Genomic DNA, 129,757 nt, shown 5'->3' on the forward strand with positions numbered 1-129,757 from the left:
CTATGACCCTAGACACACACACATGCACACACATACACAACAAAGTCCCAGTGTGCCCCTATAGCACAGCTGAACATGAGATGCAGTGCCCCCCTCCTCTGCCTTTCGAACACATGACACCATACCAGATGTTGGAACTATCAGCTCACCCTGGCAAGGGAGGCAAGAAGGGTGGTGTGTGTGTGCGTGTGTGTGTGTGTGTGTGTGTGGGGATCAGTAGATGACGGTGTGGTATAGTAGTTTTGGAGGTGTACATCTGAACCTGAAACTAACGCAGTGGTGTGATGTTTACATGAACAGATGTGTATCTCACTGTATGTGACAGGTGTATGTGTCTGTCCCTGGTTAGCTGCAGCTGCTAGCAGTTAGCCTGCAACCCAGGGGGCCGAGGGTGGTAACTGTTCTGTTGTTGCAGTGAAGCCAGGTGCTGCGGCTTCCACAGAGACCACAAGTTCATTACCAATCTGCAGCTTTCTCCTCTCTTCTTCTCCTCTCATCTGTTCTCTCCTTTCTTCTCCTCTGTTCCTATGAGAAATAGGAAGTGAGGTCGTGGACATGGACTGTGACCACACTGCAGGAAGTGCTTGGTGTGGCAGCGGGAGAGGTGTTGTTTTGCTGTTGATATTTGTTTACAGATGTCTTTCATGGAGGTTACGTCACCATTCTACAGTTTTACAGCAACAGAGTTGTGTATCTGAATGTGTGTGTGAATCTGTATGTCTGTGTACCTATATGTGTGTGTGTGTGTGTGGACAGTCAGGAAACTTAACAACTGCTGTTGTTTCTTAGTTTTATTTGGATGTGTACATGTCCAGCATGGCTTGTTAACACACTCATTAGGAGGTGAACACACAAACGCTAACGTATCAAATCTGAGTTTTTCTACAGCAAAAAAAAACACAACAACAACCACCAAAAGAAAAAACGGAATGTTATTAACAAAGTAAAACACAAGATAAAACAAAACACAAATGTCATACCTAGATCAGCCCAGAAACTAAAAAAAAGAATTACAAAGACAGAGAATCCTGATAAATCACACAAACAAAATAAAAAGACCACAAATTTGCCGTCCTGATGTCTAGTGAGGTTGAATAAAAACAGAAAACAGAGAAACAGCATGACTAATTAGCGTTACCAAGGTAGCGACACGGATGCACATGGCTGTGTAAGATGACAACAACAAAGGCTAGGGAGATGCTACATCTTCACCTCAGTCAGTGTTACCCCTCGACATGGGAGACGAGGGCAGCTCTGTCTCTTAAGGCGAAAAGTGGTTTCGGTCTGGCGAGCTCAATGCTTCGAGTAAGGTGAGATGCATCGTGGGTAAAGGATCATCGTCCACTGAGAGTGTCTGGTGGCCAATCAGAACTCATCGATCGTTTTTTCCCCCCACAACCCTCAGGGCCGGGTGAGATCAGTCCCAGACTTGAGATCATGTCTGATGAGGGTGAAACAGACCTCCTCTACACACACACACACACAAACAAAGGCAGACACACACACACATGCGTGCTTACACACACGCACAATTACCAAACATACACATGCACATCTCTCAGAGATAAGTCACGTCTCAGCTTCCAGGCCACACCCCCTAACCACCCAGTCTGTCTCTCTCAACCAATGAGATTGCTCCAGATCAGGACTGAGGTGAAAAGGATTCTGGGTTTGACCCTGGCCTCTTCCTGCTAGTAGGAGAGGGGGAGGGGGGAGACAACGATGTAGTGTGTGTGTGAGAGAGAGAGCTCCATTGTTACTGAGAGTCCCTTAGGGCCAAGCTAGAACCAAGATGGAGGGGAGGAGGTAATGAGGGGAGGAGGGTGGAGCAAGAGGTCTATAATAAGGCTAGAGCACTTGAGAGACGTAAAAAGCTGCTCATTTGTGTAAACACTCATACACAAACACACACACTAAAACACACAAACACAAACCAACCACGGCAAGCCCTGCTGTTTCAGTTAGAGTATTCCATATCCTCTTGCTCCCTGCATCTCTATAACGTTCTAGAACAATGCCCAATGAAAGGACGGAACCGGAGAACAAAGTGGTGCTGGCCCGTGTCCCAGTTGCTCTCTAACACCCCAATTTTGAACCATTCGGTTTATTTCGACCAGCTGTTTGCCAAACTAGTTGAAGAGTTAGCCAAGGCTAGGTTCATCCTCCCCAGAGACTGACCCCCATCCTCCCCAGAGAGACTGACCCCCATCCTCCCCAGAGACTGACCCCCATCCTCCCCAGAGACTGACCCCCATCCTCCCCAGAGAGACTGACCCCCATCCTCCCCAGAGAGACTGACCCCCATCCTCCCCAGAGACTGACCCCCATCCTCCCCAGAGACTGACCCCCATCCTCCCCAGAGACTGACCCCCATCCTCCCCAGAGAGACTGACCCCCATCCTCCCCAGAGAGACTGACCCCCATCCTCCCCAGAGAGACTGACCCCCATCCTCCCCAGAGACTGACCCCCATCCTCCCCAGAGAGACTGACCCCCATCCTCCCCAGAGAGACTGACCCCCATCCTCCCCAGAGACTGACCCCCATCCTCCCCAGAGACTGACCCCCATCCTCCCCAGAGAGACTGACCCCCATCCTCCCCAGAGAGACTGACCCCCATCCTCCCCAGAGAGACTGACCCCCATCCTCCCCAGAGACTGACCCCCATCCTCCCCAGAGAGACTGACCCCCATCCTCCCCAGAGAGACTGACCCTCACCCCATGGCTACTAGCAGACAGAAGACACAGAAGAGGGGGGTTGGTCCTGCAGAAAGAGGAGGCGCATTTTATAGAATTGTATAGTATACTACTGTAGAGAGCAATAGTGTTATGAAATAGTTTTCAAGGGGCTGTAGATTGCACACCTACACACACAAGTATCAGGTTCCTGTGGTATAGTAAAATAATCTCCTTGACTTGCTGGTCCTGTCTAGCTATGGGGGGGGGGGGGGCATTTAAAGGGCCATTTTAGAGATTATAGCTGGTATTGAACAAAGGCAATGAAAGGAAAGAGAGTGACGGTAGAAGAGAGAGGGGATGAGAGGAGAGGGAAGGTAGAGAGGAGACGAGAGGAGGGGAGGAAGGGTGGTTGTCAGACGTTCGTCCACCAAGAGTGATGGATCTGGTTCGATAGTGTTGCTAAGAGACGGCCACCGTCCCCCTCGCCCTCTCATTGTCAAGAGGAGGGGTTAGGAAGGGCTAATCAGAACTAAAAGCTCTCTCCCCCCTCCTCCCCTGGTTCTTTCCCCCAGATCAATGCAGCCTCTCTCAGAAGTAGATAGGCCTGACAATAGAGCCCTTCCTACCAGCATATCTCTCTCTCTCTTTTTCTGCTAGTCTTCCCACAGGGCAGCTTAATCACAGCGGAAAAGATCTGAAGTGTCTGAAGAGTCACTTTTGTAGTGTCATATCTAGTATGAGTTGTATCAGGAGTGTGTGTGTGTGTGTGTGTTGTATCCGGAGAGTGTTTATGTGTAGTGTTGTATAAGGAGTGTGTGTATGTGTGTATGCATAGTGTCATATCAGGAGTGTGTGTGTGTGTATGTAGGGTTTAATCAGGAGTGCCTATGTACTATCGTCGCAGGAGTGTGTGTGTATGTAGTGTTAAATCAGGAGTGTGTGTGGTGTCATATCAGGACTGTACAGGCCCTGGGAGCGGGTGGCTACAGTCGAGCTATCTGCAGAATGTGGGTCACATGACACAAGGCCAGAAAGAGTCCTAACAGGGAAAGCACCGAAGGCCAATCTCACCCGCCACCCCCGCCCCCACGCCAGTCTCTCCTCAACACCTCCCCCCTCTCATCTGTTTGCCTCTCCTCACCCTCAAGCCCCACACACCCCAGCCCTCCCCTCCCCTGGCTGTATACGCAGACCCAGACCAGCACCAACTCAGTCTTACTGGCTATCATCCAGAAGTAATACTCCTCAGATAAAGTTTCTGAACTTCACAACCTCCTCTTTGAACTCCAACAGATGGCCCATTCCCTTCCCCCAGTCTCACTTCCCCCCTTCGTTTTCAGCTATCTCCCCCTAACTCCTGGGCTCTCTCTCTCTCTCTGAGATGTAAGGATCCCAGTAGTGGCTGACCTGAAGCTCATGGTAGGAGGTGAAGGCTCGGGTTAGCAGTGTTCACACACACCTGCTGTGTTTGAGAGCAGAAGATTAGCAGAAGAGCCTGGGGCCCTGGGGAGCTGGAGGGGCCAGGGGGGCCCATGGGGCTTCTCACGTTACAGTCCTGAGAAGCAGGGGCCATTATCTAACAGGGTGTAACCGTTCACTCAAACACACGAGATAAAATAATAAAAGCACAGCCATGTTTTGTGTCTCTCCTGCTTATGTCTGTCCTCTGATCTTCGGTAGAGGGCTGAGTCCTTAGGGAGAGAGGGCGGGAGGATGGAGGCAGCAGGAAGGGGAGAGGAGAGGAGAAAGTGATAAAGGACAGAAGAGGGAGAGGGGATAGAGGGACGACAGAGAAGGGAGGGAGGACCGAGGAGGGAGGTCACAAACCCTTCAAATACACATAAACTATCTCACACAATATGAACCTCAACATAAAACATGAAAAACAATGTGCAAACTTCTCTGGTATAAATAGAATACAGTCAACGCATTGCAGAGCACCATGGGGGTATAGTGAGTGGGTGCGTGTGGTATAAAATGTGTGTCTGTGTGTGTGCGTGTCTGTGTGTGTGTGTGTGTATGTACAGTATTTGCCAGTATAAATCTACTACCACATTGATGAAGGTAAGAAGGTGGTGAGGTGGAGTGGTTGAAGGGGGAGTGGTCGAAAGAATATGTTAGGGTCAAGTACAAGGGTCAGAAGTTGTCAAACCCAGTCCTGCAAGGAGCGTTTGCAGTGGACAAAAAGGCGTGGCGCGCCCTTCCTCTGCAGAGTGTTGATAATGGCGTAGATCAATCCCAGAATGCACAGCACCAGGACCAGTGGCACGGTGACCATGATGATATTCATGGTTCGCTCCTCGCTGTCGTTCACCTTCAGCACCACGTCCACCTCGTTGGTCTCCTCCTCCACTTCCTCTCGATAGTCCACGTCATTGGTGTCTGACCCCGTGCCACCGGTACCGCCGGTTCCGGTCCTGTCCCGGTCTTTGTCTGTGGCGTCGGGTTTAACGGGCGGCCGGTCCAGGTCCGGGTGTTTACGTCCCGGGTCCGACGTGTCGGGGTCTCGGTCCACGTCCACGTCCACACTGCAGCCCATGAAGTCTCTGAGGATGGACTTGGGGTACCCCGGCTCACTCTTCATACGGTGGTTATCAAACTTCCAGTACTTTGACCCCTTGTAAAAGTAGGTGTAGGCTGCAGGGGAGATGGGAGATGAGAGGTAAGGCTCTCCTTTACATTTCATAACATGATGATGCTTTTTTATCCTTAGATGAATGAACAACCTTTTAAAACACACACACACGCACACACCCCCCGCTCTTCATCCTCCCACCCCCTCACCTCCGTCATCGCTGAGGAAGGCCCCCTTGGGAGACGAGGGCACTGCTGACCCCCACACACTGATAGATTTAGGGTAGTCTTTGTCCGCCGCACGCAACTGCTCATTGAAGCGCCAGTACCTGCAGGTGCAGAACGATCACTGCTTGTTAAAGATACACAACTGCTAGGTTATGGGTTCAGTGCTCTTACTGTCTCACAGCCAAGTAGGCAAACTTATCTTTTTAAAGGGATGTTTCACCTGATGATCACGTTTTTTCTAGGTCTACCCTAAAGCTTCTATTTTCATGTGTAAACTAAACCTAGTCAGATGTATGAGGGCAGTTGCTTACCAGTCTCCCTGGAAGAAGTAGGTGAACCCAGACGGCTCCCACCAGATGGCTGTGTCGATGCTGTCGTAAGGGATGTCCCTGCCGTAGTCCACCAGCTCCTGGGGGTAGCCAGGCTCCAGGTTAGCCTCCCGGAACAGCCACCATTTATTACCTGGATGACCACAGGAACACAGGGGAATACAGGTTAGCATTTTGTTACATGGATGACCATAGGAACACAATAGCACACTGATTAGCATTTTGCACCACACTGGCAAACAAGTTAGTATTTAGCTACTTGGAAGACCATAGTAACATGTTATCATACACGTAACACAGTGATACACAGCATTAGCTGTTAGCTTTCCCTGAACAGTTATTACTTGCTACACGCTAAATGGAGAGAGATGAGGGGAGGAAAGGTAGAAAAGAAAGGTAGAGAGGAGGATGAAGGAATAGATACAGCAAGTACACTAAAAAGGCAAATAGAGAAAGAAGGATAGTTATTGAGTGGGAAACTGAGAGAATAAATCACAAGGGAGAGAGGGATAGAGGGATGAAGAGAGTGGGGGAGAAGGGAGGAGGAGTGAATGGTTTTATGGTTAATGTTCCTTTATGGAGCGTGCAGAGGGGCTTTCCTTCTCCTCCCCTCCTACTCATAAACCTGAGCTGTGGAAACTGTTAACCCAGCACCACCCCACACAAGACCTGCTGATCTGCTGGCTTCCACACACACACACACACAAGCATCCACACACATAACGTACATAAACACGTACACTCATACGTGTGCGCGATGCATGCAAGCAGCATATAACGGTGTAAAATAATCTCTGACTATCCATGGTTTGAGCTTAACCGGGCACTAGGGAAGGCTTGTTATGAATATGTTTTCTTTAGGGAAGGTGGAAGGGGGGTGGAAGCAAGAGGCCGTGTTTACAGTATCTAAGACATGGACGCTCTGTCCTCCATCCCTGTTTTCACTCTGGTTTAAAACGAAACCTTTCCACTCAGCATCTGTCTACAGACAGAGAGAGAAAGAGGGAAGGGCAGGGCCGATGGAACTCGCTCTCTCCATCCATCTCTCCCTCGCCCTCACTCACAATTGCCAGATGCTGTGGAGCCAGCTCTCCGTCTCTTTCTGTTTCTGCTTTTAATTCTTCCTTTCTTTCCGATGGATGGCTGCCAGATGTCAGAAGGCCTTGCCAGTGACATCATTATATTCCTTGAAGGCTTACTCCTGCGGAGCCAGCTGTCTTAAAGAGCCAGCTGTCTGATTCCTGCAAACAGTGAACTTCTCCCAGCCTCTCCCCTAGCCTCCAACCTCTCTCTCACTCCCCCTCTCTCACTCCCCCTCTCTCACTCCCCCTTTCTCACTCCGCCTCTCTCACTCCGCCTTTCTCTGTCTCTCTCTCTGTGATTATTACCACAACATACCAACAATTGTCACTGTCCAGGGACTCTCTATCCTTCGAAACTCTAGGATGTCGAACACAACATGATATGTGTGAGTCTGTGCGGGTGTGAGTGTGTGTAGTATGTGTGTGTGCATGCATGAGCAGTACCTTTAAAGAAGACAAATTTCCCATCGTGTCTCTCATAGGCAGCATCTATGTCCCCAGGCAGGCCTCTCCAGAAGTGTCCGATGGGCATGGGGTAGTTGTCCAGGACCCGGTTTCTCCGAACTCTCCAGAACCATCTCCCCTGGTTGGACAGAAAGGACAGGATTAGCCAATCAGGTGACAGCTCTCGTTCAGCTCGCTCACCCTCAGTCCATAGGATCTAGTACAGGCATTGGAGGTGGTTTAGATTTTCAGTCCAATAGTCTGTTTGCTTACCTGTCTGTCTGTCTGTCTGCCTGTCAATCTGTCTGTCTGATATTTCCTATGCATCTTGGTCTGTCTGAATGTCCTTAGTAACTCTCTGTAGTCACATGGTAGGTGTTCAAGAATGCCCTTCACTCCCCACTCCATATCCATCTCTTTCTGGCAGAGGTCCAGAGCCCAGAGACTACTCCCCAACCACCGTCACAAACACACACACACACACACACCCTATACCCATGAGAGCAGGGACACCAGGAACACTGCCAATCAGCCACTATAACGCCTCTATATTTAAAGTGCCTGTCCCTTCCCCACAATTCATACTCTATCCATAGTCCTCCATTCACAAACAGGCCAATAAGACGGACCCATTTTGTATGTGTGTCTGAGGGTGTGTGAATGTAAAGTTCCCTGCTAACAAGGTGTGTTAACAGTGCTGACCGTCAACACACATGCACAAGTCCATGTTGGCAGCCTTGTCTGGGGGTTCACAAGCCGTCTACTGCTGGGTGGTCTCCCCCTAATCCAGAGCTCCAGCCCTCTAAACCCCCCCCCCCCCCACCCCCCACACCAGACTCCCAGTCCTTCAGCCATCCAGACCCCCAGACTCTCAGAGTCCAGTTTTCTAGGCCCTCCATCTGCATCCCCGCATAGACCCTCCATTCCCTCAAGCCCCTTAACCCTCCTATGCATACAGCCAGGAAGAGGGGCCGGAGAAGGGGGTGTGAGGAGGAGGAGGTGATATGAGGAGGAGGATAATGATGTTATTCTGGACTGGACTGGTATAAAAAACTGTAAACTGGTGAGTTTGTTCAAGTCAGCACAAAACATGTCTAAGGTAGTTAACAACAAGAGGAGGAAAAAACCCTGAGTAATCCACAATTACCTTAGTAAGCAACAACGCACACACGCACACACACACACACACACACACACAAACTGATCCTTACACAAACACACTAATTGATACTCACACACTCCTCTACACCACACTCCAAGCACAAGCCCCAGTCAGAGACAAAGAGACAGAGAGAACAGATTTACTAAGACGTGTATTGGCTACCAAGCTAGGGTATCCATTAGCTACAGTCAATAGACCTGTCTATCACTGCTAATGATGAAGCTGTGGTGAAGCTTCCTGGCAAACTACTTCTGTCCTCCAACCAGTCAGTCAGCCAGTCTGTCTCACACAATTGAGATGGATAGAGCAGAGTAAAGTAGAAGTGAGCCCAGCAGAATAGAGTGTAGAATGTGGAATAGAGTCTAATATGACCAAACCAAGACAGACAGGAAGCAGAGAGGATAAGACAGTAATTGCATCTATAATTCAGATGTAAAAATGTTCCAAGCCTTGCCCTTCACTCCTCCTTCCAGTCCTATCATTGGTCGGAGACCATATAACCAGCAGGAAACAGTCAAATGAAAGTGTCCCTGTCATGACAGACAGACCATAATACAGCCGGCATAAAGCTCTAACGACCCTCCAGCTGCAGCCAGGAAGAACAGGAGATGGTTCCAGGTTACTAGGTTACCGGCCAGGTGTGGCCCACCGATCTGACCGTCTGAGCATGCAGATGGTAGGGCTGGTAGGAGTTGTATTGGATGTATGGGGTAGCATGGGGTTGGGTGGTGATGTACGGGGTAGTGGAGGTTGAGTAGCACAGTGCAGTTCCGCAAGCCCAGCGGGCCCAGGGCTCTCCTCTTGTTAACATGGCAGTAAAGAGTTCTGTTGTGGAGGTTTACAGGGTCTGGTGGAGGCCAGGCCCTGCTCCTTATGACCCCTGCTTCCCACCAGACAACACCTGCTTCTCTCAGATGCTACAGGTGCTCCTCCTAGCCACAGACAGCCCCATCTCCCTCCCTTGACTGCCTTGAAAACAAACAATTCCCTCCTCTCTACTTCCCTCCTCCCTCTACCTCCCTTATGCCCCCCCCCCCACACACAGTAACTCACCTTGAAGACAAACATCTCCCCCCTCAGCATAGTGACCGTGTCAAAGTTGCCCTCACAGATGTTGGGGCCGTAGTGATCCGGACGCTCCGTGGTGCGGGGGCGGTCCGGACGCCGAGGGGGGGTTTGGGGGGGGCGGGGCTCCGGCTTGGCCGGACGGCGGGGGGTCACTGTCGGGAGGGCCTGGGTGGGGGTGCCGCCTGGCTGACCTGGGGGGGGGGGGGGGGGGCAAAGACTTCATGTCTATGGAACTCTAGAATCTTCGCATGCACCATACTGAATAATCCAAAAATGTATTTATATATACCCAGATACTATACAAATACCCCCCGACCCTCACCATAGATCTGCTGTATACCCCTCAAGTCATCCTCGGGCAGCTGAAAGTCATCTGTCTCCATCCACTGATAAAAGGGAGCCATGATGGCCATGGGGTTGTTGGAATGTTCCAGGCCCAAGGCGTGGCCTAGCTCGTGGACAGCCACCAGGAAGAGGTCGTTACCTGGTGGAGGGGGAGGGGAGTGGAGGAGTAGGAATGGGAAGGAGAAAGAAACAGACAGCACTTAAGTGTTGTCCAGAACAGTGCAAGAAGCGACTATGAGGATAGTTAGTAACAGTCTATGAGGAGACTGTTACTGACTTATCGGCTACTTTGATCAGCTGGTTCAGACAGATATGTAGATGATGGATGACACCTCTATAACCAACACCAATGGGTGCAGATAGACATCAGTACACATGCACACCCTCAAACTAATCAAAGTATTGATGACACAGTGACCGCAGTGTCAACTTCCGCAGTCTCAACTTCCTCTAGTTACATCCTGTAGAAACCCGGCGAAAATAAATGCTGATGGAAATTGTGTGTTGAGTTGAGACAATCTCTGGGTCGTGCTTTGAAGCACGGCCAGGCCTGGTTGGAACTTCCCCTATGAATGCTGCTTTGTCCCGGACACAGCTTACAGGGAACTTCAACATGACCCTTCAGCCATTTTGTGTGATGTGAGGGCAGGCTGGTCGTGGTTGGTCAGATGTCGGCCGTGACCAGCCTATCCTGAGGGTTTGAAACGCAATGATGTCACTGCTGTGGATCCAAGGATATTCAGAATTCCTTTCCTGTAATCAGCTGAAACCATTCTCTGTCCCCAGCCTGACACACACACACACAAGGACAGCCGGCACAGGAACACACCCGACACACACACACACTCCTTTGACAGCTAGTTGAGGTTTAGTCCTCAGTACACTCATGTGACTCTGAAGTGTAAAAAGTAACGAAAGAGAAACGGTGGAGTGAGAATTAATGAGAAAGAGAAAGAGAGAGGGGGTGGAGAGATTGAAAGTCTCAAGGAAAAATAAAGAGGGCTTTGTGAGGTAACCGTGACAACCATGAGGCTTAGGAACTTCAAAGGGTCCCGGGATGTTAGGAGCTGAGCTCAGTCAGTCTGTCCCTCTGTCTGCCTATCCTGTTGACTCCTCTGTCTGTCTCATATGTAGCCCTCCTCTCCCCATGGGGGGGGGGGGGGGGGGTAATAATAAAACCACAGCTGGGGTAAAACAGGACTGGGACCTCCTTTGGGGTAACAGAATCCCCTGGTTTTGAGCAGGGGTAGTTACAGCTGGAGCAGATACAGCTGGTGTATATGAGCCATACTATGATGTCATAGCTTTCCACGGGCTTTGAAGTTTTATGAAGGTAGCTTGTACAGTAGAACTCTGCAGATGATTATGTTGATGATGAGGTTGGCTCAGACCAATTCTGGCATGGGGGGGGGGGGGGGTATGGGAGGGTTATGTCAGGGGATCAGATATTCTCAATGTGTTGCAGAGGCAGTGCAGTACTAACAACAGGGCTTGACACAGTACTGTGTCACATGGAGATTGATCTCCCCCCACCTCTCTTTCTACCCCCCCCTCCCCCTCCCCTTCTCTCTCTACCTCCCTTTCTCCCCCTCACCTTGCAGGTTCTGGTTCCCAAGGGTCCAGGGTTCGTCTGAGTCAAAGTGTGTGTCTCCCCCCATGCCGGGCCCAGGGAAGTAGGCGTGAGCCAGGAACCCGCCCTCGCCATCGAAGGGTGAGCTGTCACCGTGGAAACCGGAGGCGAAGAAAATCATGATGTCGGGCTCCTTGCGACGGCCATATTTGATCTCCTGGTAAGGGATCTCGTCGAAAGAGAGGGGAGTGACCTTCTCCCAAACCTTGAAAGCGCGACGAATTGCCTCAAATGAATTGTACTCCCCCACCTTGGGGGTGTAGTTTTGGATGCTGTGCGGAGGGGAAGGGAAGGGAGAGAAGGGGATATCGAAATAAACTTATATTTCCCAAACAATAAACTTGAGTTGATACTTATCTTGGAGTGAAGCCTTTGGAAATATCTTAAGAACATTTCTAGAGAGAACTGCAGACAGAGCGAGAGAGAGAGGGAGAGAGACAGAGCGAGAGAGAGAGGGAGAGAGACAGAGGGAGAGAGGGGAGGGAGAGAGACAGAGGGAGAGAGGGGAGGGAGGGAGGGTTGTACCTAAATGTCAGGTGACTCTTGTTCCACTTGTGTCCAGTCAGAGCGTAGCGTTTCCTCCTCACATTGGTCTTAATCTGACCTCCAAACTTGTCAGGCACACCACACCTGGGTCTCCGCATGGCCCTGGAACAACAAACAGGATGTTCTGTTGCTGTGTGTGTGTTTGTGTGTGCATGTGTGTGTGTGTGTGTGTTTGTGTGTGCATGTGTGTGCGTGTGTATTGTGTCTATGTGTTTGACCTACGTGATGGTAGCAGGGTCCATGGTGCCAGTAACCTCCAGGCCATAGAAGCGCTGCATGTCCCCCACAGCATTGGCCAGGATCTGGGCTGTCCTCATGGTGGACATCTGTCTGCTGGCCTGGGGGAGGTAGCCGTACATCCTCAACCATGCCTGTGGAGGAGGGGGAGGGGGTGTACAGAGCAGTGAGACTTCTTGTGGAGGAAGCTGTACATCCTCAACCATGCCTGTGGAGGAGGGGGGAGGGGGTGTACAGAGCAGTGAGACTTCTTGTGGAGGAAGCTGTACATCCTCAACCATGCCTGTGGAGGAGGGGGGAGGGGGTGTACAGAGCAGTGAGACTTCTTGTGGAGGAAGCTGTACATCCTCAACCATGCCTGTGGAGGAGGGGGTGTACAGAGCAGTGAGACTTCTTGTGGAGGAAGCTGTACATCCTCAACCATGCCTGTGGAGGGGGGGGCAAGGGGGGAAGTGTGTATGTGTGTGTGTTGGACTTCACCAGTGGCACGAGTATGACCAGACCACAAATCCCAGCTGGTGGGCGCTGGTGGGAGGAAGGGGGGGGGGGGGAGCCAGAGAGTTGGGGGGGATTTCCTCTGAAGGCCACTCCAGGAGGTTAGCCTCCAAATTACTGATCTCTAATTATGTCATTAGCACTAACTACAGTCTAAGTGGATCAGACACACACAACCCTGGCCTGTGGTCACTGAATCACTTGCCTGTTACAGTGGATGCAACAACTGAGACACACACACTAAAATGCACTCACACAAAACTACACGTACAAACACACACAACATATTATCTCTCTGGGCCAGGGAGAACAAGATTCTCCCTGAGACACACAGGGAACATGTATGACCTGTAGTTCAACAGAGACATTGGATAACCCAGAACATTGTATGGTAGATACCCAGTATATTGGACCAGATAACCCAGTATATATCATCTCCTACCATCTGTTCAGGCAGATGCTGTGCTCTGAAACACAAATTAGGGGCAGTGTGTCTATTGATGCTCTGTCGTCCTCAACCCCCCCCCCCCCCCCCCCTCCACCATACACAGAAACAGACTCACACAGAGTCCTAAAAGATCCCTGTATCGGCCCACATCGTACACTCAACATACATACAACATACTGTTGACCAAAAGTGCACACACCAACCCAGGAGTTTGTGATAGTTTAGCAGGTAAAAAGGTATGTTCAGGGGAAACATATACATAACAATATGATTGCCCCCTCCCCCTCTTTCCTCCTCTCTCTTCAGTATGTACTACACTACTGTGTAAGTAACAGTCACAAAGCCCATGGCAGGCTGTGGATTGATGGATGGAATTCATCCTTTGAAAAAGGGCCTCTTCTGTTCTCTGATCTCAGAGAGGAGAGGAGTGGAGAGTATGGGATGGTATGAGGGGACATGAGGAGAGAGGGGATGAGAGGGATGTGGAGGAGGGAAGTGTGTGTAGGTCTATCAGCGGGTCCTTCAAGAAGACCTTGAGCCTACCTGCCAAAACCACTGCCCCCTGCACACAGCAATTTACAAGGAGTTGTAAAACGAACTAATGTGCGTGTGTGCATGTGTGAACGTGTGTGTTTGTATGTGTGTGTGTGTGTGTTCAGCCTGCCAGCGTCCACCACAATGTCAGCCAAGACACTAACAAATGCAGAGAGCTTTTATTTGCTGGTCTACTGCCATGTCCCCCCTGCTAAGAGAGAGGCGATGAAGAGAGGGGGAGGGGGGAGGGAGAGAGGGGGAGAGGAGTAGAGCGGAGGGAAAGAGGGGGAGGAAGGATATAAAACACACACACACAACACTGTGACAGTTCAGTCACTGTGGGACCATAGTTAAGTAGAGGTCTTTGTGAGCTGGCTTGGTTACATACATACACACATACAAACAAATTCAAGTCAACCAGCAGTCAGTCAAGCAGGAACCAGCCCACCAAGCACCAGCCAACCACGGACCAGCCAACCAGGAGACAGCATCGAGCAGCGTTTCCCCTTTGCATCACATCCCATTATGCATCAACACGGCAATAAGAGCCCCCTGTGCCAATGGCAAAAGCCAACCACTGGGGAGAAAGGAGGAGCTGGTTGGAATGTTAAGATTGGGCACTTTCGAGATTCTACTGATAGACTGACAGACTGGACAGGGGGTGGGGGTAGAGGCAGAGAGAGAAAGAGTAAGAGAGAGAAGGAAAGAAATGGAGGGTAGATGGAGTAAGAGATAGACACTGGGGGGAGAGAGAAAAGGGCACAGAAACAGGGAAAGAGAGAGGTTATGCCGAGGTTAAGACGGAAAAGGGAAAAGACGGGGTCGTTTCAGCAAGAATGATTGTACAGCAGCTCCCCGTGTCCTGTGGACCTGATAAACCTTGTCCCGTTCCTTCTTTCCCTGTCCTCTCCATGCCTGCTTATCCCTCTCCTTCCTTCCCTTCCTTCTTCCTCTCCTTTTTTCTCATCCTTTACACACCCCCCCCCCCTTCACTCCCTCTCCCCTCACTCCTTCTCTCCAGACAAGAGGCTCCATTGTGCCATGTCATCCAGGGAGCAGTGCGGGCCAGAATGCTTTCCCTTGGTTCTGCTTGTGGCCCGTTTGGAACACAGCTGTCACATTCACATGTCACATGACACGACTGAAAAGAGACCAGGTCACTCTCTATCCCTCCCTCTATCTCGCTCTCACTCTCTCCTTCTCTACCACTTTCTCTCTCTCACACACTCAAACAAACCTCTCGTAATAAGCACATGCTCGCACACACACTTTAGTCACACACACACCTCATCAAAAGCTGGTGGCAGATAAATAAACTTTCCTCCTCCCTTTGCAACTACTCCTGTACCCAACCTTTTCTTTCTCTCCTACTTCTATTTACTCGTCTCCTTACTTTTGCTATTCCTTTAGTAGATCTGTTTATTAATCCTTCTACAGAAGCCCTCCCTTCTGCCTACCCACCCCCTTCCCCCCTCCCAGCCAACACACACACTAACAAAAACACACACCACTATACAACCGCTCCTCCATATACAGTGTCCTTCTAGCCCAGCAGGATGTAGCATGTTAGGACCTGACACTGCAGAATCGGGTTTGGAGCTGGCTAAGGCAGGGCCAGGGCCTGGTAGACAGCCCCCCCTATGACTGTCTCTGCTCAGGTAAACACTGCCAGGTCACCACTACATAACTTGTGCACCTCCCACCTCCCAACCTCATACCTGGCACTGGAATGCCTTAGTCTGCTTACAAACACACACACACACACACACACACACTCCTCAGTGGTTATCCCCAGACTCCAGTGTAGGAATGTGAGCCGGAGGCATTGGGCAGTCCGCCTGCCTGTTTGTCAGAGGGTGTAAACTACTACAGGTTATTGTGTCTGTTCATTATTGTTCTTCTTGGCTGGCTCTCAAGAGGTAGGAGAGAACATCAAAACATGTGGTGCAGTGCTGGTTCATTATTAAGTATTGTCATACTTATTACTGGTTATGTCTTTGTTGTACTCTAACTACACGACTGATGTCCAATGAGATTGTATCACTGTTGATGCCTGAAGTGGGGGACCAAGCAAAGAGGCTGGCTGGCCTCTATATAAAGTCAAACCCACAGAGAGAGGCTGAGAAAGGCTGGCTGGCCTCTAATGTCAACACAACTGGGCTAAGTGGCAGCAGCTGGGGCAAAGTCCACACGCACACGCACACACACACACACACACAGACACAGGCAGACCTATACAATAACACAAACATGCACCCAGACCACAATAACACAAAGGCTTCTCCAGTCAGAAGACCCCTGGTCCCTCCACTGCTCACACAGCCCACATCAGCAGACATACTACACACTGGTCACTGATTTGGACAAATGTGGACTACAAAAGCGGACTACAAGACGTTTTTACAGACATCCCAAGTCTAGAGAGATGAGAGATACAGAGATGGTGAGCCAAGTGGATGTCAATCAAGTGTATTTCAATAGCAGAACTGTATAACCTATAGCATAGACATCCCCAGATCAATTAACTAACTAACTGGTAGTACGCCCTCTGAGTAAGTGTGTCAGCGTGTCAGAGCGGAAGCCACGGGGGGAATGAGTAGGGTTTGTGTGTTTTGAGCCACGTACGTAGGTGAGGTACTCTATCTGGTCATGAAAAGAGAGAATGGGAGGTGGATAGTCTCATTCCAGATGTGCGTAAGAATAAGTGACCAGCTTTAAATGCTCAACAGCGCTTATAACTGATGGCAGAGGGACATAAACCCAACATGCACCAGAAACGCTGTGTAACATTGATGAGCAACATCTCAAAGAATGTATTGTAGCTAAATTGCAGTGTCAGCAAAAATATAAATAAACGGCTAAAGGCCTATTGTATAAATGCATGGGTTACGTGAGTTTTTGTTATGTTAGATCCATCCTTAGGACGCACAAGTACACAAAAGTAAACATTAAGTTGTCTGATGTAGTTGTTTGTTATTTGGATGGAGGCTAGTCCATTTTACCCCGGCGTGGAACGCGTCATCCTGTCCCGCTTCAGACCGGGGACCGCTGACCCACAGAACCAGGAGTGAAGAAAGCAATACCCGTCTCCACAGCAACCACGCCGAGATGTCCCACGAGGATGCCATCATAGTCCAGATCCCAGTCCGGTCACTCACGAGGTCACCGAAATTAACTCCTGGCTTACAGACTCCACGCGGAAACCCTGGGTGCGGAAGTTTGGGTCGATGATTAAGTTCTGTTGACCCTAGGTCTCGCGCAGAAAAGGTGAAGGGGGAAAAGGCTTTGTTGACTCTGGCGCGGTCATCTAAAAAGATAACGAACTTCCCTTAAATCAGTTAATATCCACGAACAATGGATTCTCCTTCGTTAGAAGGGAGACTAGACCTGTCCCGCCCTCCGTGGTTGTGGTCTACTCTGTACTCTCTACCAGTCAAGTCTCCGAGGACAACTGCAGGCTACACCATCAGACCTGAGCTGGTGCCAGTGGTCCCAAGTTCTAGGTAGCCTGTTACTGGCGGGCGTGTCCTACCTCGCCTCCAGTATTCAGTGAACAGTGGAGACGACCTATTTAATTACGTTCAAAGTATTAACCTTCGAGGTGCACTTACCAAGCATGCATAACTCAGTTTTAGCTGTAGTCCGCTCGCTGCAAACAATATGTGTGTCAATCTGAAGCAATAGTACCAAGCAGGTGGGTTAAAATAAAACCGCCGTTTCCTCTTGCAAAAGTGAACCGAAGACGGTGTCCAAGTGCAGCGGGAGAATGGGACCGCGGGAGGCAAAACAATGACTAGAGTATTATTCACAGATAAGAGAACACATTAAAGTTCACTGCTGCTGACCACTTTCCCTTCTCGACCAGCTGCAATCCTTACGACGTCTGTTTCGAATAGCGGTCCCTCTTGTAAAGGTTTTATATGATGGTTTTCTGCCCGTTAAATTTTGTTTTCCCCCCGCAGTTTTTCTGGATCCGGTCAACTACCCGGTTGTCTTTAGAGCCTGGTGAAGTTCCCTTTTTTCTATTGCGGGACACCGATCGCGCAGGCCCTTTTCCTGGTGGCTCTCGTCGGTCCCACTCAGTGTGTGTAGCGGTAGTCAGCTCGTCTATCAAATCACGAGGGGAGGGGACGAGGGAGCGGATGTCAGGAAGTCAGACCTCCCCCCTCGGCCTGGTCACACAGGCTGAACTCTCACAGGTGATCCAGAGTATGTGTATACATGTCTGTATTCCTCTGGGCTGATACGTATCTAAATTACAAACAATATTGATATTAAAGTGAAAATATATATCAGTCACGTTAGCCTTTGATTCAGGATAACCTTGTCAAGCTCTAATCCCAGGTACAATAACTGGTATGTCAATACAACACAGTTATATCAGTAATGCAGTGACTCAGCTGTGAGGCTGGCTGAAGGGGTCTAGGTTGGACCACACCAAGAAGTCAACATCACATCTGGATTGTGCAGTACATCAAAGTGAATTATCTTCTCTCGGTGGATGTGTGAGTGTGTTTAATTATTCTTGTGGGAACAAGAATAGCAAACTAAGGAACATTTGTGAGGAAGTTTTCCTTGTCCCCATAACTTCGAGTACTCTTTCTATGGGGTTTTAGGTTGTTTAGGGTTAGAATACATTATGGGTTAAGATGAGGCCTAGGGATAAGGAAAAACACGAAGTTGAATGGGAATGAAATGTAAGTCCACACAAGAATTGTAAAACAAACCTTTGTGTGGGTGTGAACAGATGACAGAGACTGTTACCCTTTCATTAAGTCCTGCAGCCAGCTCCTCTGTGTACCAGAGTGAATGCATGAGTGATGAATGGATGAGTGAGTAGTGGTCTTGTGGGTCTGACTGCACTCTAAATGCCTCAGGTCCTGCACATGAAGAGGACCCATAGTTCCCAAATCACACACACAACCTTACACAGACAGACACACACACACTCACACCCACTCATCCTACACAAGTCATCCTACAAGTCTGATCATTGTGTTGGTCACGGTGTTTCCCTCGGAGGAAGTTCTTCTGACCAGGTGATCAGCCAGGTGTGACCAGAGGAAATTCAACTTCCTCCCTACCTCACTCCCTCAATCCATCCATCCCTTCTCACCTCATCTGCTCATCATCACCTTTGTCAAAGTCATCCTTAAAAATATATTTTTCTCGTTTGATTTTCTTGTTTGTGTACCATACTATTATTTGCTAGATTAAAATAAATGTGGTACTTGCCACTTTATACAGAATATATTTAAAATAAGTGTAATAAAATAATCTGTTTATGGTCCTCTATAATCACTTAGCTAATAGATGACCACCTACTGGTCTTCACCATGTGCTTAGTGGTGCACACTCCCCATTGGCATCTTGAATATGACTTCACCCTGATTCCTTGTTGTGTGGCCTGGCACACCTGTGTATGTGTGTCTTGAGGCCATGTGCATCCAGCCTGTTAACATATAGCTGATGGACCAAGCCTAACATGTGCAGGCAGGCCAGAGAGGTGAGAGACTCAGTCACTAACAGACAGACATGCTGGAATGTGTTTAGAGCACACAGCTGGACCCCATAATGACCTGGCTGCAGTGGGGTGGGGGGGGGGGTAATAATTGAATGTGTACAGGCAGGCATCAGGTGAGAAGATCTAAACGACCCTTGTATCGTCCCTTGTATCGGCCAGGTGGTCAGTGGTGACAGAGTAACAGAGTAGTCATGCCTAACACAGGTGAAAACTATGAACCAAATATCATTGTGGACCTCTGTGCATTACTGAAGCCCCTATGATTGGTCAGTGGTTGAGACCCAAAAAGGAAGACTGGAGGCACTGATGTCATTTTCTTCTAAGGTACAAGCCCTTGTCGTGGTGCAGGCAGGACAGGCATCTCTACTGAAATACGTTAGCCTGCCTTCTGGCATCCCCTAGAGGCGACCTTGTAATGCTTTACAATTTATTTGAGCCTTTCTCTTCTTAATATACACTATTACATACTTACTATACGATGAGATGGCCTTGAGCTACATCTCTCTGATTGGTTGCAGTGTGTCCCTACTCTTCCTGATGTTCACTGTTGGGCTCTACATCCAACAGAGGCTTAGAAGGTAGGTTTGGTATCTGGTAGAAGTCAGGTTCCAGACAGGGCGTGGCTTCTCACTATTCTTTCTGTTCATTTTTCTCTATACTATAAAAATACTATAGTATTTTTACATTCATAAATACATCTATTAACTATACTGTATTTCTGAACTGTGGGATTGGGTGGGATGTGTGGACACAGCAGGTGAGCAGAAAGGTGTGCAGGCAAATCCTGCAGTTGTTTTACTTCTTGTTTCTATGCTAACATGGAAATTGGAAATTGGAAAGGAACCATCTGAACAGAGTGTTCAAATGTTGCTCTGTTTTGGAGAAGTATTCTATTTCAGATGACGTGAACTGTCCCAGCACACACCAGACATTAACCACATTTGAGAATAATGCAAAGCAGCATTACCAGTTTAAAAGCATCATTGTTAAGAGCATTTTGAGCTAAAGCAGAAAGGACCGCTGTTAGAAATGGACTGGGCTTACTTTGACTTTACTGGGTGTTTTCTTCAGATTTCTTAAGAATTAGGAATAGGAATTGTCTAAGACAGTGCTCCACAGAAGGCTTCATTGCTACTCTTTGTTGGTCCCTCTCCAGAGGGTGTGTATTTAAGTGCTGTATTTATACTTCATGTTAATCTTTTTATACTTTACATATATACATATATAACTTTACATTTATTTAAGTCACTTTTGACTTCTATCATTGTATTCTTAAATGTGTACATTGTGTTCCTTTTTTTATACAATGCACTTTATAGTTGCCATTAGATGCCATGGTGTGCATGTCTCTCTATGCTTCTCATACTTTATGATTTGTATGAATCACTTCCTACATCTTATTCTTGACCCTTTTTTAGTAGTCTCTTTTACTTTTTATACTTTATTAGTCACATTCCCCTATATTTTAACTTTGAATTTAAAAAGAAATTGTACTTTTAAGACTTTATTTGAGCTTTTTTCTACTTAATATACGTTTTACTTTAAAAGTGTAAAAGTGTGATAAGGAGATGTTTACTTTAATACGGGACTGGTTTGGATGTGTCTGTTTGTGTCTGTTATGAAAATATCTCTATGGGGACACGATAAAGGTGTATGAGTGTATGAGGTGAGTGGAGAGCTGTAAATATTTGCATATTTTCATTCCAAACAGGATGGAGCCCAAACTCATCACCCTGCTTTTCATCCTTTGCCTTTTGGAAGGAATGAGTAATTATCTACCAACAACTGACCCTGACTATAACAAACAGGGAGATGTTCGGAATAAAGAGAAATATACACATACACCAGAAGTTAAAAACATGAATATATTTTGAAATATTGTCTGAAATATTGTCTGTCTGACTGCTGTTTTGTCTGTCTGTCTCTCTTTTCCACTCATTCCTGCTGATTGATGATATACAATATTAAAATGTACCATACTGTTCCTCCAGGTCCTCAAAACTGTCATTTGATGAATACTGTGGAGAATACTACAGAACATATGAAGAAAGTTGACAAGTTGTTAGACTCTGCAAACATTAGCTCCATCATTGAGTATTTAATATCCTACTAAACAAACATAAGACTTTCTCTACAATATAACTTGTCTATAACTGGTATATGACACAGTTCTTGTGCAGCTCACCCGTATGTGTGTGTGGGTGTGTGTGCGTGCGTGTGTGTGTGTGTGTACATTTGTGTGTTCGTGTTCTCCAGGTCAGTCGAAAGCCTAGAGAAGATTCTGGAGAATACATATCTGAACCAGTCTATTACACACATCAGTGTAGGCCATCTGAAGGCTCAAATGTTTCAACCTGATGAGAACTTCACAGGACTTAAAATCTCTGAGGAGGTCAGTACCTTTACTTTATTTTATTACTTTTCATAACTTACTTACTGTATAGGCTCTATACAGACTCTTTTGAGTTGTGTGATGTGGCAGGTGACCTCGGACTGTCTTAACGAGACCAGCATGAATCTGGAAGTGAAGCTACCAGGAGAGGTGCTGGTCCATGGGGAGAAAAACAACATAGTGTTCTGCATGATCACATCCAATGTGTTCAAGGTTATGAGCCTCATTTTATGTGTGTGTCTACTGTACTTGAAGTGTGTGTGAATGTGCATGTTTGTCTGTGTGTGGTTGGTCTGTATGTCTTTGTGTGTGTATTGCGTGTGTTAGAATATGTGAGTGTGTTTCATGTGTTTGTGTATTCACTGTGTTGGTTTCCTTGCAGCCCCTGGCGGTCCTGTATGGTAGGGTTTTTGGTATTTCTGTGAGCAATAAGACAATCTCAGGTCTTCAGGAGCCTGTCAACATAACATTCCCTCTACAGCCCTGCCCTGTGGACCAAAAAGTAACTACAACTCCTCCTCACAATTTCACATTTGGGATAGCACACATTATCAGTCACAGGCCGAAACTAACATACAGTTTTTAACACATTTGCCTTTTTTACCTGACTGTATTCTACTGATCTGTGTTTGTGTTTTAGATGGGAACAAATGTTTCCCTTTCCTGTCAATTTTTTAATTTTTCTGACAACAGTAAGTAAACACAGCATCAAATGTTTGGCATTAGTACTAGTATTATGAGCATTATTAAAGATGAGGAGGTTAGTGAGCATGCTCCTAAGTGAGATGAACTAGTGAGGTCTAACATGGGGCTTCTTTGTGGCTGGTCCTGACAGAATACTACAGAGAAGGTTGTTCCACCCACTATGAACAGGGCCAGGATCGAGTGCTCTGCTCCTGTAACCATCTCACCTACTTTGCTGTGCTCATGGTACACAAATACATACACATACACATACACACACACACACATACAGAAATACACATGCTCTCATCTTGTACTCACACACAGAAACACACACTCACATTCAAAAATGTACATATACTCACAAACACGCAAAACATACAAAAACAAAAAATGCCCACTCACTTCACTCATAAAAGTATTACATGATAAGATGACCTTAGTCAAAAGGTACGTAAGAATTTAGATTATACAAACATAATCATTTCACAACAAACAAACAATGTCTTTTTTTAATGAAATTATTTTGACAGCCTGTGAACCAGTGTGTGTGTCTGTTCCAGTGTAAATGTGTGTGTTTGTTTGTGTGTTATTATTGTCTCCTCAGATCTCCCCTCCATTAGCAATGAATGATGAGATGGCCTTGAGCTACATCTCTCTGATTGGTTGCAGTGTGTCCCTACTCTTCCTGATGTTCACTGTTGGGCTCTACATCCAACAGAGGCTTAGAAGGTAGGTTTGGTATCTGGTAGAAGTCAGGTTCCGGACAGGGCGTGGCTTCTCACTATTCTTTCTGTTCATTTCCTACGATTTTTCTCTCTTTTTTCCCAACTCTCTTTCTTTTTTTTCTCTCCAGAGTCTCTGGTCCTGCAGATGTGTCTCTGAAGCTGCACATCAACCTGGCCGTGGCACTGATCCTGCTCAACTTGCACTTCCTGCTCATGGAACAGGTGTCATCAATGGTCTCGTCGGGGGCCTGCATCTATGTGGGGCTTCTCCTCCACTACTCCCTGTTGGCCACCTTCACCTGGATGGCCATTGAGGGCTTCCACCTCTACCTGCTCCTGGTCCGAGTCTTTAACATTTACATCAGCAGATACCTGCTTAAACTTTGCCTCGTGGGTTGGGGTGAGTTGACCCCTGATAACAAGAGGGATGGGGTGTCTTGCAGACAACAACAATGTTTCTATCAGATTATGAAATATGTGTATATGTGTGTGTGTGTGTGTGTGTGTGTCAGGCTTTCCTGCTGTCATTGTCATCATTGTAGTCATCATAAACAGAGACGCGTATGGCCCTGTGCCCTTGTCATCATCTGAGGTCAACACCACGGCTACCAAAATGTAAGACTGGACTACGCCCCTTAAACCCCTGAGCAGTGCTGTTACAGTGCTCTCTCTCCCTCTTTCCATCTCTCTCTTTCTCTCTCTCCCTCTCTCTCTTTTTCTCTCCCTCTTTCCATCTCTCTCTTTCTCTATGTCAATTTTCACCCCTCGTTTGTCTTTCTCTCTCTGTCTACCTACTCTCACCCCCTCTTCCCCAGATGTTACCTATCTGATGAGGTGGCGAAGGTTGTGACCACGGTGGGCTTTGTCAGTCTGGTCCTACTCTTCAACCTGGCTATCCTGGGGATGGCAGCGAGGCGTGTCCTCTCTATGAGGGTGGCACAGGGAGGGACTGTTGATGTGGCCAGGGGCAGAGTCAGAAGGGATCTCTGCACTCTTTTGGGCATCAGCTGTCTGCTGGGTGTGACCTGGGGTCTGGTGTTCTTCTCCTTCGGTCAACTGGCAACACCAGGCCTCTACCTGTTCTGTGTCCTGAACTCCCTACAAGGTCCAACCCCTACACTCATTACACTACACTCTGCACACTACACTCTGTACACTACACTCATTAAACTGCACTCTGTACACTACACTCTGTACACTACACTCTGCACCCTTCTCCTCACACCCTGTTTACTACACCCTACACCCCGCCACAAACAACACGTGGTTGACCATGTTCCCTTCACCAGGTCATGGTGAAAGGAACATACTCACCCCCTCCACACACACACACATACACACACTTACACGCATTCAAATACTGTACACATACAATTATTCACACATAAACTCACAAATATACTGAAATAATACAGTAAACATTTACAATAAACAAAGGAATGTTGGTTTTAGAAGAAACCCTCACTCTTTTTCTCTTTATGTAGGTTTCTTCATCTGCGTTTGGTTCTTGTTATCCATGAGGAATCGCTGCACAGGAAGTGTCACTCACAGTGTCACTCACAGTACCAAAACCTGAACACACAGACACACAAATATATACAGACGCAAGAGAGCACAAACACACATCAGCACACACACACCCCTCCACACTAATCTTCAATGTCAATAAGATCAAGGGCTGAACTCGGTAGCATTGTAAGCGTTTGGGTTTGTAATTTCAGTCACCATAAAGGTGAAAATATATCAAATGACCTTTTTCTCTTTGCATTATGGTATATTGTGTGTAGATTGACAAGAAAACAAATGTCATTCATTGAATAATAAAGTTGTAACTAACTGGTTGTAGTTAAAAAATATTGTGGAATAAAGCAGGTTAAGTATTCAAGTATCAAGTATGATTTCAGGGTACAACACTATGACACACCATGAAACAAGATGATGATGTACTAATAGTGACTTGGTGCTAATTGACTCCATTTTAGAAAACTGAAATAATTGTGGGATATATATCGAAAGTGGGATGGGTGGTCACATCAGGCGAGCAGGGAGATGTGCAGGCAAGTCCTGCAATATTTTTCTCGTTTGATTTTTTTGTTTGCGTACCATACTATTATTTGTTAGATTATAATAAATGTAATACTTGCCACTTGTTGTTTTGGGAATTGTGTACAGAGAATATAGGTTAAATAAATGTGCATTAAATAAACTGTTTATGGTCTTCTATAATCACTTAGCTAATAGATGACCACCTACTGGTCTTCACCATGTGCTTAGTGGTGCACACTCCCCATTGGCATCTTGAATATGACTTCACCCTGATTCCTTGTTGTGTGGCCTGGCACACCTGTGTATGTGTGTCTTGAGGCCATGTGCATCCAGCCTGTTAACATATAGCTGATGGACCAAGCCTAACATGTGCAGGCAGGCCAGAGAGGTGAGAGACTCAGTCACTAACAGACAGACATGCTGGAATGTGTTTAGAGCACACAGCTGGACCCCATAATGACCTGGCTGCAGTGGGGTGGGGGGGGGGGGTAATAATTGAATGTGTACGGGCAGGCATCAGGTGAGAAGATGTAAACGACCCATTTATCGTTTTGGCCAGGTGGTCAGTAGTGACAGAGTAACAGAGTAGTCATGCCTAACACAGGTGAAAACTATGACCCAAATATCATTGTGGACCTCTGTGTATTACTGAAGCCCTATGATTGGTCAGTGGTAAGACGAAAACTTCTCCTTTAATCCAACTCAAGAGAACTCATATTACCAGTTTTTTTTTACTTCTTGTTTCTATGCAAACATGGAAATTGGAAAGGAACCATTTGAAAAAGTATTCTATCGTTGCTCTGTTTTGGAGAAGTATTCTATTTCACATGACCTGAACTGTTCCAGCACACACCAGACATTAACCACATTTGAGAATAATGCAAAGCAGCATTACCTGTTTAAAAGCATCATTGTTAGGATCATTTTGAGCTAAAGCAGAAAGGATCGCTGTTAGAAATGGACTGAGTTTACTTTGACTTTACTGGGTGTTTTCCTCTGATTTCTTAAGAATTAATACCTAGTACCTCACACTGCATGCTATGTTCGTGTGAGATAGGAATTGTCTAAGACAGTGCTCCACAGAAGGCTTCACTGCTACTCTTTGTTCTGTCCTCTCCAGAAGGTGTGTATTTAAGTGCTGTATTTATACTTTAAATTAGTCTCTTTACGCTTCTAAAACTTTACATTTATTTAAGTCACATTCGACTTCTTATATGTGTTCCTTAAATGTTTTAAATACATTACACTTTATACTTCCCACTTGATGCCACGGTGTGCATGTCTCTTTATACTTCTCATACTTTCAGATTTATATGAGTCACTTTCTACGCCTTATTCTTGACACTTTTTTATTAGTCTCTTTTACGTATTATACTTTGTTAGTCACATTCCACTTCTGATATTTTTACTTGTATTCAACTTTCTTTCTACTTGTAATACTTTACACTTTATTTGAGCCTTTTTCTACTTAATATACAGTACGTTTTTACAAAAAATGTAATGTTGAGACGTAAAGTGTGATAAGGAGATGTTTACTGTAATACGGGACTCATTTGGAAGTGTCTGTTTGTGTCTGTAATGAAAATATCTCTATGGGGACACCATGAAGGTGTATGAGGTGAGCAGAGAGGGGATGTTGTATCACTGTTGTGTATTTTCATTCCAGACAGGATGGAGTCCAGGCTCATCACCCTGCTTCTCATCCTTTGCCTTTTGGAAGGAACGAGTAATGATCGCCTGACAACTGACCCTGAACACAACCCTCGAGATGACAATGCCGTATGTTTGGGAGTTGAACAGCGAGCAAACCAAAATGAACAGAGAGTTAACGAGAAAAGACTGGGCGATAATGAGAACAAACAAAAAGACAACAAGAAAAAACTGGGAAATGAACAGAAAAAACAAGATGACAATAGCGAACAGGTAGATGACCAGAACGAACATGAAGATAACCAAAAACCACCAGAATATGAGCAAAAAAGACAGGAAGTTGACAAGAAGAACAAAAAGGGAGATTGTAAGAAAAAAGTGAACAATATAAAAACAGCAAAAGGTAAATACATGAATATATTCTGCAATAATGTCTGAAATATTATCTGTCTGACTGCTGGTTTGTTTGCCTCACTACCTACCTTTTTGTCTGCCCGCTTTGCTGTTTTCCTGTCTGTCTGTCTGTCTGTCTGTCTGTCTGTCTGGCTTTCTGGCTGTCTCTCTCTCTTTTCCACTCATTCCTGCTGATTGATGATATACAATATTAAAATGTACCATACTGTTCCTCCAGGTCCTCAAAACTGTCATCTGATGAATACTGTGGAGAATACTACAGAACATATGAAGAAAGTTGACAAGTTGTTAGACTCTGCAAACATTAGCACCATCATTGAGTATTTAATATCCTACTAAAAAAACATAAGACTTTCTCTACAATATAACTTGTCTATAACTGGTATATGACACAGTTCTTGTGTAGCTCACCCGTGTGTGTGTGCATTTGTGTGTTCGTGTTCTCCAGATCAATGGAAAGCCTAGAGAAGATTCTGGAGAATACATATCTGAACCAGTCTATTACACACATCAGCGTTGGCCATCTGAAGGCTCAAATGTTTCAACCTGATGAGAACTTCACAGGACTTCACATCTCTGAGGAGGTCAGTATCTGTACTTTATTTCATCACTTTCTATAACTTACTTACTGTATAGACTCTCCTATAATTTCATGTGTAACAGACATGTGGTTTTGTATGTGGACACGGTGCAATATACAGACACCTGCTCAGCCTCAGTGGAGGCTTGTTCCTGTGTCGGCTTGATAACGCCCCCATGCACAAAGCAGTGTTCATGCAGACATGTTTTGTCGAGTTTGGTGTGGAATAACTTGACTCAGTATACTGAGCAGTGTCCACAACTATTAGCCATAAACTGTCTCTATTTGTTATGCCCAGCTAGCAAATTATGTAGTTGCTAAGATGCATAGCTGCAAACCTACGTATAGTATCTTTTAACTTGAGCAGCAGATCAAACAGTTTACCTGCATTGTGTAGGTGAATCTTCTCTCCTGCTCGTCTTCTGAACCAATAAGATGAGTTTTGAGTTGTGTGATGTGGCAGGTGACCTCGGACTGTCTTAACGAGACCAGCATGAATCTGGAAGTGAAGCTACCAGGAGAGGTGCTGGTCCATGGGGAGAAAAACAACATAGTGTTCTGCATGATCACATCCAATGTGTTCAAGGTTATGAGCCTCATTTTATGTGTGTGTCTACTGTACTTGAAGTGTGTGTGAATGTGCATGTTTGTCTGTGTGTGATTGGTCTGTATGTCTTTGTGTGTGTATCACGTGTGTTAGAATATGTGAGTGTGTTTCATGTGTATGTGTATTCACTGTGTTGGTTTCCTTGCAGCCCCTAGCGGTCCTGCAGGATAGGGTTGTGGGTATAACTGTGAGCAACAAGACAATCTCAGGTCTTCAGGAGCCTGTCAACATAACTTTTCCTCTACCCTGCCCTGCAGACCAAAGTGTAACTACAACTACACTTTATCAGTCACAAGCTGACACATTATCAGTCACAGGCCGAAACTAACATACAGTTTTCAACACATTTGCCTTTTTTACCTGACTGTATTCTACTGATCTGTGTTTGTGTTTTAGATGGGAACAAATGTTTCCTTTTCCTGTCAATTTTTTAATTTTTCTGACAACAGTAAGTAAACACAGCATCAAATGTTTGGCATTAGTACTAGTATTATGAGCATTATTAAAGATGAGGAAGTCAGTGAGCGTGCTCCTTACCAGTGTTGGGGGTAACGCGTTACATAATATTATTACTTAAGTGAGTAACAAAGTAATATAAAGTGTTACTTGACATTGAGTAATAATATTACAGTTACTTATTTAAGTAACTTGAGTTACTTGTCCAAGTTACTGCATAAATTCAACAAAGGACTTAAATGCAGATTGTTGCCTAAACGACACTTCCTGGGCGTAGTAGCCTACTGTTTGCCTTTGATTCACGCTGCAGACAAACACAACAGCAATCAAGGCCGCAGAACGTGTTACGTTTTCGGCGTGGAATTATTCACACTATTTCCCTTCTTTGAAGATATTGGAAAAAACCCAACAAAATATTATCTACTGCCAAAAACAGCACTTCAAAGTTCTAGAAAGTGTCCACAGAGAAACTAAGCTGGAAGCTGCGAAAATTTCACTTTAAACCATAAGAGATGGCTGTTTCCACTACTTGCTACTAAAAGTAATAGTAAAAGTAATATAATAAGTAATAATAGTACTTTGTACAGGAAGTAATAATATAACTTAATCACACTACTCTTACTGAATAATAATAAGTAATAACTAATATATTACTTTTTTGAGTAACTTCCCCCAACACTGTTCTTGAGTGAGATGAACAAGTGAGGTCTAACATGGGGCTTCTTTGTGGCTGGTCCTGATAGATTACTACAGAGAAGGTTGTTCCACCCACTATGAACAGGGCCAGGATCGAGTGCTCTGCTCCTGTAACCATCTCAGCTACTTTGCTGTGCTCATGGTACACAAATACATAAACATACACATACACACACACGCACACATACACACATAGAGACATGCACATGCTCTCATCTTGTACTCACACACAGAAACACACACACACATACACAGAAACACACATACAGTACTCACACACTTATGAATGAACTCACATTCAAAAATGTACATCTACTCACAAACACGCAAAACATACAACAATAAAAAACGCCCACTCACTTCACTCATAAAAGTATTACATGATAAGATGACCTTAGTCTAAAGGTACTGAAGAATTTAGATTATACAAACATAATTATTTCACAACAAACAATGTCTTTTTTAATGAAATGATATTGACAGCCCGTGAACCAGTGTGTGTGTCTGTTCCAGTGTAAATGTGTGAGTTTGTTTGTGTGTTATTATTGTCTCCTCAGATCTCCCCTCCATTAGCAATGAATGATGAGGTGGCCTTGAGCTACATCTCTCTGATTGGTTGCAGTGTGTCCCTACTCTTCCTGATGTTCACTGTTGGGCTCTACATCCAACAGAGGCTTAGAAGGTAGGTTTGGTATCTGGTAGAAGTCAGGTTCCGGACAGGGCACGGCTTAAGTTCTCACTATTCTTTCTGTTCATTTCCTACTCTTTTTCTCTCTTTTTTCCCAACTCTCTTTCTTTTTTTTCTCTCCAGAGTCTCTGGTCCTGCAGATGTGTCTCTGAAGCTGCACATCAACCTGGCCGTGGCACTGATCCTGCTCAACTTGCACTTCCTGCTCATGGAACAGGTGTCATCAATGGTCTCGTCGGGGGCCTGCATCTATGTGGGGCTTCTCCTCCACTACTCCCTGTTGGCCACCTTCACCTGGATGGCCATTGAGGGCTTCCACCTCTACCTGCTCCTGGTCCGAGTCTTTAACATTTACATCAGCAGATACCTGCTTAAACTTTGCCTCGTGGGTTGGGGTGAGTTGACCCCTGATAACAAGAGGGATGGGGTGTCTTGCAGACAACAACAATGTTTCTATCAGATTATGAAATATGTGTATATGTGTGTGTGTGTGTGTGTGTGTGTGTGTCAGGCTTTCCTGCTGTCATTGTCATCATTGTAGTCATCATAAACAGAGACGCGTATGGCCCTGTGCCCTTGTCATCATCTGAGGTCAACACCACGGCTACCAAAATGTAAGACTGGACTACGCCCCTTAAACCCCTGAGCAGTGCTGTTACAGTGCTCTCTCTCCCTCTTTCCATCTCTCTCTTTCTCTCTCTCCCTCTCTCTCTTTTTCTCTCCCTCTTTCCATCTCTCTCTTTCTCTATGTCAATTTTCACCCCTCGTTTGTCTTTCTCTCTCTGTCTACCTACTCTCACCCCCTCTTCCCCAGATGTTACCTATCTGATGAGGTGGCGAAGGTTGTGACCATGGTGGGCTTTGTCAGTCTGGTCCTACTCTTCAACCTGGCTATCCTGGGGATGGCAGCGAGGCGTGTCCTCTCTATGAGGGTGGCACAGGGAGGGACTGTTGATGTGGCCAGGGGCAGAGTCAGAAGGGATCTCTGCACTCTTTTGGGCATCAGCTGTCTGCTGGGTGTGACCTGGGGTCTGGTGTTCTTCTCCTTCGGTCAACTGGCAACACCAGGCCTCTACCTGTTCTGTGTCCTGAACTCCCTACAAGGTCCAACCCCTACACTCATTACACTACACTCTGCACACTACACTCTGTACACTACACTCATTAAACTGCACTCTGTACACTACACTCTGTACACTACACTCTGCACCCTTCTCCTCACACCCTGTTTACTACACCCTACACCCCGCCACAAACAACACGTGGTTGACCATGTTCCCTTCACCAGGTCATGGTGAAAGGAACATACTCACCCCCTCCACACACACACACATACACACACTTACACGCATTCAAATACTGTACACATACAATTATTCACACATAAACTCACAAATATACTGAAATAATACAGTAAACATTTACAATAAACAAAGGAATGTTGGTTTTAGAAGAAACCCTCACTCTTTTTCTCTTTATGTAGGTTTCTTCATCTGCGTTTGGTTCTTGTTATCCATGAGGAATCGCTGCACAGGAAGTGTCACTCACAGTGTCACTCACAGTACCAAAACCTGAACACACAGACACACAAATATATACAGACGCAAGAGAGCACAAACACACATCAGCACACACCAGGCCTCTACCTGTTCTGTGTCCTGAACTCCCTACAAGGTCCAACCCCTACACTCATTACACTGCACTCTGCACACTACACTCTGTACACTACACTCTCTACACTACACTCTGTACACTACACTCTGTACAATACACTCATTACACTGCGCTCTGTACACTACACTCTGTACACTGCACTCATTACACTACACTCTGTACACTATACTCTGTACACTACACTCTGTACACTACACTCTGTACACTACACTCTGTATACTATACTCTACACCCTTCTCCTTACACCCTGTTTACTACGCCCTACACCTGCAAATGCTAGAGAGAGAATAGACTGCCCCGCCACAATCAACACTTGGTTGACCATGTTCCGTTCACCCATTACAGCAGGGCTAAAACAAAAATAGTTTTGTGGATGATAATTTCATGATAACATGAACATACTCACCCCCCCCCCCCACACACACACACACACACAAATATACACATGCAAATACTGTACACACATTTATTCACACATAAACACACAAATATACTGAAATAATACAGTAACATTTTACAATAAACAAAGGAACGTTGGTTTTAGAATAAACTCTCTTTCTCTTTATGCAGGGTTCTTCATCTGCGTGTGGATCTTGGTATCCTTGGGAAAGAGCAGCAATCGCTGCACAGGAAGTGTCACTCACAGTGTCACTCACAGTACCAAAACCTGAACATACAGTCACACATACACAGACACAAGAGAGCACAAACACACATCAGCACACACATATCCCTCCACACTAATCTTCAATGTCAGTAAAATCAAGGGCTGAAATCTGTGGCACTGTAAGTCACCATAAATGTGCAAATATATCACATAACCTTTTTCTCTGTGCATTATGGTATATTGTGTGTAGGTTGATGAGAAAATGAATTTCATTTATTGAATAATAAAGTTGTAACTGACTGGTTGTTGTAAAAAAAAATACAAAATGCATTTTATGTTATTCAACTTCTGGAATAAAGGTGACTATGAAAGAATTTGTGTCATGAAATGTGCAGAAGGTTTCACCTTTCTAAATACCGAAAATGACAACTTTATAATGTCGTAGTGAAACCTCATGTATGCATTTAGCCTGGCTGCCAGCCCAACTTACTGCCCGCCCACAAAAAAAATGTGGTCGGGAATTTGGGTCTGGCGGGTCTCGTATTGGGAACAACTACATAAAACCAGGATCTGGCCGGACCAATGAAATTGCCAGGGCGGGCTTTATACGATGATGGACAGATGATCAACAGTAACGTAATCAACAACGTCACGAAAGAGCCCTTGGGTTGAATTTGTTTTCAACAAACAACATATTACGTTGCTCTGATTGGTTGTAGGTCTATCCAATTGAGCGTAGAGGCATTTGTTTTACAAGTTTGGTTGAAACACGCCCCATAGTCACAGCCCAACGGAGAGTTTTCAGACTCATATTCTGACTAGAATTATGAGTCTGACAACGTCAGGCTAGTATGCATTAGATTTCATCACTTCCCAAAAGCAATATGAATTCAAAGTGGCTTGTGAGTATGCTATAACACATCATGAAACAAGATCAAAATCAGAATCATCATAAAGAGATTATGATGATTATGATTTACTAATAGGATGTACTAAAGAGATGACAGATTATAATGTACTAATAGTGACTTGGTGCTAACTGACCCCATCTTAGAAAACTGAAATCATAGTGGTATATCGAAAATGTGTCAAAGATTTGGTCATACACAATTTTACATTCATAAATACATGTATTAACTATACTGTATTCCTGAACTGTGAGATCAAGTACATGTCCAGTATCTCCTGGAATATCTCACCCTGGTGATGTCCGTACACATTGAGAAGTTTTGCATTAAACACATTTTATGACACACTGACCTTCCATCAGACATAAAGCACACATTGTTTGACTCTATCATGTGAACTAATAAAACAAGCTGAGAACGTGTCTATTTGACTACCGGAAAACACTCAGTCAACATTCAGTGAGTGTTGGTCAGCAGGTGGTCAGCAGGAAGAGCATCAGGAGTGGAGCTCATACTACTCTGGCTTCTCAGAAGGACTTGGATAGAAAAGACTGCCTCATAAGATCTGTAAGTATTTGCATGAAGATTGTATGATTCCTTAATGGCCTGTTCCAAATGTACATCAATTTCAATACAGTAATTATACAGAATAAGTTTTAAACACTCCTGTTCTAAAGACTCATGAAGACTTGTGATGTTGTACACCAATACTCATGATTGCATTACATTTATCAGAATCAGAACCAGAAGGGATTTTATTCACCATGAATGTTTGCACAAACAAGGAATTTACTTCGGCAGGGAGGTGCATACATTAAACATATAGGAATATTGAAACTTAAATATGTGGACTAACTATACAAAAGGAGCAAAGTCTAGCTAATACTAAGGGGGGTCTAGCTAATACTAAGGGGAATAAAATAAAATATAAAATATAAGTAGTCATAATTTACAATCTAACCTAAAAAAAACTGAGAGTGCAAGAGAACGATACAATAGTGCAAATTGCAATATGCAGGGTGTCATTGTGCAGCTTGTTTTGATATTGATGTTGTTGATTTTTTCAGAATTTCACTGTACACGACTATGGTTCCTTCCCTGCACTTACTGCTGCTGCTGGTTGGGGCTACGGTTCAGATCTACATTAATGGTAACATTGCACACACTCACTCAGACATACCACACTACACACACACACACACACACACACATACAAACGCATACACACATGCAAGCCCACACACTGCACTGCACTGCACACACATGCATGCACAAACCCTCAGATTTAAACACACAGATTTAAAGCATTAAAACAAAGCACAGTTACTGGACTAATTTAGTTTGGTCATTAGGAGACCCACTGATTTTAAAAGGCATTCAAGGAACCTTCTCTGTGAACCTGACCAACCATGACATCTACATCAACGATACTGGTACAAATCAGGATCTAATTTGTATCTTGGGGAATGACAGCTGCCACTGTGAATGCAACTTTATAAATGACACCTGCAATGAAATGGCATTGGCCCCCATGTTAGGTAAGCATGATAATAATGTTGATGGTGATGGTGATGGTGATGGTGATGGTGATGATGATGATGATGATGATGATGATGATGATGAAAATGATGATGATGATGATGATGATGATGATGATGATGATGATGATGATGATGATGATGATGATGATGATGATGATGACTCTGTAGAAACAAATGTTAGCTCCATGACTGATGGAACAACTTCATTCAACATATGTAAGCATGCTATTTTATTTAAACCTTTAATGTTTTAATAATTTAAAAATAATTCTACTTTTCACATTTGCATTTGTGGCTTGTTTATCATGGAACAAACATTGTCAGTTTGTTTTGTTGCTGTATCTGCAGGTTCCTCCCTGTGTCATGTGACTCCATGCAAAGCACCTGCGATCAACTCACTGTTGCAGAAAAGGCCCTCGCCCTCCAGCTGGACAAACCTTTGGAGGATCTTCACAATCAGGAGCATGTGTCCAGACTTGTTCAAAAGCAACATCACTCTCAAAATATGTTTTTTAGAGTAAGTAGATTTACATTTTATTTTAGCGGCAACATTAGCATTCCTCTCCTCCCCCTTCCACTGCCACCATTCCATCTATTCTCCCATCCCATCTCTCTTTTCCTCTTCTCTTCTCCTCCACGACTCCAGTATAGAGAGGAGGTTAATACAAAGCCTTTTGGATGAGCCTTTCTCTGGATGGCCGATTATCTACAACAACAGATACCTCTCTGTGTGTGTGGTCCACTTCACCAACATCTCTAACCTCCCCTCCAACTCTGAGGGCATGATAAACATAAATGCTCCCCAGGTAGGATCACCGAGGACAGATTGTAATGAGAACTTGAGAGGGTACAATTTGGGGGGAAATTGTGAGGTGTACTTGCATCCATTTCAGAAGGGTCTTACTTACATTTTACAACTAATATTTCTGTATATTTTTTATAATTATGCACAGGCCTACTTATTTTAATAACGTTGTCACTGGCAAAATATTTGTTGGAATCACAATTGTAGTACCACCTGAAAACTGAAAATATGCCCCCAAAAATATCTATAAGCTTGAAATGTTAGCTTAACTTTTCTCCACAAAAACTTAAATTGTGCCTAAACCGTCAAACGGAATGTTCGTAAGACAAACATTATAAAATCGACATTTTCTATGTATTGCAATTTCATTTTTTTATATATATATATATGAGAGAGAATATAGGTGGAGCCTATAGGCAATAACACCCAATGAGGAATACAATGGTGATAATAATAATGGTGATGATGATGATGATGATGAGTTTCTTCATGTATGTATCTTCTGTGTGGAGCTCATTCCTGGGAATAAGAGTTATATCCCAAAGACCTGGTTTCCAGCTGAGGTCATTAAGAATTTCCCAGTAGAGAACATTAGTCTGGGCTTGGTTACCTACCCTTCCTCGCAGCAATTCCAGGTACCCTACCCACTTGACCTCCATATATCTGTCCATGCATCCATCCACCTAAAAATACTGTATACCTCTAGATCATTCTATACATCTATTCATTATTCCATCCATCCTTCCATTCATCCATTATTGCATCCTTCCATCCTGGTCAGATGTCCATTGAGAACATCAGTAGCCCGGCCATCAGGATTGAGTTCTCTAGGGGCAAGAAGCTGGCAAACCTTTCCCAGCCAATCAAGATGCAGTTCCCCTATACTGGCCAAGTAAGTACTCTGCCTATTTCAGTGGTGAGCACAGATGCATACTGTAGTGTCTTCTTAGTGAGGGAAATTTACATTCAGTTTTGATAGCAAACGCTTTTTGTCAAAGGATGATGTCTTCGGTTCCATGTTGTCATGTGTTCACACAGGAGCTCCAGTATCCTGTCTGTCACTTCTTTCAAGAAACAGGTGAAGATGACTTGATTACATTATTGTCATAATTATTGTCTTGCTCAACAGTAGATAGCATCCTCTATGCGCGTGGTACTGTAATGTAGATGTTGACGATGATGATGATGATTCCCTGTTAGGTGAAGAGTTGGGCTGGAAGACAGAGGGCTGTGAGACCAACCTGACCAGAGTGCTGAACCAGACCCTGGTGGAGTGCAGATGTGACCACGCCACACCCTTTGCTGTGTTGATGGTAACTCTCACTACAGATACGTAGACAGATGCTCAGATTGGATTTTTAACTTTTTAAGATTAGAGTTGTATATTGTGTATCTCTCTCTTTTTGCAAATTTCATTACCTCCTTTTCTCTCTTGTTTTTCATTGCTCACTCCTCACCCAGATATCGGGGCCTATAGATCCAGTTCACTGGCAGATTCTGTCCTACATCAGTTACATAGGCTGTGGGCTGTCTGCCTTCTTCACACTGTGCTCTGTGCTCCTCTACACCTTCAACAGGTGTGTGTGTGTGTGTGTGTTTGTGTGACATAGTGTGTACGTAACGCGTGCATGTGACAAGTGTGTGTGAAGCTTATAGACAAAATGTCCAACATTGTGGTCTGTAACGCGTGCATGTGACAAGTGTGTGTGAAGCTTATAGACAAAATGTCCAACATTGTGGTCTCTTTCTCATTTGTGTGTGTGTGTGTGTCTTTGCTCTCAGTCAATGCAAGTCAGATACCTCCGCCTCCATCCACGTGTCTTTGTCGGGGGCACTGTTCCTGCTCAACACCTCCTTCCTGCTGAGTGAGTGGGGTGCCTACCTGGACATGGCCTGGGTGTGCGTTCTCATTGCGGCCGTCATGCACTACAGCCTGCTGTGCAGCTTCTCCTGGATGGCTCTGGAAGCCCTGCACCTCTACCTGATGCTGGTCAAGGTGTTCAACACCTACTACAGACACTACATGGTCAAGATCAGCATCCTGGGCTGGGGTGAGGGAGTTCACGCACACGCCATGCATACCTTATTTATGTTTCTGAGCATTCTTGGAAGGGAGCCAAGGTTGTCATGACCGCTTTGCTGTCATTGATGTGCACATGACAATAAATGACTTGTAACTTGGAAAGATCCAAACTTACATCCATATGTACTGTACATACACACAAATCTGCACACTTGGGATCGTGTCTGTGTCCATGTACGTGATTCGGTGTCCAGGTGTCCCCTGTGTGATAGTGGGGGTCTCTCTGGCTGTGACGGCGAGAAACCCGCTTCTCTACGGTCTCTCTGAGATGGCCATGTTAAACACTAACCAGACTAACAGCATGTAAGTACAAGTCAGGGTTTTATATAGCACATAAGTAGCGTGTTAGTTATTTAGTGTCGCAGTTTGTTTTGAACATATCTCAGTAGTATTTTATTCGTGGGCTATTAGCCTGTTGTTAAGTGTGTTGTACTCAGGTGGTAAGGGACCAAGCTTTGCTTCCATACAGCTGTTGGATCCAGGACAAGACCTTCCTGCTAAGTGTCAACCTGGCCTACTTCTCCATGGTGTTCCTCTTCTCCTCCGGGGTTCTGATCACTGTGTCCTTCAGGATATGCAGTCTGAGGCATTACAACAACATGTCTGGCACCAGAGACAAGCCTAGGGCTCACCATCTTCCTACCTGCAAAGATGTGTGTACCGTGCTGGGTCTGTCCTGTTTGCTGGGGACCACCTGGGGCTTGGCCTTCCTGAGTCTACAGAACCTCAACTACACCGTTCTCTACCTGTTCAGCATCTTCAACTCTCTGCAGGGTAGGTCAGCCACTCGTCACACACACACACACACACACACGTACACATCCATGTGGACACACACAGGCACTCTTCCACACAATCTCACAACAACCAGAAAAAAGTGTGTACACTCACACACACTACAACAAATTTGCACTCACATTATCTCTCTCTCTCTCACACACACACACACACACATACACACACAGTCTGTGGTGCTAAAATAAGATGACTATCGCCAAAGTCAACAGAGCTGTGTTGTTTTTCATCAGGTTTCTTCATCTTCCTATGGATGTGGGCCATAGCCAGAAAGGAGAGAAAGAGATTAGCTGAGAACAAAAGCTCAACTACTGACAGCAGTACACCTTCCAACAAGCCACACCATTAACCAAGTGACCCCACATCTATTGTATACTGTGCTCTTTGCTCTTGCAATACCTTGTCTTGCACAATTTTTGGTCACTGGATTAAAGTAAATAAATGCAAATTAAGTTTTATACTGTAAAGGCACTACAATCTAAAATAAAATAGTTTTGTAGTGTTTTAATCCAGTCTACTCTTGTGTAAAAGTGTCTTTCACTTCCCATCATAAAATGTATGGCAATACAACACTTCCTCGTTTCAATGGTTTGAATGCCAGCATGCTGGTGTTATGAAACTCTTGAAATGTTGTCCAGTTGGTGTTCGGTTAAGGGGTTATTATTTCCCTTGCTAAAATGCTCTTGATGCAGGCTCACATGATTAGTCACATGTGGAGTCCAGTATGGTGACGTCAAATGTCAATGAACTGCACTGTTTTGACTAAATGGCTTACTTTCTAAATAAACAAAACTGTACAGAAATTGCCCTGAGTCTCATTGTATATAGCACACAATGATTCTCATTGCATACCCCGAAACTAGTCGAAACACGATGTCTTTCACCCTCAGGGCCGTCGGGGGAAAAGTGGATATGATTCACGGTGCCCATGGCTTGAAGGGGGCCCATTAGGCCTACTAGGCTTTCAGATGTAGCCTAATATTTTTTTTTAATCATATCAATATTTAAAAACAAAATAATACGCTTGTGGAAAAATAGAAAATAATTGACGTTTTTTAAAATTAAATAGTTCGAAATATCAAGGGTCCCGTCCTTTCCGCTGTAATAAATGACCTGCTTTAATCTGCTTCCAAATTCTCAAGTAGGCCAATTGTGCAGTGTGACAGTTAGATTGCTGGTGACAGGAAAATGTTGTCGCAATAATTCTGGGGCACAAAAAAGAAAGAAAGTACAGAGAAAACACAGTCAATGCTGGGAATTTTGATAACAACAGTAAAATACGTGAGAGGTGAGCCAACAGTAGGCTACATTAGTCGCTATCATGTAGCAGCCAGGCACACACGTTAGCTAGCACACCTCACGCTTTCTGAAACGTAAAACTTTATCTGAATTTGCCCATTGAAAACCATTAACCGCTAACAGACAATGGGCTGATATACCTCCGTAATTAATTAACTAATTACTTATTAAGTTACTATTAAACTAAAAACATTCAGTTATGATATACTTGGTGTATGCTACAGATAAACGTTATAAAACAAATATTTTGTGACAAATATTTTGTCAAGGGGCTTGGGATTCCGAGCAACGGCCCTGTTCACCCGCTGTGGAATCTATTTCAATAACTCATTAAGTTTCTCATGACACCACCCTAGTGGAAATTATCATAAGAGGAACCAAACCAGGAAATGCAACAACTCAACTGCATGTGACTCAGTACATCTGGTGTTGGACCAGCCATAGCAGGACAATGAGAAGAAGCAGCTTTAATACAAACATTTTTGGCATCATCACCATCTCCACCACCTTTCTGACCTTCGTATCTGCAGTGCTGGGAAACTCTGGTGAGGTGACAACATGGCATGATGAAAATACTGATGGATTGTAAATGCCTTTGTAAACTCCTATCTCTCTCTCTCTCTCTCTCTCTCTCTCTCTCTCTCTCTCTCTCTCTCTCTCTTCTTCTCTCTCTTTCTCCTGCACATATTTAGATAGGTGTGAAGATGTTCTGGATAAATGTCTTAAAGAAGAAAACTGGACTGGGTAAATAAAATACACTCTGTTTATCAATTGTAATTATCCATCAAGTATATTATCACAATTCCATGTTTGTGACTAGTATGTGTTCTATTTGACAAAGCTAACCATGTTTATATGTACATTTGAACTGTTTTGGTAGGTGCTATGAAGGCAAGATTCTGACATGTAGACATTTTACTCCCCGGTTTAATACCTCACAATCTCACTTCAAACGGAGTATGGTCAACTCATCTGAAGAGGTAAGTTATCTAGACTTCTGCTTCTTCTTCTATATTTTCAGCAGTGTGACTCACACTTCTTGCAGAGACAGGAAATCAGTGGAAACCACACAGGTTTCTACTCACCCTTCCAATGTCCCTTCATACACTGCTGACCACAGAAGCTTAGCTCCAATTCTGCTAACTACTTTCCGTGCGTGGTTTGTGTGTGTGTGATGTGTGTGTGTGTGATGTGTGTGTGTGTGTGGATGGGGGGATATGTGTGTGTGAGTCCAGGTGGAGGTTGAACCTACATCATACCACAAGGTCCACATCCCAGCCTTGGCGCTGCAGAAGAGCATGTCTCTCAGCAGAGTCTCTGAAGAAGTGCTGCTGGTGGTAACCATCCTCCCCTCTTCTCTCTTCAGGGTTAGTACCTGAGACTGACTCCCTCAGTAGTCTTTGTAGACTCCCATCATACAGTAGACACTGACTCAGTAGACTATGACCGCCTTCACACTGAATATTCTGACAAAAGTAACTCTGTCTTTCCCACCACACTCTAACTGTGTACAACATCGAAATCTTTTTTATTCCCTTTATCTGTCTTAATCTCTCTCTCTCACCAACCTGCAGCTTGGTCCCACAGCTGGGCTCATGGCAGGTGGATCTGAGGGCCAGTCTCCCCAGGGAAGAGGGGCTCTTGGTGAGACAGTCCTGGCTGTGAAGGTGGGGCACTATACTGTCAGCAACCTAGACCAACCTGTCAATATGACCTTCAAACATTTCAATGGGGTAAGCAGACTGACAGGCAGGCACATTTTTTTGATGTCCATTTACCATAACAGGATAGATTTTATCCCTTTGTGACATTGCTTGGAAAAAGAGAACGACAAATACAAGTTGATTTGATTGTTGGGGGATTGGTATAACTCAGTGATAATGTTATATGTGTTTTTGTGTGTGTGTGGGTGTGTGTTACTTGTTCTGCAGATTACAGACGGTGTGTGTGTCTTTTGGAAGGACCATCAAAATGGAACAGGTGAAAATAAACATGTACACATAAATTCTACTGAATACTTGCTTGTAAAAAATGTATTGGATTACTGAGGTTTACTGTTTGTGTGTGTGTGTGTGTGTGTGTGTGTGTTTGTGTATGTGTGTGTGCTGTGTGTGTATGTTTGTGTAGGGGACTGGAGCACACACGGCTGTAAGACAACCTTTAGTGACAGAGAGTTTGTGTGCAGCTGTGACCACCTGAGCTTCTTTGCTGTGCTTGTGGTAAACTGACAACGTAGCCACACATCAATTCTCACACCTAATAAAACCAGACATGTCACAGATCATTTTTCATTGTCATCACAATGACTGGAATTTGCACCTTGTGAATGTTATGATGTGGTTGTCATGTCCCCCACATCAGAACCCTGGGATGGTGGACCCGGTCCATGAGCTTCAGCTCAGCTACATCTCCTATATAGGCTCAACTATCTCGGTCCTCTTCACAACCCTGACCCTAGTTATCCACACGTACAAACGGTATAGTTTGGTCAGGATGTCAAATACACACAGAGAAACAATTTTTTAAATAAATATTTTCAAACTTAGAATTTATGAAGAGCCATCTTTGTGTATGTATATATGTCTGTCTGTCTGTCTGTCCTCCTCAGGAAGGGACATTTGGAACATTCGGTGGGCGTAAATGTGCAGTTGACCTGCGCACTTCTGTGTCTGCATCTATTCTTCCTGGTTGGGTCTCTGTGGGCATGGCTGGGCTTTGAGGAGCGTGTGTGTGAAGCTTTGGGGCTCCTCCTCCACTACTCCCTGTTGGCCACCTTCACCTGGATGGCCATTGAGGGCTTCCACCTCTACCTGCTCCTGGTCCGAGTTTTCAACATCTATATCAGAAGATACATGCTCAAACTTTGCCTGGTGGGATGGGGTGAGTTGCCCCCTGCCACCTGATACCTGCTGGAATAGGATGAGCTGACCACTGGATTGGGGATCAAGCTGGTGCTCGTCTGGAATGAGAGGGTTGCTTGGTGATCAAACAAGATCTAACAACTTATATCTTTCTTCCCCCTTTCTACATTCCTCTTTTCTGTCCTTGTCCTTGTCCCTCTTCATCTCCTCTTCCCTATGCTTCCACTTCCTGCACCTCCACTCCAGGTGTTCCTACAGTAGTGGTATTGATATATGGATCCCTAGGAGCCTATGGCAAATACAACCTCTCCTCAAGCAGCAATAGCACCTCAGCCACAGAGATGTGAGACCTGGCCTGACACATCATTCTCACTCACACCACACACACACACACACACTGACACAGATGCACCAGTGTTAACCGAGGTGTTTGTTCCTGCAGCTGCTGGCTGAGCAGTAATGCGGACTGGCTGGGGATGGTAATCTATCTGATGGTGATCATATACCTGGGTCTGGTGTTGCTCTTCAACTGTGCCATGCTGGGGGTGGTGCTGGTGCGTCTGTCCAGGCAGAGGGGATGTGGAGTAAGGCACCAGGAGGGCCGGGCCCAGCTCTGGAAGGACTGGGCCACAGTGCTGGGGCTCAGCTGTGTACTGGGCATCCCCTGGGTTCTTGCCTTCTGCACCTATGGGCCTCTCTCCCTCCCAGGCAACTACCTCTTCACCGTGTTCAACAGCATGCAGGGTGAGGATCAGTCTGTGTTTACTGTAAAAGATATAGCTGTCTGTATATCTACATGTTCTTCTCCTCTGACCTCATGTTCTCTCCTCTCTTTTCATCCTCTCCTTTTCTCAGGTATATTTTTGTTTCTGTGGATTCTTGCACAGACCAGGAAGTCCCACCCACGGGAAGATTCTTCATTCAAAGACCCCTCCACTCAGAAAATGGACACCACAACTTTCAACTGACACTCAACACAGTGCCTTTTTGATGGGACATTACATAAACAATGCAAATAGGTCTGCACAAATGCTAATTGGATACAGTGTTTATTTTTAGAAACAGCTGGACTGGTAAACACACAGAGTAAACATATTTAATTGTTGATTTCATAATATGTCTTAAAAAAAATGTAAATTATGTATTTCTTACATCACTTCCATAATCTTTAGTGTATTGTTTTTTGTTTTTATTTTTATTAATAACCTCCAAATAACAAACCAAGCAGTATTCTTGGAAATACAAAGTAGTAAAATAAAATAAAAATATATTGAAAAAAATACATACAAATGAAATACATGTATTAATTTAGAAAAAGTTGAAGTAATTGTGAGTTTCAAGGCACAACATTATTCTATGCCACAAAATGTAATGTATAACTGGGAGACCCAAAGGCGAAATAGAAGAAGCACTTCTTTGCAAACGCCTTGAAGGACCGCCCTTTTCTTTACGTTTACGACAATACGCACTCTTTACGGCAAGCAAAGAAAAAACATCTAAAACAGACTGAGCAATGGATCCAAACACCACCATTCTCCGGGTGAAGAGAAAGCGTGGCACCGACCCTGCAGATGCCTTGCTGCTGGCCTGTAAACGAATCCGACCGGAGGGGAATGATCAGCAGCCCCCCGGGGAGACTGTACCGGAGCCAGATGACACGGAGGTTGAGAATTCCGTGTTCAAACTCGTGGCGACGGTGGCATCTCAGGTAGGAGGGCCTCTGTCAAAGCCACGGTGTCTCGTGAGCTTGATGGAAGACACTTACTAGTAAAAGGCTTTGTTGCGCCAGGTGTGACGGATGACTAAAATGCTCTGTGTATTTGTTGCTTATTAATGTGAGTTATCCCGCTAGTGATATTGCATGTGTGGCGTTGTTATGTGGAACTCATAGTCGGTTAGCAAGTTAGCATACATGTCAGCTTGTGTGCATTGTGTTGAAGGAGTCTGTTTATTTTGCTGGAACCGAACACGGAACTTTTTTTTCAGCCAGGGAGTTAGCCTGTCTGACATTTTTGGGTCCAAACTGAACGGTACTGTAGATGGCTACCTAGCTAGTTGATTAGCTAGCTAACAAGATGGCGAATGTTTGATACTAACTATTGGCCATGTATTATAAACGATGGGACTGCGTCATTTTGAAAATATACAGCTAGCTAACGACACGTGAAAAGTGTTCTTTCGCGATTCGAAGTGGTCTCACCATATTACACTGTGAGACAGGAACGAATTCGAATTTATCCGCAGGTTAATTAGTATGTTAACATGACGTGAAAGTAATTGATTTCCAATTAGGTAATTCAACTAATTGATTTCTGTGTGTCCAGGATGCTCCAGTCCAGACCCAGGTTCGTGAAGCCCTGGCCCGCCCCCGCGTAGCCCACGCCCTCCGCCCCTCTGCCACCAGTTCCCAGAGGATCATGGGAGATCTACGGAGCACCAAGTGGAGCACTCGGCGAGACGAACGTTACCGTATCCTGTCGAGCCACAGAGCAGGTCTGCCGGCAGAGCGGCCAGCTCCAGCCTCCTCCCTGGCCCCAGCCCCTGCCCCACCTTTGGCCCAGATTGAGGTTCCAGGTATGGGAAAACGGGTCGGACTGGGGGGTTCGGAGGCTGACTGGAACTTCGGGCAGGTCCAGGTGTTTGATCTTATCCAGGAGGAGGCAGAGACTCAGGACAAGGGCTCCAGCAAGGTGAGCTGGACTTGGGAGGTGGTTGGAAGCCCTGAGTAGGCGACACAGCTTCAGTCTGCAGGGGCTGCACCTAGACAGACTTGGCAATTGACAGCATCAGTGTATTTTAAATCATGTTTGGAGTACTTGGGTGGTTTTCACTTCTCTTGTCTGTCTCTCCCCACCACTCTCTTATGTTTCTCCACCTCCTTCATCGTCTCCCCCTCCGTCCATCTCCCTCTCTGTCTCTCCTAGACGGTGACCTCTGACCCAGATGAGATAATGTGTAACTCCATGAAGATGATCCGAGAGCATCTGAGCGTGTCAGGGGAGGGACCGGGGGCGGAGCATCGTGAGCGGGAGGACGATTACGTCTATGACCTGTACTACCAGGAAACGTCTGCACCCGGCTGGATTCAAGATATCCTGTCTGTCAGAGCCTACACCGATGAGGGCGAGCTGGTACGACAGAATTGAAACAAGTCTTGTAATTCATCATCAGTAGATGTTCCCAAGTTAAATGCCTGAGTCTGTAAGAACATATTTGACTATATAGCAACAATAGACTTTAGCAACTTAGAAAGCAAGGCAGGAAGTGGCAAACACTGGACAGGAAGTGATACACAGGTCCTTGTCTGTGGATGTGTAGGTGCCAGACCTGGTGGTCCACGAGGAGGAGGTGTACGAGGATGAGGATGACGAGAACGAGGAAGGTAACTGGAGGAACGACTACCCTGACGAAGACAGCGACGAAGACGGAGACCGGGAGGACCGATACGGAGGTACTGCCTTGTTTACCTGTCAGCTGTGGTGGAGGTCCAGACTAGGGTGGTCGTTTTGCTGTTCCGACCAAGGGGGTTGTGTTGCAGTCCGTATTAAAGTTGGGTTGTGGTTATGCTCCAGGCTACTGGGAAGAGGAGCACTCGTACAGCAGGCGGAGCTGGGAGGCGTACCAGAGGGAGATCCTTCACGAGCTGGGGAACCACAACAACAACAACGAGGAAGAGGATGAAGATCGAGACTCTGACTGATCCCCACTGCAGACCTGTGGCTGGTTCACAGAGGCCTTCTCCAGAAACCTTCCTAGCTCCCTACACCTGAGTACACTAGAGTTGCAACCTTCTTTCCTTCCTAACAACCCCCGCTTCCCTGACATGGCTGCATCGGTAGCACTGTAGACTGCCACAGGTCCACCTGTCCAGGCATGTTTGATCCTGGATCACCTCAAGGAAGGAAGGAAGGAAGGAAGGGTGCGTTTCAAGGGTGTAGTCTAGTAGTCTAGAGAATATTCAGACACGGCCCCGATGAAAGCCCAGCCTACTCTCCACTCCTCTCAGACCTGCTCACATCAGCCTGCAGGGGCTTGGGACCAGGGTTATTTTTTAGTTTTGTTACTGTGCAGGTGTTGAAGTGGTGTGTGAGTGTTAGTTCAAAGTGAATGAGGTAGTTATGTTGCACATGTTTGTGGTATGCTCTGTAGGCTTCTTGTTACCACTGTGTGTTAGTTAGGACGGTGTGCTGAACATGGGGTGTTTTTCTGTTTGCATTTGTGCATGGTTGCGTGTGTGTGTGTGTTTTAAGAGTTTGTTGGCTTGTGTAAGTGTGTGGTAGTGCATAATATGAAAGTGTATCATGTGTGAGTGTGTGCTCCACATTCTCCTGTTGTCAGACTGTTGTGTTGTGGCTGCTGGATGAAGAGAACATGTTTTGTAAATATGTAGATGTGTAAAGAAAGAAACCAATAAAGCTTTCAAAATAAATTAAATCTTCTGAAGACGATCAGTGTTATTTTCTTTAACGTGAAACACATTGGAAGAATATATAACGCCCAATGGTTCTGTAAAATGTTTTATTGATAAACTATACAATAAATTAGATCAAACTAAGGACCAGGTCTAACACCTATTTGATAGAAAGCCAGGCTGTCTGGAAGTCAGACTACCATTGTGCAGTAGAGTCTATTTTAACAATGAAATGAAACTAGTTTCATTGTTGTAACCAACAATATGATCAGGAAGTCACATGCTACAAAGTCTACTTTGCATGATCATTTGTAGATCTGAAGGTTTGGGTTTTGAGCATTGCCCTTCGAGAGGAGGGAGGAGAGGGGACTGTACTGTACTGTATAACTGGATCAATGCTACCATGTCTGTGTACACACATGGTGACACACATACAGACACAACAAGCATATGTTCTGTTCTAACTCACGATTGGATAAAAGTGCAAGGAAAAATACAGAGATCAGTAATTATTTTAATGGAAATGTTTGGGTTGTTCAGGACATCAGGATGTGGGCAGTTTATTCAGAGGTGAATGACACATATCTGATATGTCTACATCAGAGGCTAATGTAGAAGGAAACCACCACAAGCAGCTGACACTCCACACACGACGTGTTCCTGAACCACTAACCTAGCAGCTGACCGACCCCTGTTTCATCCAGACAAAGAAGTACTGTAGTACTTCTTTGACAAACCCTATATCTATGATACATTTATTTTGTGTGTAGTTTATGCCTACAATAAATTATTGTATGTATTTAATATCAATAATGTGTATTTATTGAATATATACTACACTGTATATCCCGAGACAAATATGTATTTATTGTTAATGTATACTGTATGTCTATAATAAATATATATACTGTATTGTGTATACTGTTTTGTACTGCATTTTCATGATTCCCTGTCTAATGTCAGTGTAAGCTGCCCCCCTTTACTAGAGCACAGCTCCAGATATATCTGTAAGAGACGCCTTCCCTCCACCGGAGGTCTCCCATCCTGACAGGGTCTCAGTGGGCCACACCCTGACCAGAGGGTTACCTGTAGAGAACAGGAACCTGCAGACGGAGAGGGCTTCAATGCAAAGGCTTCCATTCAGTTTCCTTCAATTACCTGCCTGGGTCACATAGGGTCACACATGACCTGTGACCTGAGTTCTTGACCAGCCTTGCACCTCAGTGGCCGTAGTTTGCCGCATATGGCACAGAGAGTCCACTGTGTCATTTCACAGTAACTTGTGTTAAGAGTATTTGAAAGAGAGTGTGAGGGAGCATGTGTGTGAATGTGTGTGAGTGTGTGTGTGTGTGTGTGTGTACACACACTTTATACAGTGCACACTTCATTTACTATTAGCCCCATGTCCGTATATGTGTGACTGAATGTAAACATATGTACATAGTGTTGTCGATTGTAAACATCAGTGTTTCAGCTTGTCAGTTCAGCCATGCTGTAAAACAGTCCTTGGTTGCAAAGGATCCTGGAATATGTAGTTGAGTCCTTGAGGTTGTAGTCATGAAGGCAGTGTCATGGCAGTCCTACTCACTCTTGTCCAACTCAGTCAGAACACAAAAGCAGGTATACTGGGTAAAACTGGTGATGGCATCTAGAACAACAGAGAGAAGATGAAGAAGAAGAGAAGGCAGAGTGGGAGATGTACGCATATAAGAGAGAGAGGTTGAGTTTGGCCCTCTTCATATTTCAGCTACATCACCTACGTACTTAAGAGTTTAGAGTTTTCAAAGTTTTGAACATGAGGTTATTTTAGAAAACAAGGTTAAATGTAAAGGGTTTCAGGGGAGGTTTGAACGGGTGCCACGAGGTGACTCACGGAGCATCTTGGTGACGTAGGGCGGCCGCCGGTCCTCGGGGAGGTGGATACCCAGGAAGTAGACAGGCACACCAGAGAGGGCAATGCCGATGCCTATGAGGGAGTTGATGGTGTCGCTGTAGAGGGGCACTGCCACCAGGAACACGGCGCACATGCAGAACACCACGGGGTACAGCAGCGTCAGCTGGGGGGCGGAAGCACAGGCGGAAAAAACAATTATGGTCTCATTTTGATGAAGTGCTTAATCCAGATGTTTGTTAATAAGGAGACCGGAACAGGGTTGTTCACTGTGCAGGTGGGGTGTACGTACAGGTGAGGGGTGTGTGCAGGTGAGATGTGTGTGTCCCCTTAGTATTAGTTAGTATTAGTTCATCACCACTTGTTTAAGATCTACTCCTATATGTTGAATGTATGCATCTTCCTGACAAAATTCCTTGTCTGTGCAAACTTTCATGGCAATTAAAACCGTTGTGATTTTGGTGTACAGGTCTGGTCTGTGGTTGGCTAACCTTGAGAGGCCTGGGTCTGTCTGGCTCCTTGAAGCGCAGGTAGATCTGACCTGCGATGGACAGCCCCATGAAGAACCAATAGCTGAAGCTGTAATAGTTGATGAGCTGGAAGACGTCCTCCACTGTCAGGTAGACCAGGGCCATGACACACTGCCAGGGATCCGCACACAAACATATACGCACACAGGAAGACACAAACAACTTCTGGTCTGACAATGTCTTTGTTCTCTGACAGAACACACCAAGAGCCCATTCTAATGAATACCACCAGAGGGCAGTACAGCAGAGGTTTTAAAAGGACAGGATAGAAGGTCTCGGGTAGAGGGTGAAGAGAGTACGTGTGGGGGGGTCTTACGTTGAAGAGAAGAGCAGGTACAGGGGTGTACCTCTCAGCATGGATCATAGAAAGAGCATCAGGGAGGTGACCTTCACGAGCTCCCACGAAGAACAACCTGCAGGTCCACACAGACACCCAAGCTCTCAGTTGAGGGCTCGGTACACATCAACACAGGATGGCACGAAGGGAAGCCTGATAAAATGACGCTGCAGCCGTGGTAACACAACAATTAGAACACCCATAAAGTTTAGGGTGCAGAGTGTCTGTGTGTAAGGGTGTGGGTGGAGATGTGGGTGTGTGTGTGTCTGTGGAGGTTACCTGGAGGCAGCAATGATGGAGGCATTGAGTCCTCCGTAGCAGGACAGAGCCACCGCGATGGGGATGGTCCAGCTCATGACACCCAGAGTGTGGTCTGCAAATGTCTGCGGAGGAACACAGCACAGCACAGTCACATAAACAAGGCACCTCCACACACACATTACACTTTGTCTGAGTTTCACACAGCCAGTGGCAGAGCTCCTGGTGGTGGTTGGTTAGGCAACTCACCACGGCGACGGCGTCGCTGGCCAGGATGGCGCTCATGTCGAGTACGGTGTAGTACGCCACGTTAGTCATAATGTAAATCACCGTGACGATTGGCATGGAGATGGCGATGGACAGGGGCAGGTTCCTATGGAAACAAGACAAGGTTATTTGGGCAGCCATATGAAATCTGGACTAGAATAGAACAAACAGTAACAAATGAATGTGTTCTTATCGTAAAAAGCGTGTAAATATCAAGGTCTGTGGGAGGACCTCTCAGGGTTCTTGATCTCCTCCGTAACAAAATTGAGCGTGTCCCAGCCAGAGTAAGAGAAGAGGGCAGAGTAGAGGGCCAGGGCAATGTCACCAGGGTTCACTGACGAGCCCTCGAACGAAGCCTCAAAGTTCACTGTGTTACCTAGGAGACAGAGACAGAAGGAGTCATTATGGAAACCCTGTGGAAGGACGGCACTACACTGTTTAATTTACTGAATGTGGGCAGCATGTGGTCAGTGTGTGGTCAGTGAGTGGTCAGTGAGCGGTGAGTGGTCAGTGAGTGGTCAGTGTGTGGTCAGTGAGTGGTCAGTGAGTGGTCAGTGAGTGGTCACCCACCAAGGCAGAGCTTGACTATGCCGGTGATGATGATGACGATGAGCGCTGCCACCTTGGCGTAGGTAAAGACATCCTGGACCCTGGTGCCCCACTTCACATACGCGGAGTTGATGAATGTCAGCAGGCCTGAACCAATCAGAGAAAGGAGAGAGGCATATCAGTTAAAAACATTTGACTTTTCATTGCTCAAGTGGATGATCATCAGCCGGCTTAAGCCAATCACAGGAGAGAGTGACACACGGCTGACCAATTATAAGGAGCTGAACTGATACCATTCCAACAATTTGCTGCATGTCATTTGAGCATACACAGCAGCAGCAGCAGACCTGAAGAACAGGTTCACACAGGTTTAAAGTACAGCCTCAAGTTCAACAAGTCAAAAACAACACATAAGACAGCGTGTACCTTGCAGCACGTGCCCACAGACTTTTTACTGTGTGAGAGAGAGAGGATGAGACGGATCGAGACAGAGACAAAGAGGAAGAAGAACGTAAGGAAGAACAATGCTGTGAACAAGCGTTTACCTGTGAGCGTCTATGCTTGTCTCAGTGTGCGGAGAGCATGTTAAAAACAAGCAGTAAGGACTCAGACACACACACACAGAAGCACAGGACTACTCACAGATGCAGGCGGCAGCCAGCAGTCTGGCCCCAGCGTACGGGGGCTCGCAGGTGGGGAAGAGAGGCTGCACCAGGTAGTTGGCAAAGGTGATGGCGATAACGGCCTGGCTGGTGGGCTCAATGATCAGCAGCGACGTCCACAGCCGGATGAAGGCGATGAAGCCACCAAAGGCCTCCAGGATGTAGGCATAGCTGGCACCCGACTTGGTGATGGTAGTGCCCAGCTCGGCGTAGCACAGCGCCCCGATCACGGAGAACATGCCCCCGATGGCCCAGATGACCAGCGACAGCCCGTAGGAGGCGCTGTAGATCAGCACTCCTTTGGGGGAGACAAAGATGCCGGAGCCGATCATGTTGCCCACGATGAGGCTGACACCGTTGAGGAGGGAGATCTCCTTCTTCAGCTGCATGCTCTCCTTAGGAGGGGCCGGGGGCGAGGGGGTGGAGCTACCGTTCAACTTCCTGCTCTCTTCCTGGTTTTCCATGGTGATGTACTGCTATCAGAGACACAAGGCCTCTGGGTGGTGTACTACCTGCCCTGGAGAGAGAAGCAGACAGAGTCTACGTCTGAGGCTAGATCTAACGGTCACGGCTGGGTCTAGGGGTCAGGGCTGGGTCTAGGGGTCAGGGCTGGGTCTAGGGGTCACGGCTGGGTCTAGGGGTCACGGCTGGGTCTATGGGCGCCCCAGTAACTTACCGGAGTTGCATGCACGCACCATTTAGGCTGAGGCCTCGCTCCGGCAGCCTGGGTTCGAATCCGGCCCAGGCCCTTTACCACATGTTTTCCCCTCTCTCTCTCCCCACATTTCCTGTCCTCTCTACACACATGATCTCTACCCCAAAAATTATAAAGGCAGTAATGCTCCTAAAAAATATATCAGAAAAAAAAAGAAAAAGACAAAAAAACGGTTCTAGGGGTCAGATCTTGGTTTAAGGTGTTAGGACTGTGTAAAGGGGATAGGGGTGGGGCAAGCCTTTGTGGTGTGCATGTAAGGAATGTAATCAGTGTTCAGCAGCGTAACTTGACATTATGAGTGTGTTTGTTTCAAGGTGTGTTTGTGAGACGCTGTCAGGAGGAATGCCTCAGTGCAGTGTTAGACCAGGCAGCTTCACATGCAGCACATGCAGGCTTCCCTGTTCTCAGGAGACCAGCCAGAAAGGAGGTACCAGCCACTGTACACCCACCCATCTGGAGATGCTGCCAAGGCCAGGCTGGTACTGTGTGTGGGTAGATGGAGATGAAGCCACACCCCTGAGACTTCTGGGGATCTCCCAAGCTCTATCAACTCCATAGTTAAGCTAAAACCTGTGGCTGTAGAGGGGGGGTCATAGCATTGCTATATGCCCACTCTCTCCTCTAGACACTAGATAACCATAAAAGAAGGGACCTGTGGTGCTATCACGGTGGATACCACTGTGGCATGGCACACACAGGGAGAGAGTGAGAGAGAGAGAGAGAGAGAGAGAGAGAGAGAGAGAGAGAGAGAGAGAGAGAGAGAGAGAGAGAGAAAGAAAGAGAGAGAGAGAGAGAGAGAGAGAGAGAGAGAGAGAGAGAGAGGACAAAAGGGAGACTGACAGTGAAAAAAGAAATGAACAGAGAGAGAAAAGAGAGTGTCAAAACCAGTAGATCAGCTCCCCTTCCTGTGCCTCTCTGCAAGTGTGTTCATTATAAGTAGATTATTTGTTCTTTTGTTAAAGGTAAACATAACAAAACAATACTTCTTTGATGGGCTTTCATACACCTGTTTTCTCTCTCACTCACTCACTCAATTTCAATTTAATTAATCATTTTTGGGGGGGACAAAGCACAGTTAAGGGATAACACATGCAATTATTAACTCATGTATAGTCGGTCTATAAACGTAATCATCATCAATCATAAAACAAACATCCATACAATAAATAGTAACAGATGTTTGTTTGTGTGTTTTTGTATAGCCTATGTATGTATAGTTACAAATCAAAATGCTGGGATACTGAATAGTTTGAACAGGCTTATAAGTTACACTTGGTTAATTCACTGTCCTTCAAGTTGAGACACTGTAATAGCCTAGGCTTATGGCATTGTTGAATTGTTTGGTTTCTTTCTGGATTTCTATAATCGGGAATTATTATGGGAATCGACCCATTCTAATTCTTTTTTTCTCTGTCTCTCTCTCACACACACACGCACACACAATGTGACCAATATCTAACAAGTATGGTATCCAGGTAGGCTATTATAGGCTAGTCTACTTAAATATCCCGCTGACGTTTGTAAGACAGCCAACCAACACACCACAATGACTGCTAAACAACAATAAATCTTTTCTGAGGGCGTCTCGCTTGGTAACAAGAAAATCGAAAGAATCAGACACACTAGGCTACTGTACTTTGTAGAAAAATAGAGCGTTCGTCATATTTCCGCTTCAGCTTCAGACCACTTGTTGTAAAAAAAAAAAATCTAAATCTTGGAGAAAATTAAAAAAAAACACTCTTTGTCCTCGTACATACAGTAGCCTACAGTAGGGTAAAATGATGTGAACTGTACAGAATGTTTATTTGCATACGAATTGAAACATTTGCCTTTGTCAAGTGTACCAACTTTGTCTTACCTTGGACGTGTTGTCTGTTTATCGGTTTTAACAGATTGCCAGGACGTCCGACCTCCGCCGCATCCTTTACCGAAAACAACCGGCTCTAACACAAGGTAGGAGGCAAACCACTTCGGTCACGTGACGAACATAGACGAACATAAGGATCACGTGAAGACTTCCAAGAACGTCGTGAATAAGACAACCGGCTGGTATCTTTCCCTTCAAAAAAACACTCGCTGTAAGATTGTTGCTAGGGAAACCTTCATGTGACCAAGCATGGCATATGGTACTACAACGTTCTGAACACCCTAGTCAGGTATTTCACTGTGTTTTGGCTTAAGTAGCCTATATTTAGACTTATAATATTATGGTCGGAAAATGCACTGTAAAAATGCATAATCTTCATGTTAAAGAGTAGGCCTATAGAAGCGTGGCGGGGATTGAAACTATTCGCGACTGTCATCAATGCAAAAGACAACATTAAGTCTCACAACTAAAGAGAATGTCCTCTGCCGCCCTGGCAACATGCGATTTGGGAATATAGGGAGGTGTGTCGTTTCAAAGACACTGCGGGACAGTGCGAAGACCAAACGTGTAATTAGACATCATCCGTTAGAATCTGTGCAGCACGAGGGACAGCGGAGTCATAACTCAGCAGAATGAGACGTTCACACGCAGGTTCAAAACACACACACATACACAGTTGCTCTCTCACACACACGCAACCCTCCATACACATATATCCATGTTAATACATTCTACAACCGTCGTAAAAGCCATCTATCAGAAGCAGTAGGCTACCCTTGACTGGAAGAGGGGTCTCCTCTGGGGAGGAAATAAAGAGAGCACAGATAAGACTGCGTCAGTAGCCTACAGCCCCCTCAGGAAACATGCAGGACAAAACTGCTCACTATGCATACACACACAGGCACAGGAAAGTGTTTTGCATTCTCACTGACAAGACTTTTTCTGATCATTTTATTAGGCTACAGAAATCATTAATTAAAGCAATATATACACAAATCTATATATACAAAGATGTATACAGCACACAGCTACAACAATCATTACACCCGTCATTTTGTTTTCTACATAAAAGTATCTATAAAAAAGTAGTCTTGAAAGTGCCAAACGAAGGTTCTAGCAACGAAGCTCCAAGGAACTGAACAGCAAAAGGATTCAGCTACAAACTAAAGTGCTACTTTAACACAAACTAGCTTTATATTTGGAATTAATGTTCATCAAGAAAATAAGCTTATAACCGGTCCAAAAAAAAATGAAGCTTCCATTTGAACATGTTTAGAAATATACAGTAGCTCAAGTTTGTTTTACAATAATTTCAGTGCAATAAGGTGAAACGTTTGAGTTTTTTGAAATGTCAAGGGGTGGTGGTTCAGGCCAGCTGTCCATACGATCTCAGCTGAAGGTCTTCTCTTGCAGCATGTGTTGTCTGGTGGATCCAGAGCTGCTGCCCTGCGAGCTACAGTCTGACTGCTTCCTCATCTTATTTAGAACGTAAAACCGTAACATCAGGAAGAACCCTGCGGGACAACACAGAATGTTAGCCTCAAACATCAGTCAACAGCTGAGATTCTAGAACACAGAATGTTAATGTCTGTCATCAGTCAACAACAGAGATTCTAGAATGCAAACATTTTAAAGAGTCATTATCTTGTTGTTCAACATTACTGCATTGTTGTCCACTGTCAAGTACACTGTCTTACATAAAAATGGCTGGGAAGACGCAGATGCAGAACTTCAACCGTGATATTACATATGTTATCCCAAGCACTCAGTTCCCTACATTTCTGACCTGATAAGTAACCTGTGGTTCTTATCAAAATAAATCATATACTTATACATTTCTCTGCAAGCTTCAACCCCAAGTCAGACAACAAGGGTTTAAGGTGTGTTAACTGGAGCTCAGTGTGCTTCTGGCATCGTGGAGTGATGTTCTGTCCAGATACAGGGCCCAGCTCCTAAGTGAGACTGTGGTGGCTGAATAGGAGAGGAAACAGCTGTGGTGCTGATATGCTGCTGCTGACTGGTTGAGACTGGGGCCATTGTCCCTGAGGCAGAGCTACACAATAGACTGCTGGCCCAGGTTCACAAACTCAGAAAATATGATTACATTATGATTGTGTGTCAAATTGAACCCGGTCTGATTTCTACTATTCCAATTTAAATTATTCCAAAGTTGTAAGTATCATGAGAGTATGGGGCTTGCTGTGTTCTACATTGAGTAATGTTTCTTATAAATGTTGTACAACATTTACAAGAAACATTACTTTCTCATTCTGTTCAGTCTTGTTTACATAAAAAAGACTGAACAGAATGAGAGACCAGCTGTGATGCTCAGTGGCCAGTGTCTCACCCTGGAAGGAGTTGAGGATGCAGAAGGAGAAGTGGATGACGTCAGAGAGCGGCCCAAAGTCCAGGAAGCCCAGTCCCCAGGTGGTCCCAAACAGGCAGCTCAGGCCCCAGATGCTGAGGAAGGCCACACGGTTCTTCTTCCACTCAGGCCGGTTCTGTATCTTCTTGATAACCAGGCCCAGCATCAGCAGGCCAGACAGAACCACCAGTGTCAGGAATAACAGGTTGGTGAGGTAGTGGGCAATGAGGGCGGAGTCAGATGTAACCATCCAGCACCTGCAGGTACACATACACACATTTCACACCTCCTTTGATAATAGCATGCTGATTTTGTCATGGAAGCCCTCAGCCTGGTGTGGAAAACCCTGCTAGTATAACACATAAACAAATCCAGCATACAAATACACGCAGTGTAGATAGACTGTCTGTCTATATGATCAAGACTGTAGATATCCACACTGAGTGCAGAGGTGGGCCCTGCCACCCTACACCTGTGTTCACAGCTGATCTAACCTAACATTCTCATCATCATCTGGACTGCAGCCAGCTCCTTACATGTTGTAGGGGTTGCTGACGTCATCCATTGGTATGACCTGTCTCACACCATAGATGTCTGGCATGGTAAACAGGACAACGACTGGGATGGCAGGGACACCTGTTTGTGGAAGTAAAGTTACATTTAGTGAAAAGTATAACACTTATCTCCTTCTCCCTCCAAGGGAAGCCTTGTTAAGAGGTCATTTTAATGTTCTTGCTTTTATACAGATACATTTTGTTAGACTGCCAGTCAATAACTAGACAGACACAGTCACAGAGTAGCACTGACCAATCATATCTGATATACTTTGCATACTCTCACTCACCGAATCCTATCAGATACCACATATAGGTCTTCAGGGAGGGGCTGAAGACCATGTAGACCAACCAGAAAGTGTGAAACACCTCGAGGGCCATCCAGGAGAAGGAAGCGAGGAGGCTGTAGTGCAGAGCAGCACCCACAATCTTGCACAGCTCAGCTCCGCCCACATTAGCCAGTGTGCCAGTGAAGAAGAAGAAGAAGCTGAGGCAGAAGAGGGACGTGGCCAGACCCCGGTGGACTGGAGCTGACGTCTCCTTAGCTCTCCTGAGAGGAGGGATGCAGAGAGAGAGAGAGAGAGAGAGATAGAGAGAGAGAGAGATAGAGAAAGTGTAGAAGTTACCATAATCCTTGAGCAACAAATGCCAATGCTGAGTGGTCATGTCTCCAAGTGTCCAGTAGTTGTACCTCTGCTTGGTCAGAAAGATGAGGAGAGCCACACAGCTGATCATTGAGGCAGCGCAGCCCAGATATGTGATGATGGTCAGAGACAGCAGGTGGCGCACCGGCCGCGGCTTCAGTTCCTGATGGACAAAGAGGACAGAGGTCACAGGTCACCAAGGAGTAACTGCCACCTCTGTGCATGTCATGTGCTTCATGAACAAAGTTGGACTGCTGGATTCAGGACATTACAACTGTACATGATCTACCGCAGCATGTACGTAACACTGATGGTTTATGTATGCAAGTGTTTTTTAATAAACCCCATGCATGTGTGTAAGAATGTGTGAAGGACAGCATAGCTTACCACCAAGATGGTGAAGTATGTCAGGTGGTTGCAGTGACACGTTGTGACTTCTAGGCTGCTCTCATTCGTCTTACAGCCATCTCTCCTCCAGTGGACTGAGGTGTCTGAAAACACCACCACATCCACTAGTAAGCACATCTCACCAAAGATATAAGATCACTGGTCAGCTTGGAGTCAATTATGTTTCCATTTGAATATAATAAAATATATATATTCTCAAAGCCAGAAATGTGCCATTTGAAATCACTATAATTAATAATATACCGTGTAAACAATTAAACTTATAGATTTTGTTGTTACACACCTGTCCTGGTGTCCCATGAAACACATGTTCTGGAGTGATTCACCTAGAAAATGCAAGTTGAGTGAAGTATGGTTTATCAAGAGTAATGTAACGTACCTTCACCACTAGATGGCAATATATTCATAGGGCAGTATCTGTGTCAGCCTCAAAACAGTAGCGTCAACAACAGCACTTCAAAACCACAATAAGAACTTGTATCTGTAAGTTGAACTGTGTACAGTAGAGCCAGGCAAATCTACAAAGTGTACAGAGAAGCTTTCCATTGGAAAACTGAGACAGAAAGTCACACACTGGCATACGTGAGAGTCTCCATATCAGTCACTTTTAGACGCAGAAGGCTGATTGAAGTGGTTACCTTGTTCTTTGCATTGCAGAACAATAAGTGCAGAAGAAAAGGAATCACACGACTTTAACCCGAATACATACTTATTGCACTGCAGTTGCGGTTTGACTCACTTCGAGCACACGCACACAAACACACGTACTCACAGATATTACGTCATGATGAAAACTGATCCTCACGGGCTCCGGCAGGTTGTTTTTGACCTCATTCTCCACAGTGATGCCCACCACGTGTTCAAGAATCCTAATGCTGTTTCTGTCTGTCATCTCAGGATGGTTCTGACAACAACACCAATCACATCCATAGATTAGATAACCTAAGCATACCATTATCTTTACAGTTGTATATGACTCAATTGAAGCACAGTAGCTTCCTGTAGTAGCGGTGGAGGTGGCTGTCCTACATTGAAGAGGGAGCTGCTGGTGAAGATGGAGCAGACGACCCTGGCCTTGCTGCTGCCAGGGTCTTTCAGACAGCTTGGCAGATAGATAGATGGGTTCTTCTCAATGGACAAGCCTTGCAAAGCCTGAACAACACAAATAGAGACACACAGAATAGAATAGGAGGGGAATAGTATTGACTTAGTATCTGGGTTACTTTACTTTATCTACTTCTTATAGTATAAAGAGAAATAAGACCATTTGGAGGATTGTTAGTGTGTGTGGGTGTGTGTGTCTAGCCTTACGGGCAGGTTAACGCTGGATCCCTGGAAGTCCTCCTTCATTTCCAACACAGAGCCCTGAACACATGGTAGCTCCCAGTTACCCAGGACCCCGGACCTAAATGTTGCATCCTCAATTCTGCACACACACGTACACACACATTTACACACATGCCCAAAAATGCAACCACATGCACACACAGAAACATGCAGTTATAGGAAATACAAGTATAAACTGAAACCGCGACAGTAATGGGAACATGACAATCAGCCGACATCTTTTATCATTTGCTTCCTGTTGGTATGTAAACCTCTGCAGATCACTCAAGCCTCACATCACACCATCATCACTGAGTCAGCTAGACAAGCACTCACTTCCTCTAAAACAACCCGCTGAGCTGGGCAGATGATGATGGCAAATGTGACCGTGGGAACTATGACAAATATCAAATGCTCGGAGAAGAGACTAATTTGACAGCTGCGATACACTAAAGTGGCAGCAGAATTTTGCCCAATTAGTTGTTGTTGTGGCCTGTCCATCTGATGCTGAGATGTGACGAAAGTTATCCACTTACATGTTGATGTGGTTGGACCCCTGTCTGGCCTCCGCACACAAAAGCTCCTCTGCAAGGCAAACACGACACAGTCAGCAGATTGACCACTAGCAGCGTTAAAACAGCAGTATCTGCTACTGAAACAGCCCTCCACACACACACACAGCTCCTTACTACAGCTGGTCTTCTCTCCGTGGAAGGTGTACGCAGGCTGAGTGAGACTGCCGATGGGGTCACCGTGGGTCATGGCGTCGAAGATCCCGTATGGGGCCGGGAGAAGGTTGGGGCCATGTGATAGGCCGGTGCAGCAGGTGTCATAGAGACCAGAAGGCGGGCACAGCGTCTGATTCATTCCCTCCATCTCCAGCGTCAGCTGATCCAATAGGGGCTCCCAGTACACACAAAATGGCGTCTCCATCTTCAACAATTCCAACTCCGCCGTCTTAAAGATTTCACATTGGCCCGTGATGCGCCCCTGCACGGAGAGACAACTCTGATTGGCCGAGATGGTGATGTTGTCGCAGCCCTTCTTCAGGTCATAGATCAGGGTCAGGGACCCATTGCCGTGCTGCCAGGTACCACACATCTTGAAGTCACGATCTCTCTCACATGATCCTGTGAAACAATACAATACATTATTTATTTATTTTTACTCTGAATAGTTAAGTTGCTAATGTGGAACAAAAATAAAATAATTGTGACTCAAACAATCTCAATAGTTGCATGGTGTGACCTGAATAAAGACATAATCACTGATACTATTTGCAGCCAGTATCTGATAGGGACTCTTACCTGAAGACAGGAGCCTGAGAAGACAGACCATCACCCCCAGTCTCCATCTGATTGGCTGGTTGGTCTCCATGGACACAAGATGACCTCTGACCCCTGTAAAATAAAGCAGAGAGGAAGCACTGTTATGTATGGGTCGAACAACGACACACTGCTATGGAGTTGAGACAGGGATGCCTTGATCAACGGTAAAAAATAAAAATACAAAACTTTCCGTCTATCTTTCATTCTTTTCTGTTTGACCTTTGATCTGTTCTACCCTAATCAGTCTAAACCCATAAGGTACATATATTTCCTTTGCAGACTGCACGGGCACCATCTATGTAACGGCAGTAACTGAATGTTTCCTTCACAACAATGACTAATCTGCCCCTAAAATACACACAATGCTTTCTTAGAGGTGTTATAGATAAGGACACGTTTCTCTCCCACAGAGCACACACACACACCATGCATTCTGCTCCTCCTCCTTTACTCTACGTGAAATACCTTTTCTTCTGAACTTCTGGAAATACAGTAGACAAAACCTTGTTTGTGCAAAAGAAAAGCTAAAACTTCAGTGAGGGAATAGACCATTTGCAGAACTGTGGTTAGTCACTTCCTCCCTTAGTGTTCATCATGCAGATAGTTTTACTTCCCTGTGGTTATTAAGTAGAAACCACAGAGAAAGGGAAAGTCTGAGAGAGAGAAAGAGAGAGAGAAAGAGAGAGAGAGAGAGAGAGAGAGAGAGAGAGAGAGAGAGAGAGAGATGTGTGAGAAATGTGGAAGAAATTTAGATTTCCTGTGTGCTTACATTATTTACTAATCAAGAGAACTAGGCATTGGATACTAGTTAGTATGTTCTCATGTAAGCTTGCTATTAATAAGAGTAGATTGTGTCTATGTGTCAGGGTTAATAGATGTTTGAGATCAGGAGAAAGTACTGGCTAAATGTTCCTTGTCATGACTACAAGGAGAGCTCCAACTATTAACTCTTTAGTCTGAGTGGTCATGTATTGGGAGCTTTGAATCTCTTTCTCTGAGACTGTTGTAACGTGCCTTGTCCATTCAATATGGACTGCTTTGGCAATACTGCTCAACAAGAACTGTCATGCCAATAAAGCATACTGAACTGACAGAGAGAGAGAGAGAGAGAGAGAGAGAGAGAGAGAGAGAGAGAGAGAGAGAGAGAGAGAGAGAGAGAGAGAAAGGAAAGTTATATTTTGAGTTTGTTGCTGTTGTGTTTTGAGTTTGTTGCAGGTGCAGGTGGTGTGGTGACGTCATTCCCCGCAAGTGTTTCACATCTTGTTACATTGTTTCATATGTCAGTTGTATGGAGTCAAATTTGGGTCAATAATATTTTCTAATATCATTTCCTATTTCTGCGGATGCAAATCTTTTTCTATGGATGCAAAACTATTTCTAGGGATGCTAAACTATTTCTAGGGATGCTAAACTATTTCTAGGGATGCCTCTATTCAGTTGACGCAGCTTCGAGATCATACCTGTTCACGTAGTTTGTGGTTCATTAATTGTTTTTGGCCCCTTTGATCTTTAGTAAGATATTGTGTTTTTGAAATGTTGAGGTTTCACCCAAGACAAATATCTGATCTAAAAGTTGTTCTTATGTCCTGTATCTGTGTCTAATTGTACTGTCCTCCTTAAGGTGTTTCTAACCCGAATTAGACAGCCAGCCAAACTCCTATCATCACGACACGGGAGTCAGGAATTAGCCTTCTAGCTCCAGATTTATTTCGAAAATGACATAGGAGTGAAACTGTAAAAAATACAGAATACAATAAAAATGTGGGTTGTATATAAGCAACAAAACAGCACGGAAAAGCTACTTAGAAGAACACAATACACAAGCAATGCTTACGCACTGAAGAACAACAACACTTTGGAACTCGATAGTATGTTATGTGAGGCGAACTTCTAACTGAAACTAAATCGCTGCCTGGTAAATAAACCGCTGGCCAGCAGGGGGTGCTAAAACACATGCATCTTACATTTAAAGGTAAGACAGAACACTAATATTAGCGAAGCTCCCAGTGTTCTTTTGACACGGTTGTCATTATTACCAAAATGAACGTTATTTTTACTTAGGCCTAAGGTAAAAAGGACCGCAACGTCGTGGCAACGTTATTTTCCGACGTTGCCAGTCCGTAACCACAACCTCCTAGCAACGTAACTTTCCGACGTTGCCAGTCCGTAACCGCGACATATTTAAGTATGTTAAACTAGGCTTTGAAATCGTCTGCGCTGTGACGTAGATGGGTTTTGCTCTGCAAAACCTGAGCTGAAAACGGGTGAGAAACTGTTCAACGGTTTAACTCCACATTTCTGTGCGAACAGGTTTTAGATCTTTGCCCATGCTTTCAGCAACTCATTTCACACATAAATAAATGTAGCCTACTGAGAAGCAAATCATGGAATTTGCATTACAGCATCTTTAAGCGAGATTGTGGAAGAAAAAGAGATAGGGAGGAAGACACACACTATTTGAATCAGGTTACTAGAGAATTAATCATGTGGATGGATCATTTCCCAGTGATCAGGATCTATGGTGTGGGCCTCCACCCTCTATCTAACCTCACCCTCAACGCCACACACATACACATACAGTCACATATACACTTACGACATACACACAAACACACACTGCCCCCATGCACAACCTCTCTCCATTGTTCAAGAGAACATGGCCTCAATGAAGCCATAGAATATAGCATTTCAGTAAAAAAATGTTACTGTGTCTGTTTTGTGCATGAATGTGTTAAAAAGGAGAGATAATAAGAGACAGCAAGAGCCAGCAGAGCAACAGTGACAGAAAGAGGAACCTTTTTTAAACACGACAGCACAGTCAGACAGACCTGTCACAACTCCTTCCCCATTCTACCGCTCAGACGTACGGCAGTGGGATTGTTTCAAAAACGTTTACAGCTTGACCTCTGTTTCCCCATTTCATATGCTCGCTCCTTCTCTCGACCTTGAGTGTCTGAACACTGCAGACTGGACAGTGGTGTTTTACACATGACTCACACTGTCCCCCAAAAAGCAGCATTATTATCCTAATCTTCATATCCCTCTGTGGGCCACTCATGACTGGCCGTCATTTCTCTGAGCAGTCCCAACAAGAGTGTGACTCATGCAGGGTGAAAGAACTCAGCCAGGCTCTTTGTTTCCAACCATGTCTCCTAGGGGCTGAGGAATGCGACCTGCACCTAGACAGCAGAACAGCCCCGGAAAAACCCTACTCAGGATTCAATATATTCAGAGCTATGTTGTGTGTTTGTGTGCATGTGTTTGCACATGTGTGTGTGTGTGTGTGTGTGTGTGTGTGGAGGGGGGGGGGTGTTCAGGGCCAGAGGTTCTGGTCATTAAGGATAGCAGAAGCTGGACAACAATTAGATCCAAATTAAAGCTCTCTCTTCCACCCCTGTACAAAAATGTACGTTTTATTGTGTCCAATAAAATCCACAAACCACCCTGATCTAGCATTTACCATTGCTTTACCACTGTTTATGACGTTAAACAGCACTGTCCATAGAAAGAAAGAAAGAAAGTAGGGTAAAGTCTCAGTGATATCATAACCTTTATATCTTTATTCCACCTGCTCTACAATTTCCTTCGACTTGACCTCAACCTCCCCCTACACACATATACGCACTCCCGTACAAATGCATAGTCTTTGAACAACACAATCATCTCTACATTGTTTCAGATTATGGCCAAGCGCTTGTGATAGCCGTGGATTACCTAGTTCAAAATGGAGAGCTATCTCTGAATTACTGCACGAAACCTAAAGCAAAACTTCGGTTTTCCCCTGTTCAACTCACAAGCGTTCAGGCAGTCGAGGATGTATTGGTTGTTATGCTACAAAATAGGTCTATCTTTAGATTTTACGTTTCTATTTTGTTATGCTATAGAGTTACAGCCTTTATAAATGCTACTCCCCTAGGATACGCCGGTGATAGAAATTGTTGAATCAAACAAGAGAAACAGCAGGTAACAGAATATCTTAACACACTACGAGAAAACGTCTGTAGTCCCAGTATTATGCCAAAACACCGCTGCATTTGTTGTGCTATACCGCATTCTCAAAATGAATTGGGTATGTTGTGTAAAATAAGTAAATAATCTGTTACCTCTTTAGTTGGAACCGGTTGAAAACTTCATGCAGGAATATGTTCTCCGGCTTCGCCTTTCTCTTTGAGGAGAAAGCTAAATGTCTATTTTAAGAGGCGTAAGAAATTGCTGGTTGATTATTAATAAGCGTCTACCTTCTACCACGCGTAGACAGTCATGCTATGAAACCTAAAGTAAAACCTATGAGTCTCCACGCGCACACTGTCTCCTTGAGCGCTCAAACAAGCAAGTGTGGACTTCACCTAAACTCCGGAGTTTTTGAAATGACGGTTTGGTCTTTGCTTCACTTCAGTGCTTAAAACACTCTCACCGAACTCTGTGTATCAGCTAAGGCAATTTGTTTTCTCTCACCAAGGAAGCACAGAGGCTGGTATTCCCCCTTCCTGGATAACTGGTCCTCGAGGGAATAACTGTCAACACGATTAAGGCGCGGGGAGTCTGAGGGTAGAGGTGGAGCTATGGCGACAACGACTTCAGCTTTGTCCTTCAATGGAGGGATGGGGTGTATGGAGCCCATTCACCATCCATGGAAAGTGCCACCCACAGTAATGAGACCTGGGTCTTTCCTCCACCAAGTCAGTTTTGATATCCTAGTTTTTAGTTTTCTACGTTTTTAATACATGATTCACATCTGAATAGTTACAATAAAGTGTTGCCTATAACCTCTAACCAGTGACAACATGCCATAGCCTAGTCTCTTTACCTGCCACAATGTGATGACAGATTTATGGCTGTGGCTGGTATGGCTGAATGTCTTAACTCTTGGAGTATTGCAAGGGTCTGACAAGTGTTTCACTGTGTTCTGTTGTACAGTACCACTGATCAGTACTCAAGCAACTACACTGTTGCATGAGTCAATGTTTAACCATGTAAGTCAGATTAGCTGTGCAGATACCACATCTTTATACTGAGACAGGGTGATGTTTGTCTCGCTTTCAACAGCACTTTTACCGTTCACAGACAGAGGGGAGGGGGAGGGGGGGAGAGATGGTAGACAAAGCATCTGGCTCCCTGCTTCCCTACAGCCGTTTGTTTGTGGTGTTTTAACAGGCTGTGTGTCTATGTGTGTGCGTGTGTGTGTATGTGTGTGTATGTGTGTGTTTGTAGAGATAAGAATGGGTGTTGCCTTCCATATGATAAGGAACAATTCGCTTCTTGGTGCTGAAACTAAGGTTCTGTTGATCTTCACACACACCAGACCAGACACATATAGATATATGTGTGTGTATGTATAGATATACACACACACACACACACACTACTATTCTCCCTGTCACTTAAGGAAACAGGACACACTGAGATACAAAACTAGACACCTCTGTCAGTATCAGTCCATCTACAGACAGACCACTTCCTAGTCCCACTCGAAGCAGATGGCTGCAGCTTTCTGCTTCCAGAAGCAACCACACATCTGCATGTCACCCTGATGTATCTAACCCTGTCATCATCACCTTCAATGTCAGACCTCCAGGGCAGTCCCATCCCCAAGGGGAAGTGAGCTTCAGATGACAGGAAGTTGGGGAGGGGGGGAGGACTTCTTCAAATCCCTTGTACAGTAAACTCGACACCCTCTCGTATACACACCTCTTCTTTCAAACTTACACACACATAGACACACTTCTTCTTTCAGACATACGCACACAGACTTGAATGGAGTAGGCAGGTGCCCTGAGCTAAGAGAGCCTCTTGTTCCCCCACCACCATCACACACACACACACTGCCTCCTCCCACCCTTGGAATGTTATAGTGCCCAATGTATTAACACTGATGCACTGTCCTCAGTGACACGCTCCCATTACCCCCCTCCCACACACGCTCACACATGGCACACACACATCCCACGCACACATATACAATGAGGGCTTGCCCCATTAACTTTCGTGGTTAGGTTCCTCCAGGCCTGTTCCTGTAAACTCAGTCTAATAGTTCAAGTTTTCAAAGGACACCTCTACTGCCACTTCATTGGCATTATAGACCAGAGTAGACATAAAATAATAACAAAGTAGAGAAGCAGTAGGTACGCTTTAAAGACTCAGTAAATACTAGACACACTAAATACATCAGATTCACAGTAGTCACCTTATCAATGCACTGAACTATGGTTTGGCTCAAATTTTGTTTGACATTCACCAACATCACCTGCCCTCTACCAAAAAAGTGAAGTTAGGCTACTGACTTCAGACCACTGTCTGCTGTGTTCCAAAGGAGGCATCTTCATCTCCAGAATGTCCAAACACTATCAGCTTGTTCTTTGATGACACACAGACCCCACACACACCCTGCCCACACATAGACACATACACACAACCCCCTCAGACACACAGCCCCCTAGGCCTGGATGGATGGACAGATACTCAATTATTAAAACATTTGGGGGGTTACAGGGGGAGTCTCTGTCTCCCTCTCTCAAACACTCACAATGAAATGACATAAGGACCTGCTTTGCCAAAGTTTGTCACCACGGTGACAGTGTATCCAGTGACCAGCTGGTCAACTCCTGCTGTGAGGTAGTGGTAAAAGAAAACTCTCACAAACAAACAAACGCATGCAAACCCCCACTGCGAGTTGACAGCTGAGGCATCATATCCTGTATGAGGCATCAAGGATGTGTGCAGACATGTTCTAGTCATGATTACAGACCAGGTGTGAAGTCCCCCACCCTCACACTGTCTCCTGCAGTATCAATCTCTCTCTACTATTTCTTTTTTTCACTCACTCACTCACTCCCTACCCTTCTTTCCTCCCTGTATTTCATCCTCACCTCCCTCACTATCACACCGTTTCGTTCTCCTCCTCCCTCTTCCATCTCTCCTTTTGTAGCAGTACCCTGCACTCTGCAGTCTTCAAGGGCGATAGGAAACATAGTAGTCTGCTACAGTCCTAGTCTTAATTTTTGCTGACAGAAGGCCAATGAGACTGGAGAGGGGAAGAGAAGGAGAGGAAATTTGAAGGGGTTGAGAGAAGGAGAAGAGGGGAGGAGGAGAGGGGAGAGTATAGGGTAGAGGTGGTTGGGGTAAAGAGAAGAGGAGATGGGGGGATGGGTGTAGAATAATTGATCTCTTTTTGGCCTTTGTGTCTCATTAAAATGAGATTGTGAGTCAGCTGTGAATTCATCTTTAATACATTAGGGGCGTCCCCTCTATGACCTCTCCCCCCTCACTCGTACACACACACACATTTTTTTATAGATACTATACGCCTGAAAGTTTGAGTGGCATGAACGGGGGTAAACGTTTCTCGCTGACTGTTATCTTTTTTCACTGAGCTTGGCTGAGAAAACCCTTCTACACTTGCCATACAAAAGTGGCAGTATGTCGCCATCTTCTGTACGCAGTAAAAAATGTTACCAAAGACACCAGTTAGTTTAGGAGGCTATTGCCTATAATCACATGGGTCTAAATATCATAGCCTACCTATTTAGGCTACGGCTCCAACAGTGTTTCTTGTTACAAGAAACGTTTACAAAGACATAGTAACCTTTGCTATTGCCACGGTCCTAAAGTTATATAGCTGGGAAATATGCTTCCGCGGACTGTTAAATTATTTGGCAGAAATTGTCACTTTTTGGCACGACACGTGAATGGCATATTTGCATGATTACAGTAAATCCGTTGTGGCTACAAGCCAGCTGGGACAATTAAGTCGCGGAGTCAGAGCGTGAAGTTGGTACAACACCCAACGCAAAACATCGGAAAAATTAGTCTCAATGGTTTGTGCTCCGTTTGTGCTGTTTTGTGCCGTTAACATTTTCGTTGGTGCTACATCGCTTTTTAAAATAGGCTATTAGACATTACATGTTAAGGCGATTACGTCACTCAGCTCCCCAACATGCTTCAAATTGAAATGAAAAATTGACCCAAAATAGTCTCGTTTGTTTGTGCTTCGTTTCTGCTGGTGTGTGCCGTTAAAAGTTTCGTTAGTGCTGCTTCAGTTTTAAAATGGGCCAATTAGACGTTTAACAGAGGATTACAAAATTGATATTGGACCCTGATATTGGAGTGGCCACCCCAGACATTTTCAGCCATGTAACAGGGAGGTCACTTATTCTGACTACAGCTATAAAGATATGTGACCTCTTGTGCCCAGGTCCAGCAAGGACAGAAGTCACCTGAGATAGTTTGGTTGGTGTGTCAGACATTTTCAGCCGTGTAACAGGGAGATCACATATTCTGACTACTATCAGGTCCAGACGTGAAAAATTAATTTAAAGTTTAAAAAGTTTTTTTCTTCTTTCAAAAACCAAAAAACAATCTACCTGTTGAAAAACGATTTTCAACCTGACAACAGCTATTAAAATGTGGCCACTTGACACTTGTGCCAAGACATGGACCCACCGCAAAATGCTACTCTTGGTCGATATTCGCCGGCTACGGGGTTTGGACATTCCACCTACATTTCTGTTCTAGTTTAAAGCTATTTTCCTCCTGTTTCTGTATAATGGCTAAACTACTTAACTGACTTCACTATACACTGAAATGCCTTCTGAATATACTGAACTGACTTTCAGATATAGTGAAAAGATAGTGAAAATGTTCTCACACTCTTACATTCTCAAAGCTTCTTACTCATCCTTATAAGACTTGAGCGTTTCATAAATATGGGTGTGTGAATGTGTTTCACATGCGTCTGTGCAAGCATTTCATTTAAATGTGTCTGTAAATGTTCAGTAGTATGAATGTGTGTGAACTTTTCATATGTGAATGCGTGTTTCATGTGTTTGTGTAAGGACAGTCTGAATTATTTCCTAAACGGCCCCTAATAAAGTAACCCTAGTGGATCACACTAACCACATTGAAGATGTGTCTAATCATCAATCATATGATTTATTCAAGATCCTTAGATGCCAGGCTAGGGTTACACACACATTTTCTGTCATGGTCAATGGACCCCCTGAAGTAGCCATGGCCACTCCTTGGCCACCCCATATCTAAAACTCTGGTTCCACCACTGTCTGTGATCACAACCATGAAGCAGTGAGATCACTGCTCAGATAACGTAATTCAGGACGATTGGATACATGATTACCCATCTGCAAAATCCCTCCGCGGTATTTTAGACGGGATTATGACCCTCAGATTAGAGCAGGCATAATCATTTTGCTCGTTTCTGTTGTTTCTGGAGAAGTAGAGCCATTTCAGGGTTCACTTCTCTTTAAAGAGACAAGTGTCTCTTTCTTTCTGTTTCTCTTCCGTTTCAGAGTGAGAGGCAAGCCTAATATGAGGATAATCAGCACACACTGCCCTTCTGTTTTACCGCAAGGTCTTTGTCATGTAGCTGCAATAGGTCTAGACAGGGCCTGCCTTCTTCAACGTGAATCCTGGTTTGAAAACGGTCTAGATTAGGCTGGAGTCATGAAACATAGCTATTTCGTCATTAAACCAAACTAAGACTGAAATTAACGTTTAAACCATTTGATTATTAAATCAATACCGTGGAAATCAAATGTATGAGTAGGCTAATGCCTACATCTCGTTGGTCGTGGTGAGTAGGCGGTAACTGCCACAGCCGTTGCTGCTGTTGCAACCGCTGCCGCCGTCGCCACTCTACCGTTCACCGCAGTGGGGCGTATTCATACACGTTTCGGGGCTGAGTCCGTGTGAGTCTGTGCTGTTCATATTCCGGGGCATTGTCAGTGGCTCGCTCTCCGTGTGATGCATCGAGTGATGCGAGGTTGTGCGATCGCTTCTTGGATGCAGCATCCGTTTTTCACTGTACAAGTAAGGGAGGTGACCCAATCGATATTAGCCTACAAAGCCCAGCTCACATCTACAGGTAAGATTCTTGCTGTATTTATCCATGGAGAGATGTAGGCTACTGTTTGTTGCGACCAAATATGCGTGATTTTTCATTCTTAGAGCATCTTCGAGTTCTACCATCCCGGTTATCCAACAAGCCAGCCAGGGTATGAAACCAGCCAGGATAAACAGCCAGTGATACTTGATGGATTTCCCCCTCATCACCACACACTTTTCAGATCATGTATTCCATAGCTGGGAATATAACACACGAAATGGTCTTTGTATGACAATTGAGCCTGGAGTATATCTGGAATATTTATGTTTACGTGGTTGTTGTATGATGATGCTAAATTCTGGACATCCATTACTTCTATACTGGGAGTTGTCTGTCCAATAACAGTATAGGGATTCTCCCTCTCTCTCTTTACTATCTTTTTCTCTGTCTACCATCTCTATCTTTTTCTGTCATTGTCTTCCCCTCTCTCTTTCTCTGTTATTCTCCCCCTCTCTATGTGTTATTCTCTTTCTTTCTTTCTTTTTCTCTCTCTTTATTTCTCTCTCTCTCTTTGTCACCCACCCCCACCCGACATACTCTCCCTTGCTATTGCTCTCTCTCTGCTTCTCTTTGTGCCACTTTACCTCTATTCGTCTTATTCTGCTCATCTCTCTCTACCTCCCTCCCTTTATCTCCCTTTGTCCCTGTCTCTCTCCTCTGGGCCAGAGGGAGAGCCTTATGTCCACTGTCTGTTTGTATTGTTTCTGTCCTCTGCCACCAGCCAGCCTGTCGAGGCAGCTCCAGCAGGCCACTAGTTCTGCTCTGTCTGCCTTGCTGGTCCGACTTCTGAAACAGCTATGCATAAACACAGCTTGATTAGTGACAATAGAGTAATCGTGTCATTTCTTGTCAGTCATTATATGCAAGTCCACTCGTCTTCGCTCCATTCCTTTCCCCTCCTCTCATAAGCGATCATACTGAAGTTTATTCTCTTGGCCTCAGGAGGAACTTCAGAAGGGACTCCATATGCCCCTAGGTAGTTTGTGTTGTTTATGGTCCTCAGTTACGTAAACAGCTGCTGAGTGTGTTTTTGGAGGGAGAGGGAATGATGTCTTTAGCTCCACTTTAGTGGCTTGTTCACCATTAGTGACTTGTTTTTACCACTTGTTTATCAGATTGACTTTAATCATTAAATGATATTGTCCTGTTGCATTGTAGAGACAACATCTTGAAACCTTGGTGACAATGTTTTTAACTGTATCCATGTCAGATCCTGGGGACAACATCCAAGAACCATACAACCAGATCCATGTTCCAGTGGCCCGTTTCTAGAACTGTTCATCTCTGTGTAATAGCAACATGAAAGAGGATGGCATGGCATCAACAGCTCTGTATAGCTGTTTTGTTTGATCATAAGGCAGCATTCCCGTTTGATCAGGCTGAGGCTGAGCAGAAGTTGATAGCAGGGGGGAGGTTGGCGTTGGCAGGGAGCAGTGGCTCATCAGTCCCGCTGAAGATCCTGATAATGTGCAGGAGCACCAAGCCTGTCGCTGAGCGAGGGCTGCTGGGAGTGTATTTATAGATCCACGCTGGATGACACTTTACTCCCCAGTCAATTATCTAGAGAAGCTCCAACTATCAAGGAATTAGCAGCTGGTGAAGGAAAGGGAAGGAGGGGAGGAGAGGACAGGAGAAAGATGCTGCTCTGTGCCAGTGATTAGCTAACATACTCCCACGATGTGAGTCACATGCCTCTTCTAACTCTCCTCTGTCCTCATCACATTATGTTCCTCTCTTTTCCTCTCTTTTCCTTTCCGAAAGTCTCCCTCTGAAATCACTAGCTCTTTGTCTTTCTGTGTGTGTGTGTGTGTGTGTGTGTAAGCTTCATTCAGCGTCCTTATGAAGGGATGGTCAGAATGGTCAGTCCCATAGAACATTCTACTGGCTGTTCTGGAACCTGCCAGGACCTTTCTGTTGTCTCCGCTACCGTGGTGACGAGACTGCAACTCCTGAATCCCAATGATAGTGACCATATAGCAAGTGCTTAATGAAGACAGGATGACTTTCAGATTGTGTGCTGTGTTCTGTCGTCAGCATGTCACTGTCCCAGATCTAACCCTGGCTGTCAACTGAGATTTAGATCTCATCATACACACTTATGTATACACACACGCAGACACACACGCGCACATAAACATACAGACAATATTCACAGACACACACTAACACACACATGCAAACACAGGCAGACACACAGACACATACAACCAACGAACACAATATCTAACACAACTCTAGTATCATGAAAGATATAATACATCTGTATGCACGTGTAGAAGCAGCAGTTGTTTGATTGTAGAGTGTTTAGAGATTCTAGCTTCCCATCTACTGTTCTAACAAGCTGCATGTTCTCATAACCAGCCCTCTCTCTCTCTCTCTCTCTCTCTCTCTCTCTCTCTCTCTCTCTCTCTCTCTCTCTCTCTCTCTCACTTTATCTCTCTCTCTGGGGAGGCTGAGTCAGTTTTGCAGAGCCAGTATCTCCTCTCCTCAGATCCTTCATGTGTGTGTGTGTGTATGTATGTATTTGTGTGTATGTATGTGTGTGTGTATGTGTGTGTCTATGTGTGTGTGTGGGCTGTTGTTCAGATCAAACAACGCCTCGTCAGGTTCTGTCTGGTCTAGTGTTACTGGCAGATTATGAGACTGTTTGTTTGAAAGAGAGACAGACAGACAGACCAAAGTAAGAAAGACAGAGAGACAGAGAGGGACAGAGATACAAAGTCAAAGAGAAAGTCCGAGATGGAGAGAGATACTATACTGTGATCCGGTGATCCAGTGCTCCTTCTTAGTGTAGTGCACTCCTCCCCCGCCTCCCTTTTTCGATGGCAGCAGTGGTATTGAATCTGAATCTCATTCATTGTCAGACTGTTCAGTATTCCACCAAGCCACACAGAACAGCCCTCTTTCAAAAATTTCACAAACTGTTCTCTTTCCTTTGTCATCTTTTTCTCTTTTCCCACTTTTCTGGGTCTGTTTCTGTGTTTCAGGTCATCTCACCTGACCTGGACCCCAACCCTGCAGAAACCACCATAACCCTAGAGAACCCTAAAGAACTAGATTGGTATTATTGGGTTGCCATTGTGTGTGCGTATTTGTCTGTGACGCAGAGGAACCTGTTGGTTAGCCTGGGCAACCTTTGGGCCTTTGGGAGTCAACAAAACAAACATGCTCTCAGTAGGCACTCGCCATCTTCCTCTCTTGCACGGAAGAAACAAGGGAGGGAGGGGGGAGGAGGGGGAAGTGAAGAGAGGAGGAAAGAAGGAGGGAGGCACGTGAGGAGGAGACAGAGGTGGAAGGAGTGGTGGTTAAATGAGTGAGAGAGAGGGAGGAAGAGGTGAGGTGAACAAAGGAAAGGGAGGTTGGATGGGTAAGAGGAGCTTAGAGAGGGATTCTCATCTTACATCCAGACACATTATCTCGGTAGATGTCGTCGTTGTCGTTGAAATCTGCGTTTATGTGAGGAGTCTCGCTTGAGAGAACTGTCCTCTCCTCTCCTGATAGGACGAGAAGATGGGACTCATGCTATCCTAACAGAAGAGGAAGAGGAAGAGGGACGAGGAGGAGGAAGGAGGAAGAGGAGGGAGGAGGACCAAGGTGTCGGGGGATATGTCTTTGAAGTTGTGTAGGGTGGAGGAAGAGTAGCAAAAACGACAGCAGAGCTGTAAACCTCTCTAGAGCTGCTGCTGCTCATCTCTTATTTACACTGCTGGTGGAGAGGGGCGGGAGAGGAAGGAACGTGAGAGAACGAGGAAAGAAAAGAAGGACAGAGAGGGGGGAGAGAGAGGTGGAAAGAGAGGAGGTAGTGCGCCGAGAGAGGAGGAGGAGAGAGGAAGGAGATAATGGAGGGAGATGTCATGGAGAAAAAAAGGGAAAAAAAGGAGAGAGAAGTAGAAGAGGAGGAGCAGAGTGTATTTAGTGTTACTAGAGAGACTACTATCCTGTCACTCAACAGACTCACTCACACTCACCTTGTCGGAGTTGTAGGAAAGATACTTGATAATGGTGGATGTTGGGAATTGTTGTCCAGCTGGTTGAGACCGATGGCTGTTGGAAGTTGTAGTCTAGCTAGTTCATACTGGTGGGAGTTGTAGTCAAGGTAGTTGATACTGATGGCTGCTGGGTGGTTGAAGGACAGATTAGCACCCCAGGGGCAGCTCCGCTCTGTGATGTTAGGGTTAGGGTGATGTAAGGGGATTGGATCTGAGCTGTGTAATCCTGTATCCATCATAGGATCGCTGACCAACACACTGCCATAAAAGCAAGGCTGGTCACAACCTCACACACAAACACACATGGCTAGGGACACGTATCTGTGTTACATGATCAGTTTTTATTTCACTTGAAGGGACAAAGAAACGCTCACACATGACTTGATGTTGACCTCTTTGTCTGCTGTGATGGAGGAGCGTCCCTCAAGATTCCCACAGAGAGCACAAGAAAACCACAATCCCAAAATAGCTGTGATTCATACATTACTACATACTGGGACTGAGGCTGGGGCTGGGGCTGAGGCTGGGGCCTAAAGCTGAGGCCGGGGGTTCTCTTCCTCTCCTGACACACTAGGCTTCACTAAAAGCAAGCTCTCCAACCGCTTTATCATCCCTGCTCACTGATGCCCCTAGGAGAGACTGTTGAAGTGACTTAAAAGACACATTAGAGAAACCTCATCACACATCAGAACATCAGAGAAGCCTCATTATCCTTCTGGAACATTAATAAACTCTCACCATATTCTAGAACATTAGAACGCCTCATCACATGCTGCAACCTCAGTGAACTCCCATCACTTTCTAGAGTGGTAGAGAAGCCTCAGGGTTTAGGCTGACACTGCTGCCTGATACATCACAGCCAATCCCCAACCATGGAGGTATCAACCAGCCAGTCACTTACTACGGAAGTATGACCCACTAATCACCAACCATGGTGAACAAGCCAATCACTCATCGTTGCTTTCTGATAAGCGGTTTTATAATGACAGCAGGTTATTGTGGGAAGGTGATGCTGTCCCCTCCACTTTAGAGGTGGCGGGTGGCAGGGTCGGAGTGGGGATGGACTGAGAGCTGCAATTTTAGTGTTCTCTTTCTGTGAGTTCTGAGCCTAAGCCATGATTACTGGAACTGTGCCAGCGTCTACGTCATGCTATTGAGTGCATTTTCGGTTTGGGCTGATTCTGAAAGCTTCCAAAAGGGTGACATCTGGTAGGACAGTGTGTGTGTGCCTGCGTGTCTGTGTGTGTGGTTTTTATCAGACCTGTGAAAAAAGATGGACGTGTGTGTGTGTGTTTGTGCAATGCGTGTGTGCGTGTCAGCATCCATGCGTGTTTGTGATTGTGCCCTCTGTGAAGCAGACCTCTGTTCACAGAGTCATTTCCTGAAGCAGCAGAGAGAAGCAGCAGGTGACCAGAAACCTCCCTCTAGCGTCACTCTGGTCTCCATGGGAACTCCCTGCCGCCGCTGTGCCTCTGAACCTGCTTCCTGCTGAGGAGTTTAACAGCCCTGAAACGTGTCCGAAACAGCCCTGAAACAGCCCCGAAACAGCCCCGAAACAGCCCTGAAACAGCCCTGAAACAGCCCTGAAACAGCCCTGAAACAGCCCTGGGATCTTGGACCACAAGCATAGGGCTGGGGGGCAGCCCACCTACCCTCATACAGGAGAGCCTGTATGCTAAAGCAGACCCACCCAGTTTACTGTCTCACTAGTCTGGCTCCTGAGACTCGATTGATTCCAGCCGACTGTGCTCAAGTACTTTAATTCACTCTTTAATGACTAAGACATGCTTCATAAAGCAAGTCATTATGATGGGTTGTAAGGCATCGGCCAGCTAGGTTCAACAGGAGTGTGTGTGTGCGCGTGTGTGTGTGCACCTCTCCTCTGGGCTCGTCTGACCATTTTAGAGGGCATTATTCATGCAACCACACCACTCTCTGATTCAGCTGTGCTCCAGCTGTGTCACCACAGCACACACACACACACACCACTAATGACATCGATTGCGGGGGAGATGGAATCAATAACAGCTCAAGGTTTTTGTCATTGTGTGTGCAGCGTTGCCATGTGTGGTGCTGTCTTCCTCTGCTCCGTGTCTTCAGGTGATGATTAGAACATTTCAAGCTACAGCCTGGGAATAAAGACAGATCTTTCTCCTCTTCTCTCCTCTCCCCACTTCTCCTCAGTGTGAACAATGGCCTCCAGTATGCGGGCGAAGGCATTAGTATTCTCTAGGCCTCTGTAGCAGAGAGTGCAGCACAGAGAGAGAGAGAGAGAGAGAGAGAGAGAGAGAGAGAGAGAGAGAGAGAGAGAGAGAGAAAATGAGAGATGGAGGCGCTACTCTGCAATACTCTGTCCCGTTTCTAATCTACCCTGTCCTGTTCTGTCTTGTTCAGGTCTTTTCAAATGCTGTTTTCCAAGAGAGCTCGAGAGAAACAGAGAGCAAATGCAACATGAGCCTGGTGTTGCACAGGAAGGAAGAGATTAAGATGTCCTGTTGGGATGCAGGCGAGGGGGATTTTAAATCAAACCAGTGTTAGCTGATAATTACCCTCCCATTTGCATCAATTAGCTATGTTGCGTTAAATACCCAGATACAAACGGGCTGTTGACATTGTAGTGAAATGTTATCTTGATTTTGTGGTTTAACAGTTGCCCAATTGTGTATTATCCACGAGGAGGTTCTCTAGGCACATGTACGTCGTTGCAGATCTTTTTGGACAACTGGCAGACACACCTCACCCATGTTATAAGCTTTCTTACAGTAAATGCAGGCAGTTCTAACCTTACTGGCTGTCATGGCTGATGTGAGCATGCAAGTGGCTCCTTGAGACAGGCAGATGGTAGACAGGCAGATAGTAGAGATGTGGACACACCAGACACTGACTGATTTCTGTCAACACACGAACACCGGCATGCTGGTCTGGTATCAGCCAATAAAGATGATTCTGTGTGTTTTATTATGATTTTGTAGAATCATTAAGCTGGTGGGACACCTTTTGTGCTGGGATGTGTGTGTGTATGCCTGTTGGTGTGTGTGAGCTGGTTTGTGTTTGTGCTAGTGTGTGTTTGTGTTTGCTAGTTGGCGTGTATGTACTGGTGTGTGTGTGTGCATGTTGTGGCAGGTCCATTCTCATTCACATGGTAATGTATTCAGATTCAATAAAACCTGTCAAGTGTGTGAAATGTGCAGCCTGTCCCAAACAAAGCAGACATCTGGGGACATTGAGGACATTCTGGTTCGGAAACATGTTGATTTACACGTCAAATTTATACTTGCAAAAATGCTGTACACGTATGTTACACATATGTAAATATGCAGTCACACACCATGTGAGTGGTAGTGCATTGCCATAGTAACACTGTGGAATAATCAGCCTTAATCCAGACATGGAGGGAGAGATGGACTCATTCAGGGAAAAAACTAGGAGGTGAAAGGTCACTGGTCCCCAGGAGAGGCTGTTACCCTTAGTTACCATTCTCTCACAGGGATAGGGGTAGGGAAGGGTGTGGCCCGGTTGTGGTGAGTGGAGGATGAAGGGGAGGAGGAGGGATGACATGGAGAACAATGCAAGAAGGGGAAGAAAACGGAGAGCAAAGGGCCAGTGGGGGGGTGGGGGCAAATAGCCTGTGGGAGGCCGTCCATTGTGGTTGTCAAATTCACTATTGTACCTTTAGCCTGTGGGTTGAAGAAGACAGCCTTTGTTCATAACGTGTAGGTTTGTGTGTGTATGTTAGCTAGCGTCCTCCAAGTCTAGCTGCAGTCTTGTTGTCCTCCAGGCTTGGCCCCACCCCGCAATCACACACTGAAAGAGGGATGCACGGGAGAGTGTTTGTGTGTGGGGGGGAGAGCCTTTCTGTGCAGGCCCGTGCGAGGGTAATTAGCCATTGTAATCAGTGTGATGGAAAGCATAATTATGGAGGGAGAAGGAGAGAAAGAGAGATGGGCTGTGAAAGCAACAACAAACTCCTCAGAGAGCTGTTGTCACGAGCAACTGCTGGCGACGGCCCTGAGCAATGCTCGGTGAATGGACGAATGAGAGAAAGTAGAAGAGAGAAAAGTAGGATGGATGATGGATGGGAGAAATATATTATGTGAAAGGCAGGATGGGTGGATGGATTGAGAAGGCTCAGGGGAACGTGTCAATGTGAAACACTTTAGGACTGCTAAAACTGCTGCATTGACACCTAAAGTAATATGTCCTGACAATATGCTTCAACTGTGTGTGTCCTCTATAATAGAATTCTTCACGATTCGTGCTATCTTTCTGTGGCCTGATAACTTTTTAATGAGATTCTTGAATTGTTTCAGAAACCCGTATGAAGAAGCACCCAAAATAATCTTATTATCTTCCCCCTCCCTATCTCCCTCTTTCTCCTGAATTTGGGTCCCCCTGTACTGGCCTAGCTGCTAGAATTGTGTGAAGAAAGAACAAGAGAAATAGACAGGACAGAGCTCCCAGGTGTATGGTTGTCTCTCTGTATACCAGAGGGTCAATTGCTTGACTCATCTGCCAACCTCTGACTTCCCTCCATCACCCCCCTCCCACACACTCTCTCTCTCTCAAGATGCTTCTCATTGTTTCTGGCACAGTGTCAGGCTTTTGTCCAACCCAGTGGGGATGTATTGAGTGAGGTGTTGCATTGTGGGACTCGTAGTATTGCCTAGTAAGCAGTGCCGCTGCTCTTTGTGTGTAAGTAAATGAGAAGCTGTCCAATTCAATAGTGGTAATGGATCGGTCTGTCAGAGGGAAAGAAAGAGATGCAGACAGAGTCAGTGTGTGTGTGTACATGTGTGTGTGCAGCCTAGCTATTAATGACTGTTTCTTTGTGTTTGTCAGGACTGTGACGGTAGCCATGCATGGCCTGTAAACAGCATATCATGGCTCACAGGAAGAGGCCAGGAACGAATCAGGGAGGAAGCAGTATGGCTGAGCCTCTCCCCCGGACCTGCCCCGCCCCCTTCCCTTCAGAGTCACATGACAGGAAGCTACCCGTGCGGTCCCACCCAGCTTCGTATCCTAAAGACTCACATGATCAGGCCCATGTCCAACCAGATGAAGGGGCGGAGCCACATTACTGTGGCCAATTGGATGCAAAGCTGACAGCCCACCGGCCGGCCACTCCTTCTACACCTGACCACCAGTGTGAGCAGTCCCACGACCACGCCCATGACCACGCCCACGACCACGCCCACTCAGACTTCCGTGGTCGAGCGGACAGCTTGGACGGAGACTCCAGCTCTGACTACGTCAACAACACATCGGACGAGGAGGAAGACTATGATGAAGGCTTGGCGGAGGAGGACGAGGGCGTGACCTATTACATCCGCTACTGCCCCGAAGACGACTCCTACATGGAGAGCGTGGACTGTAGCCGCGGCGACTGTAGCAGAGGGGACTGTAGCCGTGGCGACTGCAGGGCTGCAGTGGAGCCTGTTGCAGACACAGACGAATGTCAGGAGGCTGTAGAAGAGTGGGAGGAGGGGGAGGGCGAGCAGAGGGAGGTGGGGGAGGTTGTGGAGCACTGGGTGGAGGAAGGACGAGGGGGGGATGATGAGTTGAGGGAGGAGTGGGTGGAAGAGGAGGGAGAGGTGGATGAGGAGGAGGTGAGAGAGGACTGGGTCGAGGGAGAGGGGGAGAAGGAGGAGGTGACAGAGGATTGGGTCGAGGGAGAGGGGGAGGAGGTGAGAGAGGAGTGGGTTGATGGAGAGGGGGAGGAGGAGGAGGTGAGAGAAGAGTGGGTCGAGGGAGAGGGGGATGAGGAGGAGGTGAGAGAGGAGTGGGTCGAGGGAGAGGGGGAGGAAGAGGAAGAGGCTGAGGTGAGAGAGGAGTGGGTCGAGGGAGAGGGGGAGGAAGAGGAAGAGGCTGAGGTGAGAGAGGAGTGGGTGGACCGAGATGGGGATGAGGAGGAGGGGGAAGTACGCTGTGAAGTGGTGGAACAGGATGCGGATCAACAGATCTACGACGGACGGCCTGAGCCAATCCTGCACCACCACCATCCAAGCCCCGCCCCGATGCAGCAGACACCCCCCAGGGAGGAGGAGGAGGAAGAGGAGAGTGAGGAGTACCTTCCCAATGAAGAGGAGCAAGAGGAGGAGGAGGCGGGAGAAGGGCGGGGCTACACAGAGGACTACTACGTCCCAGAGGCCAATGGGAACTGTGTGGGTGTGTCCCCATACCGGGGGAGGCAGGTGGGGGAAGGAGGGGAGGTGGGGGAGGAGGCTGAGGAGGACATTGACCTGATTGTGGCCGAGATCAAGATGAGTATGAGCATGGGCAGTCTGAGCAGTGGTACCGACCACAGCCCAGAGGAGCTGGCTCACGACTCCGCCCCTGCTAACTACCCTCCCCCTGCACTACCCCCTGCCAAACCCTCTCCTGCCCCCGGCCCCTACCCGCTCCACCGCCACGACAGCCGGCCCAAGTCCCTGAACCTGCCCTCCACACGCCACAACAACCCGGACCTTCAGAGGGGCTTCAAGGTGCGGGCGAGTACGCCTGAAGACCGTCCACACCGGGCCCAGGAACAGGTCAGCACGAGTACATAGGACCATACAAAGTAGAGGAAGAGGAGAGTAATAGGGGGGTGAGGAGCCCACAGATGGTGAGCGGCTGTCTCCTGAGGGCCCATGCTGAGACGCACCTGCTTAGTCGCATGCACGTGTGTGAATGCATGGTAACTGATGTAGCTAGCGTAGCAGTGTGGAACTGGGTCAGACTGAGTAGGGCAGGGCACGAGAGTAGTACCAGCTATAGAACTATAACAGTTATTAATAGGGTGACCGTCACTGTTCTGCATCTGCACCCAGTTGTGGCTCTGTGTTTCGGTGCTGAGGTCATCATGTAACCCCTCCCGCCCCCCTCGTCAGGTGACCAACGGCCCAGAGCAGCAGCCAACCAGAAAGCAGAATCGTTCCGATCTCAACCTTCCTTTGGAGAACAACAACACTCCAGAGGTTAGATACACACAGACACACATGTACACACACACACACGCACGTACAGTAAAGTACATCCACTGTCACACTCTTAGCTGCATCCATAGCCTGAGTTACAAAGGTCCCACTTTGTAACTCAGAAACCTTCTGAGAATGAAGCTGCAGAGTGGTTGTTGGTGTTGTGTCTTCTTGTTTGTTTTGGTTTGATATGGTCCACAGACAGGAAGTGGCTCTTGGTCTTGGTGATCTCTCTCCTGCTGTGCTTCAGCCAGTCTCATCACCATCTCTGACTCTTCTCTATTTCTTTGTTTATTTGTTCTGCAGCAAACTAAGAAAGCAGCGGCGTTCCCCAGCTTTGTGGATGGTGAGTCTCAATCTCAGCTGTCTGTCCTATCTGGTGATTACCCTGATCTCTGGTAAGTAGAGGAGGACTGGTGGGGTAGAGCTGGTGAGATGATTCCATCTGTCCAGATGCAGGAGGTGTATATGATTAGAAGGAGGGGGGATGTTCACTACTACAGATACAGCCAGGCAGAGGAAGTTTCAGCTAAGACTCTGCCCAAGCGAAAACATTTTGTACTTAAAGTATAATCACAAACTATAATTTGAAACATACCTAATGTATTACATTTGTCAATAAGTAGGTGAATACACACAATCTGTATATTTTAAGTACTATTCAAATTATGTAGAACTAGATTAATTTAATTACACTAAACTCAATTAAACTCTAATTTAATACATTAAATTAGATTTAGAGTAGTTATACTCTTTTTCCACTTCAAGTCAGGTTGTTCTTCACATATACAGCATATTATGAGAGGAGACCCAATGTTCTGAGCTGGTTGTTTGGTTGTCTGTTCCTCTGACTGCCTGTTTCTCTGGCTGCCTGTTCCTCCCCCTTCCAAGCTCTTTGGTGAGCTGAGTCCCTGGGTGGGGGTGTTTTAGAGTCCTCATCTCCATATCCCACATGGATAAACCTCTGCTGTTCTCCCCCACCTCCCCCCACACTCCCCCAGCGTTCCTACCAGGGTCCAGTCCTCCACTGTCTCTGTGTCTCACACACCCTAGCCAGAACAGGAATATAGCTCATCTATTTCTATATTTAATCCCATCATATTTCTCCTCCCCCCTCCCCCTCGGCCTCCCCCTCCAGTGCCGGGACCATGTGAGCCAGAAGACCTGATTGATGGGATCATCTTTGCTGCTAACTACCTGGGCTCCACCCAGCTGCTGTCAGAGAGGAACCCCTCCAAGAACATTCGCATGATGCAGGCCCAGGAGGCTGTGAGCAGGGTGAAGGTATGGAGGGAGGAAGGTGGAGGAAGGGGTGGGTGTGGAAGAGAACACGTCTCTGGCTCCCCTCAGTCTTTAAAGCTTCTCCACACCTGCGGTGTCCTGGGACCAACTCATCGGGACACAAACTGTCTGTTCATTCTCTTTCTCTCTGTCACTCTCTCCCGACCTCCTTCTTTTGCTTTCCTTCTTTTCCTTTCTTCTCTCTCTGTGTGTGTCTCTCTCTCACTCACTATCATGCACTTTCTTGTCTCTGTCCTTCACTCTATCTCACTTTTCCATCAAAGGCCTTTGAAGATGAAACCATGGCAACGCTTTACTGCCTGGGTGTATGTTTTTCAACTTCATTATTTCTGCGAGTACTGTAGCTAGGTCATCCGACAAGACTACTCCCTCTCTCTCTCTCTCTCTCTCTCTCTCTCTCTCTCTCTCTCTCTCTCTCTCTCTTTCTCTCTCTCTTTCTCTCACTCACTCTCTCTCTCTCTCTCTCTCTATCTCTCTCACTCTCTCTTTCTCTCTCTCTCTCTCTCTCTCTCTCTCTCTCTCTCTCTCTCTCTCTGAGGAGGAGGAGGAGGAGGAGGGGGAGGAGGAGGAGGAAGAACAGCACATGTGTCTGTAGATGAATGGGCCATATGGTGCTAAGCAGAGCCAGCAGAACCGGCTCCTCATCTTAAACCCTCTCTCACTCTCTCTCTCTCTCTCTCTCTCTCTCTCTCTCTCTCTCTCTCTCTCTCTCTCTTTCTCTCTCTCTGTCTCTCTCTCTCTTTCTCTCTATCTCTCTCTCTCTCAAACACACACACACACAAAGAAACAAACACAGACACATACCTTTTTCAACACAGTCCTGACTTGCTGTGGTCCAAAACCAGACCATATAACAAGCCAACAACAACAACAATATCCCACCCAGACAACTTTAATTGTACCTGCATCCTTTGAAAGTGTGACCCTGAGAACACAACACTGGGACTTGACATTGACACTGTGTGGGAAATTACACATGGTCTTGCAGTTTAACAAGGTTGGATAATTTATGCACATCTTTTTGGCATGAGGTGCCTCTCATTTATATGCAGGTTGCAACAGCTCACCGCCCACTCTTGCTCCTTCCAAACTCGCAGCTGGCTTCTCACTAGCTGGCTGCTAGCTCTTCATTTGTAACTAGCTACAAGCGTCTTCCTACGGGCTAGCTGCTAGCTTCTCTCTCCTGACTGTCTACTACTTCTTTTCTAGACGGACCACTGTTGCTAAAGATGGAGAGGCTGGTTTATTCTAAATATATCTCTGTCTCTCTTCATCATACAGGCATATTCTGCTATTTTCTTTTCTGCCTCACATAAATCCCTCTTTGTTACACCATGTTCTAAATGCCTACATCGTGAAGTATATTTTCATCCTCTGTCTTCTATCTGTAAACTTGAACATTCTAGAATCAGGTTTTTCTAGAACTCAGACGCTTTGTATTGAGGTTGGCGTGATCTGAAAGGGTGTCATGTTATCAGGAGTATCTTTGATACATTACTGTAAGCTTCAAAAGGAGAACTCAGGAATGCCTCTCACTCATCTATAGAGGTAGCCTACTGTAATGTGTTCATCTGAAGTTCTGACGATCAGCCTTCTGCTGTAGTTTGAAAAGGAAGAACAATAGCAGTATCAAACTCATTTTTGCATGTGTTATGATTTGATGTTTCCAAATAGAGAAAAAAATAGCAATTATCTCCCTCTAATTGCTGTTTTGATTTGTTTCAGCCAAACATGGTTGTGCCACCTCTCTGTCAATGTTTGTCTCCTCCTGTCTTTTTCCATCCTGCTCTCTCTATATATGTATCTTCATCTGTCTCTCGACCTATACCTTACTCTCTTCTCTCTCACTGTATGTCTAACTATACTTCTCTGTCTTTCTACCTCTCTCTGTCTTCCTGTTTCCATTTCTCTCCTCTTTGTGCCCTCTCCATTCCTCCCCCTCTCACTCCCTCTCTCTGCTCACATGTTCAGAGCAGAGAGGTAGCACACGTGCTTATGGCTGTTCGGTTTTCCTCTCCTTCTTATCTTCCTTCTTTACTTCCTGTCCTCTTGTGTTTGCTGCCGACCCCGTTCTGTCCCTGCCCCGCCTCTTCCTGTCCCGCCTGCCCGACCACGCCCATGCCATGCCTGGCCACGCCCACCAGAGGGTTCAGAAGGCTGCCAAAATCAAGAAAAAGGCGGTGTGTAAAAATACACAATTTGAATATACCAAAGAAGTACCGCCACCTTCCCCATACTCTCCCCTTCCTCCACCCAGCCATCTGTGTGTGTCTGCATGTATGTGTGGGTCATAGATAGCTGGCATCACTGAGAGCTGGAGGATCTTCGTATCCCAGCAGCCTCTAAACAATCACAGAACAACAAGCCTCTCTAATCTGAGTTACTAGAAACTATTAGTAAATGGGTATCAACTATCACATTAACAGCAACAGTTGTGTACAGGATATTTGAGCTGAACTGTCTATTTATGATGTTTATACTGTGTTGTTTACACTAATCTGCTCATTTTACACGCAGCAGCCATGTTAATTAATTACTAGAAATCATACATAATTGGATTAGTGTGCAGGACACACCGATTACTGCAAGTGTTCTACTCTGCCATGCTCCTCTCTCCTCCTCTCGTCTCCTCTCTTTCTCTCCTCTACTCTACTTTCCTCCTCTCCTCTCTTCTTCTTTCCCCCTCTCCTTTCTTCTCCTTTCCTCCTCTCTCTATTTATCCTGGCACACTCATGCCTCAGCCAGCTGGGAATGGGTTACAAATACTGCACTGTGCCATGTCGCAGTGCCCACTCTCCATCATCACTATTGTGATGAAACCAAGTGCCAAGCAGGTCCCCATGACCCCAGCCTTCGGTTCTGCCTCACCCCTTCCCATTTCATACCCCCTGCCCTTACACTCACCCCTCACCGTCCAGCCTTTTACTGCTGACTCACCCCGTCCCCTCCCCTGTCTCACACCTCAGCATGGCCCCCATGTGTTGTGCATGTATGCTTTCTCAGCTGTAGCTTGTATGATTCTAACTGGTGTTGCCACCTGTGTCTCTCTGCTTCCGATGCTCATCTATAGACAGTTCTGACACAACACAGACATAATAGAGACAAGGTACAGACATGTAAGACGCGATTGAGTCAGTGATTCAGTGCAGTAGTCTGGATCTCCAGGTCTGGGGTGTGTTACGGTACCAGGCTCCAGTTGTGGGTGTGTGTAGCAGCATGGCTGCCTGGTTCTTCCTCAGGGCACTCTGACCCGTGTGCTTCCTGTGTGTGTCCTTCCAGAGCCCAGAGGGAGATGGACAGAGCCTGACGGAGGTGGACCTGTTCATCTCCACACAGAGGATCAAGGTCCTCAATGCTGACTCACAGGTACACACACATACACACACACACAGACACACGCAGCCCTAACCCCAATGGGCAGATCCCCGTTGGGGGACTATGACAGTCCCCAGTGACTGTCACAGACAGCTATTATTCATCATCATCAAATCTGGTGACGTGTATATCTGGCACATTGGAGTCTCCACAGACTGAGAGAGAGACGGAAAAAAAGGGACCGAAAGAGATACCGATAGAGAGGGAAAACAGACGGACAGAGAAAGGCCGAGTGAGAAAGAGAGAGAGGGAGATAAATCGCTTTAGCAAAGCCAAAAAGCTCGTGGACATCTGGCTGCAGACAGTGCAGAGCAGAGCACAAATGAACCTTATATAAATATGTGTCTTCAGCATGTGATCTAACATTGTGATACATAACATCAGTTACATCCCGACATGGTCATCATTCAGTTGGTATAACCCTGAACCTGTGTGGTCCCTCTAAGATCTGAATCAAAGTCAGTTTTTGTAGCGATTTGTTTGTATGCTCATTTGTTTTGTGTGTGGTTGGCTCGAGCTCTGGAGCAGTTGTCTGTCTTCCTAACAGCAGGCAGTGCGTGGGCTGCCTGGCACACACCAACATGCTGCAATGCAGTCTCTTCTCCTCTCCCCTCTTCTAGTGTGTGTGTAAGGAGAGGTCAGGATCTGACCCTTCAGGGACAGTCAAATGTACAGCCCATTAGACTTACTGATAGAGGCTTTCTAAACGTACTTAAATCTACCACACATACAAACACACTCAATGATATTATCGTCTGGTGACCAATAACCTGTGGATGGTGCTGCCGCTGTTGTTGTTTTTAATGATTATGGTGTTGACGCTGTTGTGCTCCCAGGAGACGATGATGGACAATGCGTTGCGTACCATCTCGTACATCGCTGACATCGGGAACATTGTGGTTCTGATGGCTCGGCGCCGCATGCCCCGGACCGCCTCCCAGGACTGCATAGAGACCACGCCAGGGGCACCCGACACCAAGAAACAGTACAAGATGATCTGCCACGTCTTTGAGTCTGAAGACGTGAGTCTGCGTGTGCGACAAACGGAGAGAGAGAGAGAGAGCGAGAGAGAGAGAGAGAGAGAGAGAGAGAGAGAGAGAGAGAGAGAGAGAGAGAGAGAGAGAGAGAGAGAGAGGTGGTGACAAGATGGTACTGAGGGCAGAGGGCCTGGTCCTTGTCACTGAGCTGTTGAGCTGTTGTGACAGGTTGTTAGTGTTAAATCACAGACCTTCCTGCTGTGAGAGCCAGGGAGGTGTTAAAACCAGCTAGCCGCCTAGGGGGAGGGGGGGATGGGGGGGGGGTCACATGACCTGGAGAGGACATGTCATGTGACCTTGGTCACAGCCAGAGATGCAGCAGAGCAAAGAGGATTCTGATCGAGTATCTCTCTCCACTATCCTGCCAGAGATGTCTGCTTCTGCAATGCAGTCCTTTCTTTCTCCTTTACACACACACACACACACACACAGTGCTGGGGTTGTGACAAAGACAAGAGAGAGACAGTCACTTACAGTACCAAGACTGTGACAGACACAAAGCGAGGCCAGGGTGACACATACTGCCTGTCATGGTGGTTGATATCCTCTCCTGCTAGCTGTGCCTGATGAGACAGTTCCCATCTGTCTTCTGTCTCAGAGGGTAGGGGGTCATGTGCAGGGGCAGGGGGAATCTGTACAGACTGGCTATTCTCTCCCAGACATCTGACGTTGTTTCCTGGTTGGTTGCGGCTCGTCCCCCAGGCCCAGCTGATCGCCCAGTCCATTGGCCAGGCCTTCAGCGTGGCCTATCAGGAGTTCCTGAGAGCCAATGGCATCAACCCTGAGGACCTTAGCCAGAAGGAGTACAGTGACATCATCAACACACAGGAAATGTACAACGATGACCTCATCCACTTCTCTAACTCGGAAAACTGTAAAGAGGTAGGAAGCTCCAGGACTCTGAGGAGGATCCATGTGACAGTTACCTGGGCTTCACCATCTGGTTATCCCCACAAAATGTCCTCTTTTTGACGGGTGCACACCGTCTGTTCTTTTATGACTTCTGTTTGCCTTGATCTACCTCCACTGAAGTAGTTGTGCATATCTTCCCAGCTCCTAGTGGAGAAGCAGAAGGGGGAGATGCTGGGCGTGGTCATCGTGGAGTCTGGCTGGGGCTCCATCCTGCCCACGGTCATTCTGGCCAACATGCTCAATGGCGCCCCCGCCGCCCGCTCTGGGAAGCTCAGCATCGGAGACCAGATCATGTCCATCAACAACACCAGCCTGGTGGGCCTGCCCCTCGCCACCTGTCAGGGCATCATCAAGGTAGGCAGAGAGACGTGGACTCAGAGAGCTATTTATCAGATCATATCGATGATGTATTCACTATCTCTGATCCTGTCTGATCTCATTCCTTGTTCCTGTGTGTGTGGGTGTATGTGTTGTGTTGTGTTGTGTTGTGTTGTGTGTGTGTGTGTGCGTGTCCAGGGCTTGAAGAACCAGGTGCAGGTGAAGCTGAACATTGTTAGCTGTCCTCCTGTCACCACTGTCCTCATCAAAAGACCCGACCTCAAGTACCAGCTGGGCTTCAGTGTACAGAATGGCATCGTAGGTCACAAACACACACGCACACACATACATACAAACAAACACGCACACACACATTTCTCAGTCATCTCTCAGTGAGTCAGCAGCTAGCCAGCAGATCGATCTGTCTAATGAAACCTTCTGCCTCCAGAGGCAACACTGACCACTGATGGGAGTGTGGGGTGGCATGCATGCATTATTAACATTCTCTCTCCTGCTTCACTCTCTCCTCCTCTTTTTACTTGTCCTCTCAAATAGATGAATGATGAATCTATCAATCAATCACCCACTCAGTAAGCTGTATGTGTGTTGTCACTCCCCCAGATATGCAGTCTGATGAGGGGGGGCATTGCCGAGCGAGGGGGGGTCAGGGTAGGACACCGCATCATTGAGATCAACAGCCAGAGTGTGGTGGCCACGGCACACGAGAAGATCGTCCAGGCGCTGTCCAACTCTGTAGGCGAGGTGAGACGCACACCTGTGGAGCACACTCACAAAAAACACACACAGTTCGATGCTTGCTTATGGGGTTTGTTTGTGCTTCAGATTCACATGAAGACAATGCCGGCCGCCATGTTCCGCCTCCTCACTGGCCAGGAGACACCCATGTACATATAAGGATATCTCTGCTCCTCCTGTGATTGGTTACAAGAACTTTGATGGACATGACGGACTGACAAATGACATGCCGAGGACAGCTTCACTTCCGGTGGGCAGGAAGAGACTTCTTTTCATCTTCTTCTCTGCTGATGACTTGTTGACTTCTACCATTATTCCTCCATCCCTGCTCTAACACCAGGCATACTCCGAGACAGAGAATGTTAACTTTATTTATTGGTTGTTGTTTGTTTGTTGTCTGTGCTTTGTTAGTCCTCTGAGTGAGGAACAGGAAGTGAGTGAATGAATGAATGCATTGATTTTTTTTTTATCCATATAAATGTAATTAGTTCCTGTGTGTCAGCGTATTTCCTGTGTACTTTATTGTATTTCTTGGGGATGTAAATATATGATGTACTAATGAGGGGGATAGATTTTGCAGGTCATGGGGGAATGTGTACTGAATGTCGGGGTACAGGTGGGAAGAAGGGAGGAGAGTAAAGATAAGGGTGTGGAAGTCGGGGGAGAGAAGAACTCGATAGAGAGACAGTTCAGCACTGCTGTCATCGTAGTTTAGATGGACTGTAAAAGAGCTGGCCCGGGATTGAACCTGGGTTATTTCCCCTTGCTCAGCAGATCCACATCAAATTAGACCAAGGTTAGCAGGTGAAGGTCCAAGTGATTAAAGGCCATATCCTTCAGATGAGGGCAATACTGAAGTTCTACCTTACTATGACCATGTCATTCTAATGGTTGTGCAAGTGTCTTTTTTAAATCCCCATGTATGTTGGCAACTATTTTGTTGAACAGCACATTCTCCCTTAAGTAGTTCTGAACTATTGTTTAAGCTTCTTTGAATTCAAATCAGTGTTTGAAACTTGAAAGAATATTTTCTATGTGTGCTATACTGTACCACAGTAACTTTATCAAGTTATTCTGTCCCAAACGGAAGCTATTGTTCTGACTGGGTGTTGAGTGTGTTGTTGTGTGAGTGGGTGTTGGGTGTTGTCATGAGTGGGTGTTGGGTGTGTCGTCTTGTGAGTAGGTGTTGTGTGTTGTCATGAGTGGGTGTTGAGTGTGTCGTTGTGTGAGTGGGTGTTGTGTGTTGTCATGAGTGGGTGTTGAGTGTGTCGTCTCGTGAGTGGGTGTTGAGTGTGTCGTTGTGTGAGCTGTGCCCATTGCCATTGCTAGAATGTGTGTAAATAAAGAGAATCTCATCTAGTATTGTGCTCAAGTAAGATCCACTGTTTTGTCATCGAAATATCTTCATTTCCTGTGTGAGCATTGACAGAATGAAAGCTGAGCTTCCCACTGTGACTGAGTGAGCCTGGCCACTAGACAGCTCCTGGTTCAACTTCATTGTACTGAACATTAGAAAACGTAACCATACATTTATCTATGTGCATGCCTCTTAAGATAGTGTCACGTCAATGAGACAAGATAATAAAACATTAAATAAAACCCACTGAAATGTGTCTGGGTCAGCGTAACATTTTTAGGTGTCTGATAAGAATGTTTTGTCTTTTGGTTGTATTGTTTCATTGAAAGGCATCATTCTATAGTACTGATTCTTCAGTGTGAATACCAGAGAATCAGTGTGAGGAACATGTTGCAAGTTTCTGATTCTTTATCACCCCCTTGTGGCAGCAGTTGGAAAGTGTATAAAGTAACATTGGGGACATCATTGGGGACGTTTATTTTAGCACTGTTTTATCATAGCCATTCAATCGATACTATTCTACTATGATTGCTTGGCAGTACATCATCTTGCAGCAGCTTGAAAATACAGAGATAAAAACATTACAAAGTAAACTTTCTTTCGGTTTTTCTTTATCTATCCATCTCTAGATTTAGTATGCAGTTTTGTCACGGTTCCCTAGATGTCCCTCCACGTTCCTCAAGGCTCCTGGTCATTCTTGTCACACTTGAGCATGACCTTGATGCCCAGCCCCTGGCGTGTGGTCTCAAAGGCGTGCGCCGCCTGCTCCAGAGGGAAGCGGTGTGTCACCAGGGGCTTCACGTTCACCTTTCCAGACGCTAGCATGGCTATGGCCATGGGCCAGCTTGAACGCAACAACACACACACACACAGACGTAGACACATCCAGGCACACACAGATCAACAACACACACACACAGACATAGACACATCCAGGCACACACAGATCAACAACACACACACACAGACATAGACACATCCAGGCACACACAGATCAACAACACACACACACAGACATAGACACATCCAGGCACACACAGATCAACAACACACACACACAGACATATACACATCCACGCACACACAGATCAACAACACACACACACAGACACACGCTACATGTTAATATGACGTGACATCGTTTTGAGTGGATACAGGTGGCACACGGAAATAGGAGGATCTCTACGTACGTGTTGCAGTAGCGGAACACCCCCCTGATGTCCACCTCCCTGATGGCCGCGTTGAGCAGAGGTACCGTGGTCATCTCAGAACCCATCCCCACCAGGACCACCACTCCCCCAGGTCGGGTCGCCTGGAGGGGCACAACACGCATCACTACCAGGCTGGGGGGAACCATAAACATTCCTCAAAGGGGGGGTCGACGTACATAGATGGCTGTCTGGACACTGCTCTCCACACCAGTGCACTCGATACTGATGTGTGGCTGAGCTCCCAGCATGCCTTGCACCGTGCCGGCCAGGTCCTGAGCACCGTCAGCCCGCTGCACCGTCACGGGGAAGTCCGCTCCCAGATCTTTCGCCATTGCCAAACGGTCGGTAGACAGATCTGGGGGTAAATGAAAGGAACAATATCAGGGACAGAGACAGTGATGATGGGAATATGAACTGCATGGTTAGATGGATAAATTGATGGTCTTACCAGTGATGATCACCTGGGCAGCACCCATTGCCTTGGCAACCAGGAGACACACAAGCCCAATGGGTCCTGTGACAAGAGGACGAACAACATGTCAGGAGAGGAGAGAAGAGTCTGAGGAGACAGGATAGGAAAAGAACAACAGGCAACAGAAATTAAAGCCATGAGAGAGAGAAACAGAGACAACAGGGAGAGAGCTACAGTATCTACTGCTTGGTTGCAGTTCCCAGCCTACAGGGGTGATCTGGAAATGTGCCAGTGTAGCTGTGCATTGTGAAAGAGCAGACCTGAGGTCAGCCAGAAACATGTGGGTCAAGCATGCAGGTTTACATGGTTAATGGTTCCTGGGCTCATGCTCCAGCACAGATGAGTTACAGATTAGACCTGGTACTACTGGTGTTTGGGTACACTGGTTTCATGGTGTTTGCTGTGTCCAAGTGATTCTGTCTTTCAAGACTACACCTTGTGTGTTGCTCTGATTCACCATCTTAGAAGTTTTAAATTATTCTGTTAAATTGTCGTTTTCATTATGCTTTATGTGTGGAGTATCACAATGTGATATAAAAAAAAATAGGGCCTGGACAGTCATTGGCTAATACCACAGTATCACTGTAAGTGACAGACAGATGATCCAATCAGTAGCTTACCTGCCCCACAGATGAGCACACTACTGCCCAGGGTGACCCCAGCACGGCGGCAGGCGTGAATCCCCACAGACAGAGGCTCGATCAACGCTCCCTCTTCAAATGTCACGTTGTCAGGCAGTCTGCTCACACAAAAAATTGCACACACAATTGCAATAATGGTCTTAGTCTTGTATAGGTTCTTTCCATGTCTGTCTTAGACTGGCAGAGACAGACCGGGGTGAGAATGATAGACAACCAGGGTGTGACTGACTTGTAGCAGAAGTTTGCGCTGTGTTTATAGTAGCGGCACAAGTTGCCATCGTCAGGCGGGGTGGCACAGAAGAAGATGGTGGGCGAAAGGTTGTAGTGTCCTGCCTTGAAGAATTCATCTTCCTCCCTGGGAACACCAGGCTCCACCGCCACTCTGTCTCCTGCTCAGAGAAGATGATGCACAGTCAGGGTATCTGGGATGTGTGGAGGCTCAGTGTGAGGTCAGGGTATCTGGGGTGTGTAGAGGGTCAGTGTGAGGTCAGGGTATCTGGGGTGTGTGGAGGGTCAGTGTGAGGTCAGGGTATCTGGGGTGTGTAGAGGGTCAGTGTGAGGTCAGGGTATCTGGGGTGTGTGGAGGGTCAGTGTGAGGTCAGGGTATCTGGGGTGTGTGGAGGGTCAGTGTGAGGTCAGGGTATCTGGGGTGTGTGGAGGGTCAGTGTGAGGTCAAGGTATCTGGGATGTGTGGAGGGTCAGTGTGAGGTCAGGGTATCTGGGGTGTGTAGAGGGTCAGTGTGAGGTCAGGGTATCTGGGGTGTGTGGAGGGTCAGTGTGAGGTCAGGGTATCTGGGGTGTGTGGAGGGTCAGTGTGAGGTCAGGGTATCTGGGGTGTGTGGAGGGTCAGTGTGAGGTCAAGGTATCTGGGATGTGTGGAGGGTCAGTGTGAGGTCAGGGTATCTGGGGTGTGTAGAGGGTCAGTGTGAGGTCAGGGTATCTGGGGTGTGTGGAGGGTCAGTGTGAGGTGGTACTCGCCTGGCTGGAGGTGTTCAACATTGGAGCCCACCTTGACCACCCTGCCAGCAGCCTCATGTCCCAGCACCATGGGCTTCTGCACAACAAAGTCCCCAATGCGACCGTGCTGCCAGTAGTGCACGTCAGACCCACATATCCCCACAGAGTGCATCTGCAGCAGCACCTCTGCGGGAGACAGGGAGATACAGTATGGACAGAAGAACATGAGTTATGGAGGAGATACTATATAGTATACTCTGTATTGATTGGATGGCTGGGTGAATCACTGTCGCATTGGAACACATGATGTTCTACACGACAAATATATGGGGCACACACCACAATCTGCACTGTACTGAACGATGAAAAATGGAAAGCATGTCAGACATGAAAGTTATCAGTCCAGGGCTGTTTCGTGCTGATCTGGAGGAAGAACATGCAGTTACTTTCTTACCATTTGGACCTGGTTCAGGAATGGGCCGTTGTTCCTGCAAGCAATGTATCTAGGTGTCACTCGCTAGTGTTCATTAAAATGCAGTTTATTTCTCTATTAGCAAGTTATACAAATGTTAGTCAAGTCATTAAAGGTTTACCAATCGCAGGTCCCCTTTAGCGTGCAGCACTACGGACAGATTCTCCGCTTTCTCCATTTCGATAAACGCTACGTGCGAGGTAGCTTACTGCAGGCTTGAACACATGAAGATCTCGTTTCCAGCGTTTAATTTGGCAATTTATTAGCTAGCTTGATCAAAGTTCGGCTTCCTCCTCCTCTCGTGGGCAGCCGCCAATACAAAGCATGTGATTGGAGTAACGTTAGGGAAGAGTCTTCCATTTCGGAAGGGCAGCGGCTCGTCAAGGGACATTCACTGAGCAAATTACAGCAACGCAATTCATGATGAGTTACGTGCAGAACCCGTGGTATAGTACTAATGGCAAATGTATTTATTCTAATCCCTTGCATAAAACCTGCAAACGGTTTGCATGTCATTGAAATTACCGTTTTATATGCACTGTCCCCCTACTGAACGACATGGTACCAATCTACCACGCCCACTACTCAGCCACATGAGCCAATCACAAGCAGAGGTTCCAGGTTCCGGAAGCGTTGTTATAGCAACAGAACATGGTCGCGGTTTATTTATTTATTATTTTTCTTTAGTCTACCATCGCTCTCTGATTTCACCGACTCCCTTGATACAGTATGACAACAACAAGCGTATTATTAACGTGGAAGTACACAAAGAGATAATGGATGTCGACGATATTATAAATGAATGTGCTTGCCAACATTTGGAAAAGTTAAATATTAGTCATAGAGGCCTGGTTATACTGCCACCTACACTATCAAAACTAGTCAAATTAAAAAAGCTGTTTTTGAATGACAATTGTCTCCTCTTTCCACCAATCGAGGTAAGGCTAGTCTATCATAGCTAGTGCCAGCTGCATGTAATTTGCACAGTAGCGTGCTTACTTTCATTACCTTCAACAAAGAACATGTAGCCTTGTCGTTAATCACGGAACAGTAGATGTTTGAAGTTACTCTTGGCCTTGAACAGGACACAACACCTATACATGGTATTATTTCTCGTCTGCTGTGTGCTGTAGATTCTGCATCTTGACCAGCTGGAGGAGCTGGTTCTGGATGGCAACCAGCTAACCATACTTCCTAGTGACATTGGATCCCTCAGGAACCTCACCATTCTGGGGCTCAACCACAACCCCATCTCCGTCCTACCGGATGCCATAGGTGACCTGGCGAACCTGAAGGTGCTGTGGGCAGCTTCCTGTGGCCTCTTCCAGCTTCCTGCCTCTCTCGGGCAACTCAGCAGGTTACAGAAGCTGGGCTTGAACAACAACAGGATCAGCTGCCTACCCCCTGCGATGGGCCAGCTCCAGGCCCTGCTCTGGTTGAACCTGGCTGGGAACCAGCTGACTTATCTCCCTGATGAGACACACAACCTTCACTCTCTGGTCTTCATCAATCTAGATAGAAACCACTTTAATCATGTCCCTAAATCCCTGTCTGGTCAGTGCTTTTGTTGAGTTGCCCAAGAACGTTGCCTGAAAGTTATGGGTACTAAATGTTGTGTGTAGAGACTGAGATTGGGTATCCAATACATTATTGTTTTTTGACTATTTGCCAATATCAGAATAATGCCCTATATTAAGATGCCCTATATTAAGAAGCCAAGCACATTGTCATTTCAAATAACCAGTAATCAAGTACAGATGTGCTGTTTATTCACAGATATGTCCAATCTTCAAATTATGAGTATGAAGTTCAATGCTGTTACATCTCTGGAGGATGACATCATCATTGGGTTCAGTAAACTGACTAAGCTGGACCTGAGAGAATGCCTCCTTGAGGACAGACCTCCTCACTGGAAGGTAATAAACCTCATCATCACATCATCAGTTTGATTACTCGCCAAAATTACACATAACTGATAAAATTCCAACTTCAAACTGTTTCAGTGTTGTTATTTTTACTATATGAATCATTTGTTTGGAAATTAAAGAAATTATTTCAATGAGGACCTTTGATTTGTAATCAAAAGCTCTTTTCTTATGTTACGAGTGTAGAGGTGTTGTATGTGTTGTATTTGACACAAACAAAATCCTGTTTCCACAACTTTAATGTTATTTCATAATTTTGGCATAGGGCTTGGACTTCATTTTGCTGGGAAAACTCAACGTCACAGAGGAGACGGACATATCCGAGTCTAGATGAGTCTGAGTCTAGAATGATCAGACTCTAGATGCCAGAATGCATTGTGCTGTGTTGATACCAAGTCATGCTCATTAAAGAATGATATGTCCTGCTTGTGGTAGTATATCATGCAATAAATATAAATATCAATCACGTACACAGCTCTACAGTATATGGTTGTGTCTCTGTTGGCTCCCTATGGCTCTGCAGCCTCTGGGCACCGCAGCCAGTGGGCTCTGCAGCGTCTGGGCTCTGCAGCCTTGGGGTCTGCAGCCTCTGGGCTCTGCAGCCTGGTGCTCCGAGGGCCCCCTGGGTCTGGTGCTGTGCACCCTGGTGACAGAGGAGCCAAAGTGGCCTGGTATAAAGTCATGCAGCTCACCCGGGTATCCCTTCAGCTCGTCAATGCTGACATACCCTTTAGAAAGAAAACGTGTCATTATGTTCACAGAATACAGGTTAGTTAAAAATCATTGAGGACAATGCAGGACCATCACAATATGCCTCCCACTCAGTAGCTCATCCACTACGTAGAGATGTTCATGGCAACTAGGCATTCTTAAGCTCCCAAGAAACGGCTTGGGTGTGGGACCAGCTATTCAACCCTGGCCTACCTGTTATCATATTGTTGACAGGGTAATGTTGTACTGCACAACACAGATGTGGATCTCTCTGAAGATTAGTCCCAGTGGAAACATCAGAGCTGTTCAACACAGGAGAGGAGTTAGATGGAAATCCTATTGTCCTGATAGTACAACATAGGAGAGAGTAGTTTGCCAAGTTGATACAAAAATGTTTAGCTGTGCAGTACAATGTGTTTACCGGATGAACTTAATTCCTGATTCACTTAAGTTATCTTCCTCCTTCTGATTGGGCAAAGCCAGTTGATCTTGGGTACTCTTAAAACAAAACACAGATGTTTGAATCCAAACGTAATGGTGTTTGGGTTTGGTTTTTATACATCAAGAGAAACATTAAGAGGGAGCAGGGAGTTACCTCAGCTGTTTTATGATCCTCTTGCTCCCATATGAACCTTCCAAATACAGCTCTCACCTCTGAAATATGAATAACTTACCATTTAACACTGTAATCTACAGTATGTACAGGATGTGCTACAGAATGATTGGTGGAATACAGGTGCAGCACATTGGACCCACCATCTTGAACAGGAGCAGGAGGAAGCACGTAGTGACCTATGCACACAGACTTAACGCTGTGACACTTCTCACAGGCAGACAAGTAGAGACTGTGGAACACGGTAACCTTGTCCTTGATGTAGGCTTCACTCCCAAATATCCTGCAATGGTGATTTATTACTTACAATAGGCAAAAATCAAATGAGGGCTACTTATTATTCAAGGATAAAATAATATATACAGTAAATATACACTGTATATAGCTGTTCAATATACGTGAATTCTTCACTGTCGAGAAAAACTTGCCAGTCATCATCCCATCACAACTAATACCTTTGTGTGTCTGGGCAGGTGGCATCAGCACTGAAAAGATAATCAGCAGTCTTCTGACAAGCAAAGGTCCCACCCTCACACACTGAAACGGAGTAAAACGTGAATTAAAATTCAAACAAAATAAAGAGTTGTAATGTAAACTGTAACGTTAGCTTACATGATGAGTTTGTTGAATAGATAGCTAACGTACAGTAAGCTAGCTTGCTAACTAACAAGCTAGTTAGATTTAGTCTGCTATATGTTCTTACACCAAAATTGAGGAATTCCTGTCCTGACACTATTAGAAAACCACGCTGTTCGGTTTTTAAACATACTTTATGTTATTTATAGTCAACTACAAGATAACAGGCGACAGGCCTATGTTTCGACTTGATCACAAACTTTTTAACCCCCAGCCCTAGCTGCACAGTGGCGCGAGGCAAAAGTTAAGGCCTGAATGCAAGGGGCCTTGGCGGCAAATATGTGCAATGTGTTCCTTTAAGAAATGGGTTTACTCAGGTCTACAACAGTCATGTAGCGGTTCCTACCAGTTTAACAAATATTGTATATAAAAAAAGAAGTGAACGTTTCTGCCGTTGTTTCTACCAGTTCACCAGTTTCTCCAGCCAACAAGCCTATTAGGTTTTTTTGTAACAGTTGTTCGTTCGTCATCTACCGCTTATCGGTCGCGTCGCGGAGGCCCAGCGGTGATGTACAGTCCGTCACTTTACCAACACACAGAAGGAGCTGGGGGCGTGGCAGAAATGGGGGGGGACCCCTCTGTATCTGACCGCGTCCTTTCATCGATGAGGGGTGAAAGAAGAAGTTGTCACATACGCTACCCCGGGCTCTTCTGAGGGGCGGAGGCTACTGTCGGGTATCGGTTTGAGTAATCATGTGACTTTATTTGTGTCAAAGTGCTGAAGAAAGACCCAATGATTAGATCTAAGATCTAATGTGTTACACTATAGGCTGCTTGAAATCAATGATCATCTGCATAACTATATTTCTGGGCCAGACTCTCACTTGCACTTCAGCAGATACTTTCAAAATCACATATGCAGCTTGAAGCTATTCTATCCATAAAATAAGATAATTCTTTATTAAGTCCCACAATGGGGAATCCCACATATGATGTTGGTCTAAGTTTCTCTCTCGCAACAATCAAAACCAAAAGTCTAAAATTAATCCAATGACGTCTGATGAGGCAAGAAAATACAACAAATGAGGTTGGCTAAACATGGGACCAACACAGCAAAGCAAAACAGATCCACCTCCCACTTCTCACCTCCCAACCCCCCTCATGTGTTTTTCACCTCATTAACATTTCTCTGCGCAGGTCTACATTTGTATTGGATATAGGCTACCTTGCCAGTGGCAGTCTGCGGGAGGATGTTTAGTCGGCTTCGTCTGAAGTTGTTTCACAAAATTTACCAAATACCGGAATACACGAATGTGAAGCATGTGGTTTAAATTGCTTTAGTTTTTGACACCTTGCAGGATATTTTGTCTGACTTCTGGGGTCATTGCCGCGGTGAGGAACGGCCTCGTTATTTCGCAGAAATGCTTCAAACTGTGAGTATGTTTCCAAGTTAGATACTCCTGGTGCAAGTCGTAAACTATAGGCCATTTCTTCCAAGTGTGCCAAATCCCCGAAATTAAGTTATTTAGTCTTGCACCTTTGAGGCTATTGCTCTTTAATTAACTTGTCTAACTACATGCTCTTATTGTTCTTCCATTTGGGACTTATTAGGTTTCACATCGTATGATTCATGTTTGGCTATACCCGCAATGTTTGGGGCTATCTCGTTGTTACAGTGATGCACTTTTGTAAAACTTTCTCTTGGAAGTTGCTTGGGATAAAAGCGACTTCCTATGCTAAATGCATAAATGCAATGTAAATGTAGTTGGCTGTGTGTCAAATCACGTAAAATATCAAGTCTGACCGATGTGTTATGAATTGTCTGTCATGCAAATACCATCGGCTCCACGTCTACTCGGATTCACAAAGTAGCCTACTAAGGGCGGCGCAGTCCAGTGCGTTATGCGCACACCTGTTTCTGTTTGCGCACTTGTTTCTGATCATCGTTAGTAGAGTGTAAAACCTTTTTTTTTTCTTACTTGGTTTTCGGTTATTATGCGTTACACTGTCCTGACGTAGCTAGTGTCAGAGGTTTTCGTTGTTGTTCGGAGTATGGGCCTCCGTTGTTGCGAATCCAGAAGGGTTATTAAAAGAACCATCGAATGTGCACTTGCCTCCTCATTCCTGCAAATACCGTAAGTTGCTATATAGTTATATGGCAGCCTAGCTTTGGTATTCGCTGCGTAGAATACACTTCGTTCTGTGGAATTTGCTAATCGGAATTATTTTAAAGCGTATGGGAGGTAGGCTACTTCAATGGAGAGAAGGGGGTGGGGTGGGTGCTCGGTGTGTAGGGCACAGATCCAAGCCATTTGGAAAAAGCACTTGTTGGAATAGAAGGCAAGCATCATGACTTCTACCTGTTCACTCGCTGCATCAGACTTGTCAAAAGGCACACTACTTTTTCATTTTGTCTTTTGCTATGGCACCGATTGTGAGGTCGTTGTTGGCTGTTTGGCCACACAGGTCTTGCTTCTGTCTTTTACCACCTGGAAAGGTAGTGGGGTGCAACTGTAGCTCGCCCGCTATTAACTCAATACCACGCGTTTGATTATTAACAATGAGCTTGAACTGGCCTTTGCATGGTAGACTAGTTCTCTAGATCTGACCGTGTCAAATTCAAAGGCACCCTGTTAACTTGTAGCTACGTAACTAAGTGATGTCATTTTCCACTTTTGCGTAAGTTATTCAGTTGTAGCCTATCTAAAATGTATCCACCCACCTTGGTTTTGATTAACAGCGCGACAGGCTGCTCTTCTGTGGGAAGCCTGGTGCTGCGGCAATTTCACTGAGATTGGTATGGCCGCAGCCTGCAGACTCCCGTCTCAGGCTCTCCAGTGTCATAGCTCCCGTATTATGCCCAAGCTGTCCAACGGTAAATTCAGAGGGTCAAAAATACTAAATCGCGAATTATTTTACCGATTGAGTTAAAGGTAAGTTTGTGAGCACGTTTGTTGCAATAAATGAGAAATAGCGGACCACACGAGCTTTCATTTTGAAAAGTAGAAGCATGAGACGAGAGGGCATGAGGCGGATGGCTGCAGGCTGCAGCCATACACTCTTGATTTCACTGGGGAGGTGGTTGCTGTGACACATTATGTCCAGCAGAAGGCAGGGTTTAGCCATAATCGTAGCCCGAATCAGCTGTTCTTGTGAATGTTCTTTGTTCTTCCGTGAACTATCGTAGTCATCCCAAAAATACCACAAAAATACGAATAATATTACTAGTACATAATGTACATGTTATTGGCTGGCTGTTTCTCGAACTGTAACTGCGATTATTTTAGATAATTGTATCTTTCATTTCCAATTGGAGGGATCTGTACCACGTGACAGCTAAACCACGTTTTCACTTTAGTATTTGGAGATTACACATTTATTAATGCACTTCCTTTGCTGGTGTGTTTTTTTTTTAACACCGTTTAGTTTTTTTAATGGAGTACACGTAGTTCATTAGTACAAACTTGGAGCCGTATACTAATATGACGTTCCTGAGAATCACTTGGGTCCCTCGAGTGGCGGGTCAGTATCGCTTCTCGGCCTTTTGGCTAAGATCAAGTGTAGTATCTGTTCTTATCAGTTTAATATCTGATACGTCCCCTACCCGGGGACCATATATTAAATTGATTTTTGGAACAGGGAGATGGAATAGGGGCTTGCTCCGTCCACTCCACGCATCGACCTGGTATTGCAGTACTTCCAGGAACGGTGCACTTCCCTCCCGGGGGAAAGAATGTTGTTGAAATTAACTTGTATGCAATGGTTAAGCTTGTTGTGGCGGTCCATTTCACTCACATCACCGTATTATAAAAAACGCGGTGAAACAGACTACCTCTTATTTACCAACTTGAACTATGAAGACAAAATCTTGAGAAATTACTGCCGCTGCCGTTTGTGGCCACATTGAATTGCCAGTTGAAAAATGTCAAACAGCAGTTACTGCTGACTCCATGTTGACCCAATAAACATTCTGATCATTCTTTTCACCTTTAGGTGGAGCTAAATGCACGTTATTGTGAAAGGTTTTCAAGATGGATTCTCCCACACTCATGAAAACACAACACAGGTACGGTACCCACCTCTAACCAGACACAACTGCTATTTAACCAAATTCAAACTGTCCAGAAATAACGTAAGTTTCATAAAATAATCCGTCAGTGATAATGCTAACCATAAGGCTGCTTAATCAAAAGTTGTCTTGTCAAAGTACAAAGTACAACACACATCAATTGTAACCTCCTTTAGCCAGATGCAGTGTATTCTAAAACAGACACAGGCAACTCAAAACAAAAAAATTATCACTATAAGTAAATCGATTTGCGTTACACATCCATGATACTGTCAACGCTAAACCCCTTTCAAACAACAGATCAACTGTTGTCAAAGTACATAGTTTACCCTTACAGCAGCAGTTTGCCTGTGTGTTTAACCAGGGGGAGAATCCTGTGTTAGCCCCAGTGTCGTGTCTCCTGCCTGTCTGCCGGCTATACTAGGGGGATGTACCCTGTTGACTATCCTGCTGCTGAAGGCAGTCTGTTCAGCTCTGTGTCTGAGGACTGCATGGCGGCGCTGGGATCAGACCACCTGCATGGACAGGCCAGCTTCCAACCTCCACAGGCATCCAAGGTAACTCATCAGGTCCACACCTAGATTGCAGTTGAGAGATTCAGTCTGCACTGCACCATCCTATTACTGTATAGTATAGTATAGTATAGTATAGTATAGTATAGTATAGTATAGTATAGTATAGTATAGTATAGTATAGTATAGTATAGTGCAGTATAGTACAGTACAGTACAGTACAGTACAGTATGGCATTGAATAACATAGTGTAGTGTAATATAGTTCAGCATAGTATGGTTTACTTTACATAGTGTTATAGTACAGCAAAGTATAGTACAGTATAGCATACTATCATGTAATAGAGTGTAGCATTGTTTACATAGTATTTTATTGTACAGCATAGCATACTATGGTATAATATACTGTAGTTACACATAGTATTGTATTGTACAGCATATAAAAGGTTTCTCTGCTCTCCTCTTCTGTTAGGTGGAGGTAACACAGAGCAACATGGTCAGGCTGCAGGTGTTTGAGGACCAGGCCTGCTTCCTTCTAGCTCTACACGCCTCTGAGGACGACGCTCAGGGTCCAGCTCTACACACCTCTGAGGACGACGCTCAGGGTCCAGCTCTACACACCTCTGAGGACGACGCTCAGGGTCCAGCTCTACACACCTCTGAGGACGACGCTCAGGGTCCAGCTCTACACGCCTCTGAGGACGACGCTCAGGGTCCAGCTCTACACGCCTCTGAGGACGACGCTCAGGGTCCAGCTCTACACGCCTCTGAGGACGACGCTCAGGGTCCAGCTCTACACACCTCTGAGGACGACGCTCAGGGTCCAGCTCTACACACCTCTGAGGACGACGCTCAGGGTCCAGCTCTACACGCCTCTGAGGACGACGCTCAGGGTACAGCTCTACACGCCTCTGAGGACGACGCTCAGGGTCCAGCTCTACACGCCTCTGAGGACGACGCTCAGGGTCCAGCTCTACACACCTCTGAGGACGACGCTCAGGGTACAGCAGAGCCGTGTCCCATCCAACAAACCCTGCTGTGTGTGCGTCCGCATTGCTCTCACTGAATGGGATGGTTTATGTGTGCAGTGGTGGCCCTGCATCTGCATGGCCGGTGGTGGACCGTGGACGACGTGTTGAAGACCAGCCAGGACAGAAGCGGCCTTGTGTTGGTGGGCTTGGTTACTCTGATATTCATGAAAGGGAGTTGTTCTGTGCTTCTTGCTTCCCAGGTATAAGCCTGGGGTGGCTAGCACCACAGGGATTGGATTGTTGATTGACTCATTGGTGGTTCGAGTGGTGTGATGTTGGATTCGTGCTGCTCGTGTGTATGTATTATGAACATCATGATTACCAAAGTAGAATGATTAGATTAGATTCAGACAGAGCATACATTAAAACAAGTACAATTGTACATGGATCTTCTCCAAGTTGCAGGTTCTATGTTATGTGTGTTGAATACAATTAGGAAGGGAGTTGTTCCACAATGAGTCTGTTTCTGAGGTTGTTCCGTGTCACACGGTTGTGTTTTGCCAGGTGGAGTCTGAGGTGGAAAGAGTGATTCTGTTCCTGCTCAGCCAGCGTGTTGGAGAGAAGCTACCGGAAGAGGAGACTGTATTCTCGCCTCACCCCAGGATGGAGATGAGTAAAATTTTCTGGCTCAACAAAGAAGCAGTGGGATTCTACACAGTCAAGCAGAAAGGTGTGACGCTGGTGTGGATGTGTACCCAGGGTTTCAAATGAATTGAGGACTTATGAGGTTTAGGTTGGTTGAGGGGCAGTTCTATGGGCGTATGTGAAGCCCTCTGTGACATGCTTGCGTGTAAAAAGGGCTATACAAATAAATTTGATTTAATTTGATTTGACTTATGACTCTTGGCCGGGGTCACTTCAAATTTCATACTTGAAAATTCATTTGACTATTTTGCTATTTTATTTCCACTTTTTAATGTTATGAAATGTAATGTTTGGAATTTGAACAAGAATTTAAAATGAGCCTACCTGATATTCACTCCTGAAAATTATATCAAGCCCTACTGATGTTTTACACACACAAAAAACACCAATATAAATACAAAGTAAATTGAGGGTCCCTATAAATGCATTGAATGTGTTGAATCCCCTCCAGAACCCCAAGTGTGTTTTAGCCACCATAACTTGTTTGTAGTATGTATGTATGTGTGCTGTTGTTCCATATTTAAGGTTATGCAGGTTCATAACGATGCCATTGTCTCACAGGAAGTCTATGTGATGGCTGCACCAGTCAGAGTTATGTTCTTCCTGTCCTGGACACAGTGCTGGTGAGGGCTCATGCAAGGAGGCGTGGCCTGGGCCTGCAAATGCTTGAGGATTTCTGCTCCTCTTTTCCCAGTGAGGTGACACTGGGAGTCAGCGCTCCAATATCAGACAGCATGGCTGCAGGTGAGTCTTATTCACGTTACATTTTCAATTAAAACTCGCTTGGATCATGACTAAATTAGAATGTTGATTTTGTCTTTAGTCCAAATTGTATTGCGTCTGGGTCAGAATCTGGACCATGGTCCACCTATTGAGTCTCCCCGGCTTAGAGGCAGAGCGGTGCTTCCCCTAGATAAGACCACTCTGCCAAATTCAAACCTATTTCCATGTCTGGTAATCAATACATGGTCACATCTGAGTGAGTGTCTTGACTGAATATAATGATAAAAATATTGCTCTTCATGGACTTAAACTGCACTGAATGACTCTGTCGATGAGCAGAAAGTCTAATGCCACTTCTGTTTAGTGTGCAGGAAGTACCTTCAGCTACATCCCAGCCAAAAGGAGCGGCTGTATGAGGTGGAGCCCCCTGGAGGCTGGGGGCAAAGACGCAACATCTGGCTCAACATCCAGCTGCGACGATGCGCTAACGACGAGAAGAAGAGGGCAGGGGAGAAGAGAGCGGGAGAAGAGGAGGAGGAGGAGGAGAGGAGGCAAACAGGGGGAGAGACGGAGGACACAGATGTGACAGCAGCACTGTTATCTGACTCCAAACGCATCAGACTTTTAGATCCAACCTAGAGATGAAGTCATGTATTTGGTGTCAGGAGGAAGGGTGTGGAGCCCCTGGTGGTCTGTGGTGGGATCCCTCTCTGCTGTCCTGGGGCCTGGCCTTTACAGGCACATAGAGAAGACTACCACACCAGACGCTACTGCCGGGGTGCCCCCAGTGCCCAGCAATGTCACTCTTCATTTTTGCAGCTGCAATTTAACATCATGAGTTTGGACAGTTCTGGCATCAAGCTGATTAAGGTTCTTAGTCTATGGGCATACTTTCCATTCTGAACAAGATTTTCTATTTAGTTTTCACTTTCTGCCACGTTCTTTTCTCCCCACTCGAGATATTGCAGTTTAAAAGTGTGTCCCCAATAAAAGTTGAATGTGTTGAAACCATTCATTAAATACATATTAAACAAGAATAGTGTGCACACACAATTATCTTGAACCTGGTTCGAATTAGTCAGATTGCTTACGATAGAATTGGCCTTTATGGAATTGCTTTGGCCCTAATGGATTTTTAGGTAATTCATGTCAGGTTTGAGACTTGAATCCCAGTTTAAGGTTAACGTTATTTGTACAATTGTACAATTTTAAGATGGAGTGCCTCATTATAGCCACAAGGTGGCAACATAAACGTGCTTATTTGATCGGCAGGATCTTCTGATATGGTCCTGCATGTACCTTCAGTATCAGGAAGGTCCCAATATGCACAGCAACATCTATCCATGTGGACAGCCTTAAACCTTACACGATCAATGATTCGTGATGTTAGACCGAGTCATCAATACCACTTTAGCTGATTATGGGGAAAATGTAGGTGTCTGGAGACCATTTTACCATGGAACTCAATCCTATGCATACTATTTAAGGCAGCCCCATACCATCTACTGTGTATTGAACAAGGAGAAAGGCCTGATTGATCTGCAGCTGATCTCCAGCAGCATCCTTTACAGGAAAGGCGACCCATGCAGAGAGCAGTGCATGGGTTAACACCTGTCAATTGTAAACGTTTTGGATTTCCGACCTAAACCAAATAGTACCATAAATACCAACTAAACCATTTAAGGAAGCGTGCTGTCAGCCCTGTATCTATCAGGCAAGGTTTGTCTTCGGGTCAGGACATCATACACTCACCCCCCCCCCCCCCCCATAAACACTCACACACATACACATACTGTACTGACTCCCACACCAAATAGGCTCTTCTTTATTAAGGCTGTCATGTTGTGTAGCCTCGTGTTTTATGGTGGCAGCAGACTGTTAAGGCAGGTATCACCCCGAGCCCAGGGGCTGATGGGACTGTGGACTGCTTAGCTCGGGGAGATGGGGGGGGGGATGTCCATGACCGTACATTTACCATCCAGTCTGTATTAAATGTGTCCAAGGACCAAGGATTACTTCCTGGGGTTGACTGATCTATCATTCATGAACTGAAGTACAGGACTTATGCCACACATTGGCACAGTACACACTAGCTCTAACATTACACTATCCCACATTCATTCACATTACACGACTACACTGTGGAACACCACATAACACTATACTGTGCTGCACTACGTAATAACACCACACTGCAGTGGTCTTCCATCACATGTAGGGTTGGGTCCTAGATACAGGATCATTGATAATTCCATCGCCATGACAACAGCAAGGCCAAAGCTGTCTCTTTCTGCCCAACCCCCCATCCTGTGGAGGGTGTGGAGGAGCATGGAGACCTGGGGGAGCACTGAGGGCACACATGCATTAACACATGATGGAGTAGTGAAGGCTCTTCCTTTAGGATGACCTACCTACAGTAGAATTACAATGCACGTTGAACTATTGCTGCAGTTTGGCCCTAAATGTGATCTGTTTCTAAAGCTCCGGTGAATCCTTGTTGACATTTTCTTTGCTTTTCTTCTTAATATGAATGTTTTATGGAAAAGGTTTCTGTTTCGTCAGAGATTTACATTTCGTTGTTGATCTAGCGGTTTGATGGTGAACAGAAACATGGCGTCCCCAGATGCAGCAAACAGCCCTGCTGCTGTTTATGGGGATAAAAGGCTGTTTGCTCTCTCTGGCTCTAAATGGGATGAGATGCTGCCAGACGTTCTGCAGCAGCTCTGGTACAGTCATCATATCACTGCTGTCAAGCACACATTCACTGGGGAGCTACAGTAGCAGCATGGTTTTCCCGCTTCTGCCGTGCTATGAGGAAGCAGTCACTTCATTATCCAGGATGGGTCCACTGGAACTGAGAATAACGAGCCATACCAGACGAGGAAATCATGGTGGAACAAAAAGCAAGGAGCGGACATTTTTAATGAGGGATAATTAGACTTTGGTCTGAATTGGGCGGGGGTACGGGTTGGGGAGGGGCTAAGTGGGGCTGGGTCAAAGTGAGGCCAGGGTAATAGATGGTAGTGGAGTAATGAAGGTAACCTGCATAGTGACAGTGTTTGTGGGTCCTAGAAGCTGCCTTGGACTGAGGCTGTTTATCTGCTGGATTCTAGAAGCAACCACATGCTCTTAGAACAACAGGCTCTCAAACGGTGTAATGGAGTTTCCCATAAGAGATTCCTCTTTTCAGATTGGATAGTATAAAAGTTGAGAGTGACTATCTCTGTGTGGCCCTGTGTCCGGGTCTGATATGAAAGGCTTCTCTGTTCTCTGCCTGTGACGGCCAGGCGGCTCTGTTGTCTTGTCTGAACACATCAAAGCGCTGAGCGGCCCTCCCAGGTGTTGAAGGATTACACCCGTTACCGCTCTGGGTTTTATCCCCCAGGACACCTTTGAAGTGGAATCTCATTCACCTGTTAGCGTTGGAACAAGCTCTGACAGCCCATAACCGGCTAAAATACTCCTGTCCTATTTCAATACTGCTGTAGGTGGTTGTCAATGTGGCCCTACAAGGGTATACACCCTGTCTCTGTTGCCCTCCCCCCTCCTTATCAACTCCATTGCTGGAAGCAGTTATGTCCCAAAAGATAACCTCACTGACTGCAGATATAAAAAGTAACTGAAATATATAATGAAACCATTAAATTAATAGTTTGCATTAGGCCAATGTTTCATGGTTTTCACCAAATTGGCATGTATAACAAAGCCTAGCGTAGAATTAAGAGTTCATCCAAGTCCAATCCTTTGGTTGGTTGGTCGATGTTTGGATCCCCTCAGAGCTAAATACCTGCCATGTTATTACTGTGTTGTTGTTGTGTTTGGGTCTATTTCTGTGGTATTTACAGGGAATCTAAGATGTGAGAAGGCAGTTCCCCCTGGGTGTCAACACCATAGAGGGGCTACTGCAGGAGCTGCTAGTCTCTCCATGGGTGTGTACCAGTAGTGTGAAGTTTCCTTCTCTCATACATCCTGCCAGTGTCTACTTTTAGGGAGGGGAAAGGAGACAAGGAAAGAAGTGTCTGATCTGAGAGGATTGAGATGCAGCCCTGATGGTGGCTGTGAGTTGGCCCCTGACCCGGCCCAGCAGGTTGTGTTTGTGTGTGTATGTGTGTGAGTGTGTGTGTGGTTGTGTGTGGAGGGACAGCAGGGTACATTGCTCTCTAGACCGTTAAGAAGCCAGGCAGTAACAGATGAGCAGGTCTGGAGGGGGGACGAGGGGGGTCAGGAGTTGGCAATGCAGCCTCCACAAGCTGCCCCCTCCCTCCCTCCCCATAGCCCCCCAGCGCTAATAGGACAGAGAGAGAAGGACACAAACAAGCTTCACATGCACTATCTGTACAAATGCACACACACACACACACACACAAAATGAACACACAGGATGAGAGAACATCTGAATTGTACTTTCTGTAAATGTTATGCCTGGTTGGCTGACCTTCTGTGTTCCTGCTCATAGTTTTGTACGATTCCAGTGTGATGGTGCTGACCATCCCAGCAGTCAGCCTGTACTGTAGAACTGGACAATGAATAGACTGACGCTCTGCATCCCATTGGTGTTCAGTTGCAGGTATGAGCTGCCTCCGTGTGTGTGTGTGTGTGTGTGTGTGTGTGTGTAGGTCTCACCTGACTTCAGCTCCCTGGTCCAGATGACCAGACCTTTTGGCCTTGTTGGAGAACTTGGGCCCCCTGCCAGGGAAGTGTGGGGAACTGTGAAGGGTGGAAACTAGCCTGTCAGTCCTGGTTACTGTCCAGGTCCTGACCCGGGGGTACAGATCAGCAGGGAGCGCAAACACACACACGCACACACACATACACAATGTCTCAGATGGGTTTCAGAACCGGGTACACATGACTCAGTCATGACAAAGAGGACACACTCCTGTGGACACGCCCCTGACAATGCCCAGGGTCGTTTATGATTGCATCAGAGACCTGTCACTCAGAATTGCCCTTGCACCCTCCTAATGAAAGGACCTCATTGCTCCATGCGCCCCAGGGAGGTGTGAGTGTTCTGACCTCCAAGGGCTGTTGGTCAGGATGGCAGCATTAAAGTGAAGTTTTATGAAATCGAATCTTGGTGGTCTTATAGCTCTAAATGTGAAAACGTGGAGCTCGTGGTCCTCATCTAGATACAGAACATGGAGACCTGGCCTGTTGTCTGTGTCCTCCCCCCTCCGACCCTCCCAGAGAGCGATGACCTACAGCTGAAGCCAGGGTGCAGGGTTCTGTCCCACGGCCGCGGTGCTGCTGGTGATGTCGTGGCCTGGATGATGTTCACGCTGAGTAATGTCATTACTTTACCGACTGGGAGGCCTGTACCTTATATAATAGACTTAGAGCCTGTTCTGAGGCTGGAGAGAGAGTAAGAGAGAGGGGGTGAGAGAGAGAGAGAGAGAGAGAGAGAGAGAGAGTCAGAGAGAGACAGAGAGAGAGAGAGAGAGAGAGAGAGAGGGAGAGAGAGAGAGAGAGAGAGAGAGAGAGAGAGAGAGAGAGGGTGAGAGATAGAACTGTTTAAATAGTTGCCAATTTTATCTGCAACCCAGATAGTGTTGTGCTGTTGTGATGCTGTGTTTCCCTTGTATCCAGTGAATGTTGTCCAGTCAGCTGGTGTGTTGTCTATGTGAACTGGAATCTGGTAAACCAAGCAGCCCAGCCCAGCTCTTACCCTGCAGACAGTCAGTCTCCAGCCTCCTCCTCTCTCTGTCTGCTGTGGTCCTGATTCCCTGTACTCTGTCCTCTGCCAAGGCCAAAAAGACACTTCCTAGAACTCTGAACACACACACACACACATACATCCACCCACTGCCCTGTGCTCATGCATGATGCATACATAATACATACTCATATATTTAACACCTCCACACTCACATGCACACACAATACGTCTTTTTCTGCACAAACTCAGCCATCACACGGTGTTCCCTCCCCCACATCCTCAGGGGAGTTGGAAGTGAGTGTTCTCTTCCGCTGTGGCTGGTTCAGGTTACCTCTGGCAGAAAGCTTCTCTCCTCTGACCTTCACCTTGGCCTGTAGATCTGCCTAGTGCAGCAGAAACACACACACACACACACACACACACACACTGCTCTGGTTCCACTCCATAAACTCTTGCTGCCTGGTGTGTGACAGGTGTTGGCTCACATTCAGCCTACACTGAGAGAAGGTAAACAACGCCAACAAAGACATGCAGAGGATATCCTCCACGCCTTCCTCTCCTCCTCATCTCTATCCCTCCCTCTCTCTTTTCCTCTCCTATACCCGCCTTCACTTTCTTCTTCCTCTATCCCTCTCTTTCTCCATTCTCCACTCTATCTTATTTGTAATGCTGTCTTTATTCCATCTCTCCCCTTTCTCTCCATGCCTCTCTCTCCGTCTCTCTCTCCTCCCCTGTTCTGTCTTTCTGTCTTTTTATCCCTGTTTGCATATGTTATCGTATTAGTGTGTGGCATGTATAGATTCCTAGTTCAGTAGTAGCTGGCTCACACAGTATTTCTTGGCAACCTGTGTTTCCTGATTGAAAGATATCATTATTGTTCACCATGCCTGGTAGCTGAGATATGGTTGCTTACTTTGCGCTGCGCCTGTCTAACAACCTAAATACTGTTAAAACTATGCAATTCTGTTCCTTGATCTTCTGTTGTACTTGTGCACTATTTGTTTGTTTCTTTGGATGGAAGCGTCTGCCAAATGAAAACAATGTAAATGTAATGTAACACAGAGAATCTACAGCCTGCAGATGTGTGTGACATGGTTTGATAACACCCTCTGAAGAGAGTTGGAGATGTTAGTTTTACATAAAAACTGCTTGTTGCAGTTCAACCTTAACATAGAGGACCATATCTGTCCTATGCACGCACGCACGCACACACGCACACACACACACACACACACACACAAACACCCTTCAGGGCTCCACAGGGGACTATTGTATCATCTGGCCCACTCGAGGGCTTTAAAAGCCATCTGACTAGCCCGTCTTATAAATACCATCCTGGACTGAGATAATGGGACTGGGCTGACAGTATATGGTTATGTGCTTGTGTTTGGAGTGCGCAAGACTGTATAGGAGTGTTCAAAGGACTTTGCGTGAGAGTGTCGACACTGTGTGAGTGTATCAGTGTGTCGACGGTGTGACTGTGAGTGTATTGGTTGTGCACAGGAGTGTCGCAGTGAGGCTGGATGCTGAATGGTAGTCGATATGAGAGCAGCCTCTCCAGCAGTGAGCTGTCACCAGGAGTGCCAGAGCTGGGGATGGAAGTTGCATCTGTCTCTCCTCTCTACACATTCAGACACTCAGAGACCTTCTTGCATAGCCTATTTATTCTCTACACATATATGTGACACGCATACACACATCCTACCGTAGAGAGGCCAACCTTCAAGGTGTGTATCGACCCTGGGGTGTGTCTCCTCCAGGACTGAGTTGTCTGACACAGCAGAAAGATCTAGAATGCTGGCAGGGCCATGGGAACAGCCTCGAGTCCCCAACATGGATTATTGTTCCTGTAGGCAGGAAGGCAGGCAGCTGAACACCAAGTTACATCTCTGTGGAGTACTGGTGGTCTAGCCGAGGGTGATGGGAAGGTAGTTCAGTGGGTGTTATCTGTCTCTCTGTCTCATCTGGTGTTATCGGGCAGAGCTGCTACTTGCCTGACAGAGAGAGAGGGAGAAAAATAGAGACAGGTAGCAGAGAGGGAGAGAGAGAGAGAGAGAGACAGAGAGAGAGAGAGAGAGAGAGAGAGAGAGAGAGAGAGAGAGAGAGAGAGAGAGAGAGAGAGAAAGAAAGAAAGGAGGGGAGAGTACATAGGGAGGAGATATACTTGTTGTGTAGCTCTACATGTGGCACACCAGCGGTTCTCCCTTCCCATGTCCCTCACTTTATCACTGCCTTCATCACTCCATATATGTATGCTCCCCTCCCCTCTCTCTCGTCCATCTGCATCCTTATCACATTCTGCTCCTCCTGCTGTGTGCTCATCCTCTGCTACCGCTCTCCGTGCTCCGCGTTCCAAGTGCAGCTCGCTCTCCCTTCCTGTCTGAGACACGCCGCGCAAAAAGAACATGCATGTCCTGCTTATCACTCTGTATGGGCGCCACAGCACATGACTCTGTCGGGGGGGGGTGGGCGGGGGGGGTTGCTGTGGAGATGTTGGAGTCAGAGCACCGCAGTGGAGTGTTGAGTTACAGCTGCAGTACTGACCCAGAGGCAACAGAAACACAGGACTACTGACAGAGGCAGGCAAAGTTCATGATTCTTGATGTGAAGACTCTGCTCACTCACTGACCATCACACTGTACACCCTCTGTGCACGCTGAAATAGCTGTGTGTGTATTTGTGTTTGTGTGTTTTATTCATTTGCGGTATGTTTTTCTGTGCACTGGCTGCATGTTGTGTTTGTTATGCCTGAGAGAGAATATTGAATGAGGGAGAGAGCCATAGAGAAGGAGAGAGGTTGTGTAAGAGAAGCTGAGAGGAGAGTGAGCAAGATTGGGATAGAGAGAGTGGAAGAAATGGGGGGGGGGTAGAAGGGTGGAGGGACTACAGTCCGAGGCTAGAGGTTTAATCTGGCAGTGTAGGGTCATGTGATTAATCCTGGCCGGGACCAGGGGCCAGTGTTATTTATGGCCTGGATAATCAACACATTTAGATGGTGGCTGCTCCTAGGGGAAATCACTATCTTAAACCAATACTCTTCAAACACACACAAACACACACACTGCAGCAGACTGTTGTCTGTCTGTTTGTGGACTAGCAAATGATAACGCAACAGGCCAGCATGTCTGTGTATGTGTGTGGGGGTTAGAATTAGGGGATTGCTGGTGTTCATCTCAGTGTCAACTTGTCTTACTTAGAGACCGAGGGCGTGGTAGGGATGATGGTTGAAGAAGGAGGCTGGGGATGGTGGAGTTAGTGTGTGCGTCAAGGTTCCCCACTGAGGTGGAGATAGCATGCTGTGGGTCGTGCGTCACTAAAAGCCTCCACTGACCTTGTGGCTGCTGTCCACCTGCCATAGGTCGAAGGTGTGTGTGTGAGAGTGTGTGTTGGGGGCTGGTTGTGTATGTGTTTGCTTGCGTTTGGCTGGATGGAGGGGAGATTTACATATGCGTGTGTGTTTTTATGTATGTGTGTGTGTGTCTCTATGTTCCCATCACTGTACATATAAAGACAGGTTTGTGATGTGTGTGTATGTGTGTGCTGACAGCAGCAACTTCTACCTTCAATGACCTTGATCGCCAGCTGCTCACCAGCCTGTCTGCCTGGCAGGAAACTGATAGACTACTGTACCAAGCTGGCTACTGATAGACCACTGTAACAAGCTGGCTGCTTATTGGCTACTGGACAAAGCTGGCAGCTGATAGGCTACTGCACCTACAGTGGCTGGCAGCTAATAGGCTACTGTATCTTAAAGTCCGCTGATAAGCTACTGGATCTGGAGACAGAAATCAAAATGTAGATAGAGGAAAAGGGAAGAAGAAGATATAGAGGCAGAAGACCCCATGCTGACATGCTTTATGATGCAGAGCAGAGTTTGGCCTCATTGCTACAGAGTCCCTCAGCACTTAGAACAAATTACAACTGCTACATCTACTCCACAGGCTAAACCCTCCTTTTAGAGAGGAGTAGAAGAAGAGGCAAGGGGAGCTGGGGAGAGGACAGGCGAGGAGGGGAGGCAAGGGGAGAGGAGACACAGTGAGAGAGGAGAGTCAGAGAAAGAGGAGAGGACAGCTGGTGGAGAAGGTTCATGTCTAACTGCAGGTGTTGCAATATTTAAATATTCAGTTGCTCAACATCAGGTAAAAAATCTGGTTTAGACAAATCTACTGTGAACTAATTTAATCAATATGGTTCACTGGATTAAATGTTTAGATTAAACAATGTTCGAAAGCAGTCCACAACAAAGAGACAAGATGAACATATGACAAAGAACTACTCAGCAAAAACCAATCAAACATTGATCAAATTGTTTTTGTCTCTTTCTTGTCATTGTGTATCTCTCTTTCTCTTTCTGTCTCTCTATCCATTTCTCTCCCTCTGTGTGTGTGTCTCTTTTTCTCTTTAATAAATGAGATGGAGCAGGCATAGACTCTGTTAACCTTTAAAGGTTTAAGGCCCCTCCCTCAGGGTCTGAGTAGCTTCAGAGAGCATGAGGGGTAGATCCCACACACACACACACACACACACACACACACACACACACACACACACACACACACACACACACACACACACACACACACACACACACACATGCACATGAACACACACACACACACACATATACAGACACACCAGACACAAGCTTGTCCTCTTTGCTCTGTGACTTTGAGGAGTGTTCAGACTCTGTTCATGACATTGGAATCCTGAATCAATACTATCGGAATTCCCTGAGGACAGACATCTTCACAAGAATCCTTAAGTTTCCTCTCATCTTCTGACCTCTAAACCCTGAAAGTCCTTACCCCTTATCCCTTAACCTGAGGTTCAGTTGTGTACAGTAGGTACTGTGTAAACACAAATGCCCCCTTGGTAAAAACACAAACACACACGTAGCCACACAAATTGGGGGTTTTGTTGATCTTTCTAACGAGAAGAAAATAAGAGGTGTGCTAAGCTTACTAGTTGGCCAGTCCTCAGATCACTAATCCTCCCCAACAGGCCTGGTAGATAGGTTAGGACAGGGCTAGGCAGGACAGGACAGGACACGGCTAGGCAGACAGAGTTGGCTAGAATGGGCCGGCTAGGCTAGACTAGGCAGACAGTGTGGGCAGGTTAAGGAGATTAAATCAAGGTTAATGATTCACATGACATCATCCTTCCAGCTCTGAGGAAAAACGGTTGACTTCTTTTTGCCTGATTTGACTGACTGACTGACTGAGTAGGTCATGTACAATAATTTTTCGTCATGATATATAGGTTTCTTTTAGAACAGTTTTTCAGTTTTCACTCCTTTCCTCTACTATTTGACTGCCTGTTTGCTGTGACTCATAGTGAACCCCTCCTCCCTCCATCCCTTCCTCCCTTCCTCTGTCCCTCTATCCCCTCCCCCATCCTCGTCAGAGGGGTGTGGATACCCTGGTTGGAGTGCTCCATAACCAGGATCAGTCACGTCTCCATACACCCTCCTGGAAGGCTTATATTAAGCTGCATATGTTCTCTCCTAAGAAACAGACACACACACACAATCTCATGTGGCCTAATGAGATACTGAGATTTATTCATTAGTCAAGAGGCTTTCTCACTCAGTCAACCAAATATACTAGCTCTTCCTCCCTCTCCCCTTTCCGTCTTCTTCTTTGCCTTCCTCTTGTGCGCTCTCTAGAGCTCTGTCTTTACCTAGCTCTTTCTATCGGTCCCCACCTCCCTCTCTCCCCGACTCCCTCCCACCTACTCTGCTCTCCTTCTCTCTACCCTGCTCTCCCTCTCTCCCTCCCTCTCTCTCCGATTGAACACACACACGCTCTCTCCTCTCGCTCACACACGGATATTCCGGGGCTGCTGTTGTAGCCTCTCTCTCTCTCCAGCTCTCTCCTCACTCCTCGTCTCTTCTCCACGGAAACCCGCAGTTCTCCGTGGTCACCAAAACAGAGATGAGTGACTGAGTTCCCCTAGATGGATTAGCCTGCTATTTTGAGCTCTAATGAGATTATCCTGGTATGGCTGAGGCTGTCCTTAGCCCCGGCGTGGTACCTTCTCCTCAGTTGCTCCGGGAGACCCTCCCGCCATCCCACAAGTCTTCTGCCACCAACGCCGGCGCTGCTGGAAATGGCGTTGTGAAGCTGCAGAGGCTGGAGGAGGGTCTGGATGACAGGCAGTGAAGAGACTCATCTAGGGAGGACCGCTGTGTGGAGACCTACCAGTAGCAGTAGCAGTAGCAGTAGCAGTAGCAGCAGTAGCAGTAGCAGTAGCAGTAGCAGTAGTAGCAGTGGTGCCAGTGGTAGTAGAAGTGGATCAGGACAACATGAGGTACCAGAAATACATCACCGTGATGCAGATGGCCATGGGGGTGACCGCCTCCAACAAAGACAACTGTATACCTCCTAAGAGACAGCTGTGGTGAGTAGAGGCAGAGTGTGTGGAGACCACACTGCGTGTGTGGGAGTCATGGTGTGGCAGTGGGCAGTGTGTGTGGCTGTGTGGAACATTGTGTGGTGGGAGAGCATTGGGTGTGTGTAGCAGTGTGTGGGGTGTAACACGTGTCTGTGTAGCAGTGTGTGTGGCAGCATGTGTATGTATTACAGTGTGTGTGAAGCAGTATGTGTGGGAGTATCTGATTGTTGCCATGGAGGAGGTTGGAGTAGAGGAATAGGAGGGTGCTGTGTTTAGGATAATAACCATGGGTCTCTTTCCTACCTTGTGGCAGCAGCGAGAGAGAGAGAGGTATAGAGAAAGAGAGAGAGAGGGAGAGAGAGAGAGAGAGAGAGAGAGAGAGAGAGAGAGAGAGAGAGAGAGAGAGAGAGAGAGAGAGAGAGAGCGAGGGTGAGAAAGAGAGACGGAGAGACAGAGAGACAGAGGGGAGAGCTTACAGCTATTGTTCTGCTTCGACAGCACAATTAGCTTGTTTGCTTTGTTGTCAAGAAGAGGGAGCTTTCTCAGTCCTCTCTCTCTCTCTCTTTCTCTCTATCTCTCTCTCTCTCTCTCTCTCATTCTCTCTCTCTTGTTCTCGCTCTCTCTCTCTCTCTCCCTGAGCAGCTGTTGTCAGGAGTGCGTACCTCTTCTTTCTGTGTATTTGTTAACCATCGCCTCTGTTTCAATCAAGACCCAGTAGTCAGGGGGTGGGGTGGGGGGGGCAGAGCACTCTGTGATGGAGTGTGTGTGCTGAGTGTACTGAGATGGGTTTGTGCAACATAGTTGTGTTTTGATTTTATGGGTGCGTTTTTTTAAACATATTTTGTAACTGAAGGTGTCATAACTGAGCAGCTCCGCACAAAGACAGACAGGCAGACAGACAGGCAGACAGACAGGCAGACAGACAGAGAGGTAGACAGATAGACATACAGACAGAGAGGAACGCAGGTAGGATGACAGACAGTCTGACAGACAGACAGGTAAGCAGGCGGGCAGGCGGGCAGACAGACAGGTAAGCAGGCGGGCAAGAAGACAGGCAGGCTGGTCGAGAGTCAGACAGACAAACAGAAAAACTGACAGATGGACAGACAGACAGACAGACAGACAGAGAGGTTTAAAGGTTCATTAGAGAGACACTGGCGCCAGCTAATTCCACAGGATTGAGAAGTGGTCAGCTGACAGACAGCCAGACACTGAGATGGATGGAGGAATTAACCTTCCCTCAGAGGCTTAGGGAAGAGGAGTGACTATGTGTGTATGTGAGAAAGCGAGTGTGTGTGTTCGTCGTCACTGGTTGTGGTGTGTGTGTGTGTGTGTGTGTGTGTGTGTGAACTGTCCTGTCAGTTTTGTAGTTAGTGAGCCTAGTGGTGCCAGGGTTATTATTGTGACGTGGTTCCCTGAAGAAAAGCACTCGGGGGAGGGGGGAAAGGGGGAAGGGGGGAAGGTGGGGGCAGTCCATGCACTGAATGTACTGAGTGTGTGTGTTGTCTTTATGGTGTTGAGGTATTGAATCGTGTTCTGTGTGTATGTGTGAGGGAGCTGTCCTGTATTGTGTAGACAGATGTCAGCACAGCCTGGTGTTGTTCTCTTCCTGGTTAATGATGCATGAGCTCAACGTCCAGCCCCCACTCCGCAAACACACACACACACACCTTTGCCCCACCCCTTCTCCTGTCAAGCATACCATGACCCCATAAGACTGTGGTTCTTCACCGACCAGGCTCCGACCTCTTCCCACCATCACCATCACACTGTGTCCTTGGGCAAGGCACTTCACCCTACTTGCCTCGCAGGGAATGTCCCTGTACTAACTGTAAGTTGCTCTGGATAAGAGCGTCTGCTAAATGACTAAATGTAATGTAATGTAACCACAACTTGTATCTCACACCTCTGTCACACACACACACACTCATGCCCCTGTTATACACACACACTCCGGTCCCTGTCTCACACACTCATACACATACTCTTGTCCCTGTCACGTACACACACTCATGGTCCTGGTCCTGCCCCAATGACCCTGCTCTAAACTCCACCACTCTGATCAAAGTAAACAGAGGTGTGTGTGTGGGTGTCCAGTATGTAGTGCATTGCATGCTGTTTTTGGCTGGGTGGCTGTCTGTAATCTCCTCTCCCCTGGTTTATATTAGTAAAAGGAACAGATTACACTGGCTTTATGGAGACTGCTACCACACACACACACACACACCACATACACACACACAGACCAGTGGCTAACCTCCCACTCGCCCCCCCCCCCATCACACACGCACACACAGACCTCAGGGGTACTTGAATTAGGCGGCAGAGAATGCGTTGTAAGTGGGCTTAGCTGCCACAGCAGGCTCCTCCTGGGGAAGTGTGTGTATGTGTGTGTGTCACCACAGCAGGGCAGCTGAGGATAGACTCGTCTTGTGTGCACTGAGGGAACTTCCCAGGTCTGCATCTCCCCTCTTTCTCTCTCCCTGAGATCTGACAGGTGAAGACAAGATGGCCGCACTTTCTTTAATGTGATGATTTTACGTTTAAGCCTAACGGGTGCTGGAGAGACATGGAGGCAGGAGAGGGGATCAGAGGGAAGAAGGGATGACAGGAGGGGGGAAGGGAGAGAGGGATGACTGGAGGGGTGACAGGAGAGGGGGAAGTAGAGGGGGAGAACTGGAGGGATGATAGCATCATTGAGGTCTATCAGCCACAGTGCTGGCCACACCCTGACGACCAGCGGCCGTGACGGCCAGTGGCCGTGACAACCAGCTGCCTTGACGGTTGGAATCTGTGAGTCACACGCTCGCGGACCACTCAGAACCCAGGCTGTCATGACAACGAGCAGAGGGCTGACAAGATGGAACCCTTCAGCACACTGCTGCCGATACTGTAGGACACAATTCAAGCGGGGGGGAGTTAGAGGGGGGGGGGGGGGTGAGAATATGAAGAGAGGATGAGAGGATGCTGTTTACAGTACAACCACTGAATTCTAGTATCATTTAGATGTCTAATGTAGTGCTAGAGTACTTTCACTCACTTCATGATCGTGCCCTGCAGCTGTTCCTCCTGGTGTGTGTGGCTGTGTGTGTGTGTGTTTGTGTGTGTGTGTGTATGTATGTGTGTAAGGGTGGGGGTTGCAGTGGTGTGCCTTCCCCTCACACAGCTGGGAAGCAGCAGATGTTCCAGTCTTCTACAGTACTTGGGTGGCTCAACCTGGGCTGACACGCCTCACTGTCCTGTGAGGAGTGCTAGCAGTGCTAACTTACTGCATTGACCTGTCCTGTGAGCAGTGCTAGCAGTGCTAACTTACTGCAATGACCTGTCCCGTGAGCAGTGCTAGCAGTGCTAACTTACTGCAATGACCTGTCCTGTGAGCAGTGCTAGCAGTGCTAACTTACTGCATTGACCTGTCCTGTGAGCAGTGCTAGCAGTGCTAACTTACTGCAATGACCTGTCCCGTGAGCAGTGCTAGCAGTGCTAACTTACTGCAATGACCTGTCCCGTGAGCAGTGCTAGCAGTGCTAACTTACTGCAATGATCGGTCCTGTGAGCAGTGCTAGCAGTGCTAACTTACTGCAATTACCTGTCCTGTGAGTAGTGCTAGCAGTGCTAACTTACTGAAATGACAGGCGACAATAAACGTGGCTAGGCTAGCTCTCCTGTTACGGTACTATCTTTTGGTTGATTACGTTTACGTTCTATAATTTCTTGTTTCTCATGTAATTCCTCAGTCTGCTATGGTTTGTAAATGGTGATTAGCTTTATTTTGGTGTGTGTATGCATGATGCATGTGTGGGTTTTGTATGTTTGTTTAAGTGTGTGTATGTGTGTGTGTGTGTCTCTGTGTGTGTGTGTGTGTTCCTTACAGCCAGTCTCTGGCCATTGCTCCTCCACCTCTCCACAGGGGGTAAGTCTGAGTTGAGGAGTGAATGTGTGTGTGTGTGTGTGGTTGCAGCATGTCTGCTCATGATTCCTCCAGGAGTGTCTGACAGGATGGATGAGTCAGAGATGTTGTACTGCGATGAGTCCCACTCCCACCTGCTGGTGGTCCTGTCTGAGAGAAGAGCGAGAGCAGAGAGGAGAAAGAGAGGAGAGAGGAGAAAGAGAGGAGAGAGGAGAAAGAGAGGAGAGAGGAGAAAGAGAGGAGAGAGGAGAAAGAGAGCAGAGAGGAGAAAGAGAGGAGAAAGAGAGCAGAGAGGAGAAAGAGAGGAGAGAGGAGAAAGAGAGCAGAGAGGAGAAAGAGAGGAGAGAGGAGAAAGAGAGCAGAGAGGAGAAAGAGAGGAGAGAGGAGAAAGAGAGGAGAGAGGAGAAAGAGAGGAGATAGGGGGTTCGGTTTGAAAGGAGGAGTTTCTTTCTCTGTCTGAAAGTACATACACATACACATACAGAATTGACACACACTCACGCACAATGAAAGGATCCCAAATGCATACACACACACAGTACACACACACACAGTACACACACACACAGTACACGCACACGCACACACAATGTCAAACACACAGCGGTGATCTCTGAAGTAAGGCAGCGAGAGAGAGCTGGTAATACATGCTGAGCCCAGATTAAACAGCATTTTTCAGGGCAATATGTATTTCCACATTCTTTCTGCTTGAATCTAATTTTGTAAAGTAATACATTTTAGAAAGAACAACCCAATGTGCAACATGTCTACTACATTTATGGCACACAGTATATTGTAATAATAATATCAACAAATCAGACATTGAAAAAGATTGTGAACTATGTTAGGGTATAAAGTATTGACAGTCGTAGTTTGTATTTATTTGGGCCAGTGTGTAATTGTGATAGATTGAAAAGGCTTGCTATTACATGTCAAGTTGTATGTTTTTATGAAGATGGATTTTGTGTCATGTATTTTTTGTTTTGAGAGTCTGTCATCCTGTTCTGTGCTGCAAGTGTTTGTAAAAGTTAATTCTTGACAGTATTTGCTCAAGCAAGAACACTGCATACTTAGGAACCTGGACGTGGGCATTGTTTAAAGCGTTAGATACATAAGATAAAGATCTTATGTTCTGGTGTGAGTATGAGGAATGGGTGGGGGTGACTGTGCTGTTGTTGTGTTGTGCTGGTGTGTGCTCCATTGCATAACAAGTATTCAGGGTCAAGGTGAGGTAATCAGTGAAGCTGTGTAGCTGACCTCTCATATCCTGAACCGAGAGGAGCAGAGAGGGGAGCCTCTATTTTGGGCTAGACCCTCATGTAATATTCAACACCCTCACCTCTCGCTAGACTCACTCCCGGACTCTTATTTATTTCATTCTTTCCCCTCACAGTAAGTTGAGGCATTGTTTGTTGTTGAGGTGCACCAGGGACAGGGACGGTCAGGTTGTTGTCAGTGTACTCTGCGTCCCATCCTGCCCCCCCCCTCCTCTGTCCTCCAGGGTGCTGAGGGAGGGAGGGGGGGCACTCAGGATCTGCAAGGCCAGCAGGTTTACATCAGATTCATTGACTTGGCTGGACCTGGCTCCATATATCTATCTGAGCTTAGACATCAGCAATAATACACACTCCTGGAGGAAGATCCTCCTCTTGTCCCCCTGAAGTTCTTGTCACAACGTGTTCCAACTAGAGTCATTTCACACAGTGTTCCTGACACAGCTAAACAAGTCTCTTTGGAAACTTTAAATTAGATCGACCAGTCCGACCAGGAACAACTCATTCTTTATTTAATAATATTTTTTTATTGGCATCAATATTTCCTTTCCTCTCTTCTTGTCTGCTCTGCTCTCCTCTCAGCTCTCCTCCTCTCCTCCAGTTTTGTGTGACATTTCGAGAAGGTCAGGGTTGATATCATCAGGGTTGCTGTACATCAGGGTAGAACAACTGGCCCGTCAGCGTCGTGTGAGTGTGAGTGTGTGTGTGTGTGTGTCTGTGTATGGCCTGGCTTTAAGAGTAAATCCCATGCAAGCTAGAGCAGTAGCGAGGTCATGATGTGTGGGAGTGAAGCCCAGATCTCCATCCACCCTCACACACACACACACACACACACAAACACACAGCACAGTATAAAGAACTAAATCTCCTAGACCTCTTTGATTAATGATGCTACTGTCTGTGTGGCTAGATACTCACCTTGTGTTCCTTAGTAAAGCAGTTAACAGTACAATAATAACACATAACAGTAGCATTTGCTACGGCAGTCATCAGAAAATGAGCAAGTTGAACTCAATACTGTTTAGGGTCGGTTCAGGCTGTACCACATCATAATTAGGGTGCTTGATTTAACTGCACTTTACAGATGATGAATCCAACAGCTCAATCCAATCAGTGGCCAGCTGTGAGGCTAATCAAACACCCTGATAGCTTTCGGATGGCCATAGTAAGTGAGCCAGATCCAGGTATCTAGACATGGGGCACAGAGAGGCCTGAGCTGTTGTTGTTATTGATCGGCCCCTAATAGGCGCGTCCTCTGATCCAGACCGTTTAGGCTCTGAGATCCGGGGATGGACGCAGCCTGAGTGCTGCGGCAGGTGGAAAGTGCTTACTGCCTGCCGTGACAATATCTGAATAAGTAATCATTCACTCCTGGGGGGGGGGGGGGGGGGGGGGGGGGGGCGTCAGCACTATTGTATTGCAGTAATGTCACTAAAGCACTCTATGTCCCCCCTCCCCCCCACATACTAGAACATGTTCTTCCTTCTCACTCCCTCTCCCTCTCTCTGGAACAGGGTATCTGTGTTAGGAGTCTTTCTCTGGGACAGGGTGTCTGTGTTAGGAGTCTTTCTCTGGGACAGGGTGTCTGTGTTAGGAGTCTTTCTCTGGGACAGGGTGTCTGTGTTAGGAGTCTTTCTCTGGGACAGGGTGTCTGTGTTAGGAGTCTTTCTCTGGGACAGGGTGTCTGTGTTAGGAGTCTTTCTCTGGGACAGGGTGTCTGTGTTAGGAGTCTTTCTCTGGGACAGGGTGTCTGTGTTAGGAGTCTTTCTCTGGGACAGGGTGTCTGTGTTAGGAGTCTTGTCAGGCAGCTCACTGAGGCATGAGTCGTGTCCAGGATGTGTTCTACTGGTTATACTGTAGCTATAAGAGAGGAGAGGAGAGCAGAGCAGAGGAGAAGAGAGGAGAGAAGAGGAGAAGAGAGCAGAGGAGAAGAGAGGAGAGGAGAGGAGGAGGTAGGTGTGTGTAGCCAGAAGTTGGAGCCACTTCCTGTGCCTGCTCTGCCATCAACCTTAATAATGAAGTAGTAGTGAATGCAGCCTACCTAGACCTCCTCCCCATGCTGATGTTAAACCACAGACACAGTACACACACACACACACACGTGCACACGCAGGCAGGGAGACAAATTCAGCTCAGCACGAAAGAAGAGGTGGGTTGTAGCCGAGAGGGGAAGAACATTTGTCTGTCCATCATAGAGGCCTGCTAGCTTGCCCGGATGTTGCCGTGCCGTTGCCATGGCGTGCTGGGTTGTACTATGTCGTGCTGTACTGTACAGTCCCACGAAATGTACCACATGTCCAACTGCATCCATCAAGGAATCAATGTGTGCTCTGCTTCATGCTGCTTTGATGGGAGATACAGGACAGTTTCCCCTAGGGGTAAACAAAGTTAATGTTCCATACTAACACGGACCCTCCCTCCCCTCCCCCCCCTCTCTCTCTCTCTCTCTCTCTCTCTCTCTCTCCCATCTCTCGTGTCGTCCCCATGTAGGGTGACCCCCATAGATGGAGCTACGACCTCCACCGGGGCTGCGGGGGCCGGGGCAGGGGACGGGGCCGACCCTCTAGGTGCTACAGGAGGCTGTGGAGCCATGGGGGCCAGCTCCACCCTCTCCCTGCCCGTGACCCAGGGCAAGCCCTCGCTGAGGCGCATCAAGGGACGCATTCACCGCAGCAAGAGCCTGGACAGCATCGACCTGCTCGACTCCAATGTGAGTACTGCCACCGGTGGCCTGGAGGTCATTCTGCGTGAGGGTCCGCGAGCGAACACACAGCCAAGTCTCCAGATCAGTGTGCTCTCTGTGAGGTACACGGCAGGTTTTATCCCTGCCTTTTGAGTCTGTTAGTAGACCTGTTTGCTTGGGTGTGTCTAGCACTGCGGAGCCAGATGAACAGGCAGGTCATCTGTCCCATTTAGAATCACACATACTGGAGGGTCAATAGCCCTGACATGTTATAAACATCAACACTAACGATATGACAGAAACAAACCCAAAATGATGCTGATTTATTTGGAGTCTGCAGTTACAGTGCTCAGCTGCAGTCTGGGGATTAACGAACATTATTCACACAATAAAACATCAATCTGCTTTAATGGCTTCTATTTATAGTCTTTTTAGTTTGTAAGATAGCTCTCTAGGGGTACTGGGAAAAACAAATGCACCCCTTAGCTAATGGCACCATAAGGCCCCCTGGGTAGGCTGTAGTAGAGACAGCTGGTTTAATGCTGCTGGATGGGCTTTCCGGGCTCCTCATGTTTGAGATTGTGTTGAGCCTTGACTGTGACATGATTTCTCAAACAAACGCTTACACACACACACACACACTCTGTCTGTATCTGAATTAGAGCATGTTTAGGGAGAATCATAATGTGGTTGTGAGAGTGTGTAAAGTTTAAAGTTAAGCACATTTAAACATTTACGTTTTGGTGTCCTATATCCAGGTGGAGATTACTCTCTCTGAAAGTTCTGTGTGTGTGTGTGTGTGTGTTTGTATGTGTGTGTGTGCCTGTATGTGTATGTGTGTGCTAGTAAAAAGCAGGGTAACCGTGCATTAGTGACAAGTTGGCATGCTTATACCTCACAAACCGGTGGTTGTGCACCCATCCGCTAACTACATTACATGCTCACACATACACGCACACACACACACACACACTCACACGTACACACTACAAGCCTTTCACATGAGTACACATGAGCTGACCCGAGTAGTTCCCCAGCCAAACCACGCTGCCCCCCACACACACAAATACACACACCAGCCAGATAGCAAAGCTCGGTTGAAGCAGCTTAGCTCTTCATTATCAGATTACAGCCCTTTATCAGTCTCCCTCCCTCCACACACAACACAGGGGTCGCAAAGACATGAGGATGCTAACTCTGTGAGGGTTACCTGTGATAGGTGTGCGTGTGTTGTTAGACTGTTTGGCCCCCGCCCACCCACACAGAAACACAAACACAAGCTCACGGCATACCCCAGTTTGACAGATAATGTTTCCTGTCAGTTTTTTTTTTGTCTTGTCAGTTTGGAGAGCTCCAGACTTGGTCTCCAGGCGGGGGGGGGGGGGGGCACTGTGTTTGTGTCTCAGGCGGGAGACATGGGCCATCTCGTTCCATTTAGGATGAACCCACTATAACCTCGTAAACACTGTTGAGATCCTCCACATTCAAAGTTACCCAAGACTACTGAACAGGAGTTAGGGAGGCAAGATGAGGTGAACAAAGAAGAGGGGAGGGGGAGAGGGCAGGAGAGGACAGGAGATGAAGGTGGTGAACTCGGGGGACAGATTAGATCTATGAAATTACTGTCCCATTAAGGAGATAAGGAAGAGAGAGAGAGGTGGAATGGGGGGAGAGAAATGGCTGACTGTGGCATGTAAAAGCAGCCTTGAAAAAAGACTTGTCAGAACTGAAATTAACTATAGATGAGAGATTGACAGCAGATGTGCCGGGGAGGAAGAACAGGTGAATGAGAAAAAGAACAAAAAAAGACAGATGAAAGAGAAGGAGTACATCATTGATCATGACATCCCTTCTCCATCCCTCTATTTTTCTATCCTTCACACCTGATTTTTAGTTTTTTTTTTTCTGAAGAGAAGCAAAGTCTGAAGTTATTTCCATACAGCCCTTCTCCCAATCCCTCTGAAATGTGAATACTTTATATGTGTGGTGGTTAAGAAGCAGGTGCACTGTATTCACTCTGTACATAGCCCCTTGACTACACTACAGGGTGAACCCAGGACGTGTGATCTTTATGCATGTCACTTAGACAGTAAGTAATTAGTAACTGTGAACACCAATAGCGGTTTACAAACTCATACGTCAACTTTAGCGTTAACATAGAGCTAATGCCTTCAGCAGTTTACGCATTGGCATGTTAGTAACTGTAGGATTAGCATTTTTCTAATGACCATAGTATTTTAGCAAAGTCACATTAGCAGTATGGTTTGAATCATTTCCTTTCCCTGTCTCAGACCACGCTAATACAGCCACTCGTGGAACGCACATCCATGAATAATTAATAAGAGAAATGATCTACTCCATTATGCATCATTTTTTTGCCATTGCAGCTCTTTCTGTAAATGTTAAAGGAGGAATGGGAGGGTGGGATGGAGTGGGGAGGAGAAGGAGGTGCGGGAGAAGGAGGAGCAAGAGGAAGCGAAGCAGCAGTGGGGAGGAGAAGGGGGAGGGGAGAGGAAGGAGGACAGAAGGGGACGAGGAGAGGGGGGGTTCACTGTGAGACGAGAATGTGAGAAGCCAGGAGGTTGACTGAACCAAACACAGAGACTGGTGACAGAGAGGCTGCAGGAGGGACAGGCTAGATGGAGGATGAGGCTGGATGAGGGAGCCGTTGGGGGAGGGAGAGAGAGAGGCTGGGGGAGCGAGAGATGCTGAAGGAGGGACCGGCTGCGGGATGTCTAGAGGCTGGGGGAGGGATAGAGCTTGTGGAAGGGAGTGAGAGAGGCTGGGGTAGGTAGAGAGGCTGTAAGGAGGTAGAGAGGCTGGGGAAGGTAGAGGCTGGGAGTTGGATGAAACCAAGGACAGTGTGACTGGAGGAGAAAAAAGAATAGTGATAAAGGATTGAGAGCAAATTAGAGAGGAAGAGAAAAAAAGAGAAAGGGGTGAAAAAGGGCGTGAGATAAAGAGAGAGAGCGAGAGAGAGAGAGAGAGAGAGAGAGAGAGAGAGAGAGAGAGAGAGAGAGAGAGAGAGAGAGAGAGAGAGAGAGAGAGAGAGAGAGAGAGAGAGAGAGAGAGCGAGAGAGAGAGAGAGAGAGAGAGAGAGAGAGAGAGAGAGAGAGAGAGAGAGAGAGAGAAAGAGAGAGAGAAAGAGAGAGAGAGAGAGAGAGAGAGAGAGAGAGAGAGAGAGAGAGAGAGAGAGAGAGAGAGAGAGAGAGAGAAAGAAAGGGAAGGATAGAGAACATTAAAAAAATGAAAGGGAGAGGAAAGAGTTGAGTGATGGATTATAGAAACAGGTGATGAATGAGAGGGATGAGTGGAGGGTAAGTCAGCAGGGGGTGGGTGCAGAGTGCTGGAATAGATAACTAGATCACACATACACACACACACACACACACACACATGCACACACAAATGAATTCAGACCCAGTAATAACTCACAGCCTCTCTACTGGAGCACACTATAAAGTGATCTACAATACCAAGTCATTCATCTCCATCTCACCTGAGGAAAACTGTGTGTGTCTGTGTGTGTGTACGTGTCTGTTGGTGTGTTTGTGTGTAGGTGTGTAGGTGTGTAGGTGTATAGGTGTGTAGGTGTGTAGGTGTAAGACCCAGGTTATGTGAGAGTAGTACTGCCTAAGCTGATTCTCCAACACCATCAGTCCCATTAACCAACTGACTCAACCGTTCAAAACATCCAGCTTGACTAGTCTCTCTGTATGTGTGTCTGTGTGTGATTCTGTCGTGTCAGAGGCCCAGCTGTGCAACAGTCAGGTGCCCTGGCTGCTGGATAGGAGTCCTGCATGCACACACACACTCATACTACAATCATTATGGCATTGTTGAAACTCATTCACTTGACTTTGTTTAGCGTGTCAATGTGTATGCATGTGCATGCATGTGTGTGTGTGTGTGTATGTGGTTCTCTTTAATTGGGCCTAGATGGAGAGAGACACGAGGGGTGAAGAACATGACCCAGCCATGCTAATGATTGTCCTTGATCATCTCTCTTTCTCTCTTTCTCTCTAGATCTCTGTCCTTCCCTCCTTCCTCTTCTATCTGACCTCCATTTCTTCTCACTTTCCCCCTCGTACTCCCTCTCCTCCCTTCCTCCTCCCTCTCTTCTCGTCTCCTCTCTCTCAATGATGCTTTAGAGACATACACATATTCATATGATGGCAAGTCAGTTCTGTAATTATATCCCGCAGCCCTGCACAATGTGCTGGCCCTAGTATGTAATATGAGTGGCGTGTGCATGTGTGTGTCTATATGAGTATGTCCTCTGGACAGTATTGATTGGTCACATTAGCCAGTCTGCTGGTCAGCAGTTCTCACTCTGGGATGGGATTTGAGAGGAAGATGGAGAAGTGTAGGAGTGGAGAGGTAGAGGAGAGTGGTACAGAGAGAGCGGAAAGATAGAAGTATGAGTAGAGGAGATGAG

The 129,757-nt window shown here is 46.2% G+C and overlaps 13 protein-coding genes and 1 non-coding gene across 16 annotated transcripts; 9 read left to right on the forward strand and 5 right to left on the reverse strand.

Annotated features, from left to right (window-relative positions):
* Positions 1-3,848: 3,848 nt before the first annotated feature.
* Positions 3,849-17,986, reverse strand: mmp15b (matrix metallopeptidase 15b). Its single transcript, XM_084681928.1, has 11 exons — positions 17,411-17,986; positions 16,802-17,004; positions 12,308-12,456; positions 12,065-12,187; positions 11,504-11,811; positions 9,887-10,048; positions 9,550-9,755; positions 7,335-7,473; positions 5,791-5,941; positions 5,462-5,580; positions 3,849-5,314 (listed from the first exon to the last, which is right to left on the reverse strand). The coding sequence occupies exons 1-11, from the start codon at positions 17,415-17,417 to the stop codon at positions 4,824-4,826; spliced, it is 2,058 nt and encodes a 685-aa protein (XP_084538054.1). The 5' UTR covers positions 17,418-17,986; the 3' UTR covers positions 3,849-4,823.
* Positions 17,987-21,656: 3,670 nt separating this feature from the next.
* Positions 21,657-25,333, forward strand: LOC146246876 (adhesion G-protein coupled receptor G5-like). Its single transcript, XM_084682740.1, has 10 exons — positions 21,657-21,715; positions 21,806-21,928; positions 22,098-22,217; positions 22,356-22,407; positions 22,551-22,645; positions 23,007-23,131; positions 23,256-23,527; positions 23,640-23,742; positions 23,943-24,232; positions 24,612-25,333. Exons 1-10 carry the CDS (start codon positions 21,668-21,670, stop codon positions 24,701-24,703), a joined length of 1,320 nt encoding a protein of 439 aa, XP_084538866.1. The 5' UTR covers positions 21,657-21,667; the 3' UTR covers positions 24,704-25,333.
* Positions 25,334-26,847: 1,514 nt separating this feature from the next.
* LOC146246877 (adhesion G-protein coupled receptor G5-like) lies at positions 26,848-32,903 on the forward strand. The gene is made up of 12 exons (XM_084682689.1): positions 26,848-27,226; positions 27,455-27,557; positions 27,686-27,821; positions 28,281-28,403; positions 28,573-28,689; positions 28,821-28,872; positions 29,624-29,718; positions 30,134-30,258; positions 30,388-30,659; positions 30,776-30,878; positions 31,079-31,368; positions 32,509-32,903. The coding sequence occupies exons 2-12, from the start codon at positions 27,475-27,477 to the stop codon at positions 32,607-32,609; spliced, it is 1,497 nt and encodes a 498-aa protein (XP_084538815.1). The 5' UTR covers positions 26,848-27,226; positions 27,455-27,474; the 3' UTR covers positions 32,610-32,903.
* Positions 32,904-36,580: 3,677 nt separating this feature from the next.
* Positions 36,581-39,026, forward strand: LOC146246878 (adhesion G-protein coupled receptor G2-like). Its single transcript, XM_084682824.1, has 8 exons — positions 36,581-36,691; positions 36,838-36,877; positions 37,000-37,112; positions 37,261-37,376; positions 37,582-37,850; positions 38,077-38,185; positions 38,352-38,656; positions 38,911-39,026. The coding sequence occupies exons 1-8, from the start codon at positions 36,581-36,583 to the stop codon at positions 39,024-39,026; spliced, it is 1,179 nt and encodes a 392-aa protein (XP_084538950.1).
* Positions 39,027-40,395: 1,369 nt separating this feature from the next.
* Positions 40,396-43,873, forward strand: adgrg3 (adhesion G protein-coupled receptor G3). The gene is made up of 12 exons (XM_084681807.1): positions 40,396-40,521; positions 40,669-40,720; positions 40,857-40,956; positions 41,212-41,343; positions 41,551-41,709; positions 41,908-41,956; positions 42,104-42,195; positions 42,338-42,453; positions 42,585-42,856; positions 43,084-43,180; positions 43,280-43,581; positions 43,693-43,873. Exons 1-12 carry the CDS (start codon positions 40,428-40,430, stop codon positions 43,803-43,805), a joined length of 1,578 nt encoding a protein of 525 aa, XP_084537933.1. The 5' UTR covers positions 40,396-40,427; the 3' UTR covers positions 43,806-43,873.
* Positions 43,874-44,307: 434 nt separating this feature from the next.
* Positions 44,308-47,271, forward strand: slc7a6os (solute carrier family 7 member 6 opposite strand). The gene is made up of 5 exons (XM_084681806.1): positions 44,308-44,545; positions 45,162-45,527; positions 45,762-45,968; positions 46,156-46,288; positions 46,410-47,271. The coding sequence occupies exons 1-5, from the start codon at positions 44,351-44,353 to the stop codon at positions 46,535-46,537; spliced, it is 1,029 nt and encodes a 342-aa protein (XP_084537932.1). The 5' UTR covers positions 44,308-44,350; the 3' UTR covers positions 46,538-47,271.
* A 93-nt stretch (positions 47,272-47,364) lies between these two features.
* slc7a6 (solute carrier family 7 member 6) lies at positions 47,365-54,938 on the reverse strand. 2 transcript variants are annotated; one of them, XM_084681804.1, is made up of 11 exons: positions 54,316-54,938; positions 51,723-52,259; positions 51,102-51,227; positions 50,763-50,907; positions 50,514-50,637; positions 50,286-50,389; positions 49,986-50,082; positions 49,631-49,780; positions 49,122-49,305; positions 48,837-48,896; positions 47,365-48,351 (listed from the first exon to the last, which is right to left on the reverse strand). In XM_084681804.1, the coding sequence occupies exons 2-11, from the start codon at positions 52,204-52,206 to the stop codon at positions 48,188-48,190; spliced, it is 1,638 nt and encodes a 545-aa protein (XP_084537930.1). In that variant the 5' UTR covers positions 52,207-52,259; positions 54,316-54,938; the 3' UTR covers positions 47,365-48,187. The 2 variants fall into 2 exon arrangements, with proteins under 2 accessions (XP_084537930.1, XP_084537931.1); XM_084681805.1 differs by having other exon boundaries at positions 48,209-48,896.
* Positions 54,939-55,235: 297 nt separating this feature from the next.
* adgrg1 (adhesion G protein-coupled receptor G1) lies at positions 55,236-65,436 on the reverse strand. The gene is made up of 14 exons (XM_084682330.1): positions 65,053-65,436; positions 60,929-61,021; positions 60,311-60,751; positions 60,158-60,206; positions 59,607-59,721; positions 59,325-59,447; positions 59,068-59,199; positions 58,579-58,621; positions 58,275-58,378; positions 57,935-58,050; positions 57,534-57,793; positions 57,226-57,325; positions 56,672-56,946; positions 55,236-55,838 (listed from the first exon to the last, which is right to left on the reverse strand). The coding sequence occupies exons 2-14, from the start codon at positions 60,996-60,998 to the stop codon at positions 55,714-55,716; spliced, it is 1,953 nt and encodes a 650-aa protein (XP_084538456.1). The 5' UTR covers positions 60,999-61,021; positions 65,053-65,436; the 3' UTR covers positions 55,236-55,713.
* A 5,312-nt stretch (positions 65,437-70,748) lies between these two features.
* apba2b (amyloid beta (A4) precursor protein-binding, family A, member 2b) lies at positions 70,749-91,152 on the forward strand. The gene is made up of 13 exons (XM_084682638.1): positions 70,749-70,826; positions 79,676-81,366; positions 81,706-81,792; positions 82,099-82,138; positions 82,931-83,076; positions 85,239-85,274; positions 86,374-86,460; positions 87,306-87,491; positions 88,209-88,388; positions 88,560-88,772; positions 88,935-89,054; positions 89,358-89,498; positions 89,580-91,152. The coding sequence occupies exons 2-13, from the start codon at positions 79,696-79,698 to the stop codon at positions 89,649-89,651; spliced, it is 2,979 nt and encodes a 992-aa protein (XP_084538764.1). The 5' UTR covers positions 70,749-70,826; positions 79,676-79,695; the 3' UTR covers positions 89,652-91,152.
* A 155-nt stretch (positions 91,153-91,307) lies between these two features.
* Positions 91,308-94,927, reverse strand: sord (sorbitol dehydrogenase). Its single transcript, XM_084682639.1, has 9 exons — positions 94,724-94,927; positions 94,585-94,618; positions 94,152-94,316; positions 93,403-93,562; positions 93,153-93,271; positions 92,509-92,574; positions 92,237-92,415; positions 92,040-92,161; positions 91,308-91,693 (listed from the first exon to the last, which is right to left on the reverse strand). The coding sequence occupies exons 1-9, from the start codon at positions 94,778-94,780 to the stop codon at positions 91,528-91,530; spliced, it is 1,068 nt and encodes a 355-aa protein (XP_084538765.1). The 5' UTR covers positions 94,781-94,927; the 3' UTR covers positions 91,308-91,527.
* Positions 94,928-95,234: 307 nt separating this feature from the next.
* Positions 95,235-96,990, forward strand: LOC146246885 (uncharacterized). The gene is made up of 4 exons (XM_084682456.1): positions 95,235-95,540; positions 95,736-96,156; positions 96,379-96,518; positions 96,793-96,990. Exons 1-4 carry the CDS (start codon positions 95,379-95,381, stop codon positions 96,859-96,861), a joined length of 792 nt encoding a protein of 263 aa, XP_084538582.1. The 5' UTR covers positions 95,235-95,378; the 3' UTR covers positions 96,862-96,990.
* On the reverse strand, positions 96,567-98,743 carry terb2 (telomere repeat binding bouquet formation protein 2). 2 transcript variants are annotated; one of them, XM_084682458.1, is made up of 7 exons: positions 98,555-98,743; positions 98,307-98,388; positions 97,995-98,134; positions 97,834-97,892; positions 97,660-97,736; positions 97,452-97,540; positions 96,567-97,170 (listed from the first exon to the last, which is right to left on the reverse strand). In XM_084682458.1, exons 1-7 carry the CDS (start codon positions 98,616-98,618, stop codon positions 97,037-97,039), a joined length of 645 nt encoding a protein of 214 aa, XP_084538584.1. In that variant the 5' UTR covers positions 98,619-98,743; the 3' UTR covers positions 96,567-97,036. The 2 variants fall into 2 exon arrangements, with proteins under 2 accessions (XP_084538584.1, XP_084538583.1); XM_084682457.1 differs by having other exon boundaries at positions 96,577-97,255; positions 98,555-98,742.
* Positions 98,744-99,626: 883 nt separating this feature from the next.
* On the forward strand, positions 99,627-106,443 carry fam169b (family with sequence similarity 169 member B). The gene is made up of 8 exons (XM_084681513.1): positions 99,627-99,860; positions 102,421-102,493; positions 102,861-103,053; positions 103,480-104,008; positions 104,096-104,178; positions 104,543-104,708; positions 105,245-105,427; positions 105,771-106,443. The coding sequence occupies exons 3-8, from the start codon at positions 102,925-102,927 to the stop codon at positions 106,043-106,045; spliced, it is 1,365 nt and encodes a 454-aa protein (XP_084537639.1). The 5' UTR covers positions 99,627-99,860; positions 102,421-102,493; positions 102,861-102,924; the 3' UTR covers positions 106,046-106,443.
* On the forward strand, positions 101,956-102,146 carry LOC146246888 (U2 spliceosomal RNA). The gene has a single exon (XR_014734301.1). It is a non-coding gene; the product is annotated as a U2 spliceosomal RNA (small nuclear RNA).
* Positions 106,444-129,757: the final 23,314 nt, after the last annotated feature.

The sequence above is a fragment of the Hypomesus nipponensis genome, chromosome 19 (assembly GCF_054491055.1).
Source record: "Hypomesus nipponensis isolate SF chromosome 19, ASM5449105v1, whole genome shotgun sequence".
In the NCBI taxonomy this organism is placed as follows: Eukaryota; Metazoa; Chordata; class Actinopteri; order Osmeriformes; family Osmeridae; genus Hypomesus; species Hypomesus nipponensis.

Bases quoted from the DNA above. Each gene is read 5' to 3' on its own strand.
- mmp15b (XM_084681928.1), bottom strand. The intron at 11,812-12,064 runs GTACAACCCTCC...CCCTCCGCACAG, and splicing joins AAGAGTCACCTGACATTTAG to CATCCAAAACTACACCCCCA. The intron at 5,942-7,334 runs GTACTGCTCATG...GTGGTCATCCAG, and splicing joins GAAATTTGTCTTCTTTAAAG to GTAATAAATGGTGGCTGTTC.
- LOC146246876 (XM_084682740.1), top strand. From the start codon at position 21,668: ATGTTTCAACCTGATGAGAACTTCACAGGACTTAAAATCTCTGAGGAG. The intron at 21,716-21,805 runs GTCAGTACCTTT...GTGATGTGGCAG, and splicing joins GACTTAAAATCTCTGAGGAG to GTGACCTCGGACTGTCTTAA. The intron at 22,646-23,006 runs GTACACAAATAC...TTGTCTCCTCAG, and splicing joins CCTACTTTGCTGTGCTCATG to ATCTCCCCTCCATTAGCAAT.
- LOC146246877 (XM_084682689.1), top strand. From the start codon at position 27,475: ATGAATACTGTGGAGAATACTACAGAACATATGAAGAAAGTTGACAAG. The intron at 28,690-28,820 runs GTAACTACAACT...TTTGTGTTTTAG, and splicing joins CCTGCCCTGCAGACCAAAGT to ATGGGAACAAATGTTTCCTT. The intron at 30,259-30,387 runs GTAGGTTTGGTA...TTTTCTCTCCAG, and splicing joins ATCCAACAGAGGCTTAGAAG to AGTCTCTGGTCCTGCAGATG.
- LOC146246878 (XM_084682824.1), top strand. From the start codon at position 36,581: ATGTCCATTGAGAACATCAGTAGCCCGGCCATCAGGATTGAGTTCTCT. The intron at 37,377-37,581 runs GTGTGTGTGTGT...CTTTGCTCTCAG, and splicing joins CTCCTCTACACCTTCAACAG to TCAATGCAAGTCAGATACCT. The intron at 38,657-38,910 runs GTAGGTCAGCCA...GTTTTTCATCAG, and splicing joins CATCTTCAACTCTCTGCAGG to GTTTCTTCATCTTCCTATGG.
- adgrg3 (XM_084681807.1), top strand. From the start codon at position 40,428: ATGAGAAGAAGCAGCTTTAATACAAACATTTTTGGCATCATCACCATC. The intron at 41,344-41,550 runs GTTAGTACCTGA...ACCAACCTGCAG, and splicing joins TCCCCTCTTCTCTCTTCAGG to CTTGGTCCCACAGCTGGGCT. The intron at 42,196-42,337 runs GTAAACTGACAA...CCCCCACATCAG, and splicing joins GCTTCTTTGCTGTGCTTGTG to AACCCTGGGATGGTGGACCC.
- slc7a6os (XM_084681806.1), top strand. From the start codon at position 44,351: ATGGATCCAAACACCACCATTCTCCGGGTGAAGAGAAAGCGTGGCACC. The intron at 44,546-45,161 runs GTAGGAGGGCCT...CTGTGTGTCCAG, and splicing joins TGGCGACGGTGGCATCTCAG to GATGCTCCAGTCCAGACCCA. The intron at 45,969-46,155 runs GTACGACAGAAT...GTGGATGTGTAG, and splicing joins ACACCGATGAGGGCGAGCTG to GTGCCAGACCTGGTGGTCCA.
- slc7a6 (XM_084681804.1), bottom strand. From the start codon at position 52,206: ATGGAAAACCAGGAAGAGAGCAGGAAGTTGAACGGTAGCTCCACCCCC. The intron at 50,908-51,101 runs GTGGGTGACCAC...TCTGTCTCCTAG, and splicing joins CATAGTCAAGCTCTGCCTTG to GTAACACAGTGAACTTTGAG. The intron at 48,897-49,121 runs GTGAGTCACCTC...CTGTTGTTCTAG, and splicing joins CTACGTCACCAAGATGCTCC to ATGCCATCACCAGTTTTACC.
- adgrg1 (XM_084682330.1), bottom strand. From the start codon at position 60,998: ATGGAGACCAACCAGCCAATCAGATGGAGACTGGGGGTGATGGTCTGT. The intron at 59,722-60,157 runs GTAAGTGGATAA...GTGTGTGTGCAG, and splicing joins GGGTCCAACCACATCAACAT to AATTGAGGATGCAACATTTA. The intron at 56,947-57,225 runs GTAAGGAGCTGG...GTGTACCTGCAG, and splicing joins GTCAGCAACCCCTACAACAT to GTGCTGGATGGTTACATCTG.
- apba2b (XM_084682638.1), top strand. From the start codon at position 79,696: ATGGCCTGTAAACAGCATATCATGGCTCACAGGAAGAGGCCAGGAACG. The intron at 83,077-85,238 runs GTATGGAGGGAG...CACGCCCACCAG, and splicing joins AGGCTGTGAGCAGGGTGAAG to AGGGTTCAGAAGGCTGCCAA. The intron at 89,499-89,579 runs GTGAGACGCACA...TTTGTGCTTCAG, and splicing joins TGTCCAACTCTGTAGGCGAG to ATTCACATGAAGACAATGCC.
- sord (XM_084682639.1), bottom strand. From the start codon at position 94,780: ATGGAGAAAGCGGAGAATCTGTCCGTAGTGCTGCACGCTAAAGGGGAC. The intron at 93,563-94,151 runs GCGAGTACCACC...TTCTCTGAGCAG, and splicing joins TGTTGAACACCTCCAGCCAG to GAGACAGAGTGGCGGTGGAG. The intron at 92,162-92,236 runs GTACGTCGACCC...GTGCCCCTCCAG, and splicing joins GTGTCCAGACAGCCATCTAT to GCGACCCGACCTGGGGGAGT.
- LOC146246885 (XM_084682456.1), top strand. From the start codon at position 95,379: ATGGATGTCGACGATATTATAAATGAATGTGCTTGCCAACATTTGGAA. The intron at 95,541-95,735 runs GTAAGGCTAGTC...TGTGTGCTGTAG, and splicing joins TCCTCTTTCCACCAATCGAG to ATTCTGCATCTTGACCAGCT. The intron at 96,157-96,378 runs GTCAGTGCTTTT...GTTTATTCACAG, and splicing joins TGTCCCTAAATCCCTGTCTG to ATATGTCCAATCTTCAAATT.
- terb2 (XM_084682457.1), bottom strand. From the start codon at position 98,618: ATGTTTAAAAACCGAACAGCGTGGTTTTCTAATAGTGTCAGGACAGGA. The intron at 97,541-97,659 runs GTAAACACATTG...TGTGTTGAACAG, and splicing joins TCAGGAATTAAGTTCATCCG to CTCTGATGTTTCCACTGGGA. The intron at 97,256-97,451 runs GTAGGCCAGGGT...TTCTTTCTAAAG, and splicing joins TGTCAACAATATGATAACAG to GGTATGTCAGCATTGACGAG.
- fam169b (XM_084681513.1), top strand. From the start codon at position 102,925: ATGTACCCTGTTGACTATCCTGCTGCTGAAGGCAGTCTGTTCAGCTCT. The intron at 104,709-105,244 runs GTGTGACGCTGG...ATTGTCTCACAG, and splicing joins CTACACAGTCAAGCAGAAAG to GAAGTCTATGTGATGGCTGC. The intron at 105,428-105,770 runs GTGAGTCTTATT...ACTTCTGTTTAG, and splicing joins ATCAGACAGCATGGCTGCAG to TGTGCAGGAAGTACCTTCAG.